The 117,511-nt window shown below is 35.4% G+C and overlaps 11 protein-coding genes, 2 long non-coding RNA genes and 2 pseudogenes across 23 annotated transcripts; 11 read left to right on the top strand and 4 right to left on the bottom strand.

Annotated features, from left to right (window-relative positions):
* The first annotated feature begins 5,747 nt into the window (after positions 1 to 5,747).
* Positions 5,748 to 7,262, top strand: LOC111203354 (glutathione S-transferase T3-like). Of its 2 annotated transcripts, none has more exons than XM_022697075.2 (2): positions 5,748 to 6,341; positions 6,397 to 7,262. In XM_022697075.2, the coding sequence occupies exons 1-2, from the start codon at positions 6,123 to 6,125 to the stop codon at positions 7,000 to 7,002; spliced, it is 825 nt and encodes a 274-aa protein (XP_022552796.1). In that variant the 5' UTR covers positions 5,748 to 6,122; the 3' UTR covers positions 7,003 to 7,262. The 2 variants fall into 2 exon arrangements, with proteins under 2 accessions (XP_022552796.1, XP_022552797.1); XM_022697076.2 differs by having other exon boundaries at positions 5,975 to 6,299.
* A 6,032-nt stretch (positions 7,263 to 13,294) lies between these two features.
* On the bottom strand, positions 13,295 to 13,781 carry LOC106417078. The gene is made up of 2 exons (XM_022713044.1): positions 13,526 to 13,781; positions 13,295 to 13,419 (listed from the first exon to the last, which is right to left on the bottom strand). Exons 1-2 carry the CDS (start codon positions 13,779 to 13,781, stop codon positions 13,295 to 13,297), a joined length of 381 nt encoding a protein of 126 aa, XP_022568765.1.
* A 4,386-nt stretch (positions 13,782 to 18,167) lies between these two features.
* On the top strand, positions 18,168 to 20,080 carry LOC125588453 (skeletal aspartic acid-rich protein 1-like). Its single transcript, XM_048759798.1, has 4 exons — positions 18,168 to 18,277; positions 18,370 to 18,488; positions 18,651 to 18,899; positions 18,974 to 20,080. Exons 1-4 carry the CDS (start codon positions 18,168 to 18,170, stop codon positions 19,594 to 19,596), a joined length of 1,101 nt encoding a protein of 366 aa, XP_048615755.1. The 3' UTR covers positions 19,597 to 20,080.
* A 5,374-nt stretch (positions 20,081 to 25,454) lies between these two features.
* Positions 25,455 to 28,618, top strand: LOC106418333 (eukaryotic translation initiation factor 4G). 6 transcript variants are annotated; one of them, XM_048760551.1, is made up of 8 exons: positions 25,455 to 25,597; positions 25,660 to 25,850; positions 25,946 to 26,046; positions 26,141 to 26,206; positions 26,304 to 26,344; positions 26,433 to 26,438; positions 26,614 to 27,942; positions 28,011 to 28,618. In XM_048760551.1, exons 2-8 carry the CDS (start codon positions 25,660 to 25,662, stop codon positions 28,413 to 28,415), a joined length of 2,139 nt encoding a protein of 712 aa, XP_048616508.1. In that variant the 5' UTR covers positions 25,455 to 25,597; the 3' UTR covers positions 28,416 to 28,618. The 6 variants fall into 6 exon arrangements, with proteins under 6 accessions (XP_048616508.1, XP_048616507.1, XP_048616506.1 ...); XM_048760550.1 differs by having other exon boundaries at positions 26,135 to 26,206; XM_048760549.1 differs by having other exon boundaries at positions 25,940 to 26,046.
* A 4,446-nt stretch (positions 28,619 to 33,064) lies between these two features.
* Positions 33,065 to 34,236, bottom strand: LOC106418335 (ATP synthase subunit epsilon, mitochondrial). Of its 2 annotated transcripts, none has more exons than XM_048761712.1 (2): positions 33,930 to 34,236; positions 33,065 to 33,369 (listed from the first exon to the last, which is right to left on the bottom strand). In XM_048761712.1, the coding sequence occupies exons 1-2, from the start codon at positions 34,114 to 34,116 to the stop codon at positions 33,287 to 33,289; spliced, it is 270 nt and encodes an 89-aa protein (XP_048617669.1). In that variant the 5' UTR covers positions 34,117 to 34,236; the 3' UTR covers positions 33,065 to 33,286. The 2 variants fall into 2 exon arrangements, with proteins under 2 accessions (XP_048617669.1, XP_013714474.1); XM_013859020.3 differs by having other exon boundaries at positions 33,065 to 33,396; positions 33,930 to 34,227.
* Positions 34,237 to 37,381: 3,145 nt separating this feature from the next.
* Positions 37,382 to 38,892, top strand: LOC111211775 (MATH domain and coiled-coil domain-containing protein At3g58410-like). The gene is made up of 4 exons (XM_022713048.2): positions 37,382 to 37,677; positions 37,758 to 37,915; positions 38,120 to 38,316; positions 38,397 to 38,892. The coding sequence occupies exons 1-4, from the start codon at positions 37,571 to 37,573 to the stop codon at positions 38,799 to 38,801; spliced, it is 867 nt and encodes a 288-aa protein (XP_022568769.1). The 5' UTR covers positions 37,382 to 37,570; the 3' UTR covers positions 38,802 to 38,892.
* A 3,749-nt stretch (positions 38,893 to 42,641) lies between these two features.
* Positions 42,642 to 61,741, top strand: LOC106417834. 3 transcript variants are annotated; one of them, XR_007324680.1, is made up of 7 exons: positions 42,642 to 45,013; positions 45,100 to 45,254; positions 45,361 to 45,452; positions 45,536 to 45,634; positions 52,965 to 58,902; positions 59,442 to 59,672; positions 59,773 to 61,741. It is a non-coding gene; the product is annotated as an uncharacterized LOC106417834 (long non-coding RNA). The 3 variants fall into 3 exon arrangements; XR_001283470.3 differs by lacking the exons at positions 52,965 to 58,902; positions 59,442 to 59,672; positions 59,773 to 61,741 and adding an exon at positions 45,783 to 45,969 and having other exon boundaries at positions 44,424 to 45,013; XR_001283469.3 differs by lacking the exons at positions 52,965 to 58,902; positions 59,442 to 59,672; positions 59,773 to 61,741 and having other exon boundaries at positions 44,431 to 45,013; positions 45,536 to 45,969.
* Positions 61,742 to 61,812: 71 nt separating this feature from the next.
* On the bottom strand, positions 61,813 to 64,041 carry LOC125588575 (annotated as a pseudogene).
* A 3,336-nt stretch (positions 64,042 to 67,377) lies between these two features.
* LOC106350454 lies at positions 67,378 to 68,923 on the bottom strand. Its single transcript, XM_048759797.1, has 5 exons — positions 68,841 to 68,923; positions 68,539 to 68,665; positions 68,243 to 68,464; positions 67,881 to 68,099; positions 67,378 to 67,689 (listed from the first exon to the last, which is right to left on the bottom strand). Exons 1-5 carry the CDS (start codon positions 68,921 to 68,923, stop codon positions 67,378 to 67,380), a joined length of 963 nt encoding a protein of 320 aa, XP_048615754.1.
* A 7,300-nt stretch (positions 68,924 to 76,223) lies between these two features.
* On the top strand, positions 76,224 to 81,842 carry LOC125588572 (probable LRR receptor-like serine/threonine-protein kinase At1g56140). 2 transcript variants are annotated; one of them, XR_007324678.1, is made up of 23 exons: positions 76,224 to 76,472; positions 76,630 to 76,816; positions 76,907 to 76,978; positions 77,080 to 77,151; positions 77,216 to 77,287; positions 77,365 to 77,436; positions 77,543 to 77,614; positions 77,714 to 77,785; positions 77,922 to 77,993; positions 78,081 to 78,152; positions 78,250 to 78,321; positions 78,420 to 78,491; positions 78,576 to 78,641; positions 78,720 to 78,785; positions 78,874 to 78,918; positions 79,010 to 79,071; positions 79,174 to 79,550; positions 79,880 to 80,078; positions 80,152 to 80,310; positions 80,396 to 80,514; positions 80,587 to 80,810; positions 80,888 to 81,119; positions 81,220 to 81,238. XR_007324678.1 is itself a non-coding variant. In XM_048759995.1 (23 exons), the coding sequence occupies exons 1-23, from the start codon at positions 76,364 to 76,366 to the stop codon at positions 81,680 to 81,682; spliced, it is 3,015 nt and encodes a 1,004-aa protein (XP_048615952.1). In that variant the 5' UTR covers positions 76,225 to 76,363; the 3' UTR covers positions 81,683 to 81,842. The 2 variants fall into 2 exon arrangements, 1 of the variants encoding a protein (XP_048615952.1); XM_048759995.1 differs by having other exon boundaries at positions 76,225 to 76,472; positions 80,587 to 80,797; positions 81,220 to 81,842.
* Positions 81,843 to 87,975: 6,133 nt separating this feature from the next.
* Positions 87,976 to 91,742, top strand: LOC125588576. The gene is made up of 2 exons (XR_007324679.1): positions 87,976 to 89,483; positions 89,577 to 91,742. It is a non-coding gene; the product is annotated as an uncharacterized LOC125588576 (long non-coding RNA).
* Positions 91,743 to 97,729: 5,987 nt separating this feature from the next.
* On the top strand, positions 97,730 to 99,699 carry LOC106353191 (protein RESTRICTED TEV MOVEMENT 3-like). Its single transcript, XM_048759996.1, has 3 exons — positions 97,730 to 98,137; positions 98,238 to 99,055; positions 99,134 to 99,699. The coding sequence occupies exons 1-3, from the start codon at positions 97,870 to 97,872 to the stop codon at positions 99,539 to 99,541; spliced, it is 1,494 nt and encodes a 497-aa protein (XP_048615953.1). The 5' UTR covers positions 97,730 to 97,869; the 3' UTR covers positions 99,542 to 99,699.
* Positions 99,700 to 99,922: 223 nt separating this feature from the next.
* LOC125588573 lies at positions 99,923 to 102,125 on the top strand (annotated as a pseudogene).
* Positions 102,126 to 104,521: 2,396 nt separating this feature from the next.
* LOC125589221 (prostatic spermine-binding protein) lies at positions 104,522 to 105,493 on the top strand. The gene has a single exon (XM_048761717.1). The coding sequence runs from the start codon at positions 104,832 to 104,834 to the stop codon at positions 105,306 to 105,308; it is 477 nt and encodes a 158-aa protein (XP_048617674.1). The 5' UTR covers positions 104,522 to 104,831; the 3' UTR covers positions 105,309 to 105,493.
* Positions 105,494 to 115,567: 10,074 nt separating this feature from the next.
* Positions 115,568 to 116,844, top strand: LOC125588452 (MATH domain and coiled-coil domain-containing protein At3g58360-like). Its single transcript, XM_048759796.1, has 4 exons — positions 115,568 to 115,623; positions 115,741 to 115,920; positions 116,107 to 116,269; positions 116,437 to 116,844. The coding sequence occupies exons 1-4, from the start codon at positions 115,568 to 115,570 to the stop codon at positions 116,842 to 116,844; spliced, it is 807 nt and encodes a 268-aa protein (XP_048615753.1).
* The last annotated feature ends 667 nt before the right edge of the window (positions 116,845 to 117,511 follow it).

The following is a 117,511-nucleotide window of genomic DNA, read 5'->3' as shown; positions in this document are numbered from 1 at the left end:
CCATCGTCATCTCCAACTTCAATTCTTGTGTCTTCGTCGTCTCTTACGCAATGGTTTCCACGAATCGCTTCACCGTCGCTGTCTCTCATCCTCCGCTCGTCACCGCTCATTCTCTTGTCACCTCTCATCCTCTCAAGGCGAACAGGAGCACCGGATCTAGAACCACCAGATCTGCTCATTTTCTCAGAACCGTGAAGTCTCCGCTTGGTGTACAGCCAGAGCCTCCTCTCCTCCATCACGTCTCTTCACCATCTCAACCTTTTGAACCGCTGGTCATATATTCCCTCAGACAGCTTCATCCCAACAGATCTCTTGACGTGAGCTTTCAAAGTTTTGTAATGGGCTTGCGGTTTAGTTCAGGTCTCGATGAGAGCTATGGATTCCCATACGGTAATATTGGAGTTCACTTTCTCAGTTTGTTCTCAGTTCGCGTCCTCTCATGGATTATCGTCAAGAGCATCTCCCCACCTCTGCCGCCTCGCCTCGTCACTCCATTCCCTTCAGAGATCTGCTGCTACTCCACCGCTAGCTTCACTCGTTCGTCACATCTCACCGCCGATACAGCTTATGGACTCCCCGACATATGTTTTTGGCCGGGCCTATCCTATTTATGGGTTTGTGAAGGGCTTTTACGAAAGTCCACTCATTCATGGCCCACTAAGTGCTTCCCTTTGTCGGATGTTATAAAATTGAGACATCGCTCCTCATCCGAAGCATCATGCCGGTCCACGGTTTGTCGTCTCGTCTCGTACATGGTTCACCTAGCCCCAAGTTGTGATGTTGTACAGGGTTAACCTAGCCCCAAGTTCATGAGTAGTAGATTCAAATCTAGGCAAAAGAGGCCTTTCTCTATGGTTTTTAGCTATGTTTCTGGAGTCACTCACCTGTTCTTGCCGCCTATCAGTCCTTATCTTTGACAAAGTTCCATTGAGAACTCGGGACGAGCTTAGTCTCCACTGTTCCTAGACAATTATTTTTTAGTTGAAGCAAAGGAGAGTGTGTCATCACCAGTGTTTGTGTTTGCCAACCATTTCAAAACCCTCTCAATAGGGCCCCTCTTCGTCGGTTCATATCCCGACTTTAGTATGTTCTTCGGAACATCAGTTTCAGGGTCTCAAGTGAAGCATCTTTATGCGTATCTTCACCCCTTTAACACCTCTATCACTCGTATTGTTGTAATAGTTTTCGTTTATCGTTTGACCGTCGAGTTTACTTCCGGTTGTAGTTGTTTAACCCTTTTGAATATTTAAGTTTAATATAAGAGTTTTCGTGACAAAAAAAAGGCATGTGTTTGTCACCAACATGTTTCATAACCTCATCATCTTCTGCTCCCCATGTGATTTTGTCAATTAGTCCTGATTTTGTTCATGGGGTTCCTATAGAAGACATTTTTATCCTGGGCTTATGAACCCCTTTTCAGAGGCCCTGCAGAGTTTTATATTCTCATCATTGGTCAACAAGTTCTTACATAAAAGAGCAACTCTTAGCATAAGCAAAAAGATCAAAAAATATAATCCATTTTTACGTAGAAGAAAAGGGACAGCATCTATTGGTTCAACCACCAAACGATAGAAATAAAGCAGAACTTAGAAGTATGACCGCACTGTTTCTTGGTCTTAAAAAGAAGCAGATGTACAACAAAAACTTATGCTTTCTCTCCTCCTTTGGCTTATAAGCAACTGAATGCGATCAAAGTAAGCTTACGCACAAATACCTCGGTTACGACTTAACATACGGCTCGTGCCATATATCTGCATTCCTCTGTTTCATGTTACCTCCCTTCCTCCATGCCCACCAGTCACTAGGTTCTGACCAGACCACTCTCTTGTCTGACCACCAAGCCCAGATGATCATCTGTTTTTGTTTCCACCGTAACCAGATCTTGCATCTCCATTGTAACCTTGTCTTCCTTGGGTATACGACATTTTGTCTTGCTACTTTCCACCGCATGCTCTTCCTGCATACTGTCTCCTCTTCTTGAGCTTAGATCCAGGCCCGCCACAACCGGTCCTAGCCTCCATTGCTCTCTGCAAGAACATCAAGTTTCTCTGTTAATTGGAAGCAAAGGTTTGAAACCTGTTGTGCTGGAAATCGTAGAAGACAATGCAACGTGTAGGTTGGTCCCAATTTTCATGGAGTTTTTCAGCGATCATCATATTGGTCATGATGATGTGGACTCGGTTCTTAGAGAGATCAAACATTATGGCAAGATGATGTAGACTCGTAAGAGGTCGAGTCTGTGAAGAGATAAGTCTTCAAGCCTCCTCTTTGATCCTAGCCTTCACCATATCAAACGATGGTTTCGCAATTCTTAAGCAGTTTCCATACATCAAGAGAGTTCAAAATCTCAAATAGTCTTTTCGAAGTCATCTTTGGTGAGAGCTCTGGTTGCTACCATGACATGATCACAGACGTTCTCAGTAGGAGCAGTGAATGCTTGCTCTTCTCCCTGACCTTAGGGACCTCTAGTAACATGGCGCAAATGAGATGAAAACTTCAAGAAACTCAAGGTCTATATGCATATGCTATGGCATTTGTCTTCTCTTTTCCAATCTTTCCTGGTGAGTGGTGAGACCAAAAGGATGTAAACAATTAGCTCCATTTAAAATATATAGACTGATATTAAACATTATGAACCTGAGATTCAACACTGTGTCACACAAACAAATATATGTGTACCTGTTCGGTTGTCTTTTCCGTGTTATAAATTAAATATTTTTTAAAATATAATAAGAACCGGAAGATTAGCCGCGCGCATGCGCGTTTTTATAATAATGTTTGTTTATTAAATAGTTTTAACATTTTATAACACTATAATATTTATCTATTATAAAATGATGAATATACATGTTGGTATCTTAAATATATCATCGTTGTTGAAGAGTTAACATATTACATTTCATTTTAATTATTTTTAAGACTTCATATGCACAAAAGAAAATTAAGTTTTGCGGCTGACACAAATCACCAAAACCAAATAGGCAACATGACGAAACGGGATTAGGTTTTCTTCTCTCGATTTGTTTACTATTGACTCTCTATAAGTGAGTTCATTTTCTACCTCTATAAAATTATGCTTTCATTCTCGTTTTTGTTTTATTGATATGAGTTAAGTTTCTTTTTTAACTTCTTTTATGAATTCGATGAATTAAATTAGTGTCAAATTAAAAAAATGGACATCTGTAAAAATTAGTTTCACTCCAGATACATATCTAAGAACCAAAATTTTGAAAAAAATCACTGGTAAACTATATTAACAGATCATTGTTCAAATCTAATATATCAAGCTCTTATAAAATATATAACTGCAGACTTGAAATATAAATGTATGTCTAGTATATATTCACCAGTTCGGTCTAAATATCATCTAATCCTAGAACAACAAAACAAATTACTTATTTCACCAGTTCGGGTAATTTTGAATCCAAACGGGTAATATTCGAACCCGAATGGATATCTGAAGATAACCAAACCTAAGTATACTTAACCCTATATTTCTAGTTTACTTCTCATTTTATTCAAAATATTTATATTAATGATGCTTGTTGGTAAAAATTAGATAATATACATATAATTATGGACAAAATTATTTGCTACTCACTTAAAATATATATCAAGCTCTTGGTTCTTGCATTAACAAAAGTTGCATCTAAAATTTTAAAACAACAACAAAATTGGTGTCTCTTTATTTTTAAAGTTTTATCTCCAAATCTATTAATAGTTTAATTTTTTAAAAAATTAGAAAACCAGTTAAAATATATTTTAAATACAAAAAAACTTGAACAATGAATTATTTATTGATTTTTTCTTCAAAATTTAAATATTCAAACCCGGCCCAAAATATCCAAAACCGAACATAAAATACCCGAACCAGACTCGAAGTGTAGAAATATCCGAACGGGTTTTATGCTTCTATATTGAAATACCTGATACGAACCCGAACGTGTATCCGAATGCTCACCCCTACGATATATGATCATCATTTGTATCTTGCTTGAACAAAAAAAGTTAAACCATTGATGACAAAATTTTCAATGTGGGACTTTTACCATTTTTAATAATTTATAGTATAAATGTATGTTTTTCCCAAAAAAATGGTCTCCACACAAACATACAATTATATAATATATACATATATACATATAAATGTTTAGAATTTTAATGGGTAGAACCCCATTAGAAGTGCTGTTACGCATACATATCCTACATTTTTACCAATAAATTCTATTTCGGACTCGAGTGGGAACTAATCTAAGAACTTGTTTTATATTGTACATATTTATCTTAACCAGAATGCAACCAGCAATGAATCTGTTAAACAAGATCTGGGTTTATGTCCATGTGCTGAATATTGTACTCATCAGCAAGAGATCCCTATCAGTCACAAACTTGTCCACTAAAGAATGGTGTTAGATATCACACTGCATCGTACTTACCCAATACACAGCCAGCAGAGGAATCGACGGAGTGGGGCTACTGTCTCAACTGCTCCATGTTACTCTATATATGGCGTTATTAGAGCATCTCCAACGTAAAACACCATTTTTTCCTTCAAAATAGAGTAAAAGTGAAAATGGAGTAAAATTGTTCCAATCCTACTCCATTTCCCACTCTATAATGGAGTGATGAACAAAAAAAAAAATAGATTACTCCATTTATGGAGTAAACTTCATTATTCATTATGGAGTGAGATATGGGGTTAGGTTGGAGCATTCTTTACTCCATAATCATTTTAACTATATTTTAGAAAAAAAAAATAGAGTAGGGATGGAGATGCCCTTAGAGCACCTCCAATGGAGGTTCTATCCATTGGAGTTCTAAACATTTATACGTGTATATTTATACATTATATAAGTGTATGTAAGTGTGGGGATCATTTTTTTGGGAAGAACCTCATGCAAAGGTTCTAAAAATTATGGGTAGAACCTCCATTGGAAGTGCTCTTAGAGCACCTCCATCGGTAGCATCTAGAGGAGGTTCTGATATATTAAAGAGAAAAAATTAAATGAAAAATGAATTTATTAAGCTGAACCGCTCCTTAATTGAGTGATTATAGGAGTGGTAAAGAACTCCTACGTGGCATATTCATATTGGTTGATTCTTTTTCTACGAAAGGAAAAAATGCGTGGTCTTTTCTCTCTATTGTTGTCTCGGCGGTGCTCTCTTCGATGTCATCGAAGAATCAGAGATGCTTTTCTGATGAAATCTCCAAAGCTTGATGATGGCTCGGTCTCTCCGTCTCTCCTCTTCGTGATTTAACGCCGACGACGACAAAGAGGAGACAGCAGTGGAGTAATGCGCCGAATCCGATACCAACGATGTCCCAGCCCCGGAAATCCGATACCGACGACGTCGTGGCTCCTCCTCTCGTCCATCCTCAAGTTCCTCTCGATCAGCGACTCCAAGCTCTGCAAGTCCTTAGCCAACTCGCTGTGACTCCTCACCATCTCCTCCATCGATTTTATCGGCACCGAGTCGCTGATCTTCCACCGGTGCCTTCGATATCTCGTCTGTCTCTTCCAACTTAGAGGTAGTGACTCTCGGAACCGATTGATTCAACTCGACAACTCCTCTGACAACTTTGAGGTTTATGGTTGTCGAATCCGATGATTTTGGTGTTGTAATTAACCAAGTGTCTTCGGTTTTGATAACAGGACAGTTCGTAGCAGCTTTGGATGGTTTAGCCGCGTGGGAGACAGTAAAGGAGAAGACAGATAACATTGAAGACAAAGATCCTCCAAAGAGCAGCAAGATACAGGAAAGGAGAAGACATCTCACATTGAAGACTCTCTTCATCAAAGATGTCAAACCATCTCTTCAGGTTCAGAGGTAAGCTGTCCATCCTTTAATGCGTGTTAGACATGGTTTAGGTTAGAATTAAATGGACTTTAGGATCATGTAGTTGATGGCAATTGTTTAGGTAGATACATTGACTTTCTTGATTTTTTAGTTTTAAGTGCATTGATGACCATTTACACTTAACACCTACTAAACTCTCATTAAGTTTGCTTTAAAAACGACCAAGTATCCCTTTCTCATTTCATATCTCTTCTCCTTTCAAATTGCATTTCATAAAACAGAACAAGCTCTAATTCCCCATTTTTAATTCATTCCCCTTCGCTATGGATCCATTTACGGCTCCTTGTAGCTTTCAAAACCTTTTAAACAGTCAACAACCATACCCCTCTGTCTCTGATGCGTCTGCCTATGGTACTGTATGGCCTGAAGAGGAAAATGAAGAAGCAGACATCGTGAGTGACCGTAAAGAAAGGCGGAAATGGTCACCAACTGAGGACAAGGTGCTCATCAGTGCTTGGTTGAATACATCTAAAGACCCTATCGTAAGCAATGGCTTTTTGGAAAAGAATTGCTACATATTTTGAGGCAAGTTCACAGGTTGCTGGTTTGCAGAAGAGAGACTCAACTGGCTGTAAATCGAGGCGGGGGAAGCTTAATGAGGGCGTGTGCAAGTTTGTAGGGTGCTATGATGCAGCAACTAAACAAAAATCTAGTGGGCAAAGTGAGGATGATGTTTTAAAGCTGGCTCATCAGATATTCTTCAATGATTACAAGAGCAAGTTCACACTTGAGCATGCTTGGTTGGAGCTGAGGCATGATCAAAAATGGTGTGGAGGTCTGGCGAGTAAAAATGGTGTGTCATCTAAGAGAAGAAAGGTTGATAACCAAACAGGACAGTCATCAACGTCAGTTCCATGTAGCCTTAGAGAAGAGGACGTAAATGGTGTGGAGGTCCGGCCTGCGGGTGTCAAAGCTGCAAAGAGACTAAGTAAAGCGGCTGTGAGGAAGGCTAACACTGAAGAAGCAGAAGGGAAGGTGTGTATGGACCTTGAGAACATGTGGGACATGAGGCAAAAGGACTTTGCATTGAGAGAGAAGGTTAACAATCAAAAATTGCTTCAGATGCTACTTGGCAAGACTGAGCCATTAACTGAACCAGAGCAAGCTTTGAAAAACAAGCTGATCAATGATCTGTTGGTTTGAGGGCGTGTATGATGTTGTTTCTGATCGATCTTGTACGGTATTGTGTCTGAGTTTGTATTGAGTTGTGTCTGAGTTTCTATGATGTTGTCTCTAAGTTTGTATGATATTGTTTCTGATATTGTCGAGTCTGTGATATGCATGTCGAGTCTGTATGATATTGTGTCTCATATTATGTCTGAGTTTGAGTTCTCGAGTCTGTATAATATTGGGTTTCAATGTATAATATTGGTTTCTATTTTATGATATTGAATTTCAATGTATAATATTGAGTTTCAGTTCTCGTGACACAAACAACAAAAGAAATAAAGTGAGTGGCATGTGACGTTTGTTGTGTAAGTGATCTATACATATGAATTTTGCAGGTTGATGGTTGAGAGAGATGCATGTGACACAAGCAAACAAGAAAAGGAAAAGAAACAGCAGGGAAGCATGTGACACAAACAAACAACTTTCAAAAGTCGTAGCATGTGAATCCTAAAGTTCCATACGTTTCATATTCTTCCTTTATAATGTAGTAGCATGTTTAGAAAATTGTATTCTCCAAATTGTGCCTAACGGTTTCTTTCTCTCTTTTTTTGCTGCATTGTAAGATTCAAATTGTGCCAAACGTTTTCTCTCGTTTCATATTCTCTCAAACTATTTCTCTTTTATCATCTCTCTCTTACCATTTCACTTTCAAATGTCTTCTTCTTCTTCTTCACACAATTTTGAAGATATTTTGGATGAAGCATTTGATCAACTTTGGGACGAACAATTCGAGCAACTTTACACTCACCATGAAAATCGTCAAGCAGCTGCAAAGTCCAAAAAAAAAGAGCTTACATTGAAAGACAACGCGAACAAGGACACATGCAGTTGTGGAACGATTATTTTAGTGAAGATGCAACATATCCTTCTCACATGTTTCGACGCCGTTTTAGAATGAACAAGCCTTTGTTCATGCGAATTGTTGATCGACTCTCCGCTGAAATTCCATACTTTCAACAAAGAAGAGATGCTACTGGAAGGTTCGGTCACTCTCCATTACAAAAGGTAACAGCAGCAATTCGTATGATGGCATATGGTTGCCCAGCTGATGCAGTCGACGAATACCTCTGACTTGGTGAGACCACCGCGCTTTTATGCTTGGAACATTTTGTACAAGGAATCATAGATTTATTTGGAGAAGAATATCTAAGAAGACCCACACCAGAAGATCTTCAACGACTCCTTGATACTGGAGAGGAGCGCGGATTTCCCGGGATGATAGGAAGCATCGAATGTATGCATTGGGAGTGGAAGAATTGTCCGACCGCTTGGAAAGGTCAATATACACGTGGATCAGGAAAACCAACTATTGTTTTAGAGGCTGTAGCTTCAGAAGATCTTTGGATATGGCATGCGTTTTTCGGACCTCCAGGTACCTTAAACGGTATCAATGTTCTTGATCGATCACCGATTTTTGATGATATATTACAAGGTCGAGCTCCAAAAGTCAATTATACTGTTAACGGACATAACTACTGTTTGGCTTACTATCTCACAGATGGTATTTATCCAAACTGGGCTACTTTTGTCCAATCTATTCGAGAGCCGCAAGGTCCAAAAGCATCCTTATTTGCTACAAAGCAAGAAGCTGTTCGTAAAGATGTCGAGCGTGCTTTTGGGGTCTTGCAAGCTCGATTTGCCATTGTCAAAAATCCAGCTCTTTTGTGGGATAAAATAAAAATTGGAAAGATAATGAGAGCATGTATCATTCTTCATAATATGATCGTGGAAGATGAACGAGACAAGTACACTCTTACTGATGTATCAGTTTTCGAACAACCGGAATCAAGCCGAAGTTCACATGTCGATTTAAACTTTTCAACACAGATGCCTACAAATCTCCATAATGTTATGGGCATGCTGACCATTCGGAATGAAGTCCGTGATAACCAAATACATCAACGACTGAAAGTTGATTTGGTTGAGAATATATGACAAAAGTTTGGAACTCCTCAAGATTTCAGCTAATCGTTTTTTTTTCGTTCACGATTTGTATTTGTATTATTAATATGTTTTGTGTAATATTTATTAAAACTTTTATGTATGCTTTTATTTTAAATCATTCTACTTTAAAAAAAAAATATTTAAGGAACCTCAATGTGGTTTCTACCAATGGAGGATGAAAAATTAAATACACTAACATGAGTCCTTAAGCTATCAAATCACAAAATTAAATACTACTTTAATGTTAAGTACCCATTTACTGATGGAGGTGGTCTTAGATGCTAATCACATAGTAAGTTAGGTACTAACTTTTTGATGTGATATTGATGTATACATTTTTTGTGATTGTGTTGTAAAAACTGATGTTCGTATGTACGTACGATAAACCATCTGTAACAATAAAAGACTAGGATTTGCGCTGATTAAATTATCTTATTAATATATTTTTACTAACTTATTAAGAAATAAAATTTATATATTTTTGATTTTGAAGTTACATTTAATTTTTATAATATCATATTTTTACTTTTTTTGGACAACATAAGATGAAAAATTAAAATATTAAAAAAACAGTTATAAATTAGATTATGCTTATAATTTATAATTTGTAGTATAGTTTGGTTATGGACCACATTAAGATAACATAAATTTTGCAGATCGACTATTATTATATTTAAGGTCCAAATATAGAAAGATGATATTATTATTTGTTTGCAACTGATACTTTGTATAGAATAAAAATTAGGTTAACATGATTTTATCATTAACTATTACGAAAGTTCATTATTAATGTTTTCCTAGACTATGTAAAACGATTAGGCAGGTGCCAAAGTTTTTTCTTAATATTCAATATAAATTTTATAATTTAAGTTATAAAGAATTGTGTTGCAAGAAAAAAATATTTTGATATATAAGTTTGTTTGGTAATAACAAAACAACTTAATTTTGTATTACTCTTTATATAAATTTCTATAGGCGAGAAATATCTGAAAACCGAACAATATTTTTTTTTATTAACAAAAGTTTTTTGAACAAGTGTATCTCTTTACTATTAATAAAAAATCAACACTTAAAAAAATAATTATTTTACGATTTATAGCAAAAAAAATGCAATACTTAGACCATAATATATCAAATTTTGATTTGAATTATTTTTCAAGTAATACAGACTAAGAGTATATCTTACAAAAAAATTTTTAAAAAATTATTATGTTGCATCACAATATAAATTAACGTTGAACCATTTTAAAAAATAATCTTAATTAATAAGATCACCGAGTATTAATTTAATAATATCGTGGAGCATTTAATTTATCATATCATATACATTTATGTTTAGATTAATATAAATTTTTGTAACAACTGAATGTTGGACTTACTAATTTTGGACTTACTAATTTTTAATTAATTTTTATGCTACCATGTAAGTCAAATTGATATCCTAATTAATTGACCCCTAAACAAAATTATTTTCAATTAATACAAATTTAAGGTTACAATTTTTTTAATGTTTCTTTATTAATATATAGAAACTATTATTCTATCAAATATTTTATAGTGAAAATAGTTGTAACTTTGCGTAATCTATGAAGTAATTATTTGACCGTGTTAGTAACACTAGAACTTATGGAATTTTTTTTTTTTTTTTTTCTAACATTTGGTGCAAACTTATGGAAATTTAGAACATACATTTTTATGATTAGGATTAAGATCTAGAATGCCTAGATAGAATTTCTGGATTATGGTTGATGACTAACTTGTATGTGAAATGTTCTATTAAATATGCAGCTAGCAAAGTATGTTCAAGTATGTTCGTTATTGAATAATATGACCACATAATTACATTATAAATTATGAAAAATGATAACCATTTTCACTACAAAACATGTCCCCCTATCAAGTACACATATATTTGATAGAAATACTATTTATCATGGTTTATTATACAAAAAGACATCACCTGTTACAAACTACTACAAAAAAATTATACATTATATCTAATCAAAAAGTTCATATCTAACTTACCAGGTTCTTATCGTCTAAAAACATCATATATAGAATAACTCGGAGCAGTTGAGACAGTAGTCTGTTCTATCGGTTCATCCGCTGGGTATATATTGGATAAGTAGGGATGTCTCTTAAGTGGCTATTCGAATCTATATTTGTTTCTCGGGCAGGAAGCTATCAAGTATCCCACATCTCCACAGATTAGACATATCAGAAACAAATCTTATCTCTCAAAGTAACTCATCGTATGGTATAGAAATCTATGAAAATCCACATGTGGTCAAGCCTTTGTATGCTGTCTCAAAGGACTAAAACTTTTATAGAGAATGTATGAGAAAAATGGACTTTAGAGTCGGGCTTTTATACGCTGTCTCAAAACGTTTAAAGATTTTTAGTAATTAATATAAAATTAATTGCTTATTATGGAGATCACGATCTGGATTCAGCCCCACGTGTAGTGTTCAACAACACTGGCTACACACGTATTCCAACATGTGTCTTTCATGCCTTGAGCTTCATTCTCCAGTCTTCGAGAAACTGAACATCTCCAAAAGACGTACCATTGTTTTCTAATTTGGATTATAAACCGGTTTAGTTTGATTTACTTTGATGAGTATTTGTTATTTACAATTATAAAATCAAAATTATTAATGGGACATGAACTTTCTATTTTTTCTTTTGTTAACACATCAAAATATTGACTACAAAATATTATACTGATTCAATGAATTACAAAATATTGAAAATATCACAGGGCAAAAAGTCATCTTGTAGAGTAAGGTATATGTTAATCTAGATGAGGTTCTAACCAATTGGTTTTAAGTTGGAATCTCATCTAGCTTAACATGGTATCAGAACCCGATCCACGCAGTCTGAACCGATCCACATCGATCTGGTTTAAAGTTGGTCCATCGATCTTTATCCGAGTATTCCGAGATTGACGCTAAAAAAATCATCATCTCGAAAGGACGTATTAGACACAAAGTATCTCACATCGGATGTTGGAAGGGATCTTTAGTAATATATAAGATAGAGGGGTCATTCCACTTATCACCAATTAGTTTTAGGTTAGAAGCCCATCTAATTTATCAGCATCCACATAACAAGATCATTCTTCATTTAAGCCCATCATCTTACATAACAAAAAATATTTAAGTTGGTCATTTCACATGAAAGTTTTTTTTTTTTGTAAAAATGTTAAGATATTATTATCAATTTTCAAGTTTTTAACAAAAGTGATGAGAAGCAGAACAAAAAAAAAACAGATTAACACATGAACAACTACAACAAGCAGAACCCACTGACCGGAAACCTCAACTAGTATATGAGAATTTTCTTATATATATTGACCTAAAGCTTTTCAAGTTCAGACTTCTCTCAAGACTTGATCCTCTTGATCTAACCGGGGAAAAATGAGATGTGTTAGAAGAGCTTAGTTGAGCTTGCTCAAGAACCCGAAACTGAAACTCTGAAGGGTCAACTCTCATGCACCCAGCACTCCATCTCGAATTTAGCTCCTTTGTGTGAATCTATACCCTTTCATTATCTTCTCCTTTTGCATCTCGTATTCTTCATTGTCTATTTTGTCAAACAGATGATCAAACCGGTTTTCTTAAAAAGGCATACAAACGAAAGGTTGGGACGCAAAACAAATTGTTTAAGTAACACCACATTTTTAAATTTTTATTCATATACAAACGGAATGAAAAAGAAAATTATCACATTCCAGAACAAAACACAAAAGTGATAGTCACATGATTTTTTTTTCCTCACTTGCTCTTTGTTCCTTAGTGCTGCTACTGGTCGCGGTTTCTCTAGGTGGTCGCACGATGAGAATAGGACATTTCGCATGTTGAGCACAGTAATCACTCACACTCCCTAGAAAGACCCTGCATGCATCCCAAACTAATGTTCAAAACCGTTGACCAAATGATTCATGTTATGAGAATACAAATTTCAAAGTTGTAACCTCTTGATCATGCCAAGTCCACGGCTACCAACAACAAGAAGATCCACGTGAGTTTGTTCTACCGCTTGGCATATCATCTCCTTAGGATCTCCTTTCAATATCATCGTTTATGTCTTCACCTAAAACATCAAAACCAAAATCTCGAGAGTAACTTATCAACTTATCCAAGATTGAACCTGAGATTTTAAGAGACCATAAACATATTTTTCAACTAATTTAATAAAAAAAACTCATGAGAATTTAGTGGTCATGTATAACGACATTTTAAAGACATTGTGAGGAACCATCCGCTGTGGTGGAAAAGGCCCTTAACTTATCTCATGGATACATTATCTTTTTTTGTAGTTACATATCACGCACCATTTTGCCACGACATATCTCCAGTGACCGTGTGAACAACTTGATCGTGCTCTCTTCTCGTGCTTTCTTCATTGATTCTGGAACTGAATCTGTCGCATACACCGCCGAAGCTATGAATAATTCAAATCCCGTAATATGTATGTGAATCAATTCCCATAATTCATGCATAGAAAATTTTATACAAATGAAAAAGAGATGATTTTTTTCTTGTTTCACCAGTTCCACCAGAAGGGTAGATATATTGAAGGTAAGTTGGATGGACATGAACCAACGTCAGTAAACCACCTGCTTGATCGGTTTCCGGTTCTGCGCTAATAACATCTCTGAGATGTTCCACTGCCCATTCCAACGCATAGAAGCTATTCTTGCTTTCATCCATCGCAACCATAACCTTCAACTTCTTTTTGTTATGCTTACCCATCGTTGTTGTAGCTTCCGTGTCCACACCAATCGCATCAACGTAAGTCTCCATATGTTTATCCGTACGTTTTCTTCTTTTTTTTCTTCTTATTGTATGGTTTAATTTGTTTATTCGGCTTTAGCCACTACTTAGATGTGTTTTCATAGAATATATATTGTATCGGGCGTTACGTACCGCTAATGTGCATCACGTGGAAGCTGGAGACTGACATATGTTTTACGATGGATCTTTGGATTGACACATCTCATTTGTGATGGAGACGTGTCATGTTCCTAGTAGATAACGTTTGTTTTGTATATTCAGTGAATCGATAAATCTTTATAGTAAAAAAAATACTTTTGGTTTAGTATGGTTCCAGTTACTAGGCCTGGGCGTTCGGTCCACCGATCAATTTCGGTTCGGTTATATCGGTTTTTCGGATTTTCGGAACTAAGTGTACAAGTACCATTCGGTTTTTCCAAAATTTCGGTTTGGTATCGGTTCGGAAGCAACCGTTTCGGATCAGTTCGGGTGAAGCAATCAAAATCCGGTGAAGTCCAATTACACTTTCGGATCAGTTCGGTTTCGGTTTTTAACAACCAAAGACATTCATATATAACCAAACTAACCGAAAAAACCGGAGACAATCATATATAACCAAACATCCGAACATTTCATTGAGGCAAACATAAGTTCAAACACACCAAAATCCCAATAAAACACAAGTCTTAGACACAACAAAACAAGATATCTTTGTGTCTAAACTTAGAAATAACATTCAAGCCGAAAACAAGTTCAAATTGCCGGAAAAAACACAACTTCAAACCGAGATAAAGAAAAAAAGTGTTCATGTAGCCATGATCTTCTTAAGCAACAACAAAGTCTTCTTCTGGAACTATTGTGTCTCCATACTCTGAAAACACAAAGTTCAAACCAATCACTAAAAACTTAACATTCATATTATAAGAAAAGAAGATTTAAAAGTATGGGATTTTACCTCTTTCAAGCCTGTCAACTTCTTCAAGATCAGCTAGTATTTGAGGATTTGAAAGCACTCTTGACTCCAATTTAATGTCTTGCTTCATCCACTGCTCTGTGCACATCAAAACATCCACCACGTAATGGGTTAAACAGCTCTTGTGTGGTTCTAGAAGCCGACCAGAAGTGCTAAAAGCACTCTCTGAAGCAACTGACGAGACTTGTAATGCTAAAACATCCCGAGCAATCTCGGACAAGACATGATACTTAACTGAGTTCTTTCTCCACCATGAGAGTACATCATACTCCGTTCCAATCATCAGGTCAGGGTGCTCCACAGACTCTTTAAGGTATGTTTCCAACTCATCCTTCTTTTCTCTAACCCCTATTTCGTTTAGCTTCTGCTTGTACGTCACATCCATTCTTTTGTAACCCACAAAGTCGTCCACAAGCTCCATCCTTTCAACACTTTGGTCTCTCGGCTGAGTTGAGTGGTCAGACTGAGATGATTGTTCACATGGATCAACCCTGGCTTCTTGTCTTGAACTGTACTCTTTGAACAAACTCCTCAAGAGACACATCAAGGACTCATACATCTCCTTGTAGTCAGTTGTATCTAACCCATATAACTCTTCAAAACACATCTTTGCAAGCTCCAACTTGTTGTTGGGGTCGAAAACAGTGGCCACAATTAACATCATGTTAATATTCTTCATGCCATTCCAATACCTCTCAAACTTCTTGAGCATTTATGTCGCCTTAGACCTCATCTCAGAATCAGAGCTGCTGGAAAGTCCTACCAGATTAGTCGCAATGGTTACAATCTCACCATAGCACCTATGGGAATTGAGTGAAGTTGAAGCCGAGACCACCAGTGTCGAGTTGTAGAAGATGAGCAGAAATCGACACAACTTTCAACAGCATTCCAATCCCTTAGCTGAGGAGGTCCTACCCTTTTTTCTCCATTTTCAAACTCGCTGAAATGATCGTTGTAGAGCTTATCTTCTGCTTCCATCTTATCGAAAGCCACCTTGAACTTTAGAGTTGTTGTCAACATTAGATAGGTTGAATTCCACCTTGTCTTGACATCCAACGGTAGACTCCCCCTTGTAATCTTACCAGAGTCGACTTTTAGCTCAAAAGATCTCAACCTGTTAGTATGCGATCTAACATAGGAGATAACATTGCGGATAGAAACCACATTCTGATCTATTTCAGCCATTTCATCCCTAACTATCAAGTTAATGATATGGGCACTACATCTCATGTGTAAAAACTCCCCATCTAACACAAAAGCCTGATCATAACCTAAAGCAAAACTACTCTGAAACATCCTCAAAGCTGAACTATTGGCTGTAGCATTATCCACGGTTATGCAAAAGACATTTATTATTTCCCATTCAGACAAGCACTCCAGAAGAACATTTGCTATAGTCTGACCTTTGTGTTCCGTGATGTGCGTGAACCCTATGATCAGCTTCTTTAACCGTCATGAAGCATCAATGTAGTGAACTGTGATGACCATATAACTCGCACCTGTAAACATTGTACAGTAAGAACCCCATGATCAGCTTTCTAGTATGTATACAAGAATCAAAAGATGTCAAATGTATAAATGATTACCTGTAGTTGGAGAGACCCAAATATCCGTTTTCAAAGACACTATTTGATTGCTACACAAGAACCATTTCTTGAGGGCATCTTTCTTTTCCACATACATCTTGATAATGTCCTTAGTCGCAGTTCTTCTTGAATGAGGAGTGTACCCAAAGTTAACCTACAACATAGAAAAGAGAAGACATTGGTTACAATTAAACATGAAAATTGAAGACATTAGTCACAATTTACAATCAAGACATTACTAACCTTGAGACAAAAATGTTTCTATGCTACGCTTTCAACAAATGATAACGGCAATTGTCCTATGACAACCATCTGATTTGTCGCTTCTCTCAACTGACCGTCAGTCAACTTTGCTTTCTTGAGTTTCCCTTCATCATCAATGTTTTGCTGCTGATCGTTTTGTCCAGCCGACCAAACAAGATGGCTCTTACATTTCTAAAGATGGCTCCTTAGATTGGATGTCCCTGAGCTTGTGAGACACGAAAATGTGTTCTGACAGTAGTTGCATACACACTTGTTTCGATCTTCTTTAGTCCTCGTGTAATGGTGCCAAACGTCAGATCTTGTTGGGAGAATACGCTTCACTTTGCTTGTCGCTCCACTAGCCCTCTCCGTTTCTTTCCTCGTGTTGGTACTATCAGGTGCTTGAATGTTTCCGGTATCATTTTTGTTTCGGGTTTGTCGGTCAAAAGATGATGTTGAGTCCATCTGCAAAACCGTAAACTAAAAATCAATAACAAACACAAAAACATATGTTCGTAACTATTACGAACCAAAATCATAATCGATTCGAGTTAATTCAACAAAGAACTGATAAAAAAATTCGAAGAACAAGAAGAATTGAAGAAAGAGAGAGATACCTTCGATTGGATTCTCGATTGCTCGTGGGAAGAAGAAGATGGAGAGGGTAATTCATTTATAGTGGCCAGTTTAAAATTGTTAATGATGATGATCAATAATCGATGAGTTTTTGATTTGGGAACTAGGGTTCGTCGGCCACGCTTCACGGCTCACGCGTTCAACGAAGAGTTTTTGTTTTGTGTATATGTGTAAATGAATGTATGTATATATGAGACACGCATATAAAATGCTCGGTATGTTCGGTTAACCTGTCTGGACTTCGGGTTGAAACCGACCCGGCCCGTAGCCGAAATGTGTGGGCTGCAAAGTCCAATCGGTTATTTCCTTGGGTCCGCTACCGGTCCAAAACCGATACTTCGGTTCGGGCTACACTATGGGCTTCGGGTACAGTATACAACGCCCATGCCTACCAGTTACTATTACACGTTAGGCTTCGAACGGTGTAAGTTTTAGGATGTCTTTGGTTCTTATTTTTTTCTCCCTTAGCTCAAAACATCAACTTTCTATTAAATCAAAGTTAAATTTACAAATGTTTATTTTGTTGAACATAAAAGTAGGTAAAATGACCATAGAATACAGTTTAGGAACACAAATCAAACTTTTTTGAAATTTGGTTTCTGTAGAATTTGTAAAAGAAATAGTTTGTTTTAGCTGTCCATTTAAGTGTTAAAGTTTTAGTTTTTTATATGATTAATAAATCTTGTTAAAAAAAGTGATTAATAAATCATTTTTATCCCTTGTTTTCTCTCCAAAAAAATGTAAAAACAAGAACTATAATTTGAAACAAAAATCTTACATCAAAAGGACGAAAAAATAAGTTTAGGATTAAAACCAAAACCGGCTTAATTTCGGTTTTGAATTAGATTAATCTAATTATGGTTTCGTCATGTGTGTCTCGGCCGGGCCTCGGATTATCCCTAGCAATGTCTCTTTCTTTAAAACCATAAACCCTCTCATTACAGAGTCAAACATCGTTGCGATTCCTGACTCATATTAATGGGACAGCAGCAAATGGAGAAGAAGTTCACTTGGGTTTCACCAAACATATCCTATTGTCTAGGCAACACGTGCTACTCTCCTCCCTACTCCGTCGCCGGCTGCGACTGGTAACCTAGACTAGAGAAACCTTTTTACTCACATTTTCTTGTTCTGTTTTGGGTTTGTGATTTGATTTTATACGGGTTTTGTTTTGTACAAGGTACCTCTCTGCTTGTCCTAAAGGAGACTACTTGTGCTTGTATCTTGAACTTGAGCCTGAATCTCTGCCTCCAGGATGGAGTAGAGACGTGAGGGTTACCTTCACTCTTGTCAACAAGGGTTAGCGTTATACGAACAAAACATTAGGTGACTGCTTGTTATTTACGTTTCAAGTTTTTGTAGTAGAATCTCTATATTTGCTTGAGTAAAGTTTCAATCTTTATTTATCAAAATTCAAGTTCATTTGATCACTTTGATGAGACAGTTTCTTGGACATGACAGGAGCACAATGCTGTTTCGATGCAAAGAATAGCATTCATGGTTTTGAAGAGTTTTTATCGCTTTCTAAACTTTTGTATACACATGAAAGATTTATGGTGAATTACAGACGCATTGTCCTCGCTGAGATACATGTTTTGCCAGATATTGTTGTACCAAAGGAACCCGTGAAGGTTATTGAACCACTTAGCTGCAAAGTAGGAAACCACATTGCGGAGGCATCTGCCAACATAGCTGAGGGAGACTCTTCGTGTCAAGTTGTCCAAACAACTGTGAATGTTTCTAAAGAGAATGTACATGTTGATGCTGCTGCTGCATCTGAGGAGCTGCTGCTGCATCTGAGGAGCTGTCAGATGCTGATGATGGAGCTGCTGATAATGATGATGATGATGATGATGGAGCTGAGGAGGGTTCGGATGATGATGATAACACGTCTGAAGAAGCCCCAGATGATGTTGATGCATCCATAGAGAATCTGGCTGATGATGATGGTGCTTCTTCTCCTGTTTCAAATGATGATGATGATGGTACGTCTGAAGAAGCCTCAGATGATAGTGATGCATCCGAAGACAATCTGGCTGATGATTATGATGATGATGATGATCCTTTTAGCCAATCAGACGCTTTGGAGGACCTTTCTCATACAATGGCAATCCATGTTGTAAGCTGTAACGGTGAGACTGAGGTTTTTAGCGGTGGAAGCGCACCTAAAGAAGATGTCGATGATGAGGCTTTATCTCTTGCTTCGAATGGAAGTTCTCTACACCAAGTGAAGTCCTTGGAGGCTGCCTCTCAGACAGTAGAAAATGGTGGTGGACGTAGGGGGTTTAACAATGTAATATCTGTTACTGAGATCTGTAATAATGTGGTTAAGGAGATTCAACCAGTAAAGGAAACGATGAATGTCAATGGTTTTGAGGTTTTTTCTTCTCAGGTAAGAACGTCATAACGTCATAACGTCATAACGTCTTCTATTGTTATTAGAGAGAAAGCTCTCATCTGAAAATTGAATGGGACCGCATGCATATATCATATGTCCCAATGCCTTAGTTTTATGGGGAAAACCTTTATTTAGAAAATAATAAGTGGTGCATATCACTGGTTATGTTCTTTTCAAACAAAGTTTTAACGTTGTTTATGGCTAGCAGGTAGAGTCGGTGAGCTATATATTCAGAAGACACCCAGACATAGCATTAGCCATTAGGCTTCCGTCCAAAGAACCAACAGATCAGAAGAGCTTACCTGAATGAACTCCTTAGCCTCATCGAGGTTCTGTGCCAGTCACCAGATAAACTCTCTGAGGATGATCTGAGAAATGCTGATGACACACTTGCTGATCTGATTGTTGTCGGCTTCAAATTGAATTGGCTAAAGTCAAAGCTGAATGAAGTCACTGAGAAGAAGAAGATGGAACAGGGTACTGGGGCAAGGTTGAAAACAATGGAGGAACAGTTGCAGAAGCTGAAGCTAATGTTCTTGAATCTTGAAACTCAGCTGCAAACGGAAAAGGTGGAGGCTTTGGCCGCAAGAGCTCCTCTCTCGTTCAGTGATGTTGTTTGCTGATTTGCTAGGATCCTTGTAGACTTGTAGATGAATCCTTTTTTTTCCTTTTGATGTCTCAGAACTAGTCTCAAGTTCATACTTTATGTAAGGCACTTATGCTAGTTCAGAGTATTATTCCAAAAACAACATTATTTAATCTTACTCCTAAACCTCCTTTTCAAAAGGAGTTTTTGCTTCTGAAGTCATCTTTTTTTTTCTTTTAGACACTATGCTTGAGCTTCTTTGGCTTCTTCTTAATGAATGCCAGAAAACTGTTATCTTATCAATGTCCTTCCATTTGATCCAAAAAAGAAAAAAATCAATGTCCTTCCTAAGAAGACTCGGCTTTCCCTCAAGATAGAAGGGATGAAACTGCTCATCCAAACGTTTCAATAGCTCCCAATACTCAAAATCCGGCAAACCTGCTTCAACCGAAACAAATGAAAACATTTTAAAGGATATAAAAACTGAAATTATTAACGTCCAGTTATACTAATACAGTTTTATTGAGTTATACTTAGTTATAACAAAATATTTCTATTCAGTTATTGATATATCATGGTCTTTTAAAGTTTTGACCATGATATAAAACCTTATTTAAAGTCTATATTATATATTTTGAGTCGTTTTTAGAATCTTTACAAGTTTGCAGATTCCGGAGTAAATGAAAGATTGAAGAGAATTAGCACCGACAAGTCAAGCTTGGAGTTGATATTTGAGAATGAAGTTTATCGACACTCATCTTGAAAACCCAATTCAAAATATTTCATTTAAGATATTTTGGATTGGGTTTTTCGTAATTTTATAATACCTACAATTAAATAATAATGTTTATATAAACATACACATATATGTATTTTGAGAATTTCATGGAAGAATTCGCTATTGAGGATGCTCTGACACCATATTACTGCATTAGTGAAGTTGTTATACTGAGTGCTACCAGCTCTACTGAATTCAAATATATAGGTGAAGGCCTTGTTCTGCGCGACATGCGACTAAGATTACGTTCGTTTATGTGTCGCGCGACCTACGACTTGCGACCTGCGACCTGCGACCTGCGACCTGCGACCTGCAACTAAAACTATGTTCGTTTCTGTGTCGCGCGACGTGCGATCTGCGACGTACGACCAGTGGCGCGATCAAAATTTTCTTAATTTTTAGTCGCTGTTTTTTCAGACGACTTGAATGGGAACCTGCGACTTGTCGTGCGATCAGTCGCGCGACATCAAAACGAACAACAACCTGCGACTTGTGACATGCGACCAATGGCAAGTCGCGTGTTACGCAACAGCAAAACGAATAACCACCTGCGATCAGTCGCATGTCGCATGTCGCGTGATAGGTAAAGGAACATGGCCGAAATCAAAGAAAACTGAGAAAAATACAAAAAAATGTTGAAAGTAGAAGATGAAACCTAAATAACTAAGTAAATAAACAGAATTCTCCGGACATCGTTTTGTCATCTTTGACGGTTGATGCTCTTCTGCTGTTATGTAAGTCGAAGCCGCCACAGTTTATTCTTCAAATTGAAACATAAACCAAAGAAAAACTTCATAATTCTTCGTATGCACCGCAATTTGAATGAACCCAAAATTAAGATTTCAATTAAATTCAAAATTGTGGAAAAAGGTGAAAAAGAAAAGAAGAAAAAAGAAAGAGAGACATTGAAAGAGGGAGATAAATTTCGTAAATCGTTGAAGAAAGTAAAAGAACATGGAAAGACAAGAAAGAGAGATACAAAGAGAGAATGAGGAGAAAAAGAAACATGTGACTGGTAATCTCTTTTACATATATATTTTTTTGATCAAATGTAATCTGGCATACATTATTTAAAAATCGTTACAACTTGTGAGGTAAGAGATCCCCTATATATTATTTGCAGTGTTTTTAAAATCGGACCGATCTGATGGTTGGACCGGGTTCGACCGTGAACCGGTTATATAGCCGGGTTGGTCTAGTAATTGGTTCGACCATGAACCGGCCACATAGCTGGATTATTTTTCAAAGTTATTAAACCAATAAAAACCACTAAAACTATCGAAAATCTATAAATCATCCATATAAACAAGAAACTAATTTATATTTATAATATTTTATGTTCAAAATTGATTTATATTTTAACTATGCATCATGTTTACTAATATTACTTTTATATTTACATACTAAAAAAATATTAAATCATATTATTGAACCAGATTTGACCCGGTCGAACCATATTGAACTGTGACCCAAAATATTTCTGGTTCAGCTTCCGGTCCGGTTTTAAAAATACTGATTATTTGAGAAGCATTACAACTTCTTTTTGTAGCCACATGTCATCATTAAAATGATTTTTAGAATCATTAGAGAAATATGTTGGTTCATCTAGTTATATAATAAGTTTTTTATTAAACTAACAATAAATTCATCATTAATGTACTTTATTATTTCCTTAAATAAAATTTACGGAATTGACTAATGTGGCTAAAGTATATATGACAATTAATGATTTTGAATAATAAAGATTTGATAAAAATAGTGTATCTTCTATCATATTTGTTTAATTTTAAACTAATAATTAAATTAAACAACCACAATAACCATATAATAAAAATTTAGATTTTTATGTATATGTTATATTTTGAATTTTTACAAACGACTATAAATTAGTAAAACTGTTAAAAGTCTCACATTCAAATTTTATGATCCATGGTTTAAAATTTTTGTTATGACAAAATACAAATGATTACAAAAACTATATAAGTAAAAAGTCTAATTTAATTAGTTATAAAGATTAATATATATATCGTTTTAAATTAAACTATAAACCACATAAAATACAATATATTAGTTTCAAAATTTACTTTGACCAATTTTTTTGATAAAAGTTTTGAACGATCATTGACAACTTATTTTCTTAAAATTATAAATTACTAAAACTATTAATCCCACATTGAAAATTTTGTTATCAGTAATTTAAATTTTTTTCTATAAAAGATACAAATGATCAAAAAAACTATATGAGTAGAAATCATTATTTAATAGACATTGATATTAAAAATATACTAAAATATATTATCTATGTTAGTATCATTTAAATTTAATTACATATCCTATCAAATATAAAAAAAAAATATTTTTTTGATTAATAAAATTTATTTATATGTTCGCACCAATTTAATTATATATTTAGTAGTTACTGACTTTTAATTATTTAATATATATTTATTATTTCATAATATGTAAAAATATTTAATACATAAAATAATTTACATATATAATGTTGATCCCGCGCAAGGCGCCGATCTTAACCTAATGCGTGTAATATATTACTATAATGACTCTTAAAATCTTTAGAGAATTTAGTTCGTCCATCTAAACATATAATATAGTTTTTGCTAAATAACCATTAAATTAATTAGTAGTCTACAAAAAAGTTATTATTCTTTTATTCGTAAATAAAAGATACAAAATTACCTAATATGATTAATATATATATATGAAAATTAATAATTTTGAATAGTAAAGATTTGTTAACAAATTATATATATTCTATCATTTTTATTTAATTTTATATTATTAAAACAAATTTAACAATTACATTATGATATGTTAAATTTAAAATAAAAAAAACGACTATAAATTACTAAACTGTTAAAACTCTCACATTGAAATTGTTTTGATCAACAGTTTAATTTTCTTTTGTTATATCAAAATACAAATAATCATAAAATCAAATGAGTATAAAGTTTCATTTAATATATTTTCAAATTAAAAGATATTATAGTGTATAAAATATTTTAAAAATATCATAATTATAGGAAATCTCTATAATATTATTTGAGGAGTCACTTTCTTACGTGGCGCGCTCACGTTAAATTTTACGATGGTTTATTACGTTGATACCTTTAATAAATTGAGTTTATTATTATAATTACCATTATTAATATTATTTTTTTCTTTCTATTTGATACTTTGCTTTTATAACTAAATTGTTATCAAAAAGGAATTTCATATAAAAGACAATATTTATACATTTTTTTGTTTTTTTTCGTTTTTATTAATAAAATTGTGAAAAAGGAATTTTGTATAAAAATGTAATATTTTTACTATTCAAATACAATATTTTAATATATTTGACACATGTGACTAATAAAAACAAATTTTCCTTGTATACAAATTCAAGTTATATAAACTTTTTCCTTATATTTTAAAAAGTATCTTGGGATATTAAAAATAAAATATATCTTAAATATATCTTTTCTTAATAAAAAGGAAACTATGTGTTTATACCTTTTTGTAGTTATACAATTTTTTTATTTTTACAAAAAAACATCTGCACAATTTTATGGAGTTTTCTTTTATTTTTACACTATAAATCCTTACTCCTAATATTATTTGAATGCATCCAAAATCTATATAAATAAACAACTGATTTCATAAATCTAAACAATTTAACAATCAACATAAATATAAACTATCATTCAATCATTAATTGTTCACAGAAAATTTTCAAAAATTATGTATTTCGTTTGTAGGAAAACAACTCCCATGGGTTCCATAAAAAAAATTCGTTATTCTTTACAGATATGCACGATCAAAATAAATAAGCATCATGAGGTTTTAGAAAAAATATCTTAAAGAAGATGTTTCTGTTGAGATGGTTTTTATTAATGATAAGATCATTTTAAAACTCACATTTTCAACTTCTGCTAATCCTACAATTATTAAAATCAAAATTGAAGAAAAAGAATATTTTTCATGCAATAACTAAAGACAATGACTTTGTTAATTATGAAGTTCGAGAAACACCTCGTAAAAGGTGAATTGAAAATAGTTAACATATTTAAGACTAACTTTTACACTGAGGATCTTCGAATTTAGAAATAAGTATCATGGCTAAGTTAAATTTATTGCAGAAAAAAATTAAAACACCGCAAATAAAAAACTTATAAATTAAATTAATTAAAATAACATAAAAATACACAAACAAATACAATTAAAATTAATAAAATATTACCTAAAATATTTTTTAGTTTTTTTTTATATTCATTTCCGCGCATTGGTGCGGATGAGTCATTTAGTATGTATCATATTTAAATTGATAAAATTAAATGCTTTTACAATTTTAGTTTGATAAAATCTTTAAAAATACATATTATTAAAAAACAGTTTTTTTCAAAAAAAATTATTTAACAAATATTTTATAAAAGATTACATGTAGTAGTATGTTTTTATATAGTTTGGTATATCAGGGTTGAGGATATATATGTAATTTACATTTTTGCTTTAAAAAAGTTTCGAAATTAAAAGTAGAAAGGGACCCTCTGAACTCTTCTTCTTCCTTTAATTATGCTCGAGTGACTTTACCTTCTCAAGAATGAATGCGAGGGAACTGTTAGCTTATCAGATTTCAGCTCTCTAAGGTGACCTTTTCTTCTCTACTAATCACTCGAGTTCTCGGTCTTAACGTGTTACTTGGTCTCAGATGTCCTACAATCAGTCAACATCCGACAGAAGCGATATTCAATACCGGAGAACTAGGCGATCCACCGGCTACCATCAGCAGCAGCAACAACCACACCGATCTTCCCCCGCCGGTTACGGTAGGGGAGCCGGCACCGGAGCTGTGACCGACTCTTCCACCAACGTTGATCCTTGCTCATCCTCTAAACGCAGGTATTCGATCAATTCGTTGACTTTTTCATTTTCTTTACAACTAGAGAGGCTCGAGAATGTTTCAACCTTTTTGGGTATTTTTTTTCTAGTGGCAGTCTTGAGAAGCCTAACAATGCTCAAGGATGGCATCAGCCTAGGGTGAATCATTCAGTTCCGGACAATCACAATGGTCCCAATGTACAGTCTCGTTCTCAAGGTATGATCTTTGATCACGGAAAGGTGTTTTTCAACATTGCTCCTTTTGGTTAGCTCCACCTTTTTTTTTTTTTGTTATATACTTATAGTTGCAGGAGCGTCCGGTGGAGCTATTCCAAAGGCTCCTACTTCGCAGTCTACCACCTTGAACACAGCTAAAGGTAGGATGACTATTTTTTTTTTTTTCTGGGGTGTGTTAGTGCGTGACTAGATTCTTCTGTACATCTATAAATGTATGTTTTTTAATAATGTTTTCAGCTCCTGGAGATCCTTTTTCACTTGGTCCTGACTTAATGAAGGTATTTTGCTCTGTTCCTTCCTTACGTTTTTTTGGTTTGATTTATCCCATCTACATAACCTAAATCATATGCCCTATTGGTTTTCTAGATTCATGTACGAACTAGCTTAGCACCTTCCTATATGGATGAGCAGAAACGTGCACAGTTCCACACTTTGTATTTTTGTTTGAGTAGCTTGATGCACTGTTTTTTTTTAATCTCAACTAATTTGGTGACTCTATTCCACTATTTTATTGAATTCCTCTCTTAAATATACACATTGTATGCAGGTGACAGTTTGGGGACCTAAACAGGATTTACTGAATAAGGCTGCAGATAATCAGCTGAAGAAAGAGGGGAACAGTCCATCAAGTGAAAAAACAGATGTCCAAGTCCAACATATATCCCTTCCAAGTCATATGCAGAAGTCACCAGTTACAAATATCCGCATTCCTTCGTTGCAGACACCTGATCAGGATCCTCAGGTTCCTCACCCTATGCATTTCGGTGGCCCCAATATGCACATGCAGCCTCCCAATGTGGCTCCAGCCTCGTTTCAGATGACATTATCTACGGGAAATACACTTCAAATCCAGCAGCAGGTGTTTTTCCAGGACCTACCACCATCACATCCGATGCATCAGGCTCAGGGACATGGTTTTGCAACTCCTATGGGGGCTCAGATTCATCCTCAGTTGGGCCAACAAAAAGGACCTTTTTCTTCTCCCCATACTCCTGTGCAGGTGCTGCACAAAGCCGAGAGAAAATACCAAGTAGGTGCAGTTGTAGAACAAGCAAAACAATGGAAATTTAAGGGCATATTGAACAAGTTGACCCCGCAAAACTTTGAGAAACTGTTGGAGCAAGTTAAAAGTGTCAACATCGACAACGCTGTTACGCTTATTGGTGTAGTTTCACAGATATTTGACAAAGCCTTGATGGAGCCTACCTTCTGTGAGATGTATGCAGATTTGTGTTTTCATCTGTCTGGGGCGTTACCTGACTTCAAGTGGAATGGTGAAAAGATTAGCTTCAAAAGATTGTTTCTCAATAAATGTCAAAAGGAGTTTGAGAGAGGAGAGAGAGGAGAGAGAGAAGAGGAGGAGGCCAGTAGAGTTGGTAGAGTTGGTGAAGAAGGACAAACTGAGCAGGAAAGAGAAGAGAAGAGACTCAATGTTCGGAGGAGAATGCTATGTAATATTAGACTTATTGGTGAGTTATACAAGAAAAAGATGTTGACTGAGAGAATCATGCACGCATGCATCCAAAAGTTGCTCGGGTATGATCAGGAGGATCCACATGAAGAGAACATAGAAGCTCTGTGTAAGCTAATGTGTACGATAGGAGTTATGATCGATCATGACAAAGCTAAGGTCCCTATGGATGCATATTTTGAGAGAATGAAAATGCTGTCATGCAAACAAGAATTGTCTTCTTGGGCCAGGTTCATGTTAGTTAATGTCATCGATCTGAGAAAGAACAAATGGCAAGAGAGTGTGAAACTTGAAGGGCCAATTCCGGATACTGTCGGAAATAAAGATTCTTGCGTCTTTCTCAAGGAAACTTCAACGATAAATGAAAGCATGGATGTCAATGGGTTTAATGTTTTGCCTTCACAAGTAAGCTCTCTGTATACATATTCTTGTTTACAAGACATTTTCATTTTTCTTTTTGTCTCCACTTGCAGGTAGAATCTGTGAGGCGACTGTTTGAGAGACATCCAGACATTGCAGTAAGGTTTCGTGCAAAGAACCAACTTCTGAGAAATTCTTGCATGAATTCCCTTCTCAGCTTAATCGAGACACTGTGTCAACCACTTGAAGATCTCTCCAATGAGGATCTTATCGGAGCAGAGATTGCACTGACTTATGTGAAAGATTCAGGGTTTAGTGTGGATTGGTTGGAGAAGAAGCTGGACCAAGTAAAAGAAATGAAGGAGAAAGAGGTGTCTGGTTTAGCCATACTCCAAGTAACAGAGGAGAAGTTACTGAAGCTGAAGCAAAAGTGTGCTGAGCTTGAGGCTCTAGCTGAGGAGCAGAAGGCCGAGTCGTCAGCCACTATAACTCCTCTGTCATTCTACGATGTTGTTTGATGACTTGGGCAGCTTAAGTTGAGCACTTGAGCTCTTACACATATGGGTTTTTAGTATCTAAGGCTCTAAGTTACCATCGTGTCATTGAGCATGTCTCTTTTTGCACTAGGTGCAGTTTCGTATCATATTTTCATTTTATTTTTGTCATTCAGACAAGCAACGACTCTGTGCGTAAGACAAGTAATTGCCATTTCTTATATTTATTTGGTCCGACTTGTTTTAGTTATGGAAATTTGGATTTATATAAAAACAAATAGTTGTAATTTTAACTATTTATTAAAAAATAACATATTTGCTGATTACTTGTTGTGTTTACTATTTGTTAATTGTAAACTACTTATAAATTTCTTGATAATTATTTAAAAGTTATTCGTTTATTTAACTACTTAAACTTTTCTTAAAAGAAAAAAGAAAGTTTTGAAGTAAACTTGTTCAATCATTACAGAAGCCGGCCACACAAGAGAGAAAAGAAAAAGAAAATTCCATAGTCGACGATTTCTCTCTGTGGTTGGCCATGCTCCTCATTGTCGTATGTAAGGCTGGGACGGATCCGGATATCCGGGAAATTTAGGGTATCCGGATCCGGATCCGGATCCGTCGGATCCGTGGATTTAATATCCGGATCCGGATTTGTGGTTTCCGGATATCCGGATTTCGGATATCCGTCTCTATATTCTATTATCCGCGGATATCCAGATCCGCAAAAATAATTAAAAAATATTTTTTTTGAAAACTAAAATTTTAAAAATAATACATAAATGAAATATTTATACAAGATTTATAAATATATATATATATATATATATATATATATATATATGTCTATAATATTGTAAAAACTATAATATAATATTACAAAATTAATTTCTGTATAAATATTATTATATAAAATATAAATATTAATGAAATTTAAAAAGTTAATGTGTTTTAAAAGTACGGATCCGGATCCAGATATCCGGACCTAACAATTAAGATATCCGGATCCGGTTTGGATGGATCCAAGATTTTACTATCCGGATTCGGATCCGGGCACCCCAGATATCCTATTTTCGGAGCGGATCCGGAGCGGATCTCGGATCGAATCCGGATCTCGGATAATAAATCCCAGGCCTAGACGTATGTGAGAGAAGATCTCTTTTTTCTCTTTAATTTTGATCTAGGTTTTATATGGTTTATGGTGTTTTTGGATGAGGGTCTCTTTCTCGTTGGTGTGACTCATCTCAAACCTCTTGTTATGGTTCTTTCGCGATTCTTTTGTCGCTGACCCTCCTTTATGTAGTGTGGGGTTTCATCAGTTGTTGTCAAGTCGAGGGCTGCTTTAGATATGGGTTGTGGTGCTTCTGTTTTTTTCCGGCGCTTGTTGTTATGGTCAATTTGTTTTCGCCTTGTTCTAACTTTTTTTGGATTCGTCGGTGTGAGGTATACTTGCTGTGGAGGTATCTTCTAGACCTCTTCTTTATCCACTATGGATTGGGTGAGTGTTTCAAAACGAAGCAATGGGTTTGATTTGCAGGTCTTTTCTTGTGAGGAGGTGACCAATTTTAGTTCTGTAGATCGCTATTCTGCTTAACGAGTGTCTGCGTGTAAGACCTGTAAATCTTCGCTGCTGTTTTTCCTTTTAACATTTCAAGTTCATGGATCCTTGAGCCCAGGTGTTTGGTTTTGACTTGATTCTGCCTTGGTTCCGGTTTGCAACAGTCTCTGGTTGTAAGTTTATCCTCGCACGTGCTTTTACCGATGTTGGGCCTGTTTTGGCTTGGTGTACCCTTCAGGGTTGGGTTGCCTATGTCATTGGTTCTTTGGTTATCTTCGGTCTCATGTTCCTGATAAATGTCTGCGTGTTATGATCAGTCCATCAGTTTCAGCTTTAGTACATGTGGCTCTCTAATGCCCATTTCTCGTATTATCCTACCTTATTATTATCGTCTCTCTTTTTTGGACTATTGATTCCGGAGATATTACTATTTCCAGCCAGCTTTTGTAATCCACGATGTGTTTCATTATAAAAGATTTAATAAAATTTTGAATTAAAAAAAAAACTACTTAAACTTTGCACATAAATTCGAAAAATCTTAATTTTATATAACAAATAAATTCTCATATGTTTTAGGTCAACCTATAATAATTTAAAGAGAGAAAAAATATTTTTTAAAAAGATTTTCATCCACATCCATTCATAAAAGAAAAACCTAAAAAAAATTTCTATAAATAAACCAGCTTTGTTTAATTCATTTATTGTATAAAGAACTATTCTACCATCGTCTAGAGTAGAGAAATTCACTAGAATGTTTCTTTTTTAGTTTCTTTTCACCAAAAAAATACACAACAAAGAAAATTGTCAAAATAGATTTCATAAGAGAAGTGAAAATTTGGGGTGGGGTTTAAAACTTTTCAAAATAAATATTAAAATTTTCAAAATAAAAATTAAAAATAGTTTTAAAAATAAAATTTGAATTTTTTTTTGTAAAATTAAATAAGTTTCAAATTTTTTTAATAAGAAGTTTGAATTTGAAAACATATAGTCTGAAACTACAATAAAATTATTTTTAAATTTTTTTATATTTATTATTCATAAAGAAATACGTAAAAGAGTCTTTTACCTTTTTAATGAAATATCTTTCGCTAATTTTTCTAGTTCTTTTAATAAAATTTTTTTTAAAAGATGCTATTTGAAAGAATTGCATTTTAGATAATTTTTTATTCAAAAGTAAGAAAATATAATAAATAATAGGTTACAACTAACGACGCCAAATAATTGTTTTATTTTAATATTTGATATTTGTTTGTATTCGTAAAAATTGAAATAAAGACTTGATATTGAAATTGGTTAATACTAGTAATTTATGAGCCAAGTAAGTAATTGTGCTTACATTGTCTAATCGGTTTTATGGAAATCGGGGGAATGTAGCCTTGCCGCAATCTCTAAACTTACGATCAATAAACTATTTTCTTCAATCTATTATATCGCTCAAGTTCATACAAGAGCTCTGCATTTAAACCCAGTCTTTCAAGTTGATCCTTCCTATCTTCTTTGTCATCTTCTACGTCTGCGTTTATCCAGAGGTGTGCTTACCTTCTTATGATAAAGACAACTGCCTTAAACCCCAATTGTATAACACATTTTAGGGGCCCCATTTTAATCGCTCTTTCAATTGGTTATATTGTATATATATAGACTTCTCTTAGTTTAGGACTAAACAATAATTTATTTATGCTATTTAGATTTATTTCATATTATTTTAGACTTTTAGATTTAATTTATCGTCTATCTTCGTAAAACTATTATTTTCTTTATTTAATTTTTAGACTTTGAATTATAACTTCTTTTAGCTGGTATGATTTTATTTTTACCATTGTAGTTATACATTTATAAGCTTACCATTTAACATATCTAAATAAGCACATATTTAATTAAATAATTATAAAATCTTCATAAATAATTTCAAATCTTGTATTTTTGGTTTAATAAACTATGTAGTGTGTATTCTTATAAGAAATAATATGTTCAATTTTTCATATGAATTATAAATATTAAATACATAATTGTTTGTAAAGTTTTATGTAATAGATATTTATTCTTAATTATGGAAACGTTTTTACTGTAACTTTTTTTTACGCTGGATTTTATTATTAATCTTTCAAGGAAAATAATTCTAAACAATGAGAATTAGCAAAATAAATATAGAAAATGGATATACCATTAGAGATCCAAAGCAAACTAAAACACATCTATTTTGCATATCGATGACTAAAAATATTTCATATAAAATTTCTATATATATTTACTCTAGGCTTAGGCCCCCAAACACCTAGACACAGCACTGCGTTTATCCACAGTACGATTTTTAGTTTGGAATCTATCTATCTGGGTTTCTTATATCACGTTAGGAGTGAACCTAATCACTCCTTTGGTACCTTAAAACACAAGTTGTTTTGATGCCAATTAAAGCCACTTCTCAAAGCTAAGAGAGTTCGTAAAAAACAACTAATAAAAATAAAACACAAGTTACTTCAATGTTTGTTTAGGGATCAGCCTTGAAATTTTCTTGTTGTTCACGCATTGTTCTCGTTTTATTTCATTTTTTGTAGTGCTCGTTTAGGATCAGCCTTGAACATTCCATGTTGTTCACGCATTGTTATTTTTCTATTTTGAATCAAGTGCGTGTTGTGTTTGTTTTAGGACCAGCCTTGAACTTTCCATGTTGTTCGCACATTGTTCTTGTTTTATTTTGATCTGGGAAGTGTTCGTTTAGGGATCAGCCTTCAACATTCCTTGTTGTTCCCGAATTGTTCTTGTTCTGTTTCGATCAAGTGTGTGTAATGTTTGATTTGGGATCAGCCTTGAAATTTTCTTGTTGTTCACGCAATGTTCTAGTTCTATCTTGATCAAGTGTGGTTTGTTTGTTTTGGGATCAGCCTTGAACCTTTCCTTGATCAAGTGTGGTTTGTTTGTTTTGGGATCAGGCTTTTCAAATTAATCTGGTTCTGTTTGGTTTGAATTTGTTCTGCTTAAAACTTTTTTCCTTTCAACCCTAAATAAGAGCATGATTAACCCTATAACCCCATTTGGGTTTCTTAATGACTTTTTAATAATAAATGTTAAGTTAAAAATTTTAGTTAAGAAACACCTACTTTCTATGCTTCATTGGTAGTTTCTTAAACAAAGGTTCTTAAAAAAGGAAAATTAAACATTGTTCTGTTAAAATACACACACACATTTTACACATTGAAAATACACACGTTTGATCCAATTTTGAGCTCAGCTGATAGAACATATTATGTACTTTATAAATAAAATTTGCCCAAGTTTGAGATTTTTAGGATCAGTCGGCAACTGGAGACGCTTTCTTTTCATCCTTCTATGATTCTATCTATAAGAAATGATACCTGCATAGCGTTGAGAGTTTCCCATGTGATCTTCTCGGTGGCAAGCTCCCAGAGTACAACTCCAAAGCTGTAATGAATAATTCATGCCAGGAGCCTGTATGAATAATTATGTAATATGCTTATATTGTCAAATAGACGGGGAAAGAAGGAGGATCACAAGACAATTACAAAGAACTAATCAAATAGAGCATCCTTAGAAAATTGTGTTTGCCCGTGTAACTTGACTTGTATACTAAACATAACCACATTCGTCCAAAAGACAATGAACAAAGAAATAAGCTTTTTAGGCTTCAGACACACAAACATTCATCTCAAATATTAAAACCAAACAATGGATGGATCAGACATGTAATCAATCTACAGAGACAGAACAAATATTTTTTTTGGTAAAATGAGACAGAACAAATATCATCAAATGTGAGCTCAAAAGACATTTAAGAGTGACAATCCCTTCATCAACAGAAACAGAATCATAGTTTTTGATGGGTTCTAATTAAAGTAGGAATCTTTACCATCTTGAAACAGAGAGAATCACACAGAAACACACAAACAAGAAGCTAGATCTCGATCAAACAAGAAAGAGCATTGGTCAAGGATCCTGAGGAAAGGGAGTGAAGAAGAAGATACCTGGTTTATGGGGCTTTCCATCGGCCCATCTGGAGAGGGAGAAGTGAACCTTCTCGCTGCTCATGGATTCAGCTTTGAAGGGTTCTTTTAGGCAGTTCCTCACACGATTCGCGCAGATGTTTGAGTACGTTATATACGTCATCCCCACCGCTCTCCAGAACGGAACCGCCGCCGCAGTCGATGCCATCTCTGAGTTTGATCGATCGAGACGAGGAGATTGAGAAGAAGAAGAAGTCGAAAGTTGACACGTGGAATAAAAACCCTATTAGTAATCGGTCCCAAAAGTCCCAAGTTAAGGATCGGTAACTTTGTTTTTAATTAGTTTTGATTTAAATAAATTAGTTTTTTTTGTTTAGAAACCCATTAAACATCAGCGATAATGATGGTCACACCCTTGCTTTCTTCCAGTTCTGTTCCTGTTTCTTCTTTCAACTCTGCAGTTCTGTTTTCTTAGCTAGTCTCGAACATGATTACACGAGGCAGTATCATTTGTTCTTATATTAAATGTTGTGTTTTCTTGTTAGTTTTGTAATGACTATTTGATTTTTCTCTTTTGAAGATGGTCTTTGAAAAGATTTTTTTAGTTTCTTGAATTATAAGCAAGTTTTTGAGATAATTGGTCTGCAGTAAAAAAGTAGTATGCAATCAGGTCTCCAAAAACTTGTTTGATACTGTTTAGAAATCCTTGGGACTCGTGAGCCGTATATTTAATAGACATCCTGACATAATTAGAATTCCGCGCAAGAAACCAGCATCTGAGGACAACATTTATAAATTTCCTGCTTAGCTTGATTGGTGACTATAGAAAGAATAGGCTCAAGTGTAAAAAAAATAGAAAGCAGACAGAAACTTGTAAAACCCCTTCATACATTAAGCGTGTGTACGAATCCTTTCTAGACTGTAAATGAGTACAAACAAGCGAAAAAAGGTGATCTCTTGTTTCATCCCGCTCTCAACCCACATCCCCGAATTATACCCCAGCTCCTCATCATGTCCCTGTGATGAATGCATATTGTGGAACTCCTTGCGAGAACCATAATACATTCCGCCAGTCAACCTTATCCCTTCGAGGTTGTATCTGTTCCCATGTTCTTGATGAAGCGAATCTGTCGTGGTAATCATCCTCAACAAGCTCCTACAACACAATATCATCTTCTCCATACTATGTGTACAGTTTATATAGTATAAACAATATTATATTGTTTGTTATATATTCATAATAGAATGATCTATATTTTTTCTGGACACTTTAATATATTTTGATAATATTTTGTAACATTATATCTAAAATCACATTTAAATTCAATGAAACATATTTTATATAAATTTCTATGAAAATATATTAAATTAAAGACATGATCATACTCATAAAGTTTATGTTCATTTGTATTTTGTTATAACAAAAATTTTAATCCACTGTTAATAAAAAATTTAATGTGAAAATTTAGCAAATTATTGTTGTTTTTAAAAATTCAAAATATATCACATAAGAAAAAAATCTAAATTTTTATTATATGGTTAGTGTCATTGTTTAATTTATTTAATAATATAAAAGTAAGCTAAAATGATAAATTATATATAAATTGTTATCAAATTTTTATTATTCAAATAATTAACTGTCATATATATATTTTAATCACATTAAATAATTTTATAGCTTTTATTTAAGAAAAGAAAATTGTTTTTAGACTACTTATTAATTTTATGGTTAATTTAATTTAGTGAAAAATATATTATATGTTTAGATAAACCAACTTATTTTTCTAAGAATTCTATAAATCATTCTAAGGATGACTAACATAGTTCATATACTATAATATTTTTTAATTAATATATAAGAGATGATTTGGTTTATTTCGGTTCAATTATCTCTAAAATGACTTAAATCTCTATAGTATTCTTTTATTATTTTTTATTTAAATATTGGAAAAGGAAAATTATATTTTTTAGGTTTAAGAAAATTTTCTATTATAAAAAATGCTTTTAGTTTTAGAAAAAATCCTACAATATTAATTTTGGGGTTTATAAAGTTATAAATATGGATTTTACCTCTTTAAATTATTCAATTCACACAATCAATAAAATACTTAAATATGTATTTGCCTCGTAACCCTCATTCAGTTGACTTTCTAGCTTTCCTAAAAGTTTGATTCGAGTTTTGTTCATAACATAATTCTCTTCCCTTCAACACTAAATAAGTAACATTGTTGCGTGCATTTTGCTAGTTTCGAGTCAATTTACAGGGGTTTTGATGTCTCTTAATGGACTTGAACATTGTATCTGTTAATTTTGATTCGATTTTTATTTGTTTCGATTTAATATGAAAGAACTCGATATTTGTAGGTTTTCGGGACAAAACAAATATCAAAAATTAATATCCATTAAAAACAAAACAAATTATAAATATTTAAAATTTTAAAGTCAGATATCCGATCCAATGATCTGTTCTGATTTTTATATAAATAGATATATATCTATAATTAAATATTGAATTTTAAATTATAATTTTATATACTTATTATTTTGAAATAAAATTTTATTAGTTGTATTAATGAAATTACTTCTAAAAGTATTGAATTAAGAAAGGAATATAGATTTTATAAAAACGATTTTTTTCTAAAATTTTTGTTTTATAAAAAAATAATTAATTTTTTTAAAATGCAAATCTCCCGAAATATTATAATAATTTTTTTTTGAAAAAAAGAGCATACAAGGAAAAAAGTGGCTAAAAGAGGTAAAAAACTTTCAAAAATACATTTTTCAACTCAAACTTTTTTTGTTTGTCTTTTCTTTTAAAGAAAAATGATTTTTCAAAATTTTATTTTGAAATCCGAAATTCCTTTTAAAATTATTTTTAATACTGTTATCTTAAATTTTAGATATATATTTTTTTAAAAAAATATTAAATCCACTTTCTAAACTCGCCTTTCAAATCTAAATTATAAGTATAGATTAGTTAATTCTGATGATATAAATGTTTTTTATCTCTTAAATAAAATATATTTTAGTCATTTTTGATCTTTGTATGTTATATTTATGTAAAAACATTTCTAGTGATATCTTAAGAAATTTTTCTTTTCAAAATTTATAAAAGATATAATTTCATTAGTCTTTTCTTTTTATTTTATATAGGCAAAATATTTTCTTAAAACAAACTTATATAGTTTTTTTAGATTTACTTGACTTTAGCAAAGTGGAAAAATATCCATAAGTATTTGTAAATTTTTTTATTTATTCGAAAAATTGAATATCCATTTTTTCGTAGTAAAATAGATCGGAAAAATAGATATTCAGGAAAATACGAAGCGAATGATAGTATCCTGTCTGGGCTTACCCTATCTGTGAAGGTTGCTTGATTGGGTGCTATGCGCTTGTGGGTCCATTTATGTTTGATGCTTTCTTTATGCTATTTTTTTTAAATAACAGCGCTTTCTTTTTTTTTTTTTTGTTCAAAAAAAAAAAAAACAGCGCTTTCTTTATGCTTTATGAGTCGAGAGTGTCTTTACAGAAGATTATCAAATTATAATTATAAATCAAAATCAAAATCAAAATCAAAATATTAGATTTAAACCCTAAATCTCTTTCTTCCTCAATTCTCTTCTCATCTAACTCTTCTCCTCTTTTAAATCTTCAGCATATTAATGGATGGGCATGTGAAGAAGAAACTCACTTGTGTTTTCAAAAGCTTCAGTTTGCAAGATGACGAGTGCCACTACTCTCTTCCCTTCAAGGTCGCCGACTGTGATTGGTAAATAAAGAAACGCTTTCAAAGGTTCTCGTCCGTTTTCTGGAGTTCAAAATTCGATTGATATTTTTTTTTTGTGACAGGCGTCTTGTTGCTTTTCGCAAAAGAGATACGGATGGTGGCTACTTGTCCATGTATCTGGAACTTGCGCCTGGAACGTTGCCACCAAGATGGAGAAGAGACGTGGAGTTTAGTCTCACTCTTGTGAAACAGGGTTTTGGTAATTCGAACAAAACATCAGGTGATTATACTATCTTTTCATTTATAAGAAGTATATGCAAATTTTAAGCTCTATGCTCCTATAACTTCTCATATGATTTTAAGTTGTGTGTCCTGTTTTTCTCTCTATATTGTAGAATCTCTGTATTTGCTGTGTAAACTTATGAAAAGTTTGAATCTTTTTGTTAACTTAACTTGTTGTTCTGTTTTCTGGACATGACAACAGGGCAAGGCTGTTTCGATGCGGAGAATAACAGTTGGGGCTTTGAAGAGTTCTTGCCTCTTTCAAAACTTTGGGGACATCTGGTGGATTATAACCTCACCATTATCACTGAACTAGACGTTATGCCAGCTATCGTGTTACCAGAGGAACCTATGAAGGAGACAACGGATGTCAACGGGTTTGAGGTTTTGTCTTGTCAGGTAATAATGCAAGTTAAGGAGACTTGTGTTGTTGTTACCTTCACGTAAACGCTTTGTATAATCTGTTTTTTCACTCGCAGGTAGAATCTGTGAAGCTTATATTTGAAAGACATCCAGACATTGCTGAGGAGTTTTACGCAAAAAACCAACATCTCAGGAATGCATGTATGACTTTCCTGCTAAGCTTAGTGGAGACGTTATGCCAGTCGCTTGAGAAGCTCTCTAATGAAGATCTTGTGGAAGCAGACATTGCTTTGACATACTTGAAAGATGCAGGGTTTAAAGTGGATTGGCTGGAGAAGAAGCTAGACCAACTAAAAGACAAAAAGGAGAAAGAGAAGTCTTGTTTGGCTCGACTCCAAGAAATTGAAGAACATCTACAGAAACTGAAGCAACAGTGTTCAGAGCTGGATGCTCTTGCGGAGGATGAGAAGACAGACTTGTCAGCTACAAGAACTGCTCTGTCTTTCGATGATATTGTTTGATTTATTAGGCATTTTGGTGTTCTGATATGAGTAAGTAAGAGGTCTTCTTGTAACTATGACATTCTGTTGTAAAATTTATTGCCACAACGTTTTTGACTTCTAACAACTTTGTTCTCTTGGAATATCTCCAATGTACACTTCTATATTTTCCTCTAAAATAGAGATCTCTATTATAGAGCTGAAAATGCTCCAATGTATGCATATATAATAGAGTTTCTCTATTTTAGAGGAAAATATAGGGAAAATTTATTTTTTGCCTCTATATTTAAGGCAGAAATATTATATCTCTATATTTTCCCCTATAAATAGAAAAACTCTATTATAAAAGCATACATTGGAGCATTTTCACCTCTATAATAGAATTTCTCTATTTTAGGGGAAAATATAGAGATATAAATAGGGTTGGGTTGGAAATGATCTTACCAAGAGATCATGCAGAGTTCATAGGCACTTGGTGTTGGACCTAATTATTAAGCCTAATGGCTCAAATAATATATGGCAAAATGTGAAAATGAAATGGGCCTATGGGTTCTTACAAAAAGCCTTGTTGGCTTTAATGAAATGAAGTTAACAACATCCCACATTGGTTGGGAGAGTTGATTTTGAGGAGTATATATATGTCTTCATGACATAAGAGGTTAAACAGCTCAGAGGAAGAGAGAGTTCCCCACGCGCGCGCGCCGCCGCCGTCCGGCCGGCTCGGCTCGGCGTGGTCGTGGGTCTTGGGTCTTGGGTCTTGGGTGGGCCTCCGGCCCGATAAGAATATTCTTTTTGGACCAAGAATAAGCTCAACGTTTTGCCATTTAATTCCCGAAAAACGACATGCATTTTATTTTAAACAACACGTAGTTCGTTTAAAACCAACACGCTGTCTCTCTTCTTGACGATAAGTTTAAACGAGAAAAGATCTTGCGGAGGAAGTTTCGTAACGCCTCGCCTCCGAGATCCTCGCGAGATTTCCGCCAACGTGCGCACGTGCGGCATTAGTTACGGAAAATGGCTCGTCTTCTCTTCTTTATAAACTCGTCTCCTCCTTCATTTTTCCTTAAGTTTTTACGCAACAAAAAATCACCAGATCCCTCAACGTAAGTCTAGAGAGTGTTTCGTAGAGTTTATAGTTCGATAGGGCGATCACGAGTGAGGCGTGATTCGTCTGCCATGGTTGTATCCTGGGACTCTATATTCGTACAGTCCCGTCTCACTAACGGAGCGAATATTTTGAGTTAAGGAAAGAGATCATATCTCGACTCCATGTCTCTTTGCGAATACGATTTCTTATCGTTCTTGTATTCGTCTTTTACATTCGTTTATTTCCTTAACATCGCTTTTATTCTATCGTTTATGTCAGTCCGGTTTTCCAGCTTTTACACTTGGAGTTCAACAACCAGATTTTGCAATGAGAATACTCCAGATGTATATCATTTTTTTTTTGTGAAGTATTGAGCAGAGAGTGATACTTGAATAGCCGCATGCTTATCAATCTTGATTAATATTCAAAAAGTTACTAGGCTAATTACATTAGTCTCTAGGCCGGTACCTAAGACGCTAGTGAAAAACAGATGGTCAAGCTAGTTCAAAAGTAAAATGTTTTGTTTATTAAAACGTGAAAAATAAATGGTCAAGCTAGCTGGCTCTAGCGAGATTCCTTTAATATTCATCCATATTACCAAAATTATAATGATGATGACAGAGTATTATCAGGTAACGATGCGTCAAGGCTGTTAGTATTCGCCACAGGTCATTTAAAATGCTTACATCTTCTCCACACAAGTGACACTCAGTGCCGATTTTTTATTCTAAAATAGAGTATAAAGTAAGAAATGCTCCAACTAGGCATGAGCACTCGAGTCTTTGGATTGGGTTTGGGCCGGTTCTTTTCAGGTCTGGGTTTTTCGGGTCCTAAACATTTGGATCCAATATGATACGCTCTAAATTGAAGGATCACTTTAGCTGGGTGTTGGATATGAACCGAGAAGGCAAACGACACTTCTGGAACTGAGATGGATTGGAAGGATCGTCAAGAGATGCGGAATGACTCTTGATATACCCACGATCTAAGGCTAACCACCTAAGAAAGAATGTAGTGCGTTGGCTAACCACCAAACAACACACAAAGATGAATTGGCTGACCACCAAATCAACAAGCCGGTTCACACCAATGAACTAGCTAAATAACTCTCTCTCTCTCTCTCAGAGAAAAGAAGAAAACGAAAAAAACTCCAAAAACAAAGACTGATTTTATTCATAGAATGATATTACGTATTTATAGTACTTGTGGTCAAAGACTAATAAAGGAATTGTGGAGAAAACAAGACACAGAAAATGAAAACATTGACTAGAAAATGATAAATGAGTCAAAGGTGCGGAATCTGATGAAGATCAGTCAAGATAACCCTTCGGCTACTGTCCAGGTTCATCTGAACTGGCTGTGTCCAATGCGGTAAGGAGAAGGACGCACGCGGGACTGTCCGGAAGGTCCGCCAGATGAGAATGCATGTCCGTCTTTGGGTTCTTCATGACCCAACTTAAGTCTGGCTCGACTATTGTCCTTAGAATGTCGAGATGGTCGGAAAAGACGAGCTCTGGTACGGTAAGTTCGGTCGTCTGGTCGTGGTTCCAGCCAAAGCTCCTTTCCGGACGTACGCGGGTTGATCCGGTACACTGCACGGTCGGTCTGTCTGGTACGGTCGGATGGGCGAACCTCAGTTGAATTATTTAGAACGTCCTGATCTCCATAATGAGTTGGTTCCATGTACTGATCCATGGGCTGCGGCACATCATTCCCTCCCTCTTCAAAAAGATTTGTCCTCAAATCTGTAACATTAAAAGGAAAAGGGTTATAAGCAAAAGAATCATAATTAGAACATTGCTCACTTTGAGTTTGGTTCGGTTTTTGAATGGAAGAAAGTCCTTCTTGGTTTGCTTGATGACCGCGGTTTTGTTCTTTATCTGTCCCATCCTACATTGACACAAAGCTTCCAAGACCAAGGTCATATGCGCCCATTTCAAAAGTATTCAAAGGACCAGAAAATTCATTCTTGTTCAAAACCTTTTTAGAATCCTTTTCAAGCGGAAAAATCAATTAAGAACTACCTGCCGTCGGCTCATGTGCATAGTCATCGAAAATTGGCAATAAGTCTGAAAATCCTTCCTTGTCTGGCTCAGTTTCAACATTGTCACTCTCCAAAGTTACCAATGGTTTCTGGTTTTGACACTTGTTAGCATAATGACCGATCCTATGGCATTTGAAACACCTGGTAGATTGAGCTTTGCTTGTGGTTTTCACAGCTTTGCCTTTATCAAAAGACAACACATTAGTTTTCAAATTGGAATTTGAAAGAGAAGATAAATTACATTGCTGTTTTGGTGCAGAAGAAGTGTTGGTGTTTCCCTTCTTTTTGAGTTGCTGAATAGCAAAAATTGCCTTATGCAACATCTTCTCCTAACTGGCATAAGTCTGAAGCTCGTTCCGATCAAGCATATCTCAGTTGCTTCTCATGGCTTTGGTGAAGGGACGATCACCATTTCTGACCCTCTTCTCATCATCATCAAACATGTTTTGTCTCTTCCTTTGGTTTCTTTATTTCTGCACAAAATAAAACCCATTAGAAGCAAACTGTTTCTTATCTCCAAAAATCAATTGCTCTTTTTCAAACACGGTTTTAAATGGATAAAAAACGTCTTGTTGGGTTTTGAAGCCTGATTTGATTTCTTGTGAAGTCCAAACATCCTGAAAAACACTTAACCAAAGAGTTAGCAACTAAAAATCCTCACTCTCAAAGTGTTTAGCTCACGATTTTTAGATGATCACTTCAGAGTTCTTTTCACTGGTTCAAAGGATGATAGGCAATCAAAATTCAGCAATCAAAACCCAAAGCAACTTTTAAGGGTAAAGAGAAAAGAAAGATGAAGAGATTTTTTGTTTTTTTTCGTATGGATCCGCCTTAACTGTCCCAAGGTTGGGTTTCTCTTCAGCCAGCAGAGTTTCTCTTCCACCACTCCCCCTGGATTTCTCTTTAGAAGTGATTCAAGCCAAAACTTTACTCTCTTTTTTTATCGTTTTTTTAAGGCGATCACAAGGGAGTAAAGGTACAGCCCGGATCCAGTAAGAAATAATAAAAGAAATTTGTGAAGAGATGACAAGATGAAAAGATGAAATGAAAACAAACCAGCCAAAGTGGCTCTGAAACCACTTGAAACGCTCTAAATTGAAGGATCACTTTATTTAGGTGTTAGATATGAACCGAGAAGGCAAACGACACTTCTGGAACTGAGATGGATTGAAAGGATCGTCAAGGGATGCATAGTGACTCTTGATATACCCACGATCTAAGGCTAACCACCTAAGAAAGAATGTAGTGCGTTTGATAATCACCAAACAACACACAAAGATGAATTGGCTGACCACCAAATCAACAAGACGGTTCACACCAATGAACTAGCTAAAGAACTCTCTCTCTCTCACTCAGAGAAAAGAAGAAAACGAAAATAAACTCCAAAAACATAGACTGATTTTATTCATAGAATGAGAATACATATTTATATTACTTGTGGTCAAAGACTAATAAAGGAATTGTGGAGAAAACAAGACATAGAAAATGAAAACATTGACTAGAAAATGATAAATGAGTCAAAGGTGCGGAATCTGATGAAAACCAGTCAAGATAACCCTTCGGCTACTGTCCAGGTTCATCCGAACTGGCTGTGTCCAATGCGGTAAGGAGAAGGTCGCACGCGGGACTGTCCGGATGGTCCGCCAAGTGAGAATGCATGTTTGTCTTTGGGTTCTTCACGACCCAACTTAAGGTTGGCTCGACTATTGTCCTTAGAATGTCGAGATGGTCGGAAAAGACGAGCTCTGGTACGGTAAGTTCGGTCGTCTGGTTGTTCCAGCCAAAGCTCCTTTCCGGACATACATGGGTTGATCCGGTACACTGCACGGTCGGTCTGTCTGGTACGGTCGGATGGGCGAACCTCAGTTGAATTGTTCAGATCGTCCTGATCTCCATACTGAGCTGGTTCCATGTACTGATCTATGGGCTGCGGTACTGATCTATGGGCTGTGGCACATCACAATAGATATTTAGAAATTTTCGGTTTGAGTTCGGATCAGTTCGGGTTCGGGTCGGTTCTTGTCTATAATTAAAATATCTATAAAATACTCATAATTTTTTGGGTCTATATCGGGTTCAGGTATTTAGGATCTGAAAAGGACATAACATACTCAACTATATCAAATTTAGTCAATATTTGTCAAATATATCTAAAATTTTACAAAATAACTTAAATAAAACGATCAATATTATTAAATTAGAAACATGACCTATTGATATAGGTTTAGTCTAATTATTCATTTCGTTTTCTTAAGGAGCCATTGGACCTATTTTAAAATAAATTAAATTTCATGACCGTAACTAAAGAAAAACTACTTTTAAGCTGTTTACATATTTTGTAATCCAAAATCTATAATATAATCTATAATATAATAGGAGAGTTTCTCTCCCCCTGAGGCGACACGTCAGCACTTTTTAAAGGGGCCGAATTTGTTTTTTGTATAACACTTACGTTGCCCTGGCTATATTAACTAAAGTTTACTTGGCCCAGTGGTATAACCCGCTCATAGTAAAGCTTGAGAATATGGGTTCGAAGCCCCCTGGCTTCTTTTTTCGGATTCCACTTTTTCTTATTTTTTCTAGGTTGACGAGTGGGCTTTTTGACAGTGGGCCTCGCGTACATTTTTTGTGTAGTGCCCGCATATTATTTCATCCGTTAACAACACTTTTATTATGTTTTGATTTGTGGGCAGGAATGAGTTTGTAATTTATATTTAGAAGCCTATTCTGAAACCTTTAACCCAGAGATAACAAAACTCCTTCGACGACTATTGAACTTCACTGAGAAAAACCAGACCTTCACTTCACCTTTTACCTCCTTTGTCTCTTCATCTCCATCTCTTGCTTACCCTCTTTCAACGTTTTGATTTTCACCAGTTCAATGAATCTGTTGTTTCCATTAAAGCCATTTACTCCCTAGATCTCTTTGTCTCCCTTTCTTTACAACCCAAGCTTTATTCGACTTAAAACCAAAAGAACAACTCAAACCTTATAAAGAAGAGACGTTTGCAATCCAAGCTCAGGAACTAAAATTGTGAACCTATCATTTTAACATCGGGAACCTTGTCTCCCATGGATTCACTGGCTCAAGAACTAAATGTGAGTATATTGCTATGGTTTCTCTCACCCACTGTTCTTCTCTATTTGCTTTTTGACGAAAAGTTTTTTTTCCCTGGAAAATGCAGAGACTTTCCTATTCGTTTGGAGAATCCCCATGTTATATCCTCAAATCAGCTGTGGGCTGGAGTTGTAAGCACTGGTCCATCAGGGTGTGTTCTGAATTCTAGGTACCGAAATCGTGATGTACCGGAGTACAAACAAGAACTTGGAAATGCTATTGGTAAGCCGTTTTAATTTTAGGTGGCCTGAATGTATCACTCTGAATCTCTGATGTATGAGCTGAGATCTAATTATCAATCTATTAATATATGTTTTTTTCTGTGCAGTTAACTTTTCTCGAGTCGTACCTGATGGACAGCGGGTCTTTTTCCCATCCTATTACCTTATGGACCGTTGCATTGCATTTTGGAAAGATGGGGTATGGCCGTTGTAATTTTCTCTCTTTAGTATGAAGATTGTAGCACTCTTTAATTTGGAAGCTACTGTTTCTTCATCATTCAGGGTCACAGACACTCGATGAAAATATGGGAAAGAATCAGCAAACTGAAGAAACCTGTCATTGAACTTAAAGATCCTCCCCTCTTTCCTGCTGCAATGCTGGTGAGCAACAGATGCCTCCGATTGAGGTTTTTTGTTTTCTAAATGACAGATTATGATTCCTTAATCGTGCCTTGAATATCATTTTAATGCAGCAATTTTAGTTTTTAGAATGCACACTAATTTGTGTGTAAATTGAAATTTTCATTAGTCTTAAGAGGGAGGTAGCTATGGCCGACGACACTATGCCTAGAGCCAAGTAGCCAACTTAGTTGTCTCATCGTGTGCTAAGGTTGACAAGAGCATTGTGAAGCGTTTCCAAGCTCTAGCAAACACAAATTTAGAACTGGCCCGTATTTTTAGGTTCACTTTTCCAAAAACATCATCATCTATTTATATTTGGTTATCAATCGTCAAGCTCTTTATCAATTTTCAGATGGTGCTTGCCTAATTCGATGTGCAAGGGTCTAACCTTAACAAGGCTGCAGCAGCGACGAGACTTGTCGTTCATCTTATAATTGAGCCATAAGCCAAAAACCACGCACTAGTATTAGGAATCCGCTACTTTCAATATATAAAAACTGTCGACTACCTTTACCTTTAGTTACGAAACGTGAGAAGTCCAATAAATAGAAATTATGTCGTTTGAAAACAATAATATTGATACTATACTTTAAATAATATTATTTTCGTTACAAAAATTAATGGAAATGAACTATATATGGTCAGTAGTTTAATTAATGTTTTAAACATAATATTGACATTGAACCGGACTACTTTTCGGTCAATGAGTTATTAGATTGACCGTAGATGAACTATGGTAAGTAGTTTAATTAATTTTTATATATAATTATAAATATATTATTATTAAAAATAAAAGAAAAACCCATGTTTAAAAATATAATAAAGCTCTAATTTTTTTGTTTCACATAAAAATATAATTTAAACAATTTTTATAACAAATTGGAGTTGGTATATAACAAAAAAATACAATAATATTATACTAAAAAATTAAAGTAACAATTAAAATAAAATTATATTGCATATCGGTTACTCATTGGTTCAACATGTAGCCTTTCGTTTTAACGATTTTTATGGATTTTATCAAGTTTTTAATTAATTGATATTTCTTAAAACCTAAACCGGAATACATATCAAATCACTGGGTTCATTGGTTCGACCGAAGATCCGAATTGGGTTTAAAACCGCTGATTTAAATACAAAATATTTTAAATAGATAAAATCCTTACAAATTAACAAAAAATAATTGTAAAAATGTTAATAGAATTTTACATCATAAAATCCCGCGCTATTAAATTACTAACATGACCTATTGATATATGTTTAGCCTAACTAATTATTTTATGACTGAATCTAAATATAAAAACGTGATATATATATATATATATATATATATATATATATATATATATATTTTACTCCATAATTGTTGGAACATCAATGTTTATCCCAAAAATAAATATCACGTATATACTTTTCTTTATTCAAAAAGGTATATATATATATATATATATATATATATTATTATTTTTTACTCCTATATTATTATTTTTTACTCCTATTTGTTAAGTAATAATATGGCCCATATCTATTTTAAATTCTGAGCATTTATTTAACAAACAAGAACATTCGAAGTATCAAATCTATTTTTTTCAGCTCAATTTTGAAATTAGGTTATCTAACCCTTTATCCCTATGGTTTTCTGTAAATATACATTAAGTTAGGATAACCCTACGTTATATAACTGTATATAAATTAAAGTAAAAATTACAGAAAATGTTACAAATTTAGAGTAACATAAAAAACTAAAAAATTACAAACCAACATTATACCCATGGATTAAGATCTAGAACAAACAAATATGATTACAAATAAATGGGTATACATGCATATGATTACAGAGAACCGAGCTTATGCCGCATAATTTTTAAATTGCTAAGATTTTGATAAAATAGATATTGATTAAGGTTTATACATAAATATGATTACAAAGAAAAACACAAATATGAAAATTAAATTTCTAAAAAAATTAAAACAAAAATATACCCGCCCTTTAGAATCTAGTTAATAATTAAAATAAAACTTTTTTAAACTCTAAATTTTACATTTTAAAGCCTTATATTACTTAAAAATGTTACAAAATAATAACAAAAGATATTTCAATTAAATCATAAAATAATATATATAAAATATAACACAAAAATTCATAGTTTTGGATATACGTGTTTTCAAGTCAGGTACAAATCGGTTCTTATCAAGTCAGGTCTATTCGGGTCGGTTCTTTTTGGGTCCAGATCTATTCGGGTTGGTTCCTGATCGGTTCCGGGTCTTTCGGATAAAAGAAATTTAAACCCAAAAAATACTTGTAAATTTTCGGTTGGTTCCATGTCGGAAATTTTTGGATCGGTTCCAGTTCGGGTTTTCCGATCTAGGTTAAAATACCCAGGCTCAGCTCCAACCCAACTCCATTATAGAGTGAGATATGGAGTTTGGCCGGTAACAGATGAAGAAATCAGAGAAATCCTATTTCGGATGCCAAGTGAGAAATCTCCAGGGCCAGATGGGTATACTGCAAAGTTCTTCAAGGCTTCTTGGAGTATTATATCTAAAGAATTTACCACAGCGGTGCATTCCTTCTTCAGAAAAGGCTTTCTGCCAAAGGGGCTTAACACCACAATTCTTGCTCTGATACCAAAAAAAGATGATGCGATGGAGATGAGAAACTACAGACCCAGAGCCTGCTGTAATGTCCTGTACAAGGTCATTTCGAAGATCATTGCTAATCGGCTAAAATGTACTCTCCCCCGTTGCATCTCTTATAATCAGTCGGCGTTTCTAAAGGACAGATTGTTAGTAGAAAATATTCTTCTTGCTACTGAAATTGTCAAAGACTATAACAAGGAGGACATATCGCCAAAGATGTGCAATGAAGATTGACATAGCAAAACTTTTGACTCAGTCCAATGGCTGTTTCTCTTGAATACTCTTAGAGCTCTTAATATGCCAGAGCAATTCATTCATTGGATTGAGCTATGTGTGCACACGCCATCTTTCTCAGTTCAAGTAAATGGGGAGTTATATGGTTTCTTTCAGAGTAGGAGAGGTTTAAGGCAGGGCTGTGCTCTCCCACCTTACCTTTTCGTCATCTTCATGAATGTGCTTTCCCATATGATTGATAAAGCTGCAGAGGAGAAAGAAATAGGATATCATCCAAGATGCCAGAACATCCTCCTAACACATTTGTGTTTCACAGACGGCTTGTTGGTATTTACAGATGGCACAAAAAGCTCTATTGAAGGTATTCTAAAGATATTTGAAGACTTTACAGTGATGTCGGGTCTGAAAATAAGTTTCGAAAAGTCGACTCTTTATATGGCTGGTACTACAAAAGATCAGGAAGCAGAAATTCTTTCTTGCTTTCCATTTGCCTCAGGTCAGTTACCTGTTCGATACTTGGGTCTTCCGCTTCTAACCAAGAAAATGACAGTATGTGTCTACATGTCTTTAGTGGAAAAGATCAGGAAACGGATGAGTTCATGGACTGGTCGTTTTCTATCGCATTCTGGTCGGCTCCAACTGATTAATTCTGTCATCATGAGTTTAGCAAACTTCTGGCTAGCGGCTTTCAGGCTTCCAAGCAGTTGTTTGAAAAAGATTGAGAGGTTGTGTGCAGCTTTTCTCTGGTCTGGCACGGAGTTAAAAATCACCAAAGCAAAAGTTAGCTGGCAAGACATATGCTTACCAAAGAATGAAGGTGGTCTAGGTGTCAGATCCTTGAGGGAAATAAACAAAGTTCACTGCTTGAAGCTTATCTAGAGAATAGTGTCTGCGAGATCTTCTTTATGGGTGCAATGGATCCATTGTTATTTGATAAGGAAGCGGTCTTTCTGGTCGATCTCAATTAACACAAATTTGGGGTCTTGGATGTGGAAGAAGATATTGAGAATGAGGGATTTAGCATGGCAGTTTATGCGTGTGGAGGTAAGGAGTGGGAATCATACTTCGTTCTGGAATGATGTGGGGTCTTCGCTTAGATGTCTTAAGGAGGTGGTTGGAGATGGAGGAACTATGGCGATTGGTATTGCGGAAAATGCTTTGATGATAGATGTACTATCAAATCACAGAAGGCGGAGGCATAGAGTGAGCATTTAAAATGATATAGAAGACGAGATTGATAAGCTGCGGGGTGAAGGACTACATGACTTGGACGACATTCCATTATGGAGAAGTGAGGAAGGAAAATTTGTGAGTAAATTCTCCACAAAGAAGACTTGGCTACAGTTGCGGACTAGAAATCAAATATGTATTTGGAGCCAAGGTATTTGGTTTCCTCAGTCTACTCCGAAATTCTCTTTTATGCTCTGGATTGCAATGAGAAACAAGATGTAAACAAGGGATAGAATGCAAGCTTTGAATGCTTCAATAAACACAGTGTGTCTTATGTCATGATGTTCAAGAGACTTGTCAACATCTTTTGTTCTAGTGCCCATATTCCTCTAAAGTATGGAAATCATTGGTTAAAGGAATCCTAAAAGATCGATTCACTACAGATTGGAATGCTATTACGGCCATGGCTTCTGATACAAGTCATCCTCACACTGAAATGTTTCTTGTCAGATACTCGCTTCAGGCTGCAGTTCACAGAATTTGACGGGAGAGGAATTCTAGGCAGCATGGAGAAGAACCAAAAGATGCTGGCACTCTGAGTAAACTGATATATAAAATGACCCGGCTACATTTGCTTGCAGTGAAAGCAACATGCCATGCTTACTTGGAGAGGGGACTATGCACATGGTTTGGAACAAGGGATGTTCCACCATCATGAAGGCTGTACGGTTTAGATTAATAGCATAGTTTAAAAGAGCATATAAACAAAAACAGAGGCACTTGATGTAACACAGTTTCTTTGCTTGAATATAATTTTACATTCATTCAATAAAAAAAAAAGATATGGAATTTGGTTGAAACAATTTTACTCTATTTTCTCTTTTACTCTACTTTGGAGTAAAAAATGAAGTTTTACACCGGGATCTTGCATCATAAAAGCAATGATGAATCCAGTTGATAACAAGTTTGGCTGGGTAATAAAAAGTTTCTCCTCTTTGCAATCTAGGAAGTGTTAATCTGATAGGCCATAGATTTTACCCACCTTTAGTCAAGGTTTATAAGTGTTTTGATAACTAATTACTATGATATAGAGTCTATTTAGAGTGTTTACAGGTTCATGGACGATTTGGAGGAAAGTGGTGATTTTAGTGTCTTTTGGAGCCTTTTGAGTGCAGATCTGCACAGATGTGTCAGATATTTATCTATGGATGGAGATTTTCCCAACGTTAGATTGAGTCCATATTTTAACAGAAGATATATCTTTGAGTTAGATTTCCAAAGCCACCGGTTTGAGATCAATCGGCATCCTGTAGCAGAAGTTATGCCCGTTTTACGGAAGAGTGGTCAGTCTGCCTCGTGAGAGAAAGTTGTCGAAGAGATGAAGAACAGTCGATCGATGACACAGCCTTGGTGTTGATCGACGGTGATGCTAGAATGCGGGCCGATCATATTTTATGACCGACTGAAGCCCAAAAATAACCACAAATTGCTAGAATACCCTTGGACGACCTAAAACCCCATTTATGTATTTTTTAAGCCATTGTTAACGACTAAGCTTTCTATCTATTGTTTTCTCTTAGGTTAGGAGAGAAGGGAGGAACTCCTTCAAAGTCCTCTTGGAACTCCTTTGGTTTTTATATCTATTCTATTGCAGTTTTATCTCTATTCATCTATGGTTTCTGTGACAAACTTCATGCTTGAGTAGATCCACCTGTTAGGTTTAGGGTTCAAATAGGTTATGAGGGATTAGCCCAAAATATAGAATTGCTAGGTTGTGATATTCATCAATAGGATGTTCTTACTGCTTGTGTTCTAGAGTCGCAAACTAGAACCCAGATCTTAGAATCATTAGGCACAAGTGATATCTTGGTATTTTTACTGAATAGATCCTCACTGAACTAGGATTGCTAGAAACAAGTGATAACTGATCTAGGAACCCTAGTGAGTACTTTATCAACCCGTGCGGAAAGCTTGCTAGAAGCTTGTCGATCGATATTCCAATAGAATAATCGATCGACATCGTGAAAGGTGTATCAATCAATAGTCCTCTAGAATAATCATCGATCAACACTTTTTAATTGATCGACAACCGATTGTTGAGATCATTAGATCTAGTCAATAGACGAATCTAGAAAGCAAATGATGATCGATTTGTTCTTATAAGTGTTGAGCTCTTTAATATCTTGCATACAACAATTAGTCTCTATATTATTATAATCCTGATTTGCTGAATAGAAACCCTAGATCCAGCAACCATCCTTCCATCAAACAACTCTTAGTCCCATAAGAACAACTACCTTGTTCGTCCCTGCAATTTACTACATTTACTGCTTTATAATCTATTAGTCTAGCTTAATCATATAACTATTAGATCTATTGTGTTCCCTAGCTCCATGTGGATTCGATCCCAAAGTACTACAACTCGACCTCTTATTTGAGAGAGTATAAATCACTCCTTAGGGTAATTTGAGTGATATCAAATTTGGCGCCGTTGCCGGGGATATGGGTGAGCATTCGGGTACCCATTCAGGTTCGGTTCGGGTTTATTCGGGTTTCGGGTTTTCGGGGTCAAAGATTTTAGCCCCATTCGGGTATTTCTAAATTTTGGTCCGGGTTTGGTTCGGGTTCGGTTAGCCCATTTAAATGATTTTTAAATTTTAAAATTCATTATATGCATTAAATTTCTCAAAATCAATTAGTAAAATAAAATATCACATATAAATTTGAATAACATATGTTAAAATACCTAAACTTAACATATAAATTGGTTTGGTTTCAATATTTTGATTGAGAATCAATAGATATTTCAAGTATTTTTGGTATTTTTAGTATGTTTTAGCTATTTTAGACATTTATTTTTGACTATTTGTATATATTTTCAAATATTTTAGACAACTTAAACGTATCTTATATATTTTGGATGTTTTTAGTATACATTAAATCTAAAAATAATTAATATGTTTAGGTATATAAATCTATTTCGGATACATTTGGGTACCCGAAATACTTCGGTTCGGGTCGGGTTCGGATTCGGTTTTTTAGATACCAAAATTTTAAACCCTTCGGATATTTAATCAATTTCAGTTCGGCTCTTGTACTACTTTTTTGGATCGGGGTCGGTTCGGTTCGGTTCTTCGGATTCAGATTTTTTGCCCAGCCCTAGCCGGGGAGCTTTGATCGCCATTAGATATTGTTTTGTTAGATTTAGTCTAGGTTTTACTACTGTTCTAAAAAAAACTCATAATTTTTTTTTCTTCTGTTTCAGGTACATACATCGCAGTACTAGGAACAACAATGAAAAGAGGATTTCTATGTCCTTCATAAAAAAGGCCTGCTGGTTTATGCACGATCCGTAAGTCTACGAGAGAAGTATCGATCGACACCCACCAAGCAGTAGCGATCAACAGCGTGAACCAAGCATCGAACGACACTATTCATCCGGTGTCAGACAACACTGTTCACCCAGTACTGTTCATCCGGGCACTGTTCACTCTAGTACTGTTCATCCCAGCACTGTTCATCACGGTATTGTTCACCTCGACACTGTCTACCCTCCGTCGATCGATACTGTTCATCCGACGTCGATCGATACTGTTCATCCGACGTCGATCAAAATTGTTCATCCGACGTCAATCGACACTTTTCTTCTGACGTTGATTGACACTGTTCATCACGCGTCGATCGACACTGTTCACTGCGGTAATGTTCATCCTGACACTGTTCATCTGGCCACTATTCATCTTGACACTGTTCATCCTGTGAAAAACGACAACACTTGCGGGGAGACAGAGAAGATCAAAGTGCTCGTTCTTAAGGTCGATGAGAATGAGATGTTAAGAGACGAAGAAGGTCGCACTCGCAACAGTGCATGACAATTGATTAATGCTCTGGGTGGTGTGATCCCTGATGTGATTGATGTTGCTGAGATGAATGACTTTGATCTGAGCCGAGAATGGTATGATTGGGTAGGTCAAGACTCCTTCCAGGGTCGTCCTCACCACGATCCCATAAACCACATCGCAGAGCTTGAGGATCTCGTGTTAAGGAGTGAGCAGAATGAAGTGTCTTAATACCACATGCTCTGCAAGATCTTTCCCTATTCTATCTTTGGGGATGCATTTAGCTGGTTCAGTCAACTACATTCAGGATCTCTAACCAGCTGGGAGGACATTGAAAGAGCTTTCCTTTACAAATTTCTTGATGAGGCGGAAGCAACTCGAGAAAAGGAGAAAAATGATAAATGGGATAGACTGGTCAAAATTTGGCATATAAAGAAGGAAGATCTGATTCCAAGACAACTGGTTGACTACATTATGGCAGAGGGTGATGAACATCATGGATCTAGAGAGCCAAGCAAAGTATATAAAGTCAGCACTAGAGATTCGACCTCAACATCGATCGACGGTACGACCTTAACGTCAATCGACGGTACGACCTCAACATCGACCAATGACACAACCTCAACGTCGATCGACGGTACGACCTCAACGTCGTCCAAGAGAATGACCTCAACGTTGATCGATGGTACGAACTCAGAAATGATCGACATCATCTCAACATCAATCGACACAAAATTTTGTCATCAATCGATACCACTCGAAATCCATGAAAGATCGAGTTGTTGTCCTCAGGACATTGCAGACTCGACCCATAAGAGCACTGATGTATCAAGTTGTTCTCCTTCCCCAGATGTAGAAAAATTAATCACCATGAAAGATTTCTTGGAGCTAGAAGAGTTCTTGGGGTTGGAGGATGGAGAAAAGCTTGAAGACTTGGATTTGAGTAGAGAAGTTACTATGGAAGACTTCTTAGAGATCAAAATTCGGAGAAGAAGCTTGATGACGATCAGCATACTTCGAGAGGAGATATGGAGACTTCGCCAGAGGCTAGCATCGATCGACGCCAACATGATGAAATCGATCGATATACCATACATCATCAATCGACATCTACCCTACGACATCGATTGACAGCATCCACCCGACATCGATCGACACCCACCTGATGATAGCGATCGACACTCATTGTTGGACGAGCTACCAAGATACATAGTTGAGCAGGAGCCAGTTGAGAAAAGAGTGCACGAGTCTTAGGCCTCACACAATGCTGACTCCAAACATCTGAGACCACTTATATGCGCATAAGAAGCTGGTGGGTTTCACAAAAGAGTGAAGAGGATATATGACCCTGTGAAGTTTGTGGTTCCATGCGCTGTATTTGAGGCTGAATCACCTAACCCACCAGATAGAAGTATGCATCTAGGTTCCCACTGTGGGGTATTTAATGATCATATACAGGCAGAAGCCTCTCAGAGAGGGTTGATATTTAGAAGTGAAATCGATACATGTCCCACAGATGCAATATCGAACGACATCAACAAGCCGACATCGATCGACGCTACCACTTCTCCATCGATCGACACTGGACGCGTATCAGAGCAGAAGGAGTTCGAAGTGTGTTGAAATCTTTTTGATGGAGAAACCACCATGCGATCAGAAGAGTCTGGGGGAAAGAAGATGAGAAATTGGAAGAAGATGAAAAGGACCAAGGGAGGTTCTCAGTTATCATTGATTCCTCGCTTCTCAGATGGTGTCAGAAAATCCAGAGTGCGTAACATATGCTTCTCACAGTCATTTGCAAAGCTTCGAGCGCTCCTTATTGCTGAGATGATAGACAAAGGAAAAGAGTCTATGGAGGAGGCTTTTACACAAGAATGATAAAGCTTCAGAGAGTAGACATTGAGAGTTGTTTTGGAGCGAGTTCTCATTCTCATCCGTACTAAATCAGTTCTCCAAAAGTCAAGCTTATGACTGAAAATAAGCGCTGAGTGGGAGACAACTCACTATTAGGTAATTTCATTCAGTTAGTTTAAATTGTTAGTGATTAAAGTTTTTATTTATTGCAGGCAAAAAAAAAGATCCGAAGAAGACGAATTTGCACGAGGATCGACGATGGTTGCGCATCATCGATCGACAGAGCATCACTAGCATCGATAGATTGCCATTTAAATGTGTCGATCAACAGGCCTTCATGAGTATTGATCGCCACTTAACTGTTTTGGTTGACAGTCACATCAATGTCATATATACCGTTTGTCCTTGTTTAAATAGTGTCCTTATGATTTATTTTCCCACTGATCTTAGACTGTATAACACTGGAGATAGTGTTGTTTAAGTCTGGGGGAGGTTCAACTAATATTGTATTTTAGTTAGATATTTAAAAAAAACAAAAAGAAACAGATCCGAGTAGACGATTGCTCAGCACATCGACCGATGAGACCAACTCGACATCGATCAACATCACTTCAGCAACAAGGATCGATTGTGTCTTCATTGTGTTGAATGATTGCTCTAGCCATCGACCGATGAGACCATGTCGACATCAATCGACAACACTTCAGCAACAAGGATCGATTATCACTTCATTGTGTCGATCGACACTGACATCATCGAGCAGGTTATCATTCTTACTTGCTACATTGTGTACTTATGTTTATGTTATCACCATAACTCCGACTGAATTTACACTGGGACAGTGTAGTTTAAGTATGAGAGGAGGTTTACTGATATTAGTTTATTTCATGAGTCTTATTAAAATGTTTAAAAAAAAAAGTTTTTATTGAGTTAAGAAGGGGACAATGAACTTATTGATTTTGCTTGTTATCTAACCACACCATTCTAGACTTACTAGTTGCATATAGCACTAAAGATACTAAAGTGGATCAACCTGTCAACTATGTTACACTTGCTGAGAATGTTTGAAGGAACCAAAGCTGACCTTCAACCTAACTGAGCTCAACTTTGCTTGTCTTGGGGTTTGGTATACATGAGATCAGATTCTTCAAATAAGTCTGGAAGGTAAAGCCTTGTATAGATATGTCACCCTCTCTCTCTATATTTTGAGATTTAGATGATAAAATAAAATAAAAAGAAAAAAGAAAAACTAATAATAGTAATATATATATATATAGTTATAGATGAAAATTTAGGAAAAGAATTCGAACATGACTTGGTGGCTACAACCATTAAGACTTGATTCATAAGAATGCTATAGGTAAAATTGGTGGCTACAACCATTAAGGCTTGATTCACAAAGAATCATAGAATATATGTCAAAAAGAAGTGAACAAGATTTGGTGGAAAAAAGAGAAAATACTAGAGAGAGAGGAAATGAACTCCCATTTACCTGCAGGTCCATATACTTGTTTGAGCATCCTTGCATCTTGTGATCGTTACTCCCAATGTAAAGCCTACACTTTTATTTATGCAAGAAATAAGGTTGGTAGAGGGGATTTTCAGACATGATTTGCTAAGTTGTTGACTATGTGAATTTGGTTGCTAGACTAGGATATAGTATAATGTGCTTCTGAGATTAGGAATTCCTAAGGTGATGATTCTGAGTTTTAAACCTGCGAGTTTTTTATGTTTTCAAACCTCTTTCAGAGAGATTGCATGTATGTTTTGCTTGAGGACAAGCAAAAGGGTAAGTCTGGGGGAGTTGATAAGCCATCGATTTTACCCACTTTTAGTCATGGTTTATAAGTGTTTTAATAACTAATTACTATGATAGAGAATCTATTTAGAGTGTTTACAGGTTCATGGACGATTTGGAGGAAATTGGTGATTTTGGTGTCTTTTGGAGCCTTTTGAGTGTAGAGCTGCACAGACGTGTCAGATATTTAGCTATGGATGGAGATCTTTCCAACGTTATATTGAGTCCATATTTTAACAGAAGATATAGCTTTGAGTTTGATTTCCAATGCCACCAGTTTGAGGTCAATCGGCATCCTGTAGCAGAAGTTATGCTCGTTTTACTGAAGAGTGGTCAGTCTACCTCATGAGAGAAAGCTGTCGAAGAGATGACGGACAGTCGATTGATTACACATCCTTGGTGTCGATCGACGGTGATGCCATAATGCGGGCTGAGCATATTTTATGACCGACTGAAGCCCAAAAATAACCACAAATTACTAGAATACTCTTGGACGACCTAAAACCCTATTTATGTATTTTCTAAGCCATTGTTGATGACTAAGCTTTCTATCTATTGTTTTCTCTTAGGTTAGAGAGAAGGCAGGTACTCTTTGGAGTCCTCCTAGAACTCCTTTGGTTTTTATATCTATTCTATTGCAGTTTTATATCTATTTATCTATGATTTCTGTAACAAACTTCATGTTTGAGTAGATCCACCTATTAGGTTTATGGTTCAAATAGGTTATGAATGATTAGCCCCAAATATAGAATTTCTAGGTTATGATATTCATCAATAGGATGTTCTTACTGCTTTTGTTCTAGAGTCGCGAACTAGAACCATGATTTAGAATCATTAGGCACAAGTGATAGCTTGGTCTTTTTCCTGAATAGATCCTCATTGAACTAAGATTGCTAGAAACAAGTGATAACTGATCTAGGAGCCCTAGTGAGTACTTTATCAACCCGCACGCAAAGCTTGCTAGAAGCGTGTCGATTGATATTGAAATAGAATAATCGATCGACGTCGTGAAAGGTGTATCGATCGATAGTCCTCTAGAATCATCGATCGACATTTTCTAATTGATCGACAACCGATTGTTGAGATCATTAGATCTAGTCAAAATACGAATCTAGACAGCAAATGCTGATGGATTTGTTCTTATAAGTGTTGAGTTCTTTAATATGTTGCATACAACAATTAGTCTCTATATCATTATAATCCTGATTTCCTGAATAGAAATCCTAGATCTAGCAACCATCCTTCCATCAAACAACTCTTAGTCCCATAAGAACAACTACCTTGTTCGCCCTTGCAATTTACTATATTTGCTGCTTTATAATCTATTAGCCTAGCTTAATCATATAACTATTAGATCTATTGTGTTCCCTGGTTCCCTGTGGATTCGAACCCTTAGTACTACAACTCGAACAGGGTAATTTGAGTGATTTCATATTCTGTTCCAGTTTTGATCAGCGACTGCAAATGGTATGAAAGTTGACGTACTCGTTGTATGTAGATCTTGGTGATATAATCTATAGTTATAGTGATTATGCTTGTTGTGTTTTACTGCAGGCGTCTTGTTGCATTTCCCAAAGGAAACAATGGTGACTACTTGTCTCTCTATCTGGACGTTGCTGATTTTGAAACACTGCATTGTGGATGGAAAAAATATGTGAAACTGAAACTTACTGTAGTTAATCAACTTTCTCCAAAACTCTCCGTGGTGAAAGGTGATGTTTACCTATTTCTTCTCACTAGATGATATCATCTTGAACTACTATGTGTCAGTTACTTGCACAAACTAAATACTTTTTTAATGTAACACTCTATGTAATCCATTTTATCCTACTACTTACTCACCTTAGACAAAGGAAAGTTCATGTTTTGTGAGTCTTGTACTAACTTAAGCTTGTTTAAATTGGAACTCTGTTTATATCAAGTTTGGGTAATGTTTGTTTAGGGATCAGCCTTGAACTTTTCTTGTTGTTCACGCATTGTTCTCGTTTTATTTCGTTTTGTGTAGTGCTCGTTTAGGATCAGACTTGAACATTCCATGTTGTTCACGCATTGTTCTTGTTCTGTTTTGATGACGTGTGTGTAATGTTTGTTTTGGAACCAGCCTTGAAATTTTCTTGTTGTTCACGCAATGTTCTAGTTCTATTTTGGTCAAGTGTGTGGTTTGTTTTGGGATCAGCCTTGAACCTTTCTTGTTGTTTACGCATTGTTCTATTCAATATTACGTTAACTATTTGTATGAAATTTGTTACAGAAACAGAGCACTACTTTGATGGAAAGTCGACAACTTGGGGTTCCAGCAATGCTTCCGCTTTTCAAACTTCATGAGAATGATGGTGGGTTTCTTGTGAAGTGACAAGTGATGATTGTTTCAGAGTTGGATGTTTTTGAAGTAATTGGCACATTTGATGATGTGGTGGCTTCTGAGTCTAGTGACCTGCTTAAGAAAACTTCACTTGGGATCAATGCCAATGGGACTAAGCAGGTACTAAAGTTGAAGAGATGTTTATATTCAAGGACAGAATAGGACAGTTTTAAGGTCTTAAAGACTGATGTTTGATATACACATGTGTTTCTCCTCGCAGGTTGAAAATTCAGTGAAACCCCCTCCAAAGAAAACTTGAAACAGAAAGTTTGATTATTGTTGTTGATGATGATAATAAGCGCTTAAAACGAGATTAAAACGAGATTGTCATAAAAAAATTTCAAAATCTCTGGGTTATAAAAAAGTTTATATTCTATATACTGAAATTTATAATTAGTGTTGTTTAGAAATTTCTACCACATCCTACATTTATAATAATGTATGCTAAAGTTTTCTTCATAGGACATGGGCATCGATTCTAATTTTTTAGCAACTAGTTTAATAAAACTTCATATAAGCACAAATCAGTGGATAACTACGATAAACTATCTATTCTCTAGACAAACGGACAACAAAGATTTCAAACTTCTTTGACCATCATCCAATGTCTGTGCAAGATGCAACAATGCATTAAAACAAGATTGTCATATTTTTTTGTCTCAAAATATGTGGGTTAACCACTCTCCCCCTATGAAAAAATTAATTTTTTCGATAAATGCTCTACATACTCAAGTTTATAGAGCATAGTTGCATCTCCTGTGTAAAATCATCTTGAGGATTGAGGTAGAACGTGATTCTTCCTTCCCCTGACCTCCAAAGACCAGCCATTGCTCTTACGAGAGAAGTTTTTATTACTCCCACTAGGACCAATAATCTGTTAAAATGCCATTTATACCTTATTTAGCTTCTAGCAGTCCACATGCATGAAACCAGAAATAGTCAAAAGTGAACTAACCAGTAGATGATCCTTGTCATATATATATATATATATATCTGCAACTAAGTTGTGAACTAATGTGGTTCCATTTGTTGGTGTCTGATGAGTGAGCTCCTCGAACTCCAAAAGCTTTTTTGTTCTGTCGAGACTGGACTGAGCCATTGGAATCTTGCAAAGAAGACCTCGCCGCACTCTGATACGTCAGCCTAATCTCATCGGAGCGACGCTTCCAAAGAGCCCTCAGCGAAGACGCTTAGGAAACGAGAAACTTTGCTCCGATGAATGGTTGATTCATGGCGAAGAGGAGGAGAAGAAGAATGATCGGAATGGCGGGGGGAGAAGGTGAGAACAAGTGGTGAAAACGGGAGCTGTTATCAAAATCATCTCTGCTTATTCTTCATTTGCTATTAAGACGCATTTTCATTTCTCCAACACCTTTAGACGAATTGTTAGTAGCCACAAAAACAAACAAAGATAATGTTAGTGCAAGATGACACCACAAATGAGTAATATAGAAGGTAAATCAAGAGACAAAATACACAAACAAACACCAATGCTTTATTAGAATCTCCTTAAACAATCTATTACAAGATCTGCTTAATTTAGCTTTTACACGTCTAGTGTTATCACCCTAACACACGCTACTGAAATATTCCTAAGCTACCCGCTTATGTCTCTCTACCGTCAAGTACTTCAGCCACTGCTTCAGCACGACCCAGAACACTTCCAAGAGCTTCTCTCTTTCTCTATAAGATCAGCCTCTGTGTCTCTGTCTCTATACAGACGACCCCACAACTATCTTATAGTTATTCTCCATGTTCCCGAAACCCTAGTCTCCAAGGCAACATGTATGGAGGACATCTTCCATAACAATAAGTGCAACTTTTCTTTTCTTGGAATGCACTTATTCCTCTTTCTTTAAGTCATAAACTTACTCCTCAAGTTTATTCATTTTTCCATATCTCCAAGATAATCTCTTGCTCTCCAAGTCTACACGACTCCAGCTCAGCACCTTGATTCCACATGGTCTTCACCACTCACCACGACGTCTACTTCAGCAACTACGTCAGCGACTATTTCAGAGCATACATCTTACATCTTCAATCTCCCCTTTTTAGCTTTGTGTGCCGATCAAGCACAACACTTTTCTGGTTCAGCAACCACGTTCCTCACTTGAAAACTTCTATACCAAATGTGCTTTTTTTCCCCACGAGATGTACACCACACCATGCTTTTCTCCCCCCATGAGATATGCATTCTCTGTATCTGAACATCACCAGATAAGGCGTTACTCTCCGCCTTCATTTAGAGAGAGCGAGAGACTGGGAGAGATAGGTTCAAGCTAATGAAAAGTAAATAGTAGCAGCCATTAAAACAGAGAACGAGGAGCTTTTGAGTTCGGCGGTTAATTATTATTACCCATCCTTTTTACGCCCAAACATACAACACATTTGCCTTTATTTTCTACACATTATGATGAATGTTACTCGATGGAAACTGCAAAGGTTTTTTGCTTTTCAAATCTTCTCCTCACAACCTGGAGCTGCCTAACAGTCTTTTTCTTAACTCCCATGCCACAGCATCAATGAACTCTTCTGTATTCACATAATCATCCCTCTTAACCCTGTCCAAACACACATTACTTATCTACCCAATGTTTATACTTTTAACTCATTCTTTTGGTGGTTTAAGTCTTACTTGGATCCGTGGATCAACAGCTCGAGATCCTTGGTCATTTTTCCAGACTCCCGCTTCTAGTTTCTCAGTAAAGTTCAACAACGACGCATTGCTGTCCAGCTTTGCCCTGGTAAAATCCCATATCAAACCATCTTTTTACAATTTAATCAACCTAGAAAAACCTATCGATCCACTATAATTGCCACAATTAATGAAAAAACTTTCCACACCACAATCCATGATAGACTACTAAATAATTAAATTATTTTCAGTCCCTCCCTATTTTTTTCCCGGAATGGCAACAAACATTCCCTAGGGTGAAAATATTAAAAACAAACAGCAAAATCCGCCGCTACCTGTGGACAAGGCCTCTGGACCAAGCAAAAATAGAGGCTATGCTGTTGGTGCTTGTTTCACCACCTTTTTGGTGAACTCTGTAGTGGCGTGTTACTGTGCCATGAGCTGCCTCTGCTTCAATGGTCTTTCCATCAGGACAAACCTACAATTTTCCCCCAAATATTCATTCAGGAAGATTCATGGGAAACATTTTAACAAGACAAAGACCAAATCTTGGCCGAGGCCTGTATCATTTCATACCAACACCGACGTCATCAGTCCCAGAGATCCATATCCTGCAGAGGACAGCATAAACTTTGTTTAAATAAGACTGGAGTTTGTCCCCATTCTAATCACATGTTAAAAAACCATGATCCAAGACCAACAGTGCATTTTCTAAGAAAAAAGTACAAGGATTGAGGTTTTAGTCCCTAGAAAGATCTCAAGTTGAATGAATGATAACCTTGGGCTAAGAAATCGATCTGCAAATCTCCATGTAGTTCTTGCATGCCCAAACATAACCCCCCTCACTTTTCATGGCATAAGCAACCAAATCATCTATCAGACGATGCTCATTCCTGAAATCCATTTACTTTGTGAACAGTGTTTTGCTGGAAGAGAATGAAGCTAATAACATGCACATCTCACCATATCCCAGCAGCTTCAAACTTCGATCTCCAGTTAGTTTCATAAACTTCTTGGAATATATCCTTGAATCTTGAAACAATTCAAAAAACGTAACGTCAGGGCAGCATGACTAGATACCAAATATAACGAAGCATAGAGAGGCCAGCTAATGCCCACCTTCCGTCATATGTTTTGAGGATGGTGTTTTTTGTGGAGAGGTACAGCGGCCATTTTTTCTGGTAAGCTGTGTACATCGATGACTCAGCAAATGAACGGATAGACTGTTCAGCAATTTAAAAAAAACATCAGGCACTCTTTCAATAATATCGACCTCATCGGTGTTATACAAGGCCAAAGCAACACCTCCAGCACCAGCGAAATTGAAGACTTCAAATTCGGTCTTACGTGAAGATCCACTTGGCTCTACAAACATAAGATATGACTATGTAAAAGTGATTAAAAAGAAAAAAAAAGAAAAAGCAATAAAAAGGCCTATCAACCTTCTTCACATGTAAGTAAACTCGTAAACGATGTTCCCAAACTTCAAATGATGAAAGTCTGTTAGTTGCTAATCGACTGTACTGAAGAATTAAGTGTGCTTTTTCGCTCCACATATAGCTTATCTAACAGAGTGTGGTAAATAAGGTAGCAGTGCCCGTTGGGTAGGGAATGAAACTAGTGCTCAGATTTACCTCTAATTAATTATAAAGGCAAGTTTTCGTGCTTTCAGTGACAATATAAAGTAACAGGAGGAGAAGGAGATTTACCGAAAATCAGTTTCAGTTTTCCTGGTTCATTAACAATGATATCGGTAGCTCTATACTGATCTCCAAAAGCATGCCTTCCAATACAGATTGGTTTAGTCCATCCTGAAGAAAGGAAAGAGGAGGAATTTGTTCCAAGCACATCAAATCAAATGGCTAACTCATACAAAACTGGATGGAATAACGAATCAATAACAGGGTTGGAGGGATCAAAAACAGCTAATTTAGTCATCTAATCTATTAAAACAGAGTCCTGTTTAAAATTTACTGTGACATGTTTTTTTGGACCTATTGAACATGTTGTACTAAATATAAAAACACACTTGATATATAATTTTATGGTAACCAATATACTTAAATTAAACCAACTTACAATTATACTTTGTTTTAATTCATACCTTATAACATTAACCTTCAAATCATGGATATATACCTTTTTTTTTCTATGCGTGTAACAAAATCCTTTTTATACAAAACATCAAACAGAAAAACTTTAAAGATGGTTTTTTTTACTTTCCTTTCTTCTTCTGGGTTTTGGCTGTGACGAGATTCAATCGAATCGTGAGGATTGGGGAATGAGACTCGGTGGTGATTCGAGCTGGACGAAAAGTGTTTTGAGATTTGTTTGGATTTTGTCTATAGGTTTAGGCAACATTGTTACCAAATTCATATTTGGTGATAATGATCTCGGCGGCGATGGGGATTGTTGGGACGAATGAGATGGTTTTGACTTTGTTGCATGTTCAATTTGTCTCAAAACTGCGGTCAAAGACGTGGTAATATGTTAAGGGATTTGTTTCCTTGAGACGGAAGTGTTGTGACTTGCGCATGGATGTGAATGAGCAAGCATTCAGATTTTCTGAGGAGAAGAAAACTTTGGTTTCTCAAATGAAGGAACTGTATAACTTTTGACGATGACGTATAGTTTCATGAATCTGAACAATTTGTTTTATAATCAGGTATGTTTTTGACAATGATGTTTTATGGAATCATAAACCATAAAACGATTCATATATTTGATTTTCTCACTATTTGTATAAAATATTCATAACAATTAAATAAGATCCTCCTGATATGGTAAAACAAAAGATATGCCATTAGATTTTTTTTTTTTTTGGACAAATAGATATGCCATTAAATAAGATCATTAAGATCTTTGATTATTTAAAAAAAAAAAATCTTTAACCATTTTATTCCGGAACATTCAAATCTAATAATAAAAATATCATACAAGAAAATCGAAAACTGTGGAAGCCCCTCGTGGAAGCTCCTTTGGTCCAGTGATTTTATCAATGGTTCATTAAAACTTCTACACCAGGAGATATAAGTTTCAATTTCCGGAGAAGACAAATTATGCAGAATATTGGAAAAAAGACTACTAGAGATCTTCGGTATGGCGTAAGAAGTACCGTGTAAATTTGTGTAAGTTTGTGTAAAATTTATATTATTATCTATATTGTGTTAGCATTAATAATCAAGATTTTTATCTTGTGTAAGTTTTTAAATTAAATATACATTTATACTTTATAAGTAAACATACCTTAAATCACTAATATTCATTTTCTTATACTATTATATATGTTTCAAAACAACGCAATAATCTTATGTCCAAACAATATAAAACACTAGATTTCATATTTTTAATATATCTTTAACAATTTTCTTTCAAATTGTTTAAATATATTGAATAATTTAGAAATTCAAATAATGTATAAAAACAATGAAAATAAAAAGAACTTATTTTTACAAGTTTAGATACTACAAAAAAATTTCAATCAATAACAAATCATATAATTTATATATTATTTTATTTATGTTTCCTAAACAATGGTTATATCATTTACTTAAGTAAAATAATTATTCAATAATGGACATTACATAAAATACATATTCAAACACTATAGATTGAAAATAACTACAATTGTACAATAAAAATAATAACAAAAATAATTATGAGAAATGTTCAAAATATATATTATCTAGAAAAAAATATTTTAACACTAATTGTAAAAAAAAAAATTTAAACCGATTATAATTTGAACCAAATTATTAACAAAATAAATTACACAAAACAAATATAATAAAACTGATTAAGCTATATAAAAAAAGGTAATATGATCAAGACATATTTATACTTCTTAGTTATTTTATATCTTTCATTTTTTTGTAAAAACGTTATTAATTCATATAACTGCAAAACAGTGAACTTTAAAATATGGATTAAAAGTTAACAAACTATAAAATCATAACAATATAAATGAAATTGGATTACATATGGGTCATCCATCAGTTCAATCGGTTAATCTCTGATTTCAGTGATTTTTAAAGGTTTTAAATATAGTTTTATAAACCTCGACCATATTATTGGATCACCATTAACCGGTTTGACCGCGGATCCGGATTGATTTTAATAGCACTGATTTAAATGCAAAACTATTTTAAATACACAAAATTCTTATAAATTAACAAAATAGTTGTTAAGTTATTAGTGAAACTTTCGTCATAAAATATTCCGCGCTTTGCAAGCGCGGATCAATATCTAGTTATATTCTAAAATCAATAAGATCTTTTTTCTTATCAAAACAACTTCCAAAATAAAATATAAAACAATCCACATCATCAAATAAACATAATAAGAATATATGTAAAACTAAATCCAAATCAATAAAACAAAGGAAATACTAATACAACTCTGCATTTATTTAGTTAGAATATTTGGTATTTATTTATATATTGAAATATATATTTTACACTATATATGTGATTTTAGATATAATTTTAATAAATAATATAAAATATTAAAATAACAATAAAAGTTATAAATGAATTTTACTTTCATAGTAAAAAACTACCTCATAGCCACTACAACTTCGTGGCTATAGAGGAGAAATTCGTGGCTAGGGAGAAAAGAGCCATGGTTTTGGAAAGGAAAATTACGGTGGCTATAGCCTCGTGGCTGGAATAAAAACGTGGCTTATCGTGGCTAGTAGCCATGCTTTTCCCACGCTTCTTTTGGTGGCTTTAATGGCCACGGTAATCACTTCTTTAGCGTTGCTACTTTTAGTGGCTATAAAAGCCACGATTATACCACTAATTTAAAGTGGCTGTGTTTGCCACGGTATTTCCACTATGTATTCGTGGCTTTAAAAAGCCACGGTTTTGTTTTTTATTCACGTGGTATTGGTTAGCCACGTTAAAGCCACTTTCTATATTGTGGCTATTATATAACCATTTTTGCAGATGGTTTTCCTCTTTGATTTGTTTTAATTTAACAAATTCAACAATTTATATTTCCATTCAAATATTAAAACATTGCACATATAATTAAAACAGAAATTGCATATATATAAAAGAGTAGGTTCAATATTACACAAACACAAATAATTATACAAGGGAGAAGAGTTTTAAAGAGTCTAAGAAGACTCTACAAAAGATGAGCTAGAGTTTGATGAGCTTTGTTACAAAAGAGAAGACATGAACCTACTTAAGGCTGAGGAGTTGGGGCTTGGGGATGAGCAGAAGTCTGTTCAGTGGGTGCTTGTGGGGGACGAAGCATTTGGAGGAGCTGATTGATTGCATCTCTTGTTGATGCAAAGTCCTGCTTCATCTCGGATACATCCTGCTTCATCTCGGATACATCCTGCTTCACACTTTGGAGGCTTGTCTCAAGACCTCCCACACGCATCTCCAGCTCCAGGTTGCGGGAAAGACCATTAGGGACGCGTGAAGAAGGTGCTTGCTCTCTGTATTGGGCACTGTCGAGTCCATAAACATGCCCCCTCTTACCCCTAGCATTCTGTTGAACATAACATAAAACAATTTTAATAAAAGCTTTCTTCACTGTAAATAAACAGAACATGCAGAGCTCTAAGTCATATCTAATTCTATCCGCAAATAACCAACCACATTCTTAAGCAGCTCTAAGCCATCCAATTCCACATACAGATCAGAACATAAAACAACTGAAACCTAGTGTATGAGAGATACCTTTAGATAAGCTTTGCTTATCTTGAGGCGAGAAGGAGTAGATGATGCACTTGGACTCCCGGGTGATCTGTAAGTGTTAGAGAGCTGTGTGGCTTCCAGCTCGGCTTGAGTAACCAGCTCTTCAGCACGGTAGTCGACAAAAGTCCCATCTGGTCTGGTGTGTGTCGCCCTGACTATGTCAGTGAATGATGGCCTCTCATTAGTACCAGAAGCCACCATCTGCAAAAAAGGAAAATAATTACAGTAGATTAGAAAAAAAAAGAACAGTATTAAGAGTATAGACATGGAAAGATACCATGTTATACTCAATCCTTGGAAAAGACCGAGGTCCTGCATTATGCTTGTAGCAGCCTTTTACCCACAGGATCAGACTTGCGAGATTTTGCAGCCTTCTTGCTCTTCTTTTTAGCTGCATCGGTCGCCCAATGCTCCAACAGGAGAGTCCAGTCAGCTTCATTGATGTACTTTGGCTTCTTCTGTTGCCTCTTCTTCTTGCTTATCCTTTCACCAATGGTTGTCCACGTTTCTTTCTTCCAAAGACCGTAGACTAAGTCATTAAACTCAGGGTCCCAATAGAAATTTTGCTACAAAAGAAAACAAAACAGTAAGCGATTTTAAAACATGTTAACGGCATATACAATGTATACTAGTCACTTACCACAAACGTTTGCCACCATGATTCCCTCCTTTCATCAGGAACCTTCCTCCAACTCTTCCAAGGCCCCATGTAGTATGCTTGCCAAGTTGCCCGAATGAAAGAGTTGACACATGGGTCAATACCAAACCTAAAACGATAACCAACATCAGTAACAGAAACAATACATCACAAAAATTCCTAAAAAATAAACAATCATCGCTAACAATCCTAAACAGAAACTATCCTAAGCAATCACAGCCATAAAACAAATAACAGAAACTATTTTAGTCTAAGAATGAGATGGAGACAAAATGTAATCTTACCATAAAGCTCCATTGATTTTATCTGGATGGAGATGAGGCTGTGCTAGCCTAGCAGGTGAATTGAGCATGGCATTGAGAGTCATCTGCGGGTAGCTATTGGATCAAGAAGAGGAAGCAGCATGGTTCGAAGCCGGTCCAGTAGCACCAGGAGGCATAGGAGGAGGTACTCTTGGTGAGTTCATCTGTTCACAACCAACGAAAAAGAAACATTAGTATACAAGCAAATATAAACAGAGACAAAGCGAAATAAAAGAGACAGAGAGAAGAACATGAGAAATTTAAACACTTTTTGGTCACAAGAACACTAACTAGACAGAGACAAAACCCCTAATCGAAACCTTAGATTGCATGTGAAATCGAAACCCTAGATTGGAACGAAATCGAAACCTTAGATTGCATGTGAAATCAAAACCGTAGATTGGAAAGAAATCGAAACACACACACAAGCAAAGAATTAAAAAGCCCCAAAAAATAAAGAAATCGAAACCCTAGAACATCTAATCGATTCGGGATCCTAAGGTTTCTGATTTAGTGTTGGAATGGGAGACGGCGAGACTTAAAACCGGAGAAGATGACGCGTTTCGTCAGTCGCGAGTCGAGAGAGAGTTTCGGTTTCTTTTTTGTGCTAAGTGTTGGAAGAAAGAGGAAAACCGATATAAAACTCTTTCAGCAAAGCCAAGAAAAACAGCGTGGCCAATCGTGGCTCTTTTTTAGCAATAACCGCGAAATGTCAAATAATTGGAGCCACAACCGAATAAATTGGACGCAAACCAATTGGCAAACCAAAATTTCAGCATAGCCACGATATTGCCACAAAAATACAGTGGATGTTCTTTAATATAAACCGTAAAACCAAAAATAATTGGAGCCAAAACCAAATACATTGGAGGCAAACCAATTGGGTTTTTCCAATTTTCACATAGCCACTGTGTAGCCACGAGATAAGCGTGGCTATTTTCAAACCCGAAACCACAAACATCTAACCCCTAAACTATAATCCCTAAACCATCTTCTTTTAACCTTATACTCACACAACAACTTACATACATATTCCAAAAATCTTACAATCTATTTTAAAACCTTACAATATTTTTTAAATCCATATATTTTACAACCTTACCATTTATTTTACATCTCACAATATATTTTAAAACACTACAATATATTTTACAACCTTCCAACTTATTTTACAACCTTACAACTTATTTTTCAACCTTAAAACATATCTTACTACCTTAAACACATATTTTACAATCTTGGAATATATTTTTCTATTCCGAATCTTCATCTGATTCACGGTCTGCTTCTACATCACCATCAGATACATATTCATCGTTTGGAGGATTCACCGGAGAAATATCATAACCAGACACATCATCAACAACATGTGTCTCCACCCGTAACAATGAACTTTCAGCAACCTGATCACGTCTATCATCTTGTCATGCCGTTAACGCAATTTCTGATGTTTCACGGATTCCTCGAGGAATAATTTTTGCGCATGCCCACCAGTCATCGACTGATTGTCGACGTACCCGTGGATAAGGAATAAAACATGCTTGATCACAATTACCTGTTTATATTACAATAACATCATAGTTTCATCAATAATATCAAATCCCAAAGAAATAATTATATATTTTTCACTTACCTGGTAATACAAAAGGATCATATTTTGCATATTGTCTTCGTGGTGAGACATCAACAAGACCAAATGAATGTATTCTCATACCGTGATTTGCTGTGTTGTCAAACCACGAACATTCAAAAACCATCACTTTCAAGCCAACATCACCATGATACTCCACCATCATGATGTCTTGTACAAGTCCATAGTAGTCTGTCTCGTTGGTTCCAGGTACACATACACCATAATGTTGAGTTCTCTTATTTTGACCATGGTTATGAGTGTGAAAAGTGTATCCACGTGTGTGGTATATTGGCCAAGACCTGTAACTATGCCTAGGACCTTGTACAAAATCCAACATCCACATAGGAAATGTGTAAACTGAGTCGCATCATTAATCTGTAATACAATAACATTGTTATAAAATACAAATTTAATTAAAAAAATTGTGAAACTTTATAATACAAAACAATAACTCACATAGTCTTTGCACCAATCAGCAAATTTGGTGTCTTTTGCTTTTTGCATTGCAGCTGGAGTAATATCAGGAACATTTAACGTCATATATTTTTCAAACATCCTGCACATATTAAAATCATAATTATGTAACTAGAAATATGTATTTATATTATATTTTCCATAATATTAAATTACCTTTCATATGGAGCAAATGTTTCACAGTTGAGCATCATAAATGTCCGAAGAACGGTGTTATCTTCATCATTTAACCAACCACTTGAGCATTGACCACTAATTCTCCCTTCATGGTAAAACAAGGGTGGTACATCCGGATAATTGTATGTAAAACGAATATCATTCGGACTTTCTGGAATGCTCATGATTTCAGGATGCCCAAAAATATTTGAGGAAGCATTTGAAATCTCCTAATTTATCCATTGTGCAACTATTGAACCTACAATGCGTGCTTTGTTTTTGACCATCTGCTTCGAATGATACATGTATCTTTCAAATACATACATCCACCTAAAATGGACAGGACCACCTAAGGCTACCTCATCTGGGAGGTGCACAAGAAGATGTTCCATAACATCGAAGAACGATGGAGGAAATATTTTTTCCAAGTTACAAAGCTTCACACCGATATTTGCCTGTAATAGGCCAACATCTGACTCTTTCAAAATCTTCGAAGAGATATCTCGGAAGAAGAGGGAAATATCTGTAAACAAATACTTAAGTTAATTATAGAATCAATTATAGTAAATTATAAAATGATACAAACAAATAAATACCTCTAATCGCTGTGTGAACATTTTTGCGAAGAAGTTCAGCGAACGCAAATGGATATAGTCGTTCCATTATGACATGACAATCATGAATTTTCAGTCCATGTAGCTTTAAATTGTTTTCGTCAATACATCGACTAAATTTCGAGGCGTATCCATCGGGGAATTTTATGTCATTTTTCAACCAGAGAAGAAATGCTCGTTTTCCCGCATTAGGCAGTCTGAATATTGGCACAGGCATCGTTTCATCCTCTTTCATCTCTAAATCCCGCCTTTTGCATAGTCCTGGAAGATCCAATCTGCTTTTGATGTTGTCTTTCGTCTTTCCAGGAGCATTTAACAATGTGTTCGTCAGGTTGTCGAAGAAGTTTTTCTCAATATGCATGAAATCAAGGCTATGCCAAAGAAGATGATTTTACCAATACGGTAACTCTCAGAAGATACTCTTCTTCACCCAATTGTGAGTAACTCTGTATCCAGATATTGTCTTGGATGGGTTATCATGTCCATTCCCTCCACATTTCACATATTTTGATAAACATTCGATATTATTTATCCTTTCACGCAATATTTCTTCTCCGGTCAACCACGGTGGAGGAGGATCTAAAATTGTTTTCCTCGTCTAAATGCTTGAGTGTTTTTTTCTGGTAAGGATGATCTGCATCTAAGAACCTTTTGTGGCAATCAAACCAACTATGTTTCCTTCCGTTAGATAATCAGAATGCACCAGTCTCATCTTGACAATATGGGCATGCCAACCGACCATGAGTCGTCCAACCTGAAAGCATTCCATAAGCTGGAAAATCGCTTATCGTCCACATCAAAACTGCTCGCATTTTGAATCTTTCTTTCATTGAAATATCATATGCCTCCACACCATCCCTCCATAACATCTGTAATTCTTCAATCAAAGGTTGAAGGTAAATATCTAAGCTTTTCCTTGGATGTTTGGGCCCAGGAATTAGCACCGAAAGGTAAAGGAATTCTCTTTTCATACACATTCCCGGCGGTAAATTGTATGGAGTTACAATAACGGGCCAAAGGGAATGTGCTTCCCCATTCATACCAATCGGATTAAATTCATCTGTTGATAAGCATAGATAAATATTCCGGCTTTCAGCAGCAAATACAGGATATACCTCATTAAAATGTTTCCACGTTATAGCATTAGATGGGTGATGCATTTCGCCTTCCGGAGTCACATGTTCCTTATGCCACCGCATATTGGAAGCTATCGCCTCAAGTTGGTATAGACGTTTCAGATGATCTACAATAGGCATGTAAAACATTCTCTGCTTTGGCTTGTTTTTTCCTTTTCCATTGTTCGGATAGTAGCGATATTCTCCACAAAACCTACAACTAACCAACTTCGCATCCTCCTTCCAAAATAGCATACAATTCTTCACACAAACATCAATCTTCTGAACGGGTAAACCAAGCCCTCGTGTTAGTTTCTTTGTCTCGTAATATGTTGTTGGAGCATTATTTGGCTGCGGAAGCATTTTTTTAAATACTTCAGATATCTCATCTACACAAGTTTCCGCCAAATTATAATCCGTCTTCATTTTCAACATCCGCGAAGCAAGAGACAACTGAGTTATTCCGTCTGCACACCCTTCGTAGAGAGGTTGACTGGCAGCTTCAAATGCTTCAAAAACATTATCACGATATGGCTCTGCCACGTCCGTCTCTGCTATAGGTTCTGATATGTATGGTGACGCAATGTCCACTGGTACTTCTAAATTATCCTGGTAGTGATCTTCATGAGCATTCTAAGTAGGATTTTCCCACATTTCTTCTTCACCCGTTGAATGATTCGCTCCAGAACTCTCACCAACAGTGTAGAATTTCTCTCCATGACTCGTCCAAACATAATAATTTCCCTTAAAACCGTATAAGAATAGATGTCTTGAAACAACTTTTGCATCTCGTTGCTTCACATTTTTGCATCGAGCACACGGACACAATAATGTTTGTCGCTCTTCATAATAGGCTTGATTACACGCAAATTGAAGAAATGAATTAATGCCTCCAAGAAACACTTTTGAAACAGAATTACTCTGAGGATCAATCCTTTGATCCATCCACTCTCTGGAATCAAACTAGAAAGACATTTTAGAAAATTTGGTTGAAGAACAAAAGTTCTAAATGTCTCATACGGGAAGAGTATATATGTTCGAAACTAGCCACGCCACAACCACATAAAATTCGTGGCTTTCTAAAAAATATCACTACCAAACGAATCTTTCTCTGTTTCGGTCTGCATAAAGTTAATCTACCCACGACATGCCATGACAAAAGCGTGGCTCTGTACACTGTTGCATAAAACACTAGCGTTTTGATGTCGACACAAAAAAACAAGACCTAGCCACGACGTTTTAAAGTGGTTAGTTCGTGGCTGTGTTACTTGCCACGTTATATTCGTTGCTATACTGTGGCTATGATAGCCACGTTTTTTTTCGTGACTACTTCGTGGCTTTATTTTGAGTTTACCGTGGCTATATCATTTCGTGGCCTTAACGTAGCATTTTCGTGGCTTTTTTTTTTCAGAGCCACGGTTTTGTAGTGGCACTTCTATGGATATGCGGTAGATTTCTACTAGTGTTTGAATAAGATAAACAAACAAATTCGTATGTAAAAGTTGTATGAGTTATATATAATAGTTATTAATTTATAATTTTAGTAAGACCATTTACATAAGAATATTGTAAATCTTTATAAATGACGGAGTTGGCCAAAACCACAGATTTAATAAATTTATGAAATTATGACATTTAATAATTATTTAATAATAACTTCTAAAGTTTAAAATGTATTCTTAAATCTGTATTCTCACATATATACAAATATTTGATTAATGTACCTATTAGGCTTCACTAATATGTGTTAAGAATATAATATTTTCTTTGCATCATAAAAATTTCCTAGGCCTATTAAACAGATGCATTAATACTTAATATTGTAAACGAAATATAAAAATTTAAAGATTAAGTGAGAAAGTATATAAAATTTCTTTTTTCTAACTATGTACTAACCTGATTAGTATTTTAAAAACATACTAATTGTAAAACAAAATAATATTTAATAATAAAAATTAAATAAATTGTGCATATTTATTGAGAATATTTTGATTATATTTTTATACTGTGTTTTAATCCAGAATTATATTTTACTATAGTTAGATTTGTAATATATTGTTTTCTGTTTATAGTTTAACAAATAACATAATATATAGTGATATTCTTTATAGAAGTTTTCGTGTATTTAACTTCTATATAACGTTCGTTGTCAAAAAAAAAAACCTATGCTTTAGAAAGTTTTTTTTTATTTGGTATGAAATATATTTTTTTTAAATAAGAGATAATTTAGTTTTACTTAAAACAATGAATATTTGATATTATCTTTACCTATTATAATTTTAATAAAATATATTATAGGAAATATATTATAAACATTAAATAACATATAAGAAAATTAATAAAAAAACATGATATAAATAATATATATATATAGCAAACTAAAATATCATATAAACAACTATCGTAAACAAGCAAAATATATCTTATCAAATATAATCTTCCTTCACCTAAAACTTTATAAAAGACAAAAGTCATTATCATATATATCCATGCAAATACAAATATACAACACAAACCACAAAATTGTACAAAAATTAATAACCTAAATCACAACTAAAGTATATCCCGCCTAGGGCGGACCGACCCTAATTATTTATAAAAAAAAGTTTAGATGAGTAAGGAAAGACCGAATACAGAAAGAAAAGCATGGTCATAATAATTTATTATTTTGATTATTTTATAGAAAAAAAAAACACACAAACGGGTAGGCCTGGAACTTTTATTCGAGATCCGGATTCGATCCGTGATCCGATCCAGATCCGATCCGAAAATCTGATCCAGATCCGATCCGAAAATCCGGATATCCGGAGAGGCCGAATCCGGATTCGGATAGTAAAATGTTGGATCCGTCAAAGCCGAATCCGGATCCGGATATCTTGATTTTTTAGTCCGGATATCCGGATCCGTAAATTTTATTAATAACTATTTCAAAAATAGTAATATCAATATATAAAAACTAATTTTATTTAATATATTTTCATTTTTATAATAGTATATATAAATTTTATGTAAATTTTGTAATATTATACATAGAAATAATTAAAAACATTATATATATTTTTATTTTTAAATTATTGTTATTATTTTATATATATTAATATTATTTTTTATTTATTTTAAGGATCCAAATCCGGATCCGGATATCCGCGAACCTCGGATCCAGATAAAGATAGTAAAATTATGGATACACCGAATAAAAATCCGGATCCGGATATCTTAAAATTGCCCGGATACCCGATCCATTCCAGGTCTACAAACGGCGCTGTTAGTTTTTATAAAAAGTTAAAACTAGAGTATTATGACCATGCTTTTCTTTCTGTATAATATACTCCCTTTTTTTTTTTTTTTGAAACACCTTTTTTTAGAGTATAATATACTCCTTTTTTTTTAGAGTATAATATACTCCTTATAGTATAATAAGGGAGAAAGAGATGTGGAATTTGAGTCAAGTTGGACTGCTATCCATCCTCTGTGTCTCTTCTCTCGTACACATCGCATATCTGTGAACCGAAGATGGGGAGGCTGTATATCGCAGTCGCAGTTTGGTTGGTGTCCATGACTTGTTTATTTAATGCGGTTCGAGCACAGAACGGAACCAGAGCTACTACTGATCCCGACGAAGGTATTAATTGCTTTTGTCTAATTTGATTAGACATATCTACTTTTTTGATATAATAAAGTTTTCAAATATGAGAATCATGATCTACGTTTTTTGTTCATCTCTTCTTATATATATATTTATTTATATTGACATGAAATTAAAAATAACGAAATCCCAGCTCGGGCTCTGAACAAGATCTTCGAGACGTGGAAGATAACGGCGACGGAAGCATGGAACAACAGCGGCGAACTCTGCAGCGGAGCAGCCATCGAGGACAGCGTCAGCATCGACAACTTGTTCTACAACCCTCTCATAAAATGCGACTGTTCCTTTGTCGACTCCACCATCTGCCGCATCATCGCTCTGTACGTTTCTATTTCTCTCTGTTTCTTTCTTTCTTTCTTTCAGCCTGTTCGACGCATTGCCTCTCTCAAATTAAATTATACTTTATACAGGAGGGCACGTGGAATGAATGTTACCGGACCTATTCCTCAAGAGCTTTGGAGTCTCGTTTACATCTCTAATCTGTCCGCCGCTTTTGCTATTTCAACCCATTCCTTTTGCTTTTGCATTGGAAGTAGTTCGTTCACTCACTCACTCACTTTGTATTCTAATCTAATGTATGAAGGAACCTTAATCAGAATTTCTTGAGTGGCTCCTTGTCTCCTGGCATTGGTAATCTGACTCGCATGCAGTGGATGTAAGTCACTCACTCACCCCCTTTTGATTCTTCTTCTTCTTCTTCTTATTGGTCGGTCGTGCAGGACTTTTGGGGCCAATGCTTTGTCCGGTCCACTCCCCAAGGAAATAGGATTGCTCACTGATTTAAGATCTCTGTAAGGAACCTTCTATATGATCACATTCATTTTCAACCTCATATAGATTCTTAACGATTCTTCTTTCTTTTGAGCAGCGCTATTGATATGAATAATTTCTCCGGTTCTCTACCACCTGAGATTGGAAATTGCACCAGGCTTGTCAAAATGTATGCTTTGCGGATCCATCATGTTTACTTCTTCCATTTTTAGTATATATCTCGCTTCGTAAACTAGCTTCTCATTGTCTTGGGGATATACTTGTTTTTATGACAGATACATTGGAAGTTCAGGACTTACTGGTGAACTTCCTTCATCATTTCTTAATTTTGTCAACTTGGAAGAAGCGTAAGATTATTTTTCTCTCTTACTCTCGCCGGTTGTTATTGTATCTGGCAGCTCATTTAGAAACTTTTGGATTGACTTTCTTTCTTCATGTCCTTTCAGTTGGATTAATGATATCCAACTTACAGGTCCCATACCTGCCTTCATAGGAAATTGGACCAGTCTTACTACTCTGTGAGCATTTTTCAATCTTATTTCTTTGTTTTAGGCTTCTCTATCAACTGATAGAGTTATGTTTTTAACTATCAAACACTTGATGGTTTACCACTCGCAGTACTCAACATTTTGATACATGCTTTGCTGCCTGCAGGAGAATTCTGGGGACTAATTTGAGTGGTCCAATTCCATCTACATTTGCCAACTTAGTTTCGTTGACAGAACTGTATCTATGCTCTTTTCTCCTCCACCTTTCAGCCTTGCTTTTTTTCTTTTTTTTTTCTCTCCATACTGATGGAATTCCAAATTTCAGGAGACTAGGTGAAATATCCAACAGCCGTTCTTCTCTTCAATTCATCCGCAACATGAAATCTCTAAGTGTCCTGTAAGGACTACCATTCAGCTTTGGCCTAATCTTGATGAATTTCTTTAGCTCTTCCCTTTCCTCTGTATTTTTGACATTTTTGTTAAATATTATGCAGAGTATTACGGAACAATAATCTTACAGGCACAATACCTTCCAATATTGCAGATTACTTGCAACTGCGACAACTGTAAGTCTGACACAAAATGTTGTTCCCATGTGTTCTTTGTTACTAAACTGAGATGATACACATTCTTACGTAAAGCATACATATACATTTTTCTCCAGTGATTTGAGTTTCAACAACCTAACTGGGCAGATTCCACCTTCGCTTTTCAACTCAAGCCAACTTACTCACTTGTAAGAACATTCACTTTTCCCATCACATGCTCTTCAGTCGAATTCGCTGACAAACTGAGAATAAACCTTGTTACCTTTATTTAGGTTTCTGGGAAATAACAAGTTGAGCGGTTCCTTACCCATTCAAAAGAGTTCCTCTCTTAGTAATCTGTGAGTAACAATAGATGTAGAGGAACGTATCTTCTCTCTGGGACCATCTACTGAAAATTCAAAGCTTTTTATGTGCAGAGATGTTTCATACAATGATTTGACAGGAAATCTTCCTTCTTGGGTTCGCCTACCAAACTTGCAACTGTATGTTCAGGAATTAGATGCTTAATTTTCATGGCGCATAGTACATTATTGTGCTGAAAGGAAACATTTTTTTTTTTTTACTCTGCAGTAACCTGATTGCGAACCACTTTACAGTAGGAGGGTCTGACAGAAGGTGACTTTGTCAATCTTGTGCTTTGCTTGGAGCCTAAAGTTCTACATGCTATATTTCTCATCTTAGTACTTTTTTTCTTTCTTTCGAAAAGGGTTTTCCCCGGACTGGACTGCCTCCAGAAGAGTTTCCCCTGCAATCGAGGAAAAGGCGTATGTAAGTGCATTTAAATGGTGTTCCAAACTTATTTCAGTTTTGACATTGACAGTGTTAGGATGCATATATGTTGGTAAAGATGTTTCTCTCTTGGGTGTCCAGATTTCAACTTTTCTGTCAACTGTGGAGGCCCGGATATCAGGTCCAGTATTGGAGCTTTGTATGAGAAAGACGAGGGGGAGCTTGGACCAGCTTCATCTTTCGTAAGTAAAAAACAGAGATGGGCAGTCAGCAATGTAGGACTATTTACTGGGAGTAACAGCAATCAATACCGAGCTCTTTCAGACACACCATTTGCAAACACTTCTGACTCAGAGCTTTTCCAATCAGCGAGGCTCTCTGCATCTTCTCTAAGGTATTACGGACTGGGGCTAGAAAATGGAGGCTATAGTGTAACACTTCAGTTTGGTGAAATACAAATACAAGGTTCTGGTACCTGGACAAGTCTTGGAAGGCGACTTTTCGATATATATGTCCAGGTCTCTACTCTACACTGAGCTTCCTCTCATATTCTCTCAAACGTTAGCTTATTCTTCTTGACTGTGAATTGCCTTTTTAATTTTCTTTTGTAAATGAAATGATCATCATATTGTCATCTAATGTAAATGAACATGAAAATCTGCATATTAAAATCGTTGATAACCCAGGCATATAAGTTATTCGTTTGTATTGAATGTCTGGTGCATTGTGTGGTATCTGTTTCGGTTAAGCAGGGTATAAGATGCAGCACTATAAGGCTCAACTTTTCATGAACGTCTCTTCTCTCTGAAACGGTTTCAGACGTCTGATTTCCTTTTTTTTTTTGCAGGGAAAACTTGTTGAAAAGGATTTTGATGTGCATAGAACAGCTAACGGTTCTACTTCCCGGGTGATTCAAAGAGTTTATAAAGCAAATGTATCTGAAAATTACGTTGAAATTCATCTTTTCTGGGCTGGAAAAGGGACATGTTGTATTCCTGCTCAAGGGACATATGGGCCGTTAGTCTCTGCTATCAGTGCAACGCCAGGTAACAACAAAGAATTTCATCATCTTTCTGGAGTTCAATGTCTCTTCTCACAACCGGCTTTTCTTCACTGCAGATTTCATACCTACTGTAGCTAATAAGTTGCCCCCGGAATCCAAGAAAAAAATTGGTATAATTGCAGGGGCCATTGTAGGAGCAGGAATGATAAGTATCTTGGTGATTGCCATCATCTTAATCATCCGTCGGAAAAGAAAAAGGGCGGCTGATGAAGAAGGTAAGAATAGTCTTAACCTTTGGCATTATTATTAAAGTCGAATTGCCAACAACTGTAACTTTCAACTGCATTTACTTTTATGCAGTGCTACACAGCCTGGACATAAGACCCTACACCTTTAGTTACTCAGAACTCAGAGGTGCAACTCAAGATTTTAATCCTTCCAACAAGCTTGGGGAGGGAGGATTTGGACCTGTTTTTAAGGTAGCACCCTTAGCAGATAATGGATGTAATTTCTCCATTGACTATATATTCTAAAGATATCCAGTGGTACAGGGGAAACTGAACGATGGAAGAGAGATTGCCGTGAAGCAGTTGTCAGTTGCATCGAGGCAAGGCAAGGGTCAATTTGTTGCGGAGATTGCCACTATATCAGCTGTTCAGCATCGCAACCTTGTAAAACTGTACGGATGCTGCATCGAGGGGAACCAGCGTATGCTTGTGTATGAATACCTCTCAAACCACAGTCTAGATCAAGCTCTGTTCGGTATGCAAATAAGGTTAAAACAGTTTTTTATAGTTTTTGTTTAAAAAAGAAGTAGTGCTGTTGGCTTACACGTTGCTGTGATTTTCGTAGAGGAAAATAGCTTGCAACTTGGTTGGTCAGACCGTTTGGAGATATGCTTAGGAGTAGCAAAAGGTTTGGCATATATGCATGAGGAGTCAAGTCCTCGTATAGTGCACAGGGATGTGAAGGCAAGCAATATTCTGCTGGACTCGGACCTGATACCAAAACTCTCTGACTTTGGATTGGCCAAACTATATGATGATAAGAAGACGCACATAAGTACCCGAGTTGCAGGGACCATGTAAATATCCTGGAAACCCATTCACATAGAAAAAAGATTTTATGTTTTGTTAAATATCCTCACAACGATTATTGATTGTTCATTACATACAATGCTGCAGAGGGTATCTGTCACCGGAATACGTGATGCTTGGACATCTGACGGAGAAGACGGATGTGTTTGCCTTTGGTATAGTGGCTCTGGAAATTGTAAGCGGAAGGCCCAACTCCTCTCCAGAAATGGATGACGAGAAACACTACCTTCTCGAATGGGCATGGAGCCTACACCAAGAGAATCGTGATATGGAAGTGGTAGATGCGGGTCTAACAGGATATGACGAGGAAGAAGTGAAACGTGTAATAGGGGTAGCCTTCTTGTGCACACAGACAGATCACGCAGTACGGCCAGCAATGTCCCGAGTGGTAGGCATGTTGACGGGGAATGTGGAGATAACGGAAGCCAATGCGAAGCCAGGATACGTCTCTGAGAGAACATTCGAGAACGCAATGAGCTTCATGAGTGGTGGTTCAACGAGCTCGAGCTTGGTATTGCCCCCTGACACTCCAAAGAATCCTTCCAAGTAGAAGATGGACTTGAAAAAACTTGAATGAAACACGTTTTGAGGAGGAGAATAGCTTTATTTCCTCTTTTTTGTTGGGGAAACAATGTATTTCATGTTGTAAATATAAAGTGTAGAGACTGAATATTTCTGTGTTCTTATTAATGATCAACGGGGTTCTTTTATATAAGGGTTACAAGATGAAGATAAATGGAAAGTATCTAAAACCTAAACTCACTAGGATTAGAAAAACTACTAATACATAATAATGGAAAGATTACATCTACTAGGAAAAGGAAAGGGTTTCCTTTTCTCCAAGCTTTGTGGCCGCCTCTCTCTCTCCTGAAGTCGGCTCTCTCTCTCCTCTCTCTAGGGCTTCGGCCATCTCTCCATCTTCTAGGTATTGAGCCGGTCTCGGTCCGGGCCTGGTTAATGGCAATCCACTCCATGATTTATAACACTTTCCCTTGGATGCCATAATCATACATGATTTGTAGTACGCTTCATGTTGCCTCATTAAAACCTTATCAGGAAAAACCAGTGGGACAAAACCATGATGAAGGAAAAAGAGTACAACACGCACTACTCCCCCTGATGTGAACCTCACTGTAGGTTCTACATTCTACGCATCTGGTGCGTGATCTTTCCTGTATATGTAGGAAGGGAGTAATCGGCCAAGTTCATTACTAAGCCGTATCTAGACCATTTTGACCTCTCAGGTCGTCTCTCATGTCTTTTGACATTAAGTGTCCCGGTAAAGCATGTGTGCTAAACAATGTGAACCATATTGTTCTCGGGGATCACTATTGGGCCTTTGCAAATCGTGTTTGCATGTGTCCATAGTCTAGACGTGATCGTCTACTGTTAACTCTTTTCTTTGATCGGACAAAATAAGTATCTATGGACAATGTACTAGACATGGTTATCATGAACCTATGTCTCGATATGGCCGATCCATGAACCTTAGGTAATGCCGTATTCATTATTCTTTGTATCCCTATCTTAATATATGAGGATGGCGTCTCATGACCTCAGTTGCTGTGGATCATATCACACGCTAAATATATATTATTAGTTCATGGACTTCAGCTTTCACGAGCTTATGGACTACAATACTTTATATCCGACAGGTAAGGATAGATTAAACATCTCCTCTTATCCTTACGACAAAACTTTGTGGAGTTTATACAGCAGCAGACCGTTCTGCTATGCCGGATCCTTACTTAAGGAATCTGGTGTCGGATTGCAACATGATGGTTGATCTTTTATCTACTAGCCCGTGATCAAGAAAAAAAAGGCCGGACGCCTAAAGCTGAAGGGCTGGACGCATTTTATGGCCGATGGGCTTAAGAGCCGGACGCCTACAGATTTGTTCTGTATCTACTAACCTCTTTTAGGTTTAGTATAAGCACAAGAAATTTCGAATCTTTATAAATATATGGACTGTTATTGGATTGTCTTTTATACAACTCCAAGATCATGTCGTGATCAATTTCTTTTACATACTATATGCAGCTGCTTTTCAGTCCATGAATCAGCTTAGGAACGAAGCTGTTCTTTCATCTTATCCAGTGATCCATATGCTGCTTACTAGATCATTGTATTCTAATTTTTTTCTTATGACCAGACCATTGTCAATTTCGAAAATCTGTAGCAGCATCCACCACATAGGAGTTTATCTCCTTATAATCTGTTCCTTTGATCTCTGTGAGTACCTTGTGTAACAAGTTATAATCTAATGCTTTTAAGTAGGAAGACATGAACACTCTTAGACCTCGTGATCATGTGTCTTCTCTCGAGGTTTCTTTATCTCACAAGATCCATCTATTTCACTGGTTCATCAGATGGCGTTTATGTATATGTATATGACCAATACGCCTATCTCTCTTTTAGATACTTTGAACTTCCACGTTTTATCTTTCAATATAATCTTTTATGATCTTTATGATTGTATGAGTACTCATTCGTGGGTTCATGATCCTCGCTTATCTCTTTATGTTCAAGTGCTATAACTTTATGTATCTTTATACAATACTCTTTATGTGTGTGTGTGTCGACACTTTCATGTGGTTCCATTTTGTTCCAGACATGATCTATAGATTTGAGATCTTATTATCCAGGACCTTTATTACCTAGTAGCTTGGCGTCCCAAGACTACATGGTTTGGTACCTTAGATGTGTAGCTGCGCAGCCTTTTCTCAATGTCTGGTATGGTTTCCTTTATAATCTCGGATCTGTATTCTATGCACCATTTTCTATCCGAGATTCCTTTATCTTATGGAACACTTGGTCTATCTTGTATAGACTCTATAGCAACTTGATTATGTCTCTTCTAGGACATTCATTTGGTGCTAAGCTGGTTAGTCATTTTTCTTTTCTTTTCGGGTCAGTGTCTGGCCTTTCAATTAGCTTCTCTATTGACTAGCTTTGTATAATCTTTATTTGGACGTCTTAAATCATAATCTCTAGTCCGAGGATCTTGCCAAAACAATGATGGTTTAAAACCATTCTTATCATTCTTTATCCAGCTTATAATCTTTCTCTTTTAATGTTTGGATAGACGGAAGCAATCCGTGTACTTGGCCACAATCTGATCACCCATGTTTGGCTCAAGTTTTCTTTATAAATCGTGGGAGAAAGTAATACTCCTATCCAACATATATTCCCAATCCTCTTCTGAGGTTCCATCTTAGACGGCACATGTATGTATGTGGTGGTTTATTCAAAATCTCTTAAGATGGTGTATGTCTGGTTTTATGACCCGTATTCAATCTGAGATGGGAATATCTATGCTCACTTATATGGTCTGATGCATATGATCATATTATCATTCTATACATGTAAAACATAATGTCTCCAAGATTTATAGACTTTAGAATCTTAGTCTTATAGATGGTGGCTTACATGGCCGAATCTTTATAGGTGACGGGCTCTCCGGCCGGTTATGGCCCTTGCGGCCGACCTGTTTATAACATGGTCTCTTTGGCCGAGTAATGGCCTTATGGCCGTTTTAAAAACATGTCTTTTTATGGCCGAGCCATTTATAACATGGTCTTTAGACCATAGTGGTACACGAGGCTGGTTATTGCCTTTGTGGCCAAAGGCCGTTGTCTCTCATGGCCTTTATTGTTTGGCCGTTATAGTAGTATTGATCATGGGTTTATCCTCTCTCCCCCTCATGACCATACTATAAGGTCGTGGTGCTTGGGACAATTAAGCCTAATGAGTTTCCCTTTGTGTACATGTTTCACAACGTGAGATCTTTTACGGGATAACTCTGTGCCTTTTCAATCTTTGCATCAAGTTTAGACTTTAGGATGGCCAATCCTATCATGCCATATAGTGTAAAATTTCGTGGGATATATCAGTATAGTCACCACTTCTCTTGCCTCTTATCATACTGATCTTGTAGCATAGTTTAAAATCAGTAGAGATCATAGGTACAGTTTCGACCACTTATAAGGTCTTAGGCGTTTATTTTTCTTAAAATCTAAAGGAACTTGTTTCCTTCCTTACCCATTGTTTCTACTTGGAAACCATACATTATAACTTCAATGGGTCACATGTTCCTTTGGGTGTGTATAATGCCTTTTAAGGCAATGCCTTAGCCATAGTTTCTTTACTATGCTTACTATACCCATTCATAATTTCTTACTTGGTTTTATGCCCTTTAGGCAACTCTTTAAAATCATTTATATGTTCAAGTAAGATCAGGCAAGACATAATGAAGTCAAAACAAACTTTTATTTATATATAAAAACGTGAATGCCTAATTAGGTTAAAGCAAAACACAAATCAAAGACTTAATAAAAATTATCATGTCGAGATCTTTCTTTAGTCAATAGATAAGCCGGCCTGTCCATCTATTGCATTGGACACGGCTGCCATTGATTCATCATGATCCATTTCCTCAGGATATTTCATCTCACTGCTTTTCTTTAGTACCTTGTCATTATCAATCACCGTTAGGCAAGAGATCAGGTCATTGTAAGTGGTAGAACCTCTTTCTGTGTAGATATGTTTTGACAACAAATCTTCCGGATGGAATGTGGAGTATGTCTTGAATAGACAATCATTATATGTTACCTCTTCTCCACATAATCTCAGTTGGTACACGACCCTGGACAAGACAAAGTGAAACTCGGCCACTGTCTCAAAGTCTTGGAATCTGAGACTCATCCATTCATGTTTGACCTTTGGTAATAATATCATAGTGTATCTGGAGTTTAATTATGTCCAAAAGTCACGAGGATTCTCAATATATAGATACTGATTTCTCAGTTCCTCAGTGAGATGATGGCGCATTATTGTAATGGCTCTTAACTTTTCATTTTCAATTTCATCATTTCTTTCAATGATCCATTTCCCGAGTCCTCTAGACTTCAAGGCAATTGAAGTGTTCATTTCCATTCTGGATAATATCTTCAAAGAGATTTAGAATGGTATAATCCATGGGCTCAAATCTCGGCATCTGAAATCATATTATCAATTTATAATTTAGAATTCTTGCAACCAATTAAAAAATTAGTGCATATGATTTCATAAGTCTCTCTATGATACTTGGACCACACGGTCATGTTTTGTGATGCTTAGACTTCACGGCCATTATTTGATACAACGATCTTAAGGATCGGATCATGATGCAATCCGGTTTATATAACCATCCGGATACTAGGCCACACGGCCATATGGATATGCATTTAGCCAAACGGCTTTTAATCAATCAAGGGCACAAGGCCGCAAGTGTGTACAATGTATTAGGCGACACAGCCATATACAAAACGAGATCTAGATGCATTCAATCCTATTTCTTAGTTGCATATCTATTAGGTTTTAGAATTAAATAATCTAGCAACCTAACTCTCATTCAATATGTTAATTCTTTAAATCAATCTTTCAAGCTTTAAGTAATGAGAGATTTAAGGTTTCAAGGCCTTTAGGAATTTTAAAATTCGAGATTAGGGTTTTAGTTTAAACAAGATTCAGATGCAAGTTTTAAAACAATCCTAATCATATCTCTAGGCGATCAATCAAACACTCAAGTTTTAAATCAAAATTAAAACCGATTTTCCAAAATTAAAACCGATTTTCCAAAATTAGGGTTTTAGGGGATTTCGAAAACTTTGATCTTTGATCAAGAGGATTTGATTTGAGATTCAAAAACCTTTAAGGTTCTGATTTTAATTGATCAATGGATCAATCTCATTTTTAGGTTTAGATCGAACTTATAGAGCTTCGATTTACTCATAGGGGATTGATCTATTTAACCTATGGCTTTTAGTTTTAGAGATTATCTTTTAGGGTTTCAATCTTTACAAAACAACCAAATTTGATTCTTGTTTTCAGATTTCGAATTACCTTTATTTTGTAGGGTTGAACCGGACCACCAAAGTCAGATGAACCTCTAGTTGCACACGGACGCGAGCTGGCTCCTTATCGGGTCGCAAGCTGGGACGGGACGTGAGCTGCTGCCTTTCCAAGCGGCTGATCTGAATTGCGAGCTGGCTGTGATGCGAACGTGGGCTGGCTCTGTTGAGAACAGGAATCTTCGAATGTCTAGGATCAGGAACGCTCAAGGGCTTTAGCTGATCGGGTGTTTGCAAGACGGAACGCAAGCAAGAACAATTTTAGGGTTCTTCGGGATTTAGATCTTTGCACCAACTCCTCTTAGCTCATGAAATAAAAACAAGGAGTATTAGATTACATGAACATCATAATCTGAACAAGATATCATCAAACAACTAAGGTATGATAAACTTATCTTTCACATGATTTGAATTTGGCTAGAAAATCTTGTTGGTTCGGATTAGGGTTCCAAAAGACCAAGGCGGCACCGCGTATTGTTTCTGCGAGTGTGGGCCCGTCTGAGATCGGATCGACGAACGGTTTGCGCTGATGGATTCGTCTCGTCAAGCTCTTCAATTTGATATGTGGCTCGTCGTCTGGTTCCTCAGGGTTTGAGAGATATATCAATTTTAAGTTGCGCCTGATTTAGGGTTTATGTGTGACGGATTTTAGGTTAGGCTTTGTCTCAGGGTTTTGGAGTCTATCGTGCTGAAACGTGTTGTAAATAGAGAGTTTAGAGACTGAACATTTCCGTGTTCTTATTAATGATCCAGGAGGTTCTTTTATATAAGGGTTACAAGATGAAGATAAATGGAAAGTATCCAAAACCTAAACTCACTAGGATTAGGAAAACTACTAATACATAATTATGGAAAGATTACATCTATTAGGAAAAGGAAAGAGTTTCTTTTTCTCCAAGCTTTTTGGCCGCCTCTCTCTCTCCTCTTTCTAGGACTTCGGCCATCTCTCTATCTTCTAGGTATTGGACCGGTCTCGGTCCGGGCCTGGTTAATGTCAATCCACTCCATGATTTATAACATTTCAGTTATATAGATTTGTTTCACTTTGATTAAGTGTGCACAGACACCTTTGTTTGGGGTAATTGGGCAAAGTGTTGTCAACAGCACACGTTGTTGTGTGTGAGCTGCTTCCGCTTTCCTCGTGATGGGCCTGCCTCTCTATAAACTAAAATCAAACGTTTTAGGAGATAGTTAAAAAGGCCCGGTCCATTGAATTAGTGTAAAGCGGCGGCACTTTTAGGGGTCTCATGCTTGTCTAATTTGGTTATTATGTCTTTGACCTTTTAGGGGTTATGACTGACGAGCTTAGAGCATGATTAACCCGAAGTTTTTAGAGTGGGGTTCTTAGCGGAAGTTAAGAAACTGTTTCTTAACTTTTAACTAAAAAAGGTAAGAACTGGTTTTTAAATAAAGACTTTAAAAATCAGTTCTTAGTTTTTTTTTATTTAAAAGTTAAGAAACAAGTTAAAAACACCACTTTAAGAACTCCGGATTAATCATGGTATTCGAAGTTTTCTGGAGTTGAATCTTCCTAAGGTCAAGAAACCCAAGTTCAGCTTAGCCTAAACTCGGTTCCCACATTTTGGAAGCCACCAAAATCCCCTGCCAGAGCAAGGAGTTCGTTCTTGAGCTTCTCCGTGGTGTGCGTCTGCATTTTGACAGGTTCATCAAAGACCTCAAGGTGTCTACTCTTTTTTTTTTTTACTTTGTTTGTATTTTTTGGCTTTACTTTGTGAGTAACTCATGAATGAATCTGTTTATTTATTTATTGAATGTAGCCTGGCGATCTGGAAAAGTCTCAACTTGGGGCAAAGGTCAAGTTCAATGTTAACCGAGTGGATAACATGGTTATTTAAGCCATTTTCCTCCTGGACACCCCCTTTATAAGGATATCAATTCCTTTGCCATGAGAGCCAGGTTTTTTTCATTCAACCTTTCCCTTTCATATAGTCAACGAGTGGTTCTGACACACAATTGTTTATAATGTTGTTCGTGGCACTTCCCCAAGCTAGTGAAGATTGTTAATGACAATTATCTTTACGCCCGTGTTTCAAAGATGATTGATGACAAGTAAAATTTGACTGAAGACCACCAAGGAGGTCGTCGAAGCTGGGAAGGGGCTTCCATGGGTAAGTGACCAAGCTCTACGGATTAATTGATTTTTGTAATATATTTATTGTTCTAAGACCTTTTTTTATTTTCTTCCATATGCACCAGGCCAGGATTTATCACCGCTTGACTTGATCAACGTAAAGACCTTTGCTCAGAAAGTTATGGACAGAAAGAAGCTCTACGATTACCTTGTTTCTAAGATGAGCGACATTGCCCCTAATCTGACGGCCTTGATTGGAGAAATGGTCGGTGCCCGTCTGATTTCACATGCTGGAAGTCTCACTAACCTTGCCAAGTGCCCATCTTCCACCCTCCAGATTCTTGGAGCTGAGAAGGAGCGCTTTTCAGGTGCAATATCACAGAGCTGTCTTTTTCTTTTACTCTTCTCCATAAGTTATTTTAGTGCTGCTTGTGATATTGGAACCGCCTGTGGTGTTTCAGGGCTCTTAAAACACGAGGAAACACACCCAAGTATGGGTTGATTTTCCCTTCGTCCTTCATTGGGCAAGCATCTGCTAAGAACAAGGGACGTATCGCTCCTTATCTTGCAAACAAGTGCTCTATAGCGTCCCGTATTGATTGTTTCGCTGGTAAGAATCAGAAACTCGAGTAGGACCTGTTCGACAGATCTGAGAGTAGGACCTGTTCGAGTTCTGAGTACTATGCTGTGGCATCGAGGAAACAAAAAACTCGTCATCTTTTTGGAAACAAAGCAGAAGACGATGCCCTGGGGAACGAGTTTCGAACGAGCTGATGAAAGATGGGTTGGTGGTGATTGATGACCAAAGCTTGGACACGCAACTAAACCTAGCAACAGATTTCTCAGGCAGCCTTAAGTATCTCTGTGGTCAGGTCGGTAGGAAGCGATTGTGTTCTTTTTTCATAGTCTGTTTTTGTCTTCTCTTGGTGCTCCATATTTTACTCAACACCCGTATATATATCACTAGGGCAAGCCCGCGGGAATTTGTTCAATTCTATTTTTTTAAACATTTTTGAGTTTAAAGGATTTTAGTTTAGTTGTGTGTGGAATGTTAATTTTGTAATTTTTTTAAAAAATTGTATTGTTCTTTTTCTTTCAACTCGTTTGTTGTAAAATATCCAAAGTTAGTTTTCAGTAAGGTTAACTAAAATTTCTAATAAAATTGTTGCGGTTATTAATGAAGTGGTGCTCTATTTTTATTTTGTGGGTATAAATATTTTAACCTGTCTGTTTCAGTATAAGTTATCTAATTTCATTATGTTAGTTTTGTTTATTATCAGATTATTTAACATTATGTCTTTTGTTGGAATATGCAAGTATATATATTTTTAGTTTCATATCAGTAATTTTTTTCTTAAATCACATTTAATTAAATAATAACCCTAAATTTTGTATTCACAATACTTATTAACATATACTTATTTTACTTTTAAAGCCAATTTAATGTAATTCAAAAATATTTTTTAGAAAATAGTTATTTAACATTGACCTCATTAAATGTCATTGATTTATTATATATTGACATCTATAATTTAGTTTTATTTATTTATATTCTGATTATACTTAAAACTAATAACTTATATATATATATATAATGTTAAACGTATTATTAAGCTATTAATTTTTCTATAGCAATAATGGTTAATGATTATATGTCTACTTCATAGATCTTGTAACTACTTACAAAAAAGGGTAATAACTTTTTACCCAAAAAAGGGTAATAACTATGTGACGCTTTTGAAGTTCGACAACCACCACTTCAAGAAAATGATCATGTACAAAGGGCAACTAAATTCGTCTGACATGTTATATATGAATTTCTTCTTTAACATTTGCACCCAAAAAAAAACGAATTTCTTTTGGCTTTGTTTGTATGAATGTGTGAATTTAGTATTTACTGTATATGTTCGTAAGAAGGTTGTGTGTTTTCTGTCAAGTGTATTGACAGATGTATTTTTCTTTCAGGATTCCATTTTTCAACGTGCATGGATCATCATGACTTTGATCAAAATGTTAAAGATTTTGATGACCTATAAATTATGTGCCATCACACATGTAGATATAGTAGTCATGGGTATTGTGTTGAAAATAATAACCTTGCAATAATGTTTGTATATCCGATAGCAACATATATCGTTTGATGTTTTAGACCCTTGATTTAATTGTTAAACAATTTTAAAAAATGGAGTAGGAGAAGTGAGAAACAAATTAGAAAATTTCTGAAGTAGGTTTACGGTTCTCAAAATGCATCGATTGTAATTTTTATATATAAAGTTGATCATTACACAAACTTAGTTGGTATAACATACGAAATAAAAGATGGAAAAAATATAATGGTATGACTATTGATAGACTCGTGATAACAATTTTTTTCTGATAAATTCTCTTTGTGGCGCGATTTTACTGAGCGTAATCAAAACCTATCTTAAACTTCTTCTTTTTGTTTATTAGTATATGATAATTTGTTTCAGTGGGACACACTATCAGCCACCAAGTTTCATTATTTTATCCGTGAGATAATGTATTCAGAATTCATAACTGAAACAATGTTTTAAACTTAACCATGTACAAAGCAAAACTAAATTTATATTTCTCTAAGATGAACTGACATATGTTTAACGCAGAGGATCATAAAGAAGCAGAGCTTATTGATAATAAGGTCGCTTCATTTTAATCTGAGTTTATTTGTCTTATGGACTTTGCAGAAGATTGACAACTCCTTTCGAGTTGAGACTAAACAAAGATCAGTAGAACAACCTAGAGGCACATCTTGGTGATATTCACGTTTGGTTGATGAAATAAAATAAGCAACCAATGGAGAATAATAAGAAACAAAACTCAGTCAAGGGGGGACTAAGGTGGGGCATAAGCACATTAGTTATCACACATTAAGTTTTATTTATTGTTTCTACTCATTCCATTAGGAGGTTACTGTGGCGGATGAGTTCGTTGAGGTATGAGGTGATTGTGCGATCCTGACGATAGCAGGCGTTCACAATCACTGTGGACATGGCTTCTCCTGTATCAACAGCTCTAAGACTGTTATGGCCTCTAGAAGAAATACACCAATTGCAAACACATCGACCTTCTCATCAACAATATTGTGTATGGAGTATCTTGGTGGTCCTCTACTCTTCCTGCCATTAGTTTAAATATATTCAAACAAAGAAAGCTTTGAATCAAATTTTCAACAACCAAAAGTAGATGGAAGCAGGAAAAGATAGGGTTTTACTTTTAACCGTTGAAATTTTCATTCATTTATTCTTCTACACTTGAAAACATCATCTCTAGTTCATGAGTATAAGCCTGCTCATGACATATATATTTAATTGCTAAAAGAAACATACACTAAACCCGCAAGTTTGTTTATGCGGGATCAAGATCTAGGGAAAATCCCACGGTTGTACACTAAACCCGCAAGTTTGTAGAATATAAGATCTAGAGTAGGGATCAAGATGCCAAGGCGATTTTTGGACTGGAACTTTATAAAACCATACATGGAAACACATTGCTTATGAGCAATTGTTGCTTCTCTAGCTGTAACCACAGGTCATAAGTTGAGAATTGGTCGCGGTATGTCTAAGAAATTAAAATTGCAACCAAAAGAACCAATATTACCTTAGAATTTGTCTAGGTGTGGCTTGTCAGTTCATCATCATAATTGCCTTTATCATCTTAACTCTGTTTTCCAAAAATCTCAAAAGACGCACTTCAATGGCAGATCCGGTTTTCAAAACGGCGAGTAGTTGAAAAGCTTTTGTCATTCCAATCCCTGAACTTAAAAAAAAAAGAATGATTTAGAGGAATGAACTGAGGTAATTCACGGAAGGGAACGTCTCACATATTTATAGCTTTGGATTCACACAATATTGGAGGAAAAGAGGATGTGCATTGAATGAGACATCGTGTTAGGAGAGGAGAATCAATGTCAATGCTAGTGTTAATGACAATGCATTGTTGACTTCTGTAACGGTAACAGATTTTAGTGCGGATTCGAAGAACTCAAATCGATTAGCAAGGTCGGGAGCTTCCACCTGAGTTTGATATGACTTTATCCTTGCCAGTGATTGAAGCTTTCAGAATATCTGGTCTGGTGGTCGAATTTTTGGTTATTTGCTCCGGCGGTGAATTTTGCAGAAGCTATGAACTAAATATGACGATTACACACAGAAACATTATCAGCCCAAATAAATGTAAGACAAAGCCTAGTTGAAAACCATAAAAATCCAAATAAAACAAACGTAAATAACACAAAACGTAAGTCCAGCTGGTGGATTCAGATTCTGTAACGAACAAAGCCCATAAGATTTTAATAAATGAAGTGATGCGTTTTGGTTAAGCGGGACATGTGTCACGACCAAAATACTCGAATTTCTGACATGTCTGCTGAGGTGGACAGCCTAGGAGTGAAACAAAGTGTACTTTATTTAATTAGATATCACTAGTAAATATTAAATATAATATTCTTTTATTTAAAAGAAAATATTAATTTACGACATTATTATTTTTTTACTATAACACTTAGGGGGATGTATTCAACTGAGAGTTTCAGGTAATTTGTATTAAAATGACAAATTCACTGTTATTGAAACATGAATTTTAAAAACTCATTTAAAATCCACTGTTATTGAATTTGACATTTCTTAAAGTACTCTGAAATCCACCGTTATTGAAAATATTTTAAGTTGTGGAGTTTTAAAGTTTTCAGTTGATTTTAGGGTGTTTGGGTATGATTTCTTAGTTAAAAAAATTAAAACTCAAATCTCATAGTTTTAGGTGATATTCTAGAGTAGTTTAACAAAAGTCACTTAAATCTCTGAAACTTATTGAAATCATCTAAAACCCCATTAAATATCAAATCAGTTAAATTGAATACATCCCCCTTAATCATCGACTAGGAATTGATTCTCTGGTTTATCTTTGATGAGAAAGGAGATAGTGAAATCAATTCATGTTCCATCTTCTTTCTTTTTAGATTATTGCTGTGAGCTAGCAAAGTAATATATGTAGCTACGCGTGCCTGATGTTTCATATATATATTTTTTTACCTCTGTGGCTAGTTATATTATATTGATAACAACTATTGACCAAAAAAAAAAAAAAAAAATATTGATAACAACTATAGTATCCTAAACCAAGTAATGATCTCTCAGTGTCTTTTCTCCTTCATTCTCTTGGAGTTTGAGTTCAAGAGATTCTTACTGCATCAATGATAAATTGGAGTGATTTTGGTGACTGATGAGAATTGGGATCTTGATTACTGCAGTGATGGCTATTCATATGAAGGGTATTTTAATTTTGTTGATACTTATGGAGAGGAGACAACTGAGTTTGAGTGATTGCTATGGATATAAAGTGGATTCAGATCATGATGACATTTCTGAAGAGGACACAAGTGAAAGCTATGAATCAGAATAGTATTCTGATGATAATGATACTGATACAGAGGATTCATACGAAGAGTGGGATAATGATGATGATACTGCTTCTGAGGCCCCAAGTGATTGTGTTACAAGTTATTTTTGAGAATCAACAACTTATGTAACTTTGAATAAGGAAATGATTTTTCTTATTGAATGACCAAGGTTTACAAGAATAACTCTCAAAGATACTCTCTTGACATGAACATGATGATCATCCAAATGATGAAGCTCCTACTAACAAACGACTGCATACTTATACTACTCTAGGGATTGGCACACTCGCCTCAACCCTAACCAGCACCCCATGTGCGGTTGTCTACTCGTACTACTAGCCAGCTGTGCATACACGCACAACGTATGACAAACACCCCACGTGCCTTTTGTCTTATCTCAGCCAAAGCCGTTATTCCTTACTACTTCACTACTCTGCTTTATGATCTCCTCCTCTCCACGTAATCATCATAAAGCAACCCCCTTCGTGGGCCTACTTTATCACTGCTAGAAGCCCCTGTTGTCTTTGAGGCCTTCTTGCGCTGATAAGTGTAGATGATAGGTGGATGAGTTGCACCGTAAGTATCAGATTGCTCCCCATATGAAGTGGATTTGGATCATGATGATACAACTTTAGCGATTTATGTGACAATGATACATGAAGTAGCTGAATTTGGATATTGAAGTAGAGAAAGGAAATGTCGTGAAGATGAAGTCCCTTAAAAAAACTTTAATATGTATTTTCATAGTAATAGTATGTTGCTTTCAGTGTTCTCTATCATACTTTTCGTTAAGAATTACATTTTGGTAAATCAAACTTAAGATTGTTGTTGGTTGTCCGATTGAAAACTGTTGTACACAAAAACCATGTTCTGCAAGTTTGGTTGCAGAGGGATCATTCCTGAGGTATCAATTTAGAAAGAAGATCACTTTCAATGTAAAAAAAGATTATTCTGATCCACTTGTAGCTGGTGGATGCAAATGGTAAGGGTTTCAAGTGTTTTCCTCCATGTAGATTTTAGGTTATATACTCCACTGTAGTGTAAGCTGATTCTTTTGTTCGGGAAGGTATCTTTGTGCCTTGAATTTTTCTTGTTGTTCACGCAATGTTCTTGTTCCATTTTGATCAAGCATGTGTTGTGTGTTGTTTTTGAATCAGCCTTGAACTTTATTTTTTTTATTTTTTATTTTTTTGATAACCCAGGTTTCCTGCCACTCATTGACAGGACGATATAACCCGTACATTGGCACCCATACGTCGAAAACACAGACTAGCCACATGGGTGTCCAAATGGAGCTCCACGTGTTGACTCCTGGACGCTGCAGCCCGCATGTGAAATCTGCAGTGGTCAGGATTCGAACCAGGTGGCAGTACTCATAACTTTTCTTGTTGTTCACGCAATGTTCTTTTTCTATTTTAATCAAGTGCTAGATTAAGATCCGCGCCTTGCGCGGGATAAACATTATATATATAAATTATTTTATGTATTATATGTTCTTACATATTATGAAATAATAAATATACATTGAATAATTAAAAGTCAGTAACTATTACATATATAATTAAATTGGTGCGAACGTATAAATCAATTTTATTAATCCAAACATTTTTTTAATTTTTTTTATAGTATATGTAATTAAATTTAAATGATATTAACATACATAGTATATTTTTAATATTAATGTCTATTTTTTTATTTTTTTTAAATGATGCTTTATACTCACTCATATGTTTTTTTTATCATGTGTATTTTTAATAGCAAAAACTTTAAATTACTGATAACAAAATTTTCATTGTGGGATTAATAATTTTAGTAATTGATAATTTAAAAAAAATTACCAATGTTAGTTCAAAACTTTTATCAAAAAAAAATTATTCAAAGTAAATTTTGAAACTCAAATATTTATTTATTCGATATGGTGTATAGTTTAATTTAGAATGATATATATACATATATATTTTAAATCTTAATGATTAATTAAATTAGACTTTTACTTATATGATTTTGTAATCATTTGTATTTTGTCATAAAAAAAATTTAAACTATGGATCGCAAAATTTGAATGTGAGACTTTTAACAGTTTTAGTAATTTATAGTCATTTTTTAAAATTCAAAATATAAAATATACAGAAAAATCTAAATTTTTATAATATGGTTATTATGTTTTTTAAAAAATTATTTTAATAGCTTTAAATTAAAAAAAAATTGATAGAAGATACATTTTTTTTTATCAGATCTTTATTATTCAAAATCATTAATTATCATATATACTTTACCCACATTAGGCAATTTTGTAATCTTTATTTAAGGAAATAATAAATGACATTAATAATGAATTTATGGTTAGTTTAATAAAAAACTTAGTATATAATTAGATGGACCAACCTATTTCTCTAATAATTCTAAGAATCATCTTAGTGATGACACGTGTATACAAAAAGAAGTTGTAATGTTTCACAGATAATATATAGGGGATGTGCTGTGTGTTGTTTTGGGATCAGCCTTGAACTTTTCTTGTTGCTCACGCGTTGTTCTTGTTTTATTTTATCAAGTGTTTGTTTGGGATGATCAGCCTTGAAATTTTTATGTTATTCATGCATGTTTCTATTATATATTTATGAAATGTTGCAGAAACAGAGCACTGTTTTGATGGAAAGTCTACAACTTATGGCTTTTCAGCAATGCTTCCTCTTTTCAAACTTGAAGAGAATGATGGTGGATTTCTCGTGAATGGACAAGTGATGATTGTTGCAGATTTGGATGTTTTCGAAGTAATTGGCACATTTGATGATAATGCTGCCGAGCCGAGTCTAATGATTCACTCAAGAAAACCTCACCTGTGAACAATGCCAATGGAACAAAACAGGTATTTGAAAATTAAATTAAAAAGTTGAAGAGATGTTTGTTTTCACGGACAGAACTGGAAAACAGATTACTGTCTTCAGGGCTCCAAAGATTGAAGTTTAATCTACATCCTTGCAGGTTGAAAGTTCTGTAAAGAAAACCCTCCAAAGAAGAAGAAACGTTGGCTCAGAACAAGAGAGGAAATTTATCGGGACTGTTGAGTAATGTTTCTAAACCGACCGTGGTTTGGTTTGGTTTGAGTTAACCATTTTTTTTTTCGAAACAATTTGGTTTGGTTTGGTTTGATTCTTATTTGAATTTGTACTGCTTAAAAAGAGCCCTTTCCTTTCATTTCAACCCTAATTTTCTATCACAGTCTTTGAGTCCACTGGAGACACTTTTCACAAACTTTGTAATCCAATTCAGTTTCTAGGGTCTAGTTGTGCCTTCGTGCTCTCACTTCCCAATTCGATTCTCTATCATCCTCTATTTCAATGGGTGAGCAAGTTGATAAGAGATTCACATGGGTTTTGAAAAACTTCTCCGATTTGCAAGACGAGCCTAGCTTCTCTCGCCCTTTCGTCTTCGCCGGTTGCAATTGGCATATAATTGCTTACCCCAAGGGGTATGAGAAGTGCAGACACTTATCTCTGTATCTGGGTATTGTAAATCCTGAATCTTTACCATCAGGATGGAGAAGAGTATTGAAGTTTCGCCTCACTCTTGTTAATAAGGTCTGGAGAAGTGAAACAAAAGTATTAGGTGAGTTTCTCCATTCCAAGACAATATTTCTGAGATATATATATTGTTTTCACCATTTGATGAGATGTGTTTATTGTTTGTGTTGTTGTGTAAATGGCAGAAGGGCAACGGTGGTTCGATGCAAGTAGTAGCGTTTGGGGGTTTAAAGAGTTCATCCCCCTTTCAACAGTTCGTTACAGAGATAATAAATTTCTGGTTGGTGACAAAATTGTTATTGTCGCTGAACTACACCTTTTTCCAGTTGTTGTGGAAACTGTGAAGATTATTCAACCTCTGAGCTGTAATGAAGGAAGCCAAGTTGCTGCTGGAAAATCTCAGAATGCTGCATCCTCTCAAGAGAAAGTAGTAGACTTTGATGTCTCTCAGGGGATTCCCTGTGTTGATGCATCTCAAGAGGGTTTGGATGATGATGGTGCATCTGAAGAGAATGTTGATGATGATGATGATGGCGCATCTCAAGAAGGCTCAGATGATGATGGTCCATTGGAAGAGGGCTCTGATGATGATGATGATGATGCTTCATCTCTTGTTTCTGAAGATGGAAGTAGTGAAAAAGGTTCTTTGAAGGACGGATCTCTTACAGTAAGAAACTGTGGTATGAAGTGTAACAATGTGGCATCTGAGACTGAGGTTTCCAATGTGGATTATGATAATGCGCCTATAGAGGATCCAGGGGATGATGATGTAATTGAAAATGATCAGGGTGATGATAATACTTCGTCTCTTGTTTCCGGTGTCAGTGACAGAGATGTAGGCTCTCTAAACAAATTTGAGGTCGCCTCTCAGAGAGAAGAGGATGGTGATATGAAGTGTAATAAAGTAGCATCTGTTACTGAGGCTTCCAATGATTTTCCGGAGGAGGTTCAACCAGTAAAGGAAACCAAACATGTTAATGGTTTTCAGGTTTTATCTTCACAGGTAAGAATGGTGAATATTTCAGGTTTCAGTCTACACAATCATGTTCCAATACAGTTTACATTGTTCTCACTTTTGCAGGTTGAATCAGTGAGCCACATATTCAAAAGACACCCGGACATAGCATTAGGCTTCCGTCCAAAGAACCAAGAGATCAGAAGAGCTTACATGAATGAACTCTTTAACCTCATCGAGATGCTCTGCCAGCCACCAGAGAAGCTCTCCGTGGATGATCTGAGCAATGCTGATGACACGCTGGCTGATCTGATTGATGTTGGCTTTAAATTGGATTGGCTGAAGATAAAGCTGGATGAGGTTTCTGAGAAGAAGAAGAAGGAAAAGGGTAGTGAGGCTCGGCTACGAACAATGGAGGAAGAGTTGCAGAAGCTGAAGCTGATGTTCGTAAATCTTGAAATTCAGCTGCAGAAGGAAAAGGCGGAGGCTTTGGCTGCAAGAGCTCCTCTCTCGTTCGATGATGTTGTTTGCTGATTTTGAGACTGCTTTTGATTGTGTTGAAACTATATTACTCCTCCCTTCTTTGTTTCGTAGCAGTAAAACTATCCCTACCAACCTAGGAGGACCATCTATGGTCTTTTTATACTAGCAAGGAATTTTAATGACAAGGAAAAAATAGTATCTGTGAAACTCTTGATGATTGAATGCAGAACGAGGAGGCAATCTAACCAGTCATCCTCTACTCGTCAACCTCTTGGACTCTGTTCGTTTTCTAGAGTAGTTTGCTCCGTACTGTGCTTGAGTGGTAGCTTTATCAATCTGGTACTGTGCTTGAGTGGGTAGCTTTATCAATCTGGGGCTGTGTTTTTATTTTCTCAATATAAAGCTGAATGATAATGGTTAGAGATCTAGTGATTTTCACAAAGAAACTCCAGCATAGTTTGTGGATGTGAACGAGTTTCTCATGCTTCCTTAACATGTAAGAAAATTAGTTTTGAGTTGAGTAATCAAATTGGAAATGTTTTGTTTCAGGAATTGAATTTGTATGTTTTGGTTTTTCGTGTTAGGTCTCTGAAACCTTTGGTCATAGGGAAATAAACCATCATATGTGAATGGACTTCTGATGCAATGTCTAGAATCTAGATGACTTAGTATGAAATTGCATATATATATATTTTATTTGTTTATTACTGAGAGAAATAGGCACATTGGTACTTTCCACTAGTTCGCAATTATGGCTGAGTATCAATTCACGATTAGCCAAGGCTATTCATATTCCCGCACATCTTTCAAGATGCATGCTGCATTCTTCTTATATCTATCAAAGAACCTCATGAGCAATGTGGATTCTCTCGCTGGCTCAGTAAGTATCTTTTTTTCTATCAGTTATTTTTCTTCTCTGCATCTATATTTGTTTGAATCTCTACTAGGCTACACACTGATCCTCTAGGTTTTTTTTCTATTCATGTTTTGCTAGTTGATTGCAGAGGAATCATGGGGAGGCAATTAAGAAAGAGGATCACCTGGGCGATTAAGAATTTCTCCTCTTTGCGATCTGAGAAACTTTATTCTGATCCATTTGTAGCCGGTGGATGCAAATGGTAAGTGTTTTCCTCCATGTAGATTTTTAGGTTATATACTACTCCACATGCAGTAGTGTAAAGCTGATTCTTTTGTTCGTGCAGGCGTCTTTGTGCCTATCCCAAGGGTAATAACGCTGATTACCTGTTTCTGTTTCTTGACGTCGCCGATTATAAATCTTTGCCATTTGGATGGAGAAGACAAGCCCGATATCTCCTAAACATTGTAAACCAAAGCTCCTCAAAACGTTCCAGACAAAATGGTATACTTTTTTTCCCTCTGCTCCCTTAGCAATTGTTCCTCTCTCAAAGTTGTTTTGAAATGATAGTATCAGAAAGACAAGTCACTTAATCTTTCAGTTGTGAGTCTTGTTTGGTTTGAAAGATTCTATAGTGTTGTGTAAGGCTCTCGAGGGTGTTTTGTGTTGGGTGGTTTTAGATTAGTTTTGAAGTTTTGTGCCAAGTTGTGAACATTGTTGTTCAGTCCACATGAGAGTAGTTGTTACAATGCTTTATTCAATGAAAATGAACTGATTATTATGTGTATTTTACAGATGCAGAAAAGTGGTTTGATGCGGAGACTCCCCGTTGGGGTCGTCTCTCTATGTTTCCCCTTAATGAAATCAAAGAGAGTGGGTTCCTGGTAAACGGAGAACTCAAAATTGTTGCTGAGATAGAGGTTCTTGAAGTGATCGGCAAGTTAGATGTAGCAGAGGAAACTTCAACAATGACAGAAACCATAGATGTTAATGGGTTTCAACTTCTTCCTTCACAGGTTAGATTTTAACAACGTTACATACTTTGCGTATAAGTTATTTAGATTTCAGCCACGAGAGACAAATATTATGTTTTCTCTAGTAAGTTCCTAAAAATACTCTCTACTTTATGGTTTTGTTACCACTCTCAGGTGGAATTTGTAAGCCATTTGTTTGAAAGACACCAGAGATTGCATCTGAGTTCCATACAGAGAACCCAAATCTTAGGACAGGTTACATGAGCTTGCTACTTAGTCTCATTGAGACTCTGCGCCAGCCGCCTCACGAGATCTTGACAACTGATCTGGACAAGGCATATGCCGCACTGGGATCTCTGACTAACGCTGGATTCAAGTTGGATTGGCTGGATAAGAAACTTGTTGAGATGTCGGAAAAGAAGGAGAAAGAGGAGGCTGGTGAGTCTCAAATGCGAGAAATTGAGGAAGAGTTGAAGGGTTTGAAGCAGAAGTGCTCAGACTTGGAAGTTCAGTTGCAGAAACAAAAAAAATCGGAGGTCTCGGCTGCAAAAGCTACTATCTCGTTTGATGATGTTATTTAATGTTCTCGAGTTGTTAAGCATTTGGAGTTTTTGTTTGGTGTTCTGGTGTCTCTTCGTTTGCAATCTTTGGTTTTGTGATGTTGTTTGGATAAACAAGTCATGTTTCTTAACATCTGCACCGTTGTATCCCATGGTTTTTGTGAACAAACGGTTTAAATCTAGGTTACTATAAGACAATGTAATTTCTATGTGCCTGAACAAAATGTGGTAGATTAGAAAAACCCTTTTTAAGAAGCTTGAAAATGTATATGGTCATGCCTTTTTTATCTTTTTTTTTCATGCACTTGCCGTTTGATTCTCTTTTACAATTGATGCCTTGAGTAAGTGGACAATCATTTTGGCTCATAGTTCATTTTTCTCCACCTTTTAGAGATTTAGTGCTTTCTTTTATGCTTCTAAAAAAGTAGTGAATACGATTTGAAAAAAAGGATATGGAGAAATGAAGACTGGCTCCTGATTCTCGAGTATGAGACTGCATATGCTAAAGGATTGAGGTGAACTCTGAGCCCCTTGGTTTCGATGAACATGGTTTAATCTAGGTTACTTGATTGAAAAGCAATTTTTGTGTCTTAATTAAAAGAGTGTGGTGACGAACTTGGATGTTTCTTTTTTTTCTGCGTTAGTGTAATCATGTAACCAGCCATCCTCTACTCTTCCACCTCGTGGACTCAGTTAGTTTTCTAGAGTAATTTGCTCCAGAGTTTGCTTGAGTTGTGTCTGTGCTTTTATTTTCTTGAGTAAAGCTGAATGATGATAGTTCGAGATCTTTTGATTTTCATAAAGAAACTCCAGCAGAGTGATGTTAATGTTAATGAGTTTCTTATCTTTCCTTCACAGGTAAGAAAAATGCGTAGTTTTAAGTTGAGTAATCATATTGGAAATGTTTTCGGGAACTGGATTTGTATGTTGTGGTTCAGGGTTTAGGTCTCTAAACCTTCTGTGCTCCGGCATTTAATCATCCTATTTTTCATCACTTAGAAGATATTTGAAGTGCATATGTGAAAGTCATCCAAACATTGCATCATAAGTGTAGATGGATGGAATTCTAATGTAGTGTCTGGGTGACTCGCATATAAATGAGGATACAATAATTTATTTGTTTATGGCTGAGAAAAATAGGCACATTGGGTACCTCCACTAATTCGCAATTATGGGTGAGTATCAATTCACGATGATCCAAGGCTATTCATATTACCGCACCTCTTTCAAGATGCATGCTTTATTCTTCTTATATATATATATATATATCTAAGATCCTCATGAGGATTGTGGAACTCTCTTGCAGGCTCAGTAAGTAATTTTTTCCTTCAGTTTCTTTTCTCTGGATCGATGTTGGTTTCTCACCTTCAATATTGAAAAAGAAGGCAGATAACGTGTAATCTATTATGTTCTTCCTAGTTCAACATAGTAGTGTAGTTATGCATGGTGGGAGTGAATCTCTTTATCTAGGTGTCTCTGAAGGCCAATCTCTTACCCATTGATAATTTATTCTTTGATCTCTTGGATTCGATCAAATATATGGGCAGTAACTAGTTATTTTGTTGTTCTCCCTAAAATAAAGAATTGATCTAGTTTATATTTTCATGCAGTTTGAACGGGACAGGCCACTATTTTCTAAGATGGGGAACGGCATCAGCACGATGGTGAAGCTTATAAAGAAGTTTCAGAATGACAATGCATATGGAGATGATTGTGTCCATCGCGATGACGCTCATTCAGAGGACTCGAGTGATCACTATGAATATGATGATGACTGGAGTGATTACTATGAAGATTACTGGGAATGGGATTATGATGATTTGAAATGGATAAGATCCTGATGTTGTTACTTATTTGAGTTTATGTCGTTCTTATTATAAAAACTGGTCGAATATAGAGTCGATCACAATAATAAAGGGAGAGGCTTTGTTTCTTACATGTATGTTGTTTTTGAGATTTAAGGTTATGTCTAAGATTTGCTAGAGTTTAAGGGTGTTACAAAAATAAATTAAATCTAGAGAGTTTAAGGCGAACTTTGTTCTTGTGAGAAAATACGGAATAGGATTTGAAACAAAGAGACATATGGTGAAGAATTGATGCAAAAGAAAAACAGAGTACTCTGCTTTCGTAGCAATTACGTTTAAGTGTTTTTATCATAATATGACCTTATAAGTATATTTTAAGTTCTCTTCTATTTAGTATCGATACAATGTAAATTTGCATACAATGTTTTATAAAGAACATACTAAACTGTCTTTGTAAGATGATGACATGAGTCTCCACTTCTAATTAATTTTGTTTTACCTTTATAACGATTTTAGTCATACCTGGTGAATCTTCATGGTTATGAAACTACTGATCATTTATAGTAGTGTAACCTGTCACGTAGAGTTTCTATGCACAATGCATGTAGATCCTGATGATATAAAGACTCGAGGAGAGGACAATAGAGTGGCTCGAGGAACATAGACTAACTTAGCATTTATTAATTCGTAGTTATGGTCGAGTGTTAATCAAGTCAAGACTGTGTGTGTATTCCTGCGCGTTTTATATGAGATGCCTTCGTTTTCTTTATATATATATATATATGTGTCAGGAAGTAATCTCCTTACAGTAACTGGTCCCCTTGTCGACTCTGTAAGTGTGTTTTTAATTTATCAACTAGGATTTGATTTTCTTGTTTAACTTCTTCACTCACTTTCCCTTTTGTGAGAAAGGATAGAAAGATTCTATTTATGTTCCATCTTGTTTCTTGTTATTTTAATAATATGAGCATGCATCATAATCTCTGTAGCTACGCGTCTCTGAAGTATAATCCCTTGGCCATTGATGCTTCATATATTATTTTTATCTTTATTTCTAGCTCTATTACTTCTAGACGGTGATGGTGATAACTGGTCTTGTCTTTTCACTTTCTTGCAGTTTGAGTTCAAGAGATTCATATTGAATCAATGGTGGATTGGAGTGATTTTTATGACGACTATGATGAGAATTGGGATGTTGATTACTTCAGTGATGGCTACCCATACAAATGGGACTTTGATAATGATGATACTTATGGAGAGGAGACAAGTGACTTCTATGGATATGAAATGCATAGGGATCATAGTTGTTCTTTTGCACAGAACTCGAGTGATTGCTATGGATATGAAGTGTATTCAGATCATAATGATACTCCTGATGATGACACAAGTGAAAGCTATGAATCAGATGAGGATTCTGATGATGAGGATGATGACACAAGTGAAAGCTATGAATCGGAAGAGGATTCTGATGATGACGACGATGATTCAGACGAAGAGTGGAATCATCATGATGATAATTGTTCCGAGGCCCATAGTGATTTCTCGGCATATGAAGATAATTGGGATTATGATGATACTTATTATTCAGATGAAGACTTTGGAGATTTCTGTGACTATGACTAGGGTTGCATACTGAACCCAGGGTAGAGAAAGGAAAGAAAGGTCGTGAAGATCAAGTCTCTAAAAAAACGTTCAAGTTCTTTATGTATTTTCACATCCTAGTATGTTGTTTTCGTTGTTTACTCTTAAATCACAATTTGCTCTTAAATAAGAAAAGTATTTCTCTAAATTAAAACTTTAAGATTATATTATATTTCATTTAATTTATATCCAACTAATCATATATATCTATACTATTAAAAGGGAAGGAATTTTGAAAAATCTATCTATGAAAAATTGTTGGACTTTTTCATTAGACTTAACTATTTTTTTGGTCTCGTTAAAGTCTTACCATATATTTCTCTAACTATACATCTACACTAATACTGGGGAATTTTGGGAAAACGGAACAAGTAAACTAAACTATTGTCCCCTTAGTATAAAATCAAATTTTGTCACTTTTGTATTTTCATTACCCTTCTTATAAATAAAAATTCATATCAATATATTTACAATGCAAAAAAAATTAAGAAAAATATAAAACATAAAGTAGTGAAGAATGTGCATATATAAAAAATATTTTTGGATTCAAAAAATATTTGGAATAGTAAATTTAAAAATAAGCTAAAGGTGTTAGTATATCAAATCTACCATCTACGACGACTTAGAATATACAGTCTACCTAAGACACAATGATCTACCCAAGGTAATGCACAATACACCAAAACATTTCGACCTACTAATACAGAATAACAAATCTACATTTTCTTCTATGTTCTGTATATTTGGTAGATTATAAGGCATAATAAAAGTTATCATATCTGCCACGGCAGAACATACTTTCTTCACACTTTTCCTTTCTCTACGATCTCAGTTTTTCACATCTACCAGTTCATCTCTTTTCTAACTTTGGTAGAATGTAAGTTCTACTAGATTTGTAAACAAAATCCGAAAATCTAGCTAAAAACAGTTATAAAGTATTCCTAAAATCTTTTAAATCTTGTTTATTTCCTTTTTTTTATTTTTTTTTGCCAAAAATTAACAAACTTCTTCTTCTTCACCAACGTTTTTCTTCACTTTCTTATTTCACTTTCTATTGTCAATGATAATGAAGGTAGTGATAAAAAGCTTGAAAAGCTAAAGAGAAGGAATATGCATTTAACTATCGTATGCCAACAAAGGGAAGAAGAAGTCCAACAAGGCGAATAGTTCTTGACTCCACTGATGAGTTTGATGACAAGGTCTCAACAGATTGCTCACCTCATGACTTTTCAAACCGAGTTTTCTTTTTTCTCCAAATCCATAAATATAAAACTGAGTTTAATCTCCTTTTTTCCAAGTACATAAATGTTGTCTCAACTATAACAAACCGTAAAATACCCAAACGAAACACGTCTCGATAGCAAGAGCAGAGCAACAAAACATGTTTCCATACTTGTAAACAATAGAAACCAGTCACATAAAAGAGAGGTCAATGATGACATCAAGACCTAATGAGAGCAAACAAAATCAGCACAACGGCATGGTCTGCTACAATATTAAGTCGGTTTAATGTCAGCTGTGATGAGAAACAAATAATTGGCTTGGTTCTACTGCTACAAGTCATGAACAAATCTCCAAATGTAGCATTGATTTCGGCTGGTTGGCTGTTGCATTGTGTTTCCTTAGATTTTTCCCTGAATTGAAAAAAAAAACAGACACAGTGTGGCGTAAGAACCATATAAAAACCATCCGTCACGTTAGCGATACTAGTCTTACAGAAGAAGAATGTTGAACGAACCTCTTGTTTCTAGAGAAACCTTTCAATTCCACCATGTTCAAAGAGATCTTTGAAGAGTTGTAGGTTGTACCAAAGAGAGAGGTGGAGGTGACGAACGAAGAGACGCCGGCGAGAATACTTGAAAACTCTGCGACGGGTAAACCGTGTTTTTGAAGTCGGTAAATAATGAGTAAATGAGACTATGAAAATTAGTTTTTCTTTTAATTTGTTTTTAAATTGTATAATTAGAGGGTTAAAATTGGATTTACCTTAATATTATTTCTAAGTGGACAAGAATCCCTAATACTATTCTAAGGGGACAATGAATAAGTTTTTTTGTTCTTTATTAGCAAATTTTTCATACTGTTACCGTGAGTCAAAAAATCTAGGGGAATTAGGCGACATGTCCATAGCAAAAAAAGATTTAACTATATAACCATTACAACTTATATGCTACGATATTTTGTATAATTTTATGAAATATTCCAACAATACCCTTTATCTGCGCGTGAAAGGTTGAAAGTCGCTTTTTAATCTGGCAGTTGGAAAATGTGTTTACTTACGAACCTCTCGCATGCGAAACAGAAAATCTAGGTGAATAGGACGATTGTGCGTTAGAAGGAAAAAAGGTTGACTCGATGAATAACGATTGTTCAGAGCGACATCAATTGGCTCTTCAAAGTCAGGGTTACAAAGTATCTTCCATTTTCAAAGCGGCGTGAGCGATTGCAGAGCACAAGTCAAGAAATCAAGGTAATTCGAAGATGATTTTATAGCATAAGGGACTAGAATTATGGGGTAAAGCAACAATTTCATTGACAGTGAGGTAAACATATGAATCGATATCTTTAAGAATATGAAGAATATTGGATTGAGGAAGATGAACAGTATCTCACGTCATATGTTCCACACTATATTTAAATTACAGTATAGTATGATGCACTTCTCTTTCTCTTCTTGTACAAATTGTATCTCTTGCTCTGCCTCCTAATTTTTTTGTCACTACTTGATCAATTGCATTGTTTTTTCCTCGAAAACCGTCGCCACTCATCATCTTATCTTCTTCTCTTCTTCTGTTCTATTTTATAATCACAGATGCTCAGCAAGGGCAGTTGGCTAGTTACGAACCAACCAGGCAGGCGAAAAATACTCAACAATTACTTCAATTTAGGATGGATAGAGATCATAAAATTAGCTCTTTCAGATGCTCAGCATGGGCAGTTGGCTGAGTCGCACCTAAAGACAAATTATGCTAATGGGATCCCATACTTTTTCAGTCATATTTGTACACCAGCTGTGTCCCTTCAGTTGGTTATTTGTATCAGCATTTTATGTACTATCTTCTTGTTCACTATTTATATTCTTGTATTATATACCAGCTGTGTCATTTCTATACTATTATCTTTGATAGTATAAAATAACTTTCAACTGCTTACGCAACAACTAGCATATATGTGAGTCTGCTATACTAAATTCCACAATTGTGATCCCCTTACGGTTCGAAGTAGTTTCTTGTGTTTCTTCTGGCAGCGTTATTTACGTACCCCAGTGAATTAAGTAGGTAGGATGTTTTGTTTACGTTAGTAGATACTATAATACATACTTTTATAGTATAGTATCGGCTAACCTTCTGTTCGGATGGTCCGCTGGATGAGAATGCATGTCCGTCTTCGGTTTCTTCACCACCCAAGATAAGTTTGGCTCGACCGTGGGTCTTAGAATGTCGAGTTGGTCGGGGAAGACGAGCTTCAGTATGGGGAAAACGGTCGTCTGGTCGTGGTTCTAGCGAAGCTCCAATTGGGACGCACGCAGGACGACTCGGTCAGTGTGTCCGGTACGGTCAGATGAACGAACCTCGGTCAAATTTTTCAGAACGTCCTGATCTCCATGCTGGTTGGCTCTAATGGACTGATCCACGAACCGGGGCACATCATTATGATGTGACCCAGATTGAGCATCGACCGGCTCGGATCATGCATACGGCCCAAGGTGGCGTTCTTGTCAACCAGCTCGACCAAACCGAGGTTTTCATGTCGGATCATGCCAGTCTTGCTGCCTGTGATAGTCAATCTGATCATTCCGTCCATGCTGATCATAATTTCCCATTGGATCGTGCTGATCAGAACGTTCGTACCGTCCCATCCGATCACCCCGACCGTACCGCATGCACCGGCGACTGTGCTGAAGATCTCGCCTCCTTGTTCGATCCGAACATGGACTTGTCCTTTGGATATTTCTCTAAGGAAAGGATCCTTAAGCTTTCAGAAGACTTGGGCCACGTTGGAACACAACTTGTCCGATCTGAACGTCCCGCGGCCTTTGCAGAACGTCCCACCCATGTGTTGATCCTTTCCGCCTTGGACACAGCCAGCTCGGATGAATCTGGACAGGAGCCGAACAGTCTTCTTGACTAGTCTTCTCCAGTTTTCGTGCTTTGACCAGATCTAGACAAATTGACTAGTATTCTCCATTTTCCGTGCCTTGACCAGATCTAGTCAAGTTTATATTTTCTATGCATTGTTTTCTACATTTTCTACTTATTGTCTTTGACTACAACTAGTATAAGTATGTAATCTCATTCCAACAATAAGGCAATCGATTTTTCTTTCATTTTATGAGTTTATTCTCTCTGTTCTTCGTTGAACATTTCTTAGTTTCTTGGTGAGGTTATCTCCAAGTTTCGATCCTTCTTTTGTTGGACCGGTGCGTCACATCGGGCAATGATCGAAGTCTGGTAGTATCAAGAGGTCTTTCTGCAGCCTTTTGTATCACCATTCATCCCATCCAGTTCTCCTTTGGAGTTCATATCCTTTCCTTATCAATCCGGTCGAGTGTTCGTTCCTTAGGGTTCATCAAGTGGTATCAGAGCCACTTTGGCTGGTTTTTTTTTCTTTCATCATTCATCTTCTCATCTCTCCACGTTTTTTTCTTATTTCTTGGATCTGGGCTGTTCCTTTACTCCCTTGTGATCGCCTGTTATAAAAAATATATATATTGATAAAAAGAAAAAGTTTTTGGCTTGAATCACTTCTGAAGAGAAATCCAGGGGGAGTGGTGGAAGAAAAATCCTGCTGGCTGAAGAGAAACTCAGCCTTAGGACAGTTAAGGCGGATCCATATCAAAAAATCTCTTCATCTTTCTTTCTCTTTTCTTTTTCCCACAAAATTTTGTCTTGGGTTTTGATTGCTGAATTTTGATTGCCTATCATCCTTTGAACCAGTGAAAGAACTCTGAGTGACCATCTAAAAATCGTGAGCTAAACACTTGAGAGTGTGAGAATTTTTATTTGCTAACTTTGTTAAGTGTTTTCAGGATTTTTGGACTTCTCAAGAAATCAAAACCACAACAAGGCGTCTACTTTCCTTTTAAGACTATTTTTGAAAAGGAGCAATTGATTTTTGATAAGAAACAGTTTGCTTCTAATGGGTTTGACTTTTTGCAGAAACAAAAGAAGAGACAAAACAAGTGCGATGATGAGAAGTGGTTCAGAAGTGGTGATCGTCCCTTCACCAAAGCCAAGAGAAGCAACCGTGATGTGCCTGATCAGAACGAGCTTCAGACTTATACCAGCTGGGAAAAGATGTTGCATAAGGCGATTCATGTTGTCCGGCAACTCAAAAAGAAGGGAAACACCAACACTTCTTATGCACCAAAACAACAAAGTAATTCTTCTTCTCTTTCAAATTCTGATTTGAAAACTAATGTGTTGTCTTCTGATAAAGGCAAGGCTGTGAAAACCACAAGCAAAGCTCTTTCTACCAGGTGCTTCAAATGCCATAGGGTCGGTCATTATGCCAACAAGTGCCAAAAACAGAAATCGTTGGTGACTTTGGAGAAAGTTGAAACCGAGCCAGAAAAGGAAGACCCTTTGCCAATTTTCGATGACTATGCACATGAACCGAAGGAAGGGTCAGGTGGAGAACAAAACTGTGGTCATCAAGAAGGATCTTCTTCCATTCACAAACTGGACCGAACTCAAGGTGAGCAACGTTCTGATTATGGTTCTTTTGCATATAATCCTTTTCCTTTTATTGTTTCAGATTTGAGGACAAATCTTTTTGAAGAGGAAGGGAATGATGTGCCCCGGTTTGTGGATCAGTCCATTGGAGCCAACCAGCATGGAGATCAGGACGTTCTGAATAATTTGACCGAGGTTCATTCATCTGACCGTACCAGACACACTGACCGAGCCGTCCCGTGTGCGTCCCAATTGGAGCTTCGGCTAGAATCACGACCAGATGACCGATTTCCCCGTACTGAAGCTCGTCTTCCCCGACCAACTCGACATTCTAAGACCTACGGTCGAGCCAGACTTAGCTTGGGTGGTGAAGAAACCGAAGACGGACATGCATTCTCATCCAGCGGACCATCCGAACAGTCCCGCAAGCGTTCTTATCTTTACCCCGTGCATCCATCTAGTTCAGATGAACCTGGACATCTTGAGTAGTCATCTCCATTTTCCGTGCCTTGACCAGATCTAGTCTTCTCTATTTTCCGTGTCTTGACCAGATCTAGTCTTCTCCATTTTCTGTGCCTTGACCAGATCTAGTCTTCTCCATTTTCTGTGCCTTGACTAGATCTAGTCAAATTTGTATTTTCTATGCATTGTTTTCCCACATTTTCTTTAGTTGTTTTGACTACAAAACACTATAAATATGTAGTCTCTTTGATGAATAAAATCAGTTCAGTTTTGGTTGTTTATTTTCGATTCATCTTTTCTTTGAGTGAGAGAGAGAGTTCTTAGCTAGTTCATCGGTTTGAACCGGCTTGTTGATTTGGTGGTAGCCAATTATCTTTGTGTGTCGTTTGGTGGTTAGCCAACACACTACATTCGTTCTTGGGTGGTTAGCCTTAGATCGTGGGTATATCAAGAGCCATTCCGCATCTCTTGATGATCCTTTCAATCCATCTCAGTTCCAGAAGTGCCGTTTGCCTTCTCGGATCATATCCAACACCCAGCTAAAGTGATCCTCCTATTTTAGGGTTCTTCACCTCTCACAGCGCCGAACGGCACCGGAGAGGCAATCGGGAGAAGGGCGAAGGGAGATGTGGGAGAAAAAATTGGGGGCGCGTGTCTCGAACGCGCAATGACTTCCCGCGTCTTGAGCTACTTGAACAATATTTATATATTTATTAGAATTCTAAATTTCACATTCTAAAACCCATACCCCACCTTTCAAATCTAAATTCTAAGTCTATATTAGTTAACCATAGGGGTATAAATATATTTTATATTTTATTAAAAGTGAGGATAAAAGTGGTTAGTGTAATGTGTAAACATAAAAAGTGGTACTATGAATGTAATATTTGTGGCAATTTCCCTATAGTGAATGAATGAGTTTAGTTAATATTATTAGGTTTACATTAATTAGTTTTCTGAAATCTATGATTAATTGTATTCACTACTAATACAAATATATTAAAAACCATTTGTATTATTTTTTATGTAGTATCATATGTATTTAAATGTATATTATCAATTTATATAATGTAATCTATGATATTTAATTGTTTCTACAAATAAATTATATTAATTCATCTATATTTAAGATGTTTAGTTATATGTTTGGAAACATATGAGATTATGTATTCTAGGATTAGTTTTCTTTTAAAAACTTTAATTAAATAAATAAATAATTAAAAAATCATCAATCAATCAAAGTGAAACAATTAATTGGAAAACTCTCTTATGAGCGACACATCAGCATAAATAATTTAATTGACTTCTCAATCAATATATATGAGGATTTTTTCACTACAACACTAATTTTAGCTTACAATATTCTTTTCTAATTTATATATTAATTTCATAACTTGTTATGTGATCCTAAATAAATCCTCCTATATATTAAATGAGAAGTCACTTAAGTGACTTTCGCTTATGTGTCGATCACTGGTAAAGTTTCAAGAAATTGTTATAATTTGATTGGTCGTTGATTTTTAATTTTTATTTATTTTAATTAGATCAAATATTAATGGTAAATTTATAATCAATTAATATCACTTACCAAATAATCATCGTATATATTAAATTAAAAGTCAATAAAACTTTCGCTTATGTGTTGATCACTGGTGAAGTTTCAAGAAATTATTATAATTTGATTGGTTGATGATTTTTAATTTTTATTTATTTTAATTAGATCTAAAATTAATGGTAAGTTTATAATCAATTAATATCACTTACCAAATAATCTATAGAATATTGCAGATAATAACTTACGGTAACTAACTGTTGAAATTATGGAAATATTAGTAATGTTTGATCAATTAGTTTTTTATTATTTATATTATTGAATTATCACTATACTTCACGATTCTAGAAATATAACATTAAAATTTTAGATTTTCAAACTATTTTGACTTTAAAATTTACTTATAATTATAATAATTATTAAAAATTTATTGAATTATATGTACAATATTTATTTTATATAATACTTATATCCGCGAATTCGCGGGCAATATTTATTTTGATTACATATATGATTAATAGAAAATAATGAATCATACCTTTTTGCAACAAGCCCTAACTTATTTTTAATTTATAATATCCCCTATATATTAATTGAAAAACATTTGAAAAGATGTAACCTCAATTTTGTAATAATTAAAAAAGACTTCTTGCTTATGTGTCAATCAATTAGGTAGTTAATTAGTCCTACGTGTCGGCCTCACATTGAAATTGAAAAACATGTTGGTCCAATTAGATTTTTATATCTCACTAGAAACATTTAATACCAACTATATGATATCAGATGATATTAACTAAAGCAATGTGGCTATTTATTATATATTATTTTCTTAAATAAAATTTACGGAATTACCTAATGTGATTATGATACATATTGTAATTAATGATTTTAAATAATGAAGATTTGCTAATAATCTGTATGATTTCTATCATTTTTGTTTAATTCTTTACTATTAAAATAAATTACACAATTACATTAATCATACATTAAAAATTTAGATTTTTTTGTATATGTTGTATTTTGAATTTTTTCAAAACGAGTATAAATTACTAAAACTGTTAAAAGTCTCACATAAACTTTTGTGATCAATGTTTAAATTTTTTCTATAATAAGATACAATGATAATAAAATCATATAAATAAATAATTTTATTTTAGTAGGTGTTTATGTTAGTATATATATACTTCATATCGTTTAAATATAATTATATTCTCCCTTCGTTTTGATTTAATTGTCGTTGTAGGGAAATATTTCCGTTTCAAAATAAGTATCGTTTTAGAGTTTCAATGCAAAATTTATTAATAAGATTCTCCACTTTATTTTTCTATTGGTTGAAAAATGGTTAGATGTATAGGTAATTGTGTTTTTGTTTTGGAAATATACAAAATCATATGTTTTCTTAATCTGTGTGCATAAACCTAGAACGACAAATAAAATGAAACAAAGGGAGTATCATATACGATAGATAAGATTGATTGTTTTAATTTATTTATTTTAAAATCTTTGCGAATAAACAAAAGCAGTCATTTGATTTATATGTGCAAGCCAATTTATTACATAATAGTACCTGATTTCTTAATTATTTAATATATAATTATTATTTTATTATTTCATAATATGCAGAAAAATATAAAATAAGTATTTATTCTGCATAAGACGCAGATCTTAACCTAAGTATGTATCTCTTTAATAATTTTGAATCTTAAACATTTTCTAAATTTCGGGCCAAAATAAAAGAAAGAATGAGAATAAACTCAAAAATCAATATTTATATCGAGCAATAACCAAAATGACACAAAAAGTATAAAAATATCAAAGATATATAGGATTGACACGTGAACATAAACTTCTCATAACCATAATGAACTTTTAAATTGCTAAATCATGATATAAAACCAAGCTAACGTAGTTTCATTGCAACCAAATAGTAGGCATGAGATTCTTCGGTCTAAACGTTAGGTTTTTATGCAATAAATAATTTTTTGACCTAAAATATTTTTAAAAATGAGATCAGTTCATTAGTAAACAAATTATGAAATTAACAATAAATTTTTTTAAGAAATTGTTTAAGGGCCAAATATATTAATTCGATCAATAATATAATTTTTTTTCCATACGATATTTCTTAAATAATTTTTATATAAATTTGCCCTGCGCCTCTTACCCTAGTACATATACTAATCTATCATCTATGGAAATCCAGAATGCACATACTCCAAGTAACACTGGGAGGGAAATGAAAGCGATTCTCATTCCTGTTGTATACGTAATCTTGACGATTAGCATGCAGTTAGTTAATGTGGCTTTGGAACTCAGAAAGTCTTTGATTTCCATATACTAATGCACATGCTCCAAAGCTTGTTTGACAAGTTAATTTTAAAATTTTATAAAAAAAATCATTAATTGGTTATATTTACATTGGGGAGTATATGCAACTCCCCAAAAAAAATCATTAAATTGTTTACAAGGCCCGAGATTTACTGTATCTGAGTCCAAAAAATTGTGTTGAGTAACTCAGGTTCTAGGTTTTTCTACTCTATGCAACGGGAGCAATGGAGAAGGAAGTTGATAAGAAGTTCACTTGGGTGATAAAGGATTTCTCTTCTTTGCAATCTGAAAAAATATTTTCAGATAAATTTGTCGTCAGTGGCTGCAAATAGTATAAGGTTTTCAAGTGTTCTCTTTAATACCCTTGACAAATTTGCTTAATTTGTTTTTCCTGCAGGTATATCAGTGCATATCCTAAAGGATACAAGGTTGATAACTTTCTGTCATTGTATCTTGAAGTTCCCGATTATGGATCATTGCCATCTGGATGGAGAAGACACGCACGATATCGCCTCATTGTTGTAAATCAGCGTTCTGAGAAACTCTCCCGGCAACTTGGTAATATTTCCTCGTACTGGTCAGTCTAAAAGAATTATTATTTTCTTTTGGTGCAAAAAGAGTTATTATTTTTGTTACTAGAATTCTATATTTCTTAAGGTTGAACATTGTTGTCCAGTCCACATAAGCATATTCATTGTAATTCTATATTAGATGAATAATTGTTTGTGGTTTTACAGAAGTACAACACTGGTTTGATGTGAAGTCTAACAGCTGGGGGCTTTCCATCCGTGCTTTCCCTTGATGAAATTAATTCCAAAGATGGCGGGTTTCTTGCAAACGGGGAGCTCAAAATTGCTATCGAGATAGATCTTCTTGACATTATTGGCAAAGTAGAGGTTAATGGGTTTCATCTTCTTTCTTCACAGGTAATTATTTAAGGATGTTGTAAATTTGTGTTAGAAATTTCAGCAACGAGTGAAAACCTGATGAACTTAATTAACTTGTCTAACAAAGTGCTTTTTTATTTTTTTTTGTCTTGGTACTACTTTTAATATATAAATATTCTACTTTGTATTTCTGTTTTTACTGTCAGGTGGAATACGCGAGCCGTATGTTTGAAAAACACCCAGATACTGCTCTTGAAATCCATCTAAAGAACCCAAATCTTAGGACAGGTTACATGAATTTGCTACTCAGCCTGATTGATACTTTGCGTCAGTCTCCTCACGAGCTCCCCAAGGATGATCTGGACGAGGCGCATTATGTACTGGAATCCTTGATTGATGCTGGTTTTAAGTTGGATTGGTTGGAGAAGAAAATTTCTCAAGTTTCAAAAATGAAGGAGAAAGCGAAAGATGGTGAGTTTCGTAGGCAAGAGATTGAGGAAGAGTTGAAAGATTTGAAGCAGAAGAGCTCGGATGTGGAAGCTCAGCTGGAGAAGGAGAAGTCAGAGGCATTGGCTGCTAAAACTCCTATCTCATTCGATGATATTATCGAATGATCTAGAGTCATTAGAAACTTGAATGTTGTTCTTATTTGGTTCATGTTGTTTGAGTGAAGTCACAGGTGATTTTAGGCGAAGTTCTGCTTCTTAACATATGCTGCGTTATACTTGTATCACTTGAAAAAAATCTTCTATTTTATCTTTCCATATGTGCTTACTTGCGAATCAAGTAACAAATATGTTTCAGTTTGTATTATTATTTCTTTTGAAATGCTTCTTTTCTTTTTCGGATATCCGCTATGTGCCGAAACCTTGAATATGGTGAAGGATTGAGTGAACCTTATCAAGAAATTTTTTTTTTTTGGAACAAACTTTATAAAGAAATTTTAAGATGTCTATTCTCTTGTAATGGTGGAGTCCCTTGGTTTCAATGAACATAATGCTTTAAGCTAGGTTACTTGGTTCGAAAGTAATTGCTTTTGTGTCTGAACAGAATGTGGTTGTGCTTTTACAGCTCACTGACTTGGTTTTGCTTTTCTATTTAATAGGTTGTCATATCACATTTTTTTGAAAAAGTATTACGATTATGAAACTTTGTTAAATAAGTAAAAGCGAATCTCTCTTACTACGAACATAGACTGCATTTGAAGAGTCGCGATCAATAGAGAGGATCGAGAACTCTTTTAGCAATTATTAATTCGTAGTTATGACAAAATATCAGTGG

This window comes from Brassica napus, chromosome C6, assembly GCF_020379485.1.
Source record: "Brassica napus cultivar Da-Ae chromosome C6, Da-Ae, whole genome shotgun sequence".
NCBI lineage: Eukaryota > Viridiplantae > Streptophyta > Magnoliopsida > Brassicales > Brassicaceae > Brassica > Brassica napus.
Note: the sequence above shows the minus strand (reverse complement) of the source record. Positions and strands in the feature narration are given on the sequence as shown.

What these genes read in the sequence shown, in the direction of transcription:
- LOC111203354 (XM_022697075.2), top strand. Translation starts at nt 6,123, where the DNA reads ATGGATCCATTTACGGCTCCTTGTAGCTTTCAAAACCTTTTAAACAGT. An exon ending in ATACATCTAAAGACCCTATC is followed by an intron (nt 6,342 to 6,396) that starts GTAAGCAATGGC and finishes GCAAGTTCACAG; the next exon opens with GTTGCTGGTTTGCAGAAGAG.
- LOC106417078 (XM_022713044.1), bottom strand. Translation starts at nt 13,781, where the DNA reads ATGGAGACTTACGTTGATGCGATTGGTGTGGACACGGAAGCTACAACA. An exon ending in CTACCCTTCTGGTGGAACTG is followed by an intron (nt 13,420 to 13,525) that starts GTGAAACAAGAA and finishes AATTATTCATAG; the next exon opens with CTTCGGCGGTGTATGCGACA.
- LOC125588453 (XM_048759798.1), top strand. Translation starts at nt 18,168, where the DNA reads ATGGGACAGCAGCAAATGGAGAAGAAGTTCACTTGGGTTTCACCAAAC. An exon ending in TCCGTCGCCGGCTGCGACTG is followed by an intron (nt 18,278 to 18,369) that starts GTAACCTAGACT and finishes GTTTTGTACAAG; the next exon opens with GTACCTCTCTGCTTGTCCTA. An exon ending in CTTCACTCTTGTCAACAAGG is followed by an intron (nt 18,489 to 18,650) that starts GTTAGCGTTATA and finishes TGGACATGACAG; the next exon opens with GAGCACAATGCTGTTTCGAT.
- LOC106418333 (XM_048760548.1), top strand. Translation starts at nt 25,660, where the DNA reads ATGTCCTACAATCAGTCAACATCCGACAGAAGCGATATTCAATACCGG. An exon ending in TGCTCATCCTCTAAACGCAG is followed by an intron (nt 25,851 to 25,939) that starts GTATTCGATCAA and finishes TTTTTTTTCTAG; the next exon opens with TGGCAGTCTTGAGAAGCCTA. An exon ending in CACCTTGAACACAGCTAAAG is followed by an intron (nt 26,207 to 26,303) that starts GTAGGATGACTA and finishes TAATGTTTTCAG; the next exon opens with CTCCTGGAGATCCTTTTTCA.
- LOC106418335 (XM_013859020.3), bottom strand. Translation starts at nt 34,116, where the DNA reads ATGGCATCGACTGCGGCGGCGGTTCCGTTCTGGAGAGCGGTGGGGATG. An exon ending in TGGAAAGCCCCATAAACCAG is followed by an intron (nt 33,397 to 33,929) that starts GTATCTTCTTCT and finishes TTATTCATACAG; the next exon opens with GCTCCTGGCATGAATTATTC.
- LOC111211775 (XM_022713048.2), top strand. Translation starts at nt 37,571, where the DNA reads ATGGATGGGCATGTGAAGAAGAAACTCACTTGTGTTTTCAAAAGCTTC. An exon ending in AAGGTCGCCGACTGTGATTG is followed by an intron (nt 37,678 to 37,757) that starts GTAAATAAAGAA and finishes TTTTTGTGACAG; the next exon opens with GCGTCTTGTTGCTTTTCGCA. An exon ending in TAATTCGAACAAAACATCAG is followed by an intron (nt 37,916 to 38,119) that starts GTGATTATACTA and finishes ACATGACAACAG; the next exon opens with GGCAAGGCTGTTTCGATGCG.
- LOC106350454 (XM_048759797.1), bottom strand. Translation starts at nt 68,923, where the DNA reads ATGACTCTCAATGCCATGCTCAATTCACCTGCTAGGCTAGCACAGCCT. An exon ending in AAAATCAATGGAGCTTTATG is followed by an intron (nt 68,666 to 68,840) that starts GTAAGATTACAT and finishes TTATCGTTTTAG; the next exon opens with GTTTGGTATTGACCCATGTG. An exon ending in AATCTCGCAAGTCTGATCCT is followed by an intron (nt 68,100 to 68,242) that starts GTGGGTAAAAGG and finishes CCTTTTTTGCAG; the next exon opens with ATGGTGGCTTCTGGTACTAA.
- LOC125588572 (XM_048759995.1), top strand. Translation starts at nt 76,364, where the DNA reads ATGGGGAGGCTGTATATCGCAGTCGCAGTTTGGTTGGTGTCCATGACT. An exon ending in TTAGTTTCGTTGACAGAACT is followed by an intron (nt 77,994 to 78,080) that starts GTATCTATGCTC and finishes TCCAAATTTCAG; the next exon opens with GAGACTAGGTGAAATATCCA. An exon ending in ACCCGAGTTGCAGGGACCAT is followed by an intron (nt 81,120 to 81,219) that starts GTAAATATCCTG and finishes ACAATGCTGCAG; the next exon opens with AGGGTATCTGTCACCGGAAT.
- LOC106353191 (XM_048759996.1), top strand. Translation starts at nt 97,870, where the DNA reads ATGGGTGAGCAAGTTGATAAGAGATTCACATGGGTTTTGAAAAACTTC. An exon ending in AAGTGAAACAAAAGTATTAG is followed by an intron (nt 98,138 to 98,237) that starts GTGAGTTTCTCC and finishes TGTAAATGGCAG; the next exon opens with AAGGGCAACGGTGGTTCGAT. An exon ending in TTCAGGTTTTATCTTCACAG is followed by an intron (nt 99,056 to 99,133) that starts GTAAGAATGGTG and finishes TCACTTTTGCAG; the next exon opens with GTTGAATCAGTGAGCCACAT.
- LOC125589221 (XM_048761717.1), top strand. Translation starts at nt 104,832, where the DNA reads ATGGTGGATTGGAGTGATTTTTATGACGACTATGATGAGAATTGGGAT.
- LOC125588452 (XM_048759796.1), top strand. Translation starts at nt 115,568, where the DNA reads ATGGAGAAGGAAGTTGATAAGAAGTTCACTTGGGTGATAAAGGATTTC. An exon ending in GGTAATATTTCCTCGTACTG is followed by an intron (nt 115,921 to 116,106) that starts GTCAGTCTAAAA and finishes TTTGATGTGAAG; the next exon opens with TCTAACAGCTGGGGGCTTTC. An exon ending in TTCATCTTCTTTCTTCACAG is followed by an intron (nt 116,270 to 116,436) that starts GTAATTATTTAA and finishes TTTTACTGTCAG; the next exon opens with GTGGAATACGCGAGCCGTAT.